The 124,233-nt window shown below is 40.4% G+C and overlaps 6 protein-coding genes across 11 annotated transcripts; 3 read left to right on the top strand and 3 right to left on the bottom strand.

Annotated features, from left to right (window-relative positions):
* Positions 1 to 11,910: 11,910 nt before the first annotated feature.
* Positions 11,911 to 23,127, top strand: LOC113015180 (germ cell-specific gene 1-like protein). Its single transcript, XM_026157126.1, has 7 exons — positions 11,911 to 12,676; positions 13,989 to 15,003; positions 17,161 to 17,355; positions 19,328 to 19,387; positions 19,480 to 19,638; positions 20,031 to 20,142; positions 21,642 to 23,127. Exons 2-7 carry the CDS (start codon positions 14,808 to 14,810, stop codon positions 22,228 to 22,230), a joined length of 1,311 nt encoding a protein of 436 aa, XP_026012911.1. The 5' UTR covers positions 11,911 to 12,676; positions 13,989 to 14,807; the 3' UTR covers positions 22,231 to 23,127.
* Positions 23,128 to 24,299: 1,172 nt separating this feature from the next.
* Positions 24,300 to 26,772, bottom strand: LOC113015209 (uncharacterized). Of its 2 annotated transcripts, none has more exons than XM_026157161.1 (4): positions 26,421 to 26,772; positions 25,958 to 26,116; positions 25,539 to 25,634; positions 24,300 to 25,128 (listed from the first exon to the last, which is right to left on the bottom strand). In XM_026157161.1, the coding sequence occupies exons 1-4, from the start codon at positions 26,643 to 26,645 to the stop codon at positions 24,850 to 24,852; spliced, it is 759 nt and encodes a 252-aa protein (XP_026012946.1). In that variant the 5' UTR covers positions 26,646 to 26,772; the 3' UTR covers positions 24,300 to 24,849. The 2 variants fall into 2 exon arrangements, with proteins under 2 accessions (XP_026012946.1, XP_026012947.1); XM_026157162.1 differs by having other exon boundaries at positions 26,453 to 26,767.
* Positions 26,773 to 30,861: 4,089 nt separating this feature from the next.
* Positions 30,862 to 35,204, bottom strand: LOC113015211 (recoverin-like). The gene is made up of 4 exons (XM_026157165.1): positions 35,123 to 35,204; positions 33,621 to 34,179; positions 32,001 to 32,112; positions 30,862 to 31,687 (listed from the first exon to the last, which is right to left on the bottom strand). Exons 2-4 carry the CDS (start codon positions 33,999 to 34,001, stop codon positions 31,602 to 31,604), a joined length of 579 nt encoding a protein of 192 aa, XP_026012950.1. The 5' UTR covers positions 34,002 to 34,179; positions 35,123 to 35,204; the 3' UTR covers positions 30,862 to 31,601.
* Positions 35,205 to 48,397: 13,193 nt separating this feature from the next.
* Positions 48,398 to 51,875, bottom strand: tmem238a (transmembrane protein 238a). Of its 3 annotated transcripts, none has more exons than XM_026157172.1 (4): positions 51,728 to 51,870; positions 50,659 to 50,683; positions 50,157 to 50,314; positions 48,398 to 48,825 (listed from the first exon to the last, which is right to left on the bottom strand). In XM_026157172.1, exons 3-4 carry the CDS (start codon positions 50,305 to 50,307, stop codon positions 48,656 to 48,658), a joined length of 321 nt encoding a protein of 106 aa, XP_026012957.1. In that variant the 5' UTR covers positions 50,308 to 50,314; positions 50,659 to 50,683; positions 51,728 to 51,870; the 3' UTR covers positions 48,398 to 48,655. The 3 variants fall into 3 exon arrangements, with proteins under 3 accessions (XP_026012957.1, XP_026012956.1, XP_026012955.1); XM_026157171.1 differs by having other exon boundaries at positions 50,659 to 50,680; XM_026157170.1 differs by lacking the exon at positions 50,659 to 50,683 and having other exon boundaries at positions 51,728 to 51,875.
* A 276-nt stretch (positions 51,876 to 52,151) lies between these two features.
* Positions 52,152 to 56,496, top strand: LOC113015188 (coiled-coil domain-containing protein 106-like). 2 transcript variants are annotated; one of them, XM_026157136.1, is made up of 7 exons: positions 52,152 to 52,402; positions 53,546 to 53,716; positions 54,007 to 54,198; positions 54,279 to 54,437; positions 54,524 to 54,739; positions 55,080 to 55,240; positions 55,599 to 56,496. In XM_026157136.1, the coding sequence occupies exons 1-7, from the start codon at positions 52,363 to 52,365 to the stop codon at positions 55,752 to 55,754; spliced, it is 1,095 nt and encodes a 364-aa protein (XP_026012921.1). In that variant the 5' UTR covers positions 52,152 to 52,362; the 3' UTR covers positions 55,755 to 56,496. The 2 variants fall into 2 exon arrangements, with proteins under 2 accessions (XP_026012921.1, XP_026012922.1); XM_026157137.1 differs by having other exon boundaries at positions 52,153 to 52,402; positions 54,279 to 54,416.
* Positions 56,497 to 58,696: 2,200 nt separating this feature from the next.
* On the top strand, positions 58,697 to 98,671 carry LOC113015167 (CCR4-NOT transcription complex subunit 3-like). Of its 2 annotated transcripts, XM_026157102.1 has the most exons (19): positions 58,697 to 58,852; positions 66,168 to 66,230; positions 72,991 to 73,058; positions 75,195 to 75,269; positions 77,816 to 77,905; positions 80,828 to 80,956; positions 82,540 to 82,635; positions 85,290 to 85,418; positions 85,766 to 85,856; positions 87,020 to 87,153; positions 89,392 to 89,448; positions 90,592 to 91,540; positions 91,654 to 91,768; positions 92,143 to 92,293; positions 94,700 to 94,796; positions 95,033 to 95,234; positions 97,576 to 97,708; positions 98,031 to 98,156; positions 98,292 to 98,671. In XM_026157102.1, exons 2-19 carry the CDS (start codon positions 66,206 to 66,208, stop codon positions 98,388 to 98,390), a joined length of 2,766 nt encoding a protein of 921 aa, XP_026012887.1. In that variant the 5' UTR covers positions 58,697 to 58,852; positions 66,168 to 66,205; the 3' UTR covers positions 98,391 to 98,671. The 2 variants fall into 2 exon arrangements, with proteins under 2 accessions (XP_026012887.1, XP_026012888.1); XM_026157103.1 differs by lacking the exons at positions 58,697 to 58,852; positions 66,168 to 66,230; positions 72,991 to 73,058; positions 75,195 to 75,269 and adding an exon at positions 77,389 to 77,568.
* Positions 98,672 to 124,233: the final 25,562 nt, after the last annotated feature.

Here is a 124,233-nt window from a genome sequence, read left to right as displayed (position 1 = left end):
GGAGGGCAGATGAAGCCATTACAGATATTGGGCACAAGAGCAGAAAATATAGGATTGACAGATGAGCTGAGTCCCTCCATTCATGAATAGAGGGCTTTAGTGTCTTAAAAACAGACCAGGGCAGATTGGGAATTTGACAGTCAGCTTCAGTCATTTTAGGACACGATGGTCAGTTGAGACCTTGTGTCGCCTTTTGTTTTTTTGTACAGTAAGTAGAGTTATATAATCCTAGCCATCGCCTTCATACAGCGGGATAGATTCAGAATAATGACCATGAACAATTTTTTCTGCTCATTACGAATCCTTGAACTAATTAAACCTCTGTAAGCTGATTCTGAATAAAAAGTGTCACCATATTAAGTGCAGGTTTTCCTTTAACACCTGCCCAATTAATTAAATAAATAAATCACAACCTGACAAAATTTTCATAATTATAATTATTAAAGTTTGTTGTACTTGAGTCCCTCTTTAAACCAGTTTGGATGGATAATAATCATAAAATCCTCGCTCGCAGGCTGAGGAGAAACATGTTTAAAATAGCCCAACAACAAATGATGTGTTGTTGGGCTATCTCAGTGTGTTTGGTAACATTTAGACGTGTGATTGCTGAACATATTGCTTTCAAAGTCAGTGATGCCCACTCACTACCCCAGGGGGTAGATGTGAAGAGCAGTTCAAGTTACTTGAAACCAATGCTTTCATTTTAAAGGACTGGTTAAAAAACAAGGTTAATTAAAGCTGCAAGCAGCGTTATGAGGGCCCTCGCACCCCCGGCACGTCGAGCCACGCCCAACACCTAAAACCAGCACCTCCGATCTGATGTCACATTGATGGAATTCATGCATTTAACCACCAGCTAACATTTCAACTCATTCATTCATGATTAGTTAGTCATTCCACTAGGTGGCGCTCTAACCATTATGTACAAATGGCATAACAAACATTTCCGAGCTCGAGTCTCATCACGCCTGCGACCTTTGGGAGAGATTGGATATTGTGTTTTTGAGTGACAGCAGATTACTGCTTTTTGGCGAGTGATTCAAACTCTAAGTGCCGCCATAACCACCCCGTTTCCCTGAATGTAAAAAGCTTCGCAATTTAACATCACAAAGGTCTTTAGATTCCACACACTGGAGAATGGTTCAATATGATGAAATCCCTTGGAGGAGTTCGTCAAAGTATGAAGCCTGAAAAGAGGAGAAAATGTCGCCAAAATTGCACATTAATTTTAAAATGGCTGACTTCCTGTTGGATTTGGGATATTGCTCCAAGAGACTTTTTTGTACATCTTGATATCTCCTATAAGCCTACCAGGTTTCAGATTCATACATAAAACACAGAGCTGGGGCTGTGGTTTTGAAATTTTGTAGGGGGCGCTGTGGAGCCATTTTGGGATATTCAATGAAAATGATCACATGACAACAAAGCCTTCGTCACATTGGAGGTGTGTGCCAAATTTCAAGCCTCTATAAACTTGCCAAGACCCTCAAAAGCCACTTCATCTTTCATCGTGAACAGCGTTGCCACCAGGGTGCGCCGTTCAGTTTAAAGTCACAATTTTTGCACTGAAGCATCACGAGGGACTGATGGTGATATTCACCGCTTTTGAGGTGGCCACGATGAACCTGTGAAAATCAGTACAACAAAATGAAAGCCATGACATTTCCTGTTGCCACTAGGTGGCGCTGTCCGTATTTCCGACAATGGGCACATCAATCTGTTCAGGGCGCGTCTGACATCATGCCTGTAAAGTCTGGTACTGATCAGACTGGATTTCATTGAGTTATACTAATTTGTTTCTTCATGGCGTGACATCAAAGTTCGCCATGCTGCTGGGGTCACACCCTTTCGCGAAAACTCACAGTTTTCACTGTAACCCAAGACCAACTCCTTAAGGCTTTCCTGGAGAAATTTGAGGCTGCAGATGTCACCCATCACTATACTGTACCCCAAAGTGTAAAACATGACATTTCCTGTTCCCACTAGGTGGCGCTGTCCTTCATGTCAAATATGGCAGTTGAAATATGTTCAGGGGTGGAGCCTTATCATATGTGTTCACTTTGGTCAAGGTCAGAAAATGTATGACAAAATGAGAGGCAATAAGATTTTCATGGCGAGTCATCGAAATTCGCCATGGCGCCACGGCCTCATAGTATTGTGAAAACTCAAAAGCTCCGCAATTTAACATGGCACAAGGGTGTAGTTGACACTGTCCAAATTTGAAGGTTATGAAATGAAACCCCAAGGAGGAGTTCGCAAAAGTTCGAGGCATGGAAATGGCAAAATTAGAGCCAAAATGTCACCTTCTCTTCCAAATGGCGGACTTCCTGTTGGGTTTGCGTCAATGGGCCCACTGACTTTTTTGTTCGTCTTGGCATGATACACATGTGTGCCAAATTTCATACATGTAGCTCAAACGATGTGGTCGTAGGGCTGCATTTAACAAGGCATAGGTGGCGCTCTAGAGCCATTTCCCAGTGCTCATATGTAAAACCATTAAAATACAAAATTTTTCACCAGACCTGGCATGTGTGCAAAATTTCATGAGTTTTTGAGCATGTTTAGGCCCTCAAAAAGGCCCTTGTTTGGGGTGAATAATAATAATAATAATAATTAAAGCTGCAAGCAGCGTTATGAGGGCCCTCGCACCCCCGGCGTGTCGAGCCATGCCCAACACCTGAAACCAGCACGTCCGATCTGATGTCACATTGATGGAATTCATGCATTTAACCACCAGCTAACATTTCAACTCATTCATTCATGATTAGTTAGTCGTTCCACTAGGTGGCGCTCTAACCATTATGTACAAATGGCATAACAAACATTTCCGAGCTCGAGTCTCATCACGCCTATGAGCTTTGGGAGAGATTGGACATTGTGTTTTTGAGTGACAGCAGATTACTGCTTTTTGGCGAGTGATTCAAACTCTAAGTGCCACCATAACCACCCCGTTTCACTGAACGTAAAAAGCTTCGCAATTTAACATCACAAAGGTCTTTAGATTCCACACACTGGAGATTGGTTCAATATGATGAAATCCCTTGGAGGAGTTCGTCAAAGAACGGTGCCTGGAAAGAGGGGAAAATGTTGCCAAAATTACACATTAATTTTAAAATGGCTGACTTCCTGTTGGATTTGGGATATTGCACCAAGAGACTTTTTTGTACATCTTGATATCTCCTATAAGCTTACCAGGTTTCAGAATCATACATAGAACACAGAGCAGGGGCTGTGGTTTTGAAATTTTGTAGGGGGCGCTGTGGAGCAATTTCGCGCTATTCAATGAAAATGATCACATGCCAACAAAGCCTTCATCCATTTGGAGGTGTGTGCCAAATTTCAAGCCTCTATAAACTTGCCAAGACCCTCAAAAGCCACTTCATCTTTCATGTTGAACAGCGTTGCCACCAGGGTGCGCCGTTCAGTTTAAAGTCACAATTTTTGCACTGAAGCATCACGAGGGACTGATGGTGATATTCACCGCTTTTGAGGTGGCCAAGATGAACCTGTGAAAATCAGTACAACAAAATTAAAGCCATGACATTTCCTGTTGCCACTAGGTGGCGCTGTCCGTATTTCCGACAATGGGCACATCAATCTGTTCAGGGCGGGTCTGACATCATGCCTGTAAAGTCTGGTACTGATCAGACTGGATTTCATTGAGTTATACTAATTTGTTTCTTCATGGCGTGACATCAAAGTTCGCCACGCCGCTGGGGTCACACCCTTTTGCGAAAAGTCACAGTTTTCACTGTAACCCAAGACCAACTCCTTAAGGCTTTCCTGGAGAAATTTGAGGCTGCAGATGTCACCCATCACTATACTGTACCCCAAAGTGTAAAACATGACATTTCCTGTTCCCACTAGGTGGCGCTGTCCTTGATGTCAAATATGGCAGTTGAAATATGTTCAGGGGTGGAGCCTTATCATATGTGTGCTCTTTGGTCCAGATCGGAACATGTATGACAGAATGAGAGGCAATAAGATTTTCATGGCGAGTCATCATAATTCGCCATGGCGCCACGGCCTCATACTATTGTGAAAACTCAAAAGCTCCGCAATTTAACATGGCACAAGGGTGTAGTTGACACTGTCCAAATTTGAAGCTTATAGGACCAAATCCCAAGGAGGAGTTCGTTAAAGTACAAGGCATGGAAACGGTAAAATCAGACCCAAAATGTCACCTTCAATCCAAAATGGCGGACTTCCTGTTGGGTTTAGGACATTGCCATAATAGACTTTTTTGTTCGACTCTGAACGTTATATAGGTGTACCGACTTTCAAACATGTAGGTCATACCCATACCGGGGGCTCGCGTTTTTCATTTTTCTAGGTGGCGCTACTGAGCTAATTTTCCCTGGCCATGTCTGAGAACATTAAAATACGTAAATTTTCACCAGACCTGACGCGTGTGCAAAATTTCATGAGTTTTCGAGCATGTTTAGGCCCTCAAAAGGCCGATTCATTTGCCGGAATAATAATAATAATAATAATAATAATAAACGGAGCAATTACAATAGGGCCTTCGCACTATCAGTGCTCGGGCCCTAACAGTCTCATCACGCCTATGAGCTTTGGGAGAGATTGGACATTGTGTTTTTGAGTGACAGCAGATTACTGCTTTTTGGCGAGTGATTCAAACTCTAAGTGCCACCATAACCACCCCGTTTCACTGAACGTAAAAAGCTTCGCAATTTAACATCACAAAGGTCTTTAGATTCCACACACTGGAGATTGGTTCAATATGATGAAATCCCTTGGAGGAGTTCGTCAAAGAACGGTGCCTGGAAAGAGGGGAAAATGTTGCCAAAATTGCACATTAATTTTAAAATGGCTGACTTCCTGTTGGATTTGGGATATTGCACCAAGAGACTTTTTTGTACATCTTGATATCTCCTATAAGCTTACCAGGTTTCAGAATCATACATAGAACACAGAGCAGGGGCTGTGGTTTTGAAATTTTGTAGGGGGCGCTGTGGAGCCATTTCGAGCTATTCAATGAAAATGATCACATGCCAACAAAGCCTTCATCCATTTGGAGGTGTGTGCCAAATTTCAAGCCTCTATAAACTTGCCAAGACCCTCAAAAGCCACTTCATCTTTCATGTTGAACAGCGTTGCCACCAGGGTGCGCCGTTCAGTTTAAAGTCACAATTTTTGCACTGAAGCATCACGAGGGACTGATGGTGATATTCACCGCTTTTGAGGTGGCCAAGATGAACCTGTGAAAATCAGTACAACAAAATTAAAGCCATGACATTTCCTGTTGCCACTAGGTGGCGCTGTCCGTATTTCCGACAATGGGCACATCAATCTGTTCAGGGCGGGTCTGACATCATGCCTGTAAAGTCTGGTACTGATCAGACTGGATTTCATTGAGTTATACTAATTTGTTTCTTCATGGCGTGACATCAAAGTTCGCCACGCCGCTGGGGTCACACCCTTTTGCGAAAAGTCACAGTTTTCACTGTAACCCAAGACCAACTCCTTAAGGCTTTCCTGGAGAAATTTGAGGCTGCAGATGTCACCCATCACTATACTGTACCCCAAAGTGTAAAACATGACATTTCCTGTTCCCACTAGGTGGCGCTGTCCTTGATGTCAAATATGGCAGTTGAAATATGTTCAGGGGTGGAGCCTTATCATATGTGTGCTCTTTGGTCCAGATCGGAACATGTATGACAGAATGAGAGGCAATAAGATTTTCATGGCGAGTCATCATAATTCGCCATGGCGCCACGGCCTCATACTATTGTGAAAACTCAAAAGCTCCGCAATTTAACATGGCACAAGGGTGTAGTTGACACTGTCCAAATTTGAAGCTTATAGGACCAAATCCCAAGGAGGAGTTCGTTAAAGTACAAGGCATGGAAACGGTAAAATCAGACCCAAAATGTCACCTTCAATCCAAAATGGCGGACTTCCTGTTGGGTTTAGGACATTGCCATAATAGACTTTTTTGTTCGACTCTGAACGTTATATAGGTGTACCGACTTTCAAACATGTAGGTCATACCCATACCGGGGGCTCGCGTTTTTCATTTTTCTAGGTGGCGCTACTGAGCTAATTTTCCCTGGCCATGTCTGAGAACATTAAAATACGTAAATTTTCACCAGACCTGACGCGTGTGCAAAATTTCATGAGTTTTCGAGCATGTTTAGGCCCTCAAAAGGCCGATTCATTTGCCGGAATAATAATAATAATAATAATAATAATAAACGGAGCAATTACAATAGGGCCTTCGCACTATCAGTGCTCGGGCCCTAATTAAAGCTGCAAGCAGCGTTATGAGGGCCCTCGCACCCCCGGCACGTCGAGCCACTGCCAACACCTCAAACCGGCACGTCCGATGTGATGTCACATTGATGGATTTCATGCTTTTAATCACCAGCTAACATTTCATCTTATTCAACCAGGATTATAGTCATGCCACTAGGTGGCGCTCTAACCATTATTGACAAATAGCATAACAAACATTTCCAAGCTCGAGTCTCATCACACCTGCGACCTTTGGGAGAGATTGGACATTGTGTTTTTTAGTGACAGCAGATTACTGCTTTTTGCGAGTGATTGAAACTCTACGTGCCGCCATGACCACCCCGTTTCCCTGAACGGAAAAAGCTTCGCAATTTAACATCACAAAGGTCTTTAGATTCTACACACTGAAGAATGCTTCAATATGATGAAATCCCTTGGAGGAGTTCGTCAAAGTATGAGGCCTGAAAAGGGGGGAAAATGTCATCAAAATTACACATTAATTTTAAAATGGCTGACTTCCTGTTGGATTTGGGATATTGCTTCAAGAGACTTTTTTGTACATCTTGATATCTCCTATAAGCTTACCAGGTTTAAGACTCATACATAAAACACAGAGCTGGGGCTGATGTTTTGAAATTTTGTAGGGGGCGCTGTGGAACCATTTTGCGCTATTCAATGAAAATGATCACATAACAACAAAGCCTTCATCCATTGGAGGTGTGTGCCAAATTTCAAGCCTCTATAAACTTTCCAAGCCCCTCAAAAGCCACTTCATCTTTCATGGTGGACCGCGTTGCCACCAGGGTGCGCCGTTCAGTTTAAAGTCACAATTTTTGCACTGAAGCATCACGAGGGACTGATGGTGATATTCACCGCTTTTGAGGTGGCCACGATGAACCTGTGAAAATCAGTACAACAAAATTAAAGCCATGACATTTCCTGTTGCCACTAGGTGGCGCTGTCCGTATTTCCGACAATGGGCACATCAATCTGTTCAGGGCGGGTCTGACATCATGCCTGTAAAGTCTGGTACTGATCAGACTGGATTTCATTGAGTTATACTAATTTGTTTCTTCATGGCGTGACATCAAAGTTCGCCATGCTGCTGGGGTCACACCCTTTCGCGAAAAGTCACAGTTTTCACTGTAACCCAAGACCAACTCCTTAAGGCTTTCCTGGAGAAATTTGAGGCTGCAGATGTCACCCATCACTATACTGTACCCCAAAGTGTAAAACATGACATTTCCTGTTCCCACTAGGTGGCGCTGTCCTTGATGTCAAATATGGCAGTTGAAATATGTTCAGGGGTGGAGCCTTATCATATGTGTGCTCTTTGGTCCAGATCGGAACATGTATGACAGAATGAGAGGCAATAAGATTTTCATGGCGAGTCATCAAAATTCGCCATGGCGCCACGGCCTCATACTATTGTGAAAACTCAAAAGCTCCGCAATTTAACATGGCACAAGGGTGTAGTTGACACTGTCCAAATTTGAAGTTTATAGGACCAAATCCCAAGGAGGAGTTCGTTAAAGTACAAGGCATGGAAACGGTAAAATCAGACCCAAAATGTCACCTTCAATCCAAAATGGCGGACTTCCTGTTGGGTTTAGGACATTGCCATAATAGACTTTTTTGTTCGACTCTGAACGTTATATAGGTGTACCGACTTTCAAACATGTAGGTCATACCCATACCGGGGGCTCGCGTTTTTCATTTTTCTAGGTGGCGCTACTGAGCTAATTTTCCCTGGCCATGTCTGAGAACATTAAAATACGTAAATTTTCACCAGACCTGACGCGTGTGCAAAATTTCATGAGTTTTCGAGCATGTTTAGGCCCTCAAACGGCCAATTCATTTGCCGGAATAATAATAATAATAATAATAATAATTAAAGCTGCAAGCAGCGTTATGAGGGCCCTCGCACCCCCGGCGCGTCGAGCCACGCCCAACACCTAAAACCAGCACCTCCGATCTGATGTCACATTGATGGAATTCATGCATTTAACCACCAGCTAACATTTCAACTCATTCATTCATGATTAGTTAGTCGTTCCACTAGGTGGCGCTCTAACCATTATGTACAAATGGCATAACAATCACTTCCGAGCTCGAGTCTCATCACACCTGAGACGTTTGGGAGAGATTGGACATTGTGTTTTTGAGTGACAGCAGATTACTGCTTTTTGGCGAGTGATTCAAACTCTAAGTGCCGCCATAACCACCCCGTTTCCCTGGACGTAAAAAGCTTCGCAATTTAACATCACAAAGGTCTTTAGATTCCACACACTGGAGATTGGTTCAATATGATGAAATCCCTTGGAGGAGTTCGTCAAAGAACAATGCCTGAAAAGCGGAGAAAATGTCGCCAAAATTGCACATTAATTTTAAAATGGCTGACTTCCTGTTGGATTTGGGATATTGCTCCAAGAGACTTTTTTGTACATCTTGATATCTCCTATAAGCCTACCAGGTTTCAGATTCATACATAAAACACAGAGCAGGGGCTGTGGTTTTGAAATTTTGTAGGGGGCGCTGTGGAGCCACTTCGCGCTATTCAATGAAAATGATCAGATGACAACAAAGCCTTCGTCACATTGGAGGTGTGTGCCAAATTTCAAGCCTCTATAAACTTGCCAAGACCCTCAAAAGCCACTTCATCTTTCATGTTGAACAGCGTTGCCACCAGGGTGCGCCGTTCAGTTTAAACTCACAATTTTTGCACTGAAGCATCACGAGGGACTGATGGTGATATTCACCGCTTTTGAGGTGGCCACGATGAACCTGTGAAAATCAGTACAACAAAATTAAAGCCATGACATTTCCTGTTGCCACTAGGTGGCGCTGTCCGTATTTCCGACAATGGGCACATCAATCTGTTCAGGGCGGGTCTGACATCATGCCTGTAAAGTCTGGTACTGATCAGACTGGATTTCATTGAGTTATACTAATTTGTTTCTTCATGGCGTGACATCAAAGTTCGCCATGCTGCTGGGGTCACACCCTTTCGCGAAAACTCACAGTTTTCACTGTAACCCAAGACCAACTCCTTAAGGCTTTCCTGGGAAATTTGAGGCTGCAGATGTCACCCATTACTATACTGTACCCCAAAGTGTAAAACATGACATTTCCTGTTCCCACTAGGTGGCGCTGTCCCTGGTGTCAAATATGGCAGTTGAAATATGTTCAGGGGTGGAGCCTTATCATATGTGTTCACTTTGGTCAAGGTCAGAAAATGTATGACAAAATGAGAGGCAATAAGATTTTCATGGCGAGTCATCGAAATTCACCATGGCGCCACGGCCTCATAGTATTGTGAAAACTCAAAAGCTCCGCAATTTAACATGGCACAAGGGTGTAGTTGACACTGTCCAAATTTGAAGGTTATGAAATGAAACCCCAAGGAGGAGTTCGCAAAAGTTCGAGGCATGGAAATGGCAAAATTAGAGCCAAAATGTCACCTTCTCTTCCAAATGGCGGACTTCCTGTTGGGTTTGCGTCAATGGGCCCACAGACTTTTTTGTTCGTCTTGGCATGATACACATGTGTGCCAAATTTTATACATGTAGCTCAAACGATGTGGTCGTAGGGCTGCATTTAACAAGGCATAGGTGGCGCTGTAGAGCCATTTCCCAGTGCTCATATGTAAAACCATTAAAATACAAAATTTTTCACCAGACCTGGCATGTGTGCAAAATTTCATGAGTTTTTGAGCATGTTTAGGCCCTCAAAAAGGCCCTTGTTTGGGGTGAATAATAATAATAATAATAATAATAATAATAATAATAAGAAACGGAGCAGATACAATAGGGCCTTCGCACTCTCAGTGCTCGGGCCCTAATAAGAAACGGAGCAGATACAATAGGGCCTTCGCACTGTCAGTGCTCGGGCCCTAATAATAATAATAAGAAACGGAGCAGATACAATAGGGCCTTCGCACTCTCAGTGCTCGGGCCCTAATAATAATAATAAGAAACGGAGCAGATACAATAGGGCCTTCGCACTCTCAGTGCTCGGGCCCTAAATATTAATGCTGTGTCAGGGCAGCTGGTGAAAATGTCACTTAAAGCAATAAATCTGGAATCAGGGAAAAAGAGTACGTTGGTTAAAAAAAAGCAGTTAGTTAAAGGGGTGTAAATGTACCTGTTTGGTTACTGTGTGCCTTGAAATGAGAACAAGCCCACAGAGTGGAGCTGCTATAGATGAGAATGAATCCAATAAAGTAACAGGAGAACAAACAGTTTTCTTTAAAAGGTCAAACTGCATCAGAGTAGTTAAGATAATGTCATAGAGAGTAAAGTCACTTGCTTCTTCTTTCTATCGTTCCCATTTCTGTTGTCAAAGCAACTTGCCTATCCCTTACATCCTCTTATGTGACACCAGTACTCTTCATGTCTTCTTTCCATGAGTCTTCTTTGTGGTCTTTATCTTTTCCTCCTGCCTGGTAGGGCCATTTTCAGCATCCTTTATCCAATTTATCCGCCATCCCTCTTCTGCACATGTCCAATCGATCTCGCCCTTTCCTCTGTACCTCTGCCTCCAAACGGCACAATCTGAGCTGACCCTCTGATATACTGTCACAAACCAGGCTCCACAGCCATGACAAAAAGGGAGATGCCAAATGAATCCCAATTAAAACACTGTTTATTTTGAATGTAAGAAACAAAGGAAAAAACTAAACTAACCTAGGCTTTCAATGCATGATGAGGAATGTGTTGTTTAGTGCAAGAAACAAAACCAAGAAGCAACCACAGAAGACATCTGGAGGCACGCCGCTCAGCCTTAATGTGCTTCTTATTTAGCCACTCCTTTGTTCCCTTGGTGTTCTGAGTCACTGTCATGCTGGAAGAGTCATCGATGACCCATCTTAAGATTAACAGAAGTGGGCCCCATCCATCTGCATCATGATGTCATCCTGCACCCTTAGCATGAAAACAGCTCCAAAGCAAATGTTTCATACTCAGCATTTCACTTCCTCCAACCACAGTGCGTTGAGTTGATACCAAAGAGGTCAACTTGTTTTTCATCTGATGGCAGCATTTTCTCCCAAGACTTCTCTGAACCATCTCTGATGTTCACTGGCAAACTTAAGATGGCCTGTATACATTCCTTCCTGAGGAGGGGGATACATCCATCAGTGTTAACAACAGTATTCTTGGTGACTGTGCTCCCAACTGGCTTCAGATACTTAATATAATATAATAAGCTCCTCCCATGTAGTTTTGTACTGATCCACCATCTTCTCATGATCACCCTCACCCCATGATTCAAGAGCTTACATGGAGCTGCAGACCAAGGATGACTGATGGCCGTTTAGAGTTCTCCCTCTTCCGGACAATTGCACCTACACCTGTCACCTTCTCACCAAGCTTCTTGCTGATGGTCTTGTAGTCCATCCCAGCCTTGTGCAGGTCTACAGTCGTGTTCCTGATGTCCTCTGGGAGCTCTTTGGACTTGACCACAATGGTGGATTGATTGATTGGGAGAATTCTGGCTGGGTTCCAGGGGATTCCAGCCAGAATTTCACTTAAATTTCTCAGTGAAATTTAAGTCAATAACTTTTATGTGATGCAATTTCTTCTGGACTTTTGTTGGATTTCTGTTTCTTTCAATTAAAATGAAACTACCATACAAATGAATTTCAATACAGCAGGGGATCAAATATTAATGTCCCTGTGTACAACACAAATTCATAACATTAGCAATTTAAAGCACTTTCACAATAGTATGCAATGTTGACGACTAACCAGATAAGAAAACCAAAGCTGGGCCTCACATGATTTCTGACTGGTGACTGATAATTAGAGAGTGTTGGTAAGGTTTTGGCATCATCTTAGGATACAGATGGAGAAGTTCTTAAAAACGTTTTTTAAGGTGTAGCAACAAAACAGATGTTTCATTTCAACAGACCACAAAGGCAACTGAAGCAAGAAAACATCCAGCAAACTCAAAATCATTTTCTAATCACGGCCCAGTGATTTGTGCAGTCATCACTCAGTATAAACAGTAGCTGCACCTCACTTGTGTTAAGACGGGTCAAAGTTAAAGGAGCAGAATTACAATCACAACACCAGCTCTCGTCTCAATCTAAGCCTTTCTATACCATGTATACAAATTAATCTATAGAAGGACAGGTCAGCAAGGCCATGACTGAGAGAGGAGGCGTGATGAGGAAGGCAGGCGAGGCGAGAGTGAGAGTGGAGGAAAAGACACTGCAGGGAGCAAAGGGGAGGGAAAGTAACAGATGGACTTGGGAGGATTAGAGGGAAATCTGGGTGGGTTTCTGATGGAAACTCACCCAAAGAAGCACGAGGGAGTAATAAGGGAGCATGAAAAAGAAAGGTGAAGGAAACTGGAACCCTGCTTGAAGACAGGTGAAGGAAACACAAAAAGAGCCTCTCCTGAGATCCAAGGAAAGGTAAGTAGATTTTTTTTTCATTATGTTCTGCAAGTGTAAGCCGATCAATCGGCAGCAGCTGGATTTCAGCGTTTACTGATGAGATGAAACAAAGAGCTCTCTCAAACAGGGAAACTATATTTTTTTACTTGTATTTATGGAAATCTGTGATGCTTCAACGAGCTGTGTTAATTCAGTTTTTCTATCGCTGACATCTTCAGTAAAACCAGCATTTCTAATCTAAGACTGAGATCAGAGTCAGTAAAAATGAATGTCTTGAGGAAGGTGTCACCATATCGGATCGTCACCATTGTTGTGTTAAACCTCACAATGATTTTATCGTGATGTCTGTGGAAAATCTAAAAAATAAATAAATAAATAGCGGTAGCACTCTCAGCTCAGCCCCTCTCCTTCTAGGGATCTTTGAATTTCAGGTTTTGTGCAGTTTGTCTTCATCATTTAGACTTTTATACTGATGACGTGGTCAGGTGCGTGGTACCAAATAATCCAGCAGAACAGTACATGCATTTGTGAAGTGTGTGGATTATAGGTTTGCCTCACGCTGATTTGATAAGATGAAATTAAACCTCAGTGCCTCGTCAATCAATCTGTGTTTATAGCGTACACAGAGAAACTCCTGCTGTGATGCCCATCAAACTTGATCTAAAATAGGAAATTGGAAATACCTAATTTTTTATAGTTATCAACACTTTAATTCACATTTAGTGGATAATAAATTTTGAAAAGAAAACTGTCAAATACTGGGAAATATGATTTCAAATATGAAAACACACACACTTTTTTTTATTTAAAAAATGGTGCTTTTCATGTTCTAGACGTCTTTAATGATCTGTATGTTTCTGACACACTGATCGTAATTTGTAATTAATTGCTTTTACTACAAAATCTGCACACATTCAGACTTCAGTGGAATCTTTTTAAGTAATTGCTTGTGTACAAGCAGAGAGAACACAAGAACTGGTGATCAAGAGGTCAGGCCCAATACGTTTGTGCTTATAATGTATGATGTGTTGCAATAGGACATGATACAATACAATATGGTCTGATGGAATCATATTATATTATATTATATTATATTATATTATATTATATTATCACAGGGGGGTGGACCCTATCCCAGAATTATATTGCTACATCAGATTGTAGTTTAATGATTTGAGTCTAATACGTTGTATTAAATATAACCAATTTACAAATGTGGCACCTGGCAGGATTAAGTGCAGCTCAAATTACTTGGACATAGACGTGACTCTGTCTTCATGACTCCTAATCCCAGATCTTTGCCTCCATCATCTGTTTTTCCCTCTCTTAGGTGGTCGTTCAGACAATGACAGCATGAGTGTCAGTAAGCATTAAACTCATCCACCTAACCCCGCAAGATTACCACAGATTACCAGGCCACGAGGTAGGCCTGAGACGCTGGACTAATCACTTCTTCATGAGTTCAATCCCTCTCACTGAGGTGGAGGAACAGGTTGAAGAACGGGATGTGCCCTGAGAGTGGAACCGATTAGTCTCAAAATCCACAGGATAAGATTTAGATGTTTGTCTTTATCTGAGAGGGGAGAAGATATTAATATGAGACCCGAGCGGTGACTGCAGTAGAAACATGGGCTAAATTTGTGACCAAAGTCTCCAAAAGGAAACAAAGGTCCCAAATTTAAACCTGGCCTCCTTCTCTTCATCATGCTTATTTCCTTTAAGTGACACTGCAGCAGGAGGAGAGTTAGAGCTCCCCCTGCATCCTCTGGCCTGCACATCTGTCTCTTGTTGCTGGAAAAGATTAAATCCCATAGCTTCATCTTTCTTTATTCCACTGTTATTTGACCTTTGCTCAGCGCTAGCTCTCCTTCTCCAGCGCTGCCCTACTTCTATCTCTCCAACAGACTACTTTTTATCTTCCCCTCCGTCCTTCGTTCCACTTCTCAAATACCACTAATCCCCTCTCCTCACTTCTGTCTCTTTCCTACCACTTTATTTTCAATCTCTATTGTATTATTGCAGAAAGCTCCCCAATCTTCTGCTCCAGACAGGTCACCAGAACCTGTCTGGCTCTTGCAGCTATTTTTGACACACACTTGCCAAAACCATTTCATTTCTCATTTGGCTGCTTTTGAGTTGAGACACAGTCATGCTGGAGAAAATGTCCAGACGTAACCGCTCCCTGCTGTCACTGTTCCTCACCTCTCTGGCCCTCACGCTGTCCGTCTGGGCTTTCTGCACCTCTTATTGGTGCGAAGGGACACACAAGGTGGTGAAGCCGGTCTGCCTGTCGCCAGTCAAGATGAAAAACTGCGGGCAGAACAACAGCCAGCCATACACCACAGGTAAGACACACGGGCCACACAGTGCTTATTCTGGACATTTCAAAGATTTCAAGGATCCTGGTTAATTTGGCAACAGCTGAAGTCACTGATGGTAACAGCAGATGCAGTTTAATCATCTCAAAATGGAAGTAATGACACAACTATCTGCACAGTTTTCTTAAAAAAAATGAATTTTAGGGTAGCTGAGGGACTTTGTTCTTATTTCATGCATCATTTTGAGATTTTTTGCTTTTTTTGCACTGTTGGTAGTTTTACTTTTTTGTAGTTCTCCGTACTTTGGGATTAGCTGTGATCAAATAGCCCACAAATTAACCAAAATAAAATATTTCTGTAATTTTGATCTTGATGGAAATCCTCAGGCTCTGACTGCACATACACTAAAATTATTTATCATGTGATGGATGTTGCTGACATTAGTCTGAAGAGGTGAAACTATATGCTGCTGTATATACTTCGTGCTTTGTTCTTTTACTACCGGTCATATAAAACCAAACAATCAATAAAAAGCTGTCATCCACTGATATTTTATTTTTCAGTTGGACAGATGATTCAGTGTAACTCTGGCCTTTACTATTAGGGATTTCTATATTTGTGACCAAATTAAAATGATTTATGATAACCCTAAAAACAGAACAGCAACAAACTGAGAAGACAACTGATACAAACTCATAAATTCATACACGACGTTCGTTACAGAAGGCAACGACTTGCTAAGATGCAGATATTTATCATAGCAACCTAATGTTTATAGTTTTGCATAAACAAGGTTAAACTCACTTTTAACATTTACATAATCTGTGTCATCTGTTTTGCTCATTGTTTGATGTAGTGTCACTATGAATTATGGGACAGCATTGTCTCCTTTGGTTTCTTGGAGGATGAGCCAGAGCTAAGGGAGATAATAAAGGATTCGAGCTCCTTTCCATAGAGAATTTAAAGAGCTCTTATTATGTGCCTGCCACACTGCTGTTTCCAGGTCACTTCACTCAGAAGAAAACAACTATTTGAGTATTTGACGGTGTCTGCTGTGCTCCCATTAGAAATGGGTGCTCCCCTTTCCAGTATTCCCAGCTTCCTTACTGTGCCGTGTGCCAATCCTGACACTGGCTCCACCACCTTATGTGGGTAGAAATTTAGGTTGTCATGACCAGACCTTCTCCATAACCTATGCAAACCCTATCTCATGAGTTCTGGGCCACATGTGGGCCAAAGCGCAGAGTCCTCAAAACGTCTGTTTTCTTGCTCATCTTAACTGGCTTTGATGGATGTTTAAAGACAACTCAGAAGAGCATATAACAAATCTAAGCTGTATTCACTACTTACTCACAGCTAGCAGACAGTTGGAGCATTTGATACATGCCTAATTGAATGAAAACCAGCTTCTAAGAAAGTGCTTTCACCCTAAGGTCAGTTTAAACATGAATTATCTCTTTTTCTCTGAGTTCTCTTTTGCCTTCTGCCAGCTGGATTTCTAATTTCTCTTGGCTGCACGTGCAGTTTGTGCAGAAAGTCTGAGCGCAGGAATTCTCAGTGCACCACAGTGTTGTCGCACACCAAGTCATCAAAAATGATCTTTTCAAAGTGCATCTGTGATGTTGTTGTGGGGTGTGGGATCGTCCAGGCTTCCCTGTCACTTTTACTATTTTCCTGTTTGCTTATTACAGTATGGCATTAGTAGTTTTACTATTACAGGATCTCCACAGCTGCTTGGGTTGAAGTATTTTTAGACTTTATTGCCAGAGATTCACATAATCCCGGCTTTGTTGCTTATCTCAGCACTTTATGGCAGCGGCTGCATGTTGTCTGGATTTGCTAACCCACTTTACCATCATTCAGCTTTAAACCAATTTTATCTCTGTGTAGTATTTAATTTTTATTACATAAAACAAGGGCTGATAACACGGAGAACAAGGTTTCAGGGCTGGATTGTGTTACACACTGTGACCCAAAGGAGACCTACTTCAGGATTTACAGCACTGTTTGCTGGCATACTTTTCTCATATTTCCGCAGCTCTAGTCTTATTAGAGCAAAAGCTCCTTGGAAAAAAACAAGAATACAAATGATTCTGTTAATTACTTAAGTTTGCTCATTTCAAGCAAAAAGGTATGTTTTTATACCGTTTCTGTCCCCCTAAAACTCCTGTCCTCTTCATCCAGAGGTGCCCACCCCAGACCCCAGGAACCCAGCCTCCAATGTCACGCTGTCTCCTCAGCAGAAGGAGGAGCTGGAAAGGATAAGGAAAAAGCAGCTGGCCAACGCTGTCCACTACATCTGGGAGACAGGAGAGGACAAGTACATGCTGAGATACTTCCACACTGGCTTCTGGCTGTCCTGCGAGAAGCACAATGAAGGTTGGTGAGTGGAACAGACTTTGATCAGGGATCGAATAACTGGGGGATTTTTGTGCCTGAATAACCTCCATAAAAAACTCTCTGTGCAACATTCAACTGATTTCTTTCATAATCTCAAGATGACACTCTCATGTCAAAGGGGCTATGTAAAAGTAAATGAGGTGGAAATAAATTACCTTTTAAAACAAGTTTAATTACAACATTTTAATTACCATAATGACCCAAAAACTAAAGGCAGGTTGAGATAGAGGAATAAGTTAATGCATACATTAAAATGCATCAAACATCACTTAAAAATGGGCAACAGCAGATTTTCAAATATTATTTTAACCCTGTTCATGTGCATTAATTAAAATAGCCTCTTCAGACTGCAGTAAACATAACTGTGAATAAACAGAGCCTGCATGAAGCCCTGTGACTAAAGTTTACAGCATTTTTTACTTGCAAGTGAAATTGAAACTAGAAAGTGGCTGGAACGCATTTTCATATTAAAATTATCCAAAATAAATAAGAAACTAAGAGGAAAGATAAGTAAAATAAAACCAAAAAGCATAAAATCTGAGTGTCTCGGGTGAAAGTTTGGTGTGATCTGCAAATACTTCCTTGACAAGTCATTTGTCTGTCCTCTTTCAAGGACAAGCCACAGTCAAAGGAGCATTAAAAGCTAGTAAACAGTCAGTAGAGCTAATAATGCAGTTATTATGCCATTAGATTATTCCTGCCTTCACTGTAAGAACAATTAATGTTGCAGAGTATTTTTATGCACAAATACCTGGCAAATAATATTATTGAACCATTTATTATCACATGCACAGCTGTAACCTTATTGGTCATGAGGCCATCTTGCAGCACTGACGGTGTGAAATGGCAGTGCTCAGGTATGTAACTTAAAGCCTGGCAGATTCTTAAACTCTTAAATCTTGTGAAACTTGCATCAGTCCAGATGTCCCACAGAATGAACCTCACCTCTTCCTCTGTCTGTGTTTTAACTGCTTCACAGATTTGTGCAAATTAGAATTTTTTTGCAAGAACCTATATTATTTGTTTTAACAGTCACTGGCAATCTGGTTGATGAGGACAAGTTGGAGATGTGCTTTCTATAAGGACACATCTCAACATGAGGGGACAAGTCTAAAGATTTTATACGCACAAACACATTCATATGTTTTAATCTTCATGTGAGGTTTTATCCAAGCTTTACAAATCAAGTGGAGATGCCAGCCTCTTTAAGTATAAATTATTATTCCCTCTTTTTTAATGTCCTTTCACTGGAGCTCAACAGGGACATGCTGTCCAACGAATAAAACACAAACAGCAAACTTGGAAAATACCCATGTGATTTCGCTGACTCAGCCCAATGAAATCCCGTATTTGCTTCAGAGGAAGATTTGAATACATTTTGTTCACTGCATCAGGATTGTGGATTTTCAGAGTCCAAATCTATCATTTAATATAGTGCACCTCATTTAAGCCGCTTTCTAAGCCTGGATTATTGTTGCTACGCAAAAAACTGATGGAAAAACTGTTGGTAGTATTGAGTTAACACATGTGAGTCACACAATAAAGTGCAACCATCCTCTCTTAATGGCAAAAGAAGCTTGAGAGGGTTTCTTCTTTTCACGAACTAAATGATAATAGAGACCAAAGAAAACATTGTTATTGTTGTTAAGTGCCATATGGGCTACATAGTTATGAACACACACATATAAAAGCATATACAGAGTGATGTTGGGTATCCTGTAAACAGAAAAGCAATCACTGTCTTATACCCTTCGATGGAGTGATTGCAACTATGACTGATTGTGGTTCAAAGCTGATTGTAGCTTTAAATTTGACCTTTAAGTATGTGTGTGCCTCTCAGTGCTTACAAAGGATTATTCTCCCCAAACCTAGTTTGTATAAAACAGGTAGACCCCTGTAAACATTATAGATTTAAAGACAATATAACAAGCTTCTTAACCCTTGTTTTTAGGTGCAGATCAGGAAGAAAAGTGTCGAAGTTTCATTGAGCTGACACCAGGAGAGACACAAGGTTGGTCCAATACCAAATTTTCATCTCACAACAGAGAAAATCTTCAATATTTAACCTGAAGAAATTGTCTCTATATCCTTAAATGCTTCCAGGTGTGCTCTGGCTGTCTGTCATCAGTGAGTTCCTGTACATCGGTCTCCTGGCTATGGGCTTCTTACTGATGTGTGTGGAAGCACTGTGCCTCTGCGCCAAGAGGGAAATGAACGCCCTCAAGATCAATGCCTTTGCAGCCATGTGCACTGTCCTCTCAGGTGAGAACAAAGAACATTTTCTGAGTTCTAAAAGGCTGTGGGCACTTGCTTGCTTGCTTGATCTAAAAACCTCAAGAGGAAAAGGGTTGGATACAAATGGTGGAAATTACTTTCCTTCAGATGGTGTGTGGGTGAGGACCTCAGTAATTCAGGAGGGGCTCAGAGTAGAGCTAGGATGCATGGATTGATGGATGGATGGATGGATGGATGGATGGATGGATGGATGGATGGATGGATGGATGGATGGATGGCAGGACTGCCATGTTTCAGTCATTCCTACAATAATAACCTCCAAAATTTGAATTATTTTATCTTACTTTTTTATTTTTTAACCATATTTTTTCAGGTTGCAGCAAAGGTAACCGTATCTCCATGTTTCTGTCCTCTCCCAGGCATGATGGGGATGGTAGCTCACATGATGTACACAACAGTGTTTCAGATGACTGTGAGCATCGGACCTAAAGACTGGAGGCCACAGAGCTGGGACTACGGCTGGTCTTTTGCGTGAGTTTCAATTAAACCAAAGTAATTATTCTGTATTAAAGTAAAATATTCCCCAACAATCGTCAGATTAGATGAAATATCCCACAGAGTTTGATTATCACCCAATATTGTCAAAATATTTTATATCTGCAAGGTGTGTAAACATTATCTGGTTAGCAAGCTATACAGAAAGCTGTTTTGAGAGTGGCTGTGACAAACACTAACATGGTCTCAATTACCTACAGCTGTGGTCAGGAGTTCACATGAATGATTGACATGGTGGCTTTTAATTATTTTTCTATATTTCTTTTTCTAGGGTCAAATGATTGCACAGAACACATCTTTAATGACTTTAAAAACAATAATTGAGAGCACGAGTTTTTAATTTATCTGGAATTTTCTGTGATCCACACGGGGTCAGAAGCAAAAAAGATACATATACCGCCACAAATATCTGGTTAAATGTCCCTTACCAGACACTTTTGGTAGTCATCAACAAGCGTCTGGCATAATTCTAGCTATTCTAGATATTTGACCAATCTCACTGGCTGATTTGTTGGATTTTCAACATGGTTGAGGTCAGGGCTTTAGGTAGGCCATTCTAGGTGCATAATGCTAGTTGCTTTGTCCATTTCAAAACCAGTGTTGATGTGTGTTTTTGATCATTGTTCTGTTGAAATGCCCATTTGCATCTAAGGTGCAAACATCTAGCTGTTGGTTTGAGGTAAAGTTGAATAATTTGAACATATTCCTCCATTTTTATTATCCACTTTGTGAAATGTATCAGTACCACTGACAGGAAACGGCATGATGCTTCTACCACTATGCTTAACAGTTTGTATAGTTGTCTGAGGTTTGAAAGCCTCACCTTTACTCCTCCAAACAATTCCTACTATCATTGTAGCTCAGTCTTTGTCTCATCTGACCATGAATCTTTCTCCAGGAGGAATTTGGCTTTTCCATGTGGGCAGTTGAAAATTTCAGTTTAGCTTGAAGGTGTCGGTTTGGGACCTGGGACATCTTTCTTGGTCTGTACTCTCAGTCCATGGCAATGTAAAACTGGTTTCCAGTTCATGGGAGGCTTGAGCCTTTGTGGTTCCCAGGCTGTTCTTGAACTTAATAGGCCTTATTTGAAGTGAGTGTACATATATGTTTGAGCCTTCATTGATACTCCTGACCATGTGTGGATTAGAGAAAATTTCAAATACATTCAAACTTGTGTATCCAGTTCTTGTTTTTTTAAATCATTAAAATGTATGGTTTATTGTCATTCCACTTTGGGAAAAGAACCCTTCAAAGAAACAATTAAAAGCCCCAAATTTCCATGACATTCTTGCTCGTGGTGAGTGGATGTAAACTAACTGACCACAGTTATAGATGCTGTCTCTCCAAGCTTCAGTAGTCATATGGCACTTTAAAGAGCTTCACTGTACCACTTTCTGATCTGATCGAATCTTTACACAACCTTTTGTATTGGCTGGTCATCATACTAGAAAGATTCAATCTTTCCCCCTCTCCAGCATGGCATGGCTTTCATTCAGCTGCTGCATGGCAGCTGCTGTGGCCACATTGAACTCCTACACCAAGACCATCATTGAGATGAAGCACCGGGCTCGGGTAAGGCTGGAGGAGGCCCGAAATACCACCAGTGCCCCCTCCTATGAGGAGGTTGTTCGAGCTGGGCCGGGAGGGATTTACTCCGTCAGTCAGCTGATGCAGCTTGGACAACAGGGGGCTCTAATGGACCCAATGTGGCCCAGAGGAGTGGGACCAGCTGTTGGACCTCTGGCATGTGGCGCTGGGGGAGCACTGCTCGTTGGTGGAGGAGGAATTGGAGTTGGAGGCATGGGTAATCTTGGCGTTGGGATGGGACTGGGAGGAATGCCATCTATGGCAGGTGCTGGGGGAAATGGTGTTGGAATGGGAGGGATGGGAGGTGGAGCAGGGGGAGGAATGGGAGCAGGTGGAGTAGGAGGGGGGAAGCTGGCAGACCCTCATGGTGTGGTTGTGGTGGAAGGCTGCGGCACCGAAGGATGTGAAGATTGTGAACGTGAGATGGACGAGATAAATTATGCCCTCCAGGAGGAGCGAGAGGACTCACTCTGCTAAGACTTCTCGGGGCAGAAGACCTCGACAAACATCTCTCCACGGCAGATTTTACTTATCTCACTAAAACTACAATAAAATATATTTTTTAAAAATTCACAGGACTTGCACAGACACACACACCTTTAACCTTTAACTGCAGTTTTGTACATGTGGGGTTGTACAAATGAAGTTTCAAATCAATTCTGGACTATTTTCAGTACTACATCTATTACAGTATGAGAATTTAAATTTCTGGACCAGTAGCGAGCAAAAGAGCCCGAACTATTAGTGTTGTGGTTTATTACTGTAAGAGTTACCACAGTAACATTTTCATCCTATCTCAGTAATGTTTCTGTCCACATGGCAAACTCTGCAGACGTATGTGCAGTAGAAGAACCAAAATAACTGGCTTAAAGACAATGCAAGCTTCACAGAGCTGCAAAGTTGGGATTATTATATTGGCAAGCGAATATTTGAATAGGGTTTAATACTTGAATCAGAATATTATGATGTAACATTTATTAGATTTGCCCTTCTACATGTCTTACACATGGAGTTAGCTTACAGTTGTTCCTGGCTGGAAGTACATATAACTTTAGGCAACTGAAATTTAAACACACGCACACACACACACACACGCGCACACACACTCACAGTTTGATTTTATAAAACTGCACAAATCATTTTGTTTTTCAAGCCTTACATTTCTTCAGGGATTTGATGTAATTCAGTGACTCGTTGGATGTTAGAGATGATGTGAATGTATTCAAGGGGCAACAATACATAACAAGTAATATAACACAAGTTTGCAATCACATTTGCTGTATGTATATTTTTATTTTTAATCTGTTTTTGCATGATTGTATAAAATTCTCTCCACATTAAGGTGATGAATAAACATGAAGCACATTCATTGCATGACTGGACTCGTCACTTGTAATAGACTTTAATGGAGTCAATGATACTAAAGTTCTTCAAGACAAGAATTTATTTTCTTTTTCAAGTTCATTCAAGTTAAGGGTTTAGGCTTTCAAACCTAACTTAACTGTACCATTCGGTGCTATGTGCACCCACATAGATTTGCATTCAAACAAATAGACTTTCTAAACTTTCTGAACATGATGTACCAGTGCGTTATTTCTACTTTAGAAATTTATAGAGTCAACCTCTGTAAAAACCTTTTCAGGAAGAGGCCAGACTCTATAGATGCCCTTCTGCATCCAGCAGTATGCGCGGGTCCACTGGGACACCCGAACCGCAGGTTTTTGGTATTTCCACATTGGCTTCATTCATGCTAGAGCTACAGCTCCAAGGTAATGTATATTTGCATCGATGAAATCAAGAAGAACCAGAATTTCGAGTGTTTGTCATCTAAACCTGCAGATATTTCTCAAAACTGTCAGAAAAATGTAGTTTATTTACATTTCTGAAGAATAAACTGGAAATAATCAACCCACTATTTTGTCTGAAATATTTGGGTATGACGTGGCTCGTCTTTAGCCTGTGGCAATAACGGGGTATACTGTGATCAATGCTGTCTTGTAAACTTAGTGTTGACATCAGAGTTTTTTTATCAGTTTTTATCATTTATGAAGATGCTGCAAGCGTATTTATCTTTTTGCAATGTAACTACATCACTACAATAAATTAAAGAACCAACACACTGTAAAAAAGAAAAAGTTGAGAAAACTTAAAATTTCAAGGCAACATGATGCAAGAGATTTTTGAGTTTTCTCAACTTCTGCCAACTGTAGTTGACTTAACTAATATTTTCATGTTCTGCCAACTTGGATCTACTTGTTCACCTAATTAGGATAATCCTGTAAGTCTAACAAAGAAATTCTGGTTTCAATGCCATGTATTTCTGCCTTCACCAAACAAAGATATTCCTGTTGAATTAACATACAATCATTCCCTCCAAGGCCATGTATTCCTAAATTCACCAAACACAGATATTCTTGTTGAATAATCATACAATTCTTACTCCAGTGAGTTGAAAATTTACCAATATTAATAAAGAAAAATGTATGCTGTTATCGTACTTGAAAAAACACTCAAACAGATATAGAATAAAACAAAGCACAACTGAATGTTATGTAAAAACGTATTTATTTTTTTCAACAGTGCTTTCAGTATATTTCAGAAGGTCATGGGCAGTGGGGTGAATTTCTGTAAAAAAGCAAACAAACAGAAAAAAACGTGTTGCCAGTTTCTTTAGGGTGCTTTGAGCACCCCAGCAGAGACATTAAAATTCCAGAGTCCAGAAAAAAAGAAAAGTGTCCAGCAGCTTAGTCATTCACGTTCACACCCTGACTGTCCTGTAAAAGCTTAACTTAACTATTGCACACTAAATAGGGTAGTGCAACAAACAATTGCCTTTGTACCCAGACATTGACATTTTACATGGGCTCACTATGATGAACTACAGAAGTCAAAAGTTATTAGAAATGTTACCATCAATGAACAGTGAACTATCAGGTAAAATGAACGATTATATAGAGGGAAATGGGTTGAACTACTGGGTTTTGTTTTGTTTTTTTACATGACTCTACAATGCACTTGAACATGTTTAAGAACAAGTTAAACTCATGTCTGGCTTCCCCGTTAACAGTCACAGCAAAAGCTTTGTTTTTAGAGACCTTATGCGCTGTGAGCATCGAGAGCCACCGAGTTCAAAAAAGATGCCCTGAATTGCTTCAAAGGTAAACTCATCTGCTTTGGATAATCAATGTTGAGGGCATACAGAAGGCCAAAGAGGTATGCCAAGGCAGTAGAGAGGTCTGGAATGTTATGTAGCACGATGTCCCCTTCCAACACAACAGCATGTTCTCGCACAGACGTATCGGCATCGTCATCTTGCAGGATGGTGAGGATGGCAACTGATGCACCGTTCAACACTGGTTCCAAAATGTCAGTGTCCTGAAGAGAAGAAAAGTAAAATATGAATTATTGAAAGCTAAGAAAAATTAAAGACAAAATACATTTCTAAAGATCTTAACTTTAACCTCTATACCATGATGCTCATTTGACTCATGGAGGTTTTAAAAAGAAAAAGATTATTTTCCTTTAATTAACGGCACAATATCTTTCACCAACCAACCTTGTGATGAGTTTTGTACAAAAATATTTTCTGCTGTTGAACACCCGCTAACAATGCCCAGGTGCTCCTCAGCAGAAAAAAAAGCAGCGAGAGTTATGACAACTGCAATCCTCACCATAAAATTATCTGGACTGCACTGAGGAAGTGTACATTTCCATTTTGGATTAAATCATCTTTTAAAAACATCTCATAGCAACTAGTTTTTCTTGCATTACTTTTTTGTACTTACTAAGCACTTCAGGAAAACCTGTGTTGCATCCTCTCCGAGGAAAATGGGCAGGCCTCTCAGTGCTGCTGTCTTTTGGTGGGACACAATGTCAGATGTCTAAAGAGTATTCAGTGGAAAACAGACATTTAAATTAGTATAGTAACGTGGTGTACCTACACACAATGCAAAATCAGAACTCTTATAGTAATGAAAATAAAATACAGATCAGGCCCAGCAACATGTAAAACTTAAAAAAACAAAACACCATTTTAACAATTTTACTTTCTTTTTACAAATTAAATAAAATACCGCCAAATAAAAACAAAGTAATGACTGATGACATTCATTTCCATTCATGTGTTTTGGCTGAAGCCAACATTTTTTTCTGTTATGACAAAGGTATACTCTCTTCTAAAAATGTCAGGTAAAGGAGCACTTACCTGTTCATCAAGTTTATCCAAGATGTCTTCCATCTCCTCACCAAGAGCTCCCTTCTTAGACCGGTATAGTTTCAGCAGGCCAGGCACAAATTTGTCCAGGGATGCATTGAACGTCCCCAGGAGGTCTTTGCTTGTGATCCGATGAAATTCTTCAGATATCTAAACAAGACAATAACCAAAATATTGCCATTTATTCAGCACAGAAAATTTCTGGGTAGCTGCCTTGTACAGTCTGCACCATGTTATATGCCTGACTGTGTTATCAACCGCAAAACCTACTTCAAAAATCTCTCATGAATACACATTTTGCACAGGAATAGAAACACCCTCCACAAAAAACAGTATCAATATGCAAATATATATTATGTTCACACTGAAATGTGGAATTTTTGTGGATTTTTACTATTGAGTGTGACCTTGAGAGGTGTGATCGTAATGCTCCAGGTGTTTTAAATACACATACAAAGTCTGTGTGAATGCATGGCCAATGTGCACCTTGTCCGTGATGAAGGCGGAAATGTTTCACAAGAGTCTCTTGACTGGAGCTTGTGAATTTGCAAAATCGGCACTGCATGAACTCTGAAACACAAGAGACATAGTCAATTTTGCCAAAAGCACTTTTGCAATGGGATAAAACATCCATATCTAACACACAGAAGGAATCCATAGATGCAGGAGCTGAATACATCAACAAGCCAAAACCAGAGACATCATGAAAAAAATATGTAAGGAATCATATTAACTTACATATGACCACTTGTCTACTATATCAAGTATATGATTGATAACATACATGACATGTAACATAAATGCAAGCTCGAATTCAAACATTTTTTTGTTACTATGATAAAAAAAATGCAATAACTATAGAAAAATTAATATTAACTGTAACACAGTATACATCAACAACACACAATCATTCCTTTAATATTGTCTCCTTCCCCATTATGTAAAAAGCTCTGAAAATGTAGCAATCTTATAATACAGAGCATGAAGTACAACTTTAATTTGCGTGTGACATTAACTTACAGTACATTAGGCAATCTTACACCAGCTGACAAACTGTCAAGTCAGCTTTAAACATTACTTTAAAGTAACAGTGCTGCACCGGATAAACGGTGACTATTGAAAAAGTGAAAAAACAATATTAGACAATATGCAAATTACTTATATCACTGTCATATAATTGGCGCACATATCCTACACCGACCCATGAAAGAGTCTCCATGACAACGCGTGCTTGGCCCAGTTTGTTGTCAAGGTTAACATAACGTTTTCATGCAAAGATAACATTGAAACTGGTTACAAAACGGGTAATAAGCTAATAAGTTTTACCATGGCAGAAGTGCTGTAAAAAGCCAGTGTGAGATACCGTCATTTAGTGATGTCTGTCTGAATTTCAGAGTGTTTAACATTAAACATTACTTTTTGCGCTGGCCACTACTCTGAGCTAAAACCTTTTTTTTTTTTTTTAAATATTAAACTTTATTAAGAAACAGTATACAGAACATGTATACAATCAGAACAAAATTAACATATGCCAGGGGGTGTAATACAAAGAATTACATACATTCAAATAATTTGTAATTACTACAAATGGTAATAGTTTTCATAGCCTTTTTGTTAAGTGATCCACTAATCAATTTTATGTAACATAAAACATCATTATAGTAATGTTTAAAATTAGGTTTTTTGTTACTGTATTTGCATTTGTGAAAATAAAATTTAGCTAAGATAACTAATAAGTTTATTATAAAGTAAACATCTTCTTTTTTTTGCCTTCGAAAGAAACAAAATACAACATTTTCCCATTTCACAGTAAAGTCATTATAGAGATGTCCAGCAATGAATCTACTGAAGTCTTTCTCTGAGCTAAAACCTTCAGAGGCTGCTTGTAGCCCGATTACGACACAGCGGCGCGACGAAGGCTGCCCAAATTCATAGTGGACTCCTCTAAATGCGTCCGAGAAATACGTCCTCCTTATAATAAGCATCTCTTAAAATGTTTGCAATATTGAAACATTTCAATATAATGTAGAAAAAAAACGAGAGAAAAAAGTTACGGCTCGGACTCCCCGATCCTTATTGCGCATGTGCAAATTCTATCTGTGGAATTAGTTTTAATATTACTCTTTCTGGGTCACAAAATAAACTTTTAAGATATTTTCAGGCGTTAATGTAGCTGTGTAAATTGCTAATATCTGTTCAGTTTATTAAGACAACATATACTTGCAAAAGTGCTCCGACGCTTTCGGAGACGTCTGTTACCCACCAGCTCGATAGCTAGCCAAGGGGGGGGGGGGGGGGGGGGGGGTCAATTAAGTCACTTAGATAACTTAAAAATGCTATAGTTGGCCTTTTTCAGTGTTTTACTAGTTCCATCCTCCCGGGTCCTCAGGAGGATGCAGCCTAGGCGCTTGTAGAAAATCTTAATAACACATGTAGTTAGCTTACCTGCTAGGGTAAATGGTCGGCAGCTCCAGCACCTGTCCAAAACTGCAGAAGTGAAAATCCTCAATGGTCGAAAAATTGCATTTTACATCCAAATCTAGCCACGATGGTTCAAATTTTCTTAGGAGGTTTTTAGTCTAGAACACATGGTAAACCACTATCACACAGCTCAGGTCTGCTCAGGCTCAGTTGAAAGTCCGTTTGGTTTAGTTCAAACTTGTTCAGACCACATGTGCCAGTCATCTACGGGGTTTCCCACTGGTTCCCAACTTGACTCAGAAACTCTGCTCAAAAGTTGATAATCTTTGTTATGCTGTCTAGAAAATCTTAGTTAGGACAACAATGAAAGAAATTTGTTGGGTAGACAAGCTTTTTTAGGTTGTAAAGGAAAGTTTTATTTCTAAGTCAGTTTAATTTAAAAACTTTAGTGAAATCAACAATTGCTAGTTATCGTTTTTACAGTGCACTCGCTGACATCTTTAAGTCAAAATACACAGAAAATAAATAAAGGCAAAAAATACATCTGCTTTTACATTTAAACAAGAAGTTACGATTTTTAATTTTTTGGTCTTTAGCTTGGCTTTGACATGTTACATATATTGACCTTGACCTTGAAATAATTTCGGATGATTTCTACTCACTTTGGAATTATTGTGACTTTTTTTCTTCTTGTTGAATATGAGATCTACCTTCATATATTGTATTAAATATTTAAATAAACAACTGGCAACATTTATAAAACATTAATTACTTTGGTGATCACTTTACCTTCCACTCAGAACCATCTAAAAATCCAAGTTTTAACTCGCTGAATAGAATCAAATATCTGCAGAACCAATACCTGTTAATGGTTCATTTGGGTCCCTCAGACACAGATACAGTAGATCGAGGAAAGACAGAAAAAAGAAGGATCAACAATTACATTCACAGAGAGATTTGGATGTTCAGACAGATGCTTTCAAATGCTGGACAGAAGATTATGTCAGTAATCTCTGCAATCAGGGGAATGAGAACGAGAGAGAGAGAGAGAGAGAGAGAGAGAGAGAGAGAGAGAGAGAGAGCTTGACATCATGCGGGGACAGAAACAGATAAAAGTCAACTGTAAGGTCTCTGAGCAGTATGTGGAGAGTAATTAAAATGTATATAAACAGTTGAATTATGCAACAGTTCCACAACCAACAACATATACAAATTAGAGGCTTTTTAAAATTTGTATAAATTTGCATAAACAGACCTGTGTCACGTTTCATTTTGAACATTTTGGGAACACCTGAAGGTTCCCAGACACCAAACATGTTTTTGAAGGAAGCATCTGAAGTAAATTTATTCTTCTGTGACTTGAAGTGAATAAAAAAAGTAAGGCAGATGTCTCTAAGAAACTAGAACAAGAAAGTAGGTCTTTTTTCTTATGAAACAACATTAATCTTTTATGCAGACACTTCTGTGTCTTGTGTAATTTAAGAAAGTGTCCACTGTTAAACAGGGCATCTGGAGATGCATGCATGAAGGATTTGGCTCTTATTTGTAGATAAAATATGATCATGGTGATTTTCCGATCAGTTTGGTTTGGTGACAAATTTCTGCTACTGCAGCAACATAAAAGAGGAGATTTTGATGCCGAGGTATTTAAAAATCCACACAGTAATACTTGTTTCTTTGGATTATCTATAGACCATAGTGAGAACACCAAGGATTCGTTAAATCTGAATTATTCACAGCGGGATACAAGGATTGTACTATAAATAGTTTTGTTTTTTTTGGTTTGCTTTTTAGGGTTTTTTATTTTTCAAATGTAGTTCTTTTTTTGATAGCACAGTTACAGATAATGCATTATTAAGTTTTAAGTCATCAAATAATATATATGGGAGAAGATAAATGGGAAAGGATGTAATAATAAAGAGACACAGTCATTAACAAGAAATTTAGTTGTCACTTACTTCAGCACATTTGCTGTTTGTGACACAAAAACTGTGCAGCTGTGTAAATAGCAGTGGAATACTTCAGCAACTACAGATTGACATTTTTTCTTCACTTCTTCATTTCGAGCACGCTCTAATAAAGAAAAAATGGCAATATTGTCATGGTTGCTTTATTAACTTTGTCTTGACATTTTGTGCAAGTACTGCATACTTAGCTGTGGATCATCAACAGTGGAGTTACATCACTATGACTTGAACTATACCGGAAAGCCAAATCCTTTTCAGAGAGTAAATTTGTTATGATGTGGCAAAAAGGAACAAAATGCAGACTTGAACAAAAAAATATAAACTTCAATTAGGTGGCATGCATCAGTCAATCAAAATCTGCATGTTTGTGTACTAAATTTTTTTTTTTTTTTTTAAATGTTACAGAAGCCATTTTCCAGTTAACAATGTTTTTGTTATTTTGTTAATTTCTTAATTTTAAGAGGAAATAACAGTTTTTAAATTAGACTTACATCGACATAAAAAGACTTTTGATAATAACATTTTATTACAATTCCAACATGTTTTATTCAGTGTATTGTACAGGATCAAGACTTGATTTCACATGTTGTCTCACAATAACAAGTCTATTCTCCATATTCAACACTTAACTAGGACATTGAACATTTAAGACTGTGACATATGGATACAATAAAGAATGTAAAAGACATGAAATTAGACCAGGATAATGGAAACCTCCTGCATTTACTGTAGTTACACCGTGGGCTATATGTTGGTTTGGGTTAGAAAAGGAGGTAGAACATAACTTGTGGTAGTAATAATTTTGGCTACTCTGAATGACACTTTGTAGCTTTCATCTTCTTAAGAAATTCAAATTAAATACTTACTTTCTAAATGTGGAAGAAGCGATCAGAAGATGGACATTTTATTTACATGCTGTAAAACTTTGTTCACAGGTTTAAGAGGGGATGTTGTCTGTATGGTAGACACATACCGGTGATACTTTGAAATTTGAAATGCTTACAGTTTGTCCCATTTTTTTCCTCAACATTTATGTGCTGTAAATAACTTAGACAGCACATATGGGTATACAATAAATGTTATAAAACCATTGAAGAGGTTCTGTGTCATTGTTTAAATTAGACCAACTGGTCATTATCATCACACCTACAATGTGTTCATGTTTTGTGAAATTGCTGTCAGGTGAAGTGGACAAAAAAAAGACAGTGACAGAACTAGAGAAATATACAGTGAAAATGTCTGAACAGCTACTTTAAAGGTGAGTATTGAATCAAGCGAAGAGCATCGTCATTGTCCAAAATTCCCTGGATGAACTCTCCTTCTGCAATTCGGTCTGCAAAGAGAAAAAAAAAGTTTCTTATAGTTTATTAGTTTTGTTTATTTGGAGTAATATCAAAAACTGAAAGGAAGTCTTCAAAGATGGACATTAAACATAGATACACTTAAAAGGCATTGCAAATACAAACTGTGTAATTGAGGAATGTCATTTACTTTGATAGTATTACAATCCAGTAGCCTAACCTATGACTACCAGATTTGTCACATTCCTCAGGGATTTACTTCTAAACCAGTGTTTTCACTATTGCAAGTGTGATCTACTTATCTGTCCATATTCAATGTCCATATACGTCTTCACTATTTCTTACCGTTGTCACCCTTGTCAAAATAATTCCAGAGTTTATCTGCCCTCTTCTGAGCTGTGTTTTCATCTTCAGGCAACTTTTCCATCTCTTCTTTGGGAATCAGCTTAAAAATTGCCTGTCAAGGGAAAAATAACAAAATTTGGTGAAAAGTGAGAAAAGATTTCACTTGTGTGAGCTACAGCTGTATACAGTAAAATCTATTTTTGTGGCTGCAGAGGGAAATGGAGCCATTGCCCCCAAATCCTCCTTTAATCTGAACCGCTTTGTCACGTCTATGAGCTGATGAGCTGCCTCGCAAACAAAAACAGCAACAAACTGCTGTGATTCTACAGATTAACCAACCAGCTCTTTTGGTCTCTCTGGCTTTATTTAGTGAATATATGAATACTAATCTTTAAGAATGAAATGTGGCTGTTCTAATAAGGTTTCCAAGCAATATAAAGATACATTAACACTACACAGCACAGTAATACTCTTCAGCTGCCTGTCTTAAGAATATATGAAAAAAATTTATTTTTCCAAATGTAAACCGAATAATTTTGTTACATATCAGGGAGGATGCACTACGGTGGGCACAAAAAACTAAAGTGAGAAGGCACTGGCTTTATATAATTCTAAGTGCCTTTTTATATTTGTCTGCATACTGTCAACAAATAATGATGGTGCTTATTGATGAAGGTTTGCAGTTTTCTCTCTAAAAATTAATTCGAGTGGCCGGTAGATAAAACTGATTAATTTTCAATTCCATTCAAATTATTTCGGTTAAATTTTACTTTGTATTATTATATTATTTGTACATTTATAGCTCCAGATCATATCAAATATTGCCTCAATGTGCTTTATTTTTGCAAGGTTTTATGACATCAAACAAGCTCAAACACTGTCTTAAATAATCCTGTGTGCCCATCACACATTTGTTTCCGTTATACTTCATTTGCTATTCAAAGTTTAATAGCTAACATACTGTCATGCTTCTTTGAAATGTATTAAAATTAGAACATTTCACTTACTAAGAGTAAAAAAACGAATATGTGGAAAACCGAGGCTACGTTGTGACATATTAGAATAGAATAATCCTTTAATTGTCCCACAAAGTTAAATTTGGGTGTAACAGCAGCAAGAAAGACACATATACAAACAAACAGTACACAAGACACAGGACAGAAACATACACAATTTTTACATATTTACATCAAGGACATTACCTGTTACCAAGGACATGACCAAGGATTTTACCTATAGACATTTCAACATTTGTGTAAAACTTTGCAAAATTATGTCTATTTCTTTAGGATTAAGTTAAATGCAATCTATTTATGAGCATTAATAAATTATTTTTTATTTATGATCATATATAAGAAAATGAAAATGTAAACCCATATTTAGGCTCAGAATTCAAGCATATTTGGAGTCTTAATTTCAACTATAGTGGCCTGTTTTGCTATTTTACAGGTTGTACATGTAGTTCAAGACAGTCTAACATGATCTTCTATGCAGATAATACGTTTGTCTAACTTTGTTCTTGTGAATCCACCTGTTTCTGTAAACAGTGTGCAAACATCTAGAAGCCAAAGCTAAAGGAAAAGCAGTGATTTAGCACTTCATCACCACCCTTTCACTCACCGTACAGATTTCCGAGACCTCTGACTTGGTGATGTATCCATTCTTGTCCACATCAAACAGCGAGAAGGCCCATTCGAGTTTCCTGGTGGTCTTTCCTGTTGATGTCATGTGGAGGGCAATGATGTACTCCTTGAAGTCCAGAGTGCCATCGTCATTTGTGTCAAAGGAGCGGAAGACGTGTTGAGCATATGTGTTGGCATCACTTTCTGGAAAGAACTTGGTGTAGATTGTCTGAAACTCCTCTTTTGTGATGCGGCCATTTGGACACTGCTTCTTGAAGTTTTCATACCACTGGACAATTTCAGTCTCTGAGAACTTGGTGTTGAGCTTCAGATCCTCCAGGATCTCTTTGGACACAGCTCCGCTCTTGCTATTTCCCATTGCTGGTGTTTTAGTGATGTTTTAGAGCTTTATTTGAGAGTGAATATGTGGCCCCTGGCTCTTCTAGGGCAATTATAACCCAACTTTAACCTAAGAAGTTACCTCCTCTGCTTTGTTAAAGGGGTAACAGCCCTCTTGATCCTGTCTTCGCCTGCTATTCAGCCCACCAACGCAAAAGCTGTGAAAAGAACAGTCGTATGGTAAGCTCTTTAAGCCACTCAACCATCTGTACTTCCAGCAATAGGTGACAAGGTTCATTTCAGGTCAAAAGTAAAGTCCTTGCTTATCGACATCGAAGTGTGCAAGTCTCTATCCTGTTGATCTCTTAAAATAAGCACCAAGCCAGGTTGCAACTGAGGACTCAAATAGACATGATCTTGGCCCCTGAGGGCACCTTGTACTCAGAGTTATTTAGTCCCGGTAAGTTTCTATAATGAGCTTCATCCATACTTAGGAGTCTTATCTATCTATTACTTCATGGGGAAAAATGCTGTGCTTTCCAAAGTTTACATTTTCATTACCAATGTTGAACAAAAACTGAAATGGCCGAACCATAAATGTATCTTCACATGAGTGATTGCATCTATAAGTGACAGTCAATCAATAGCTTTAAATTTACACACTGGTAAGGGTCTTCAAAAGTCAGCCTGCAGCTAAGCTTGTAGTGAACATTTGTACAACTGGAAGACCCTTGTTTGATATAATATCTAGATCCAACATCATTACATGAAAACAAAAATGTTGTTTCCTTGCAAATTATAAAATACCCAAAAAATTGTGCAAGTGATTATTTTAATAAAATGAATGAATTCGTCTGTGAGAAACATAAGTGAATAGGACCAAATTTCTCTTAATTATATTTTCAAAAATTCAGTTTTGGATAAATGTTTCTTGTGAGCTGTAAAACAGAGAAACTAAAACAAAGAAAAGTTTCAGTTTCAAGTCAAAAAACTTGAATTTAACCATTAAGAAATAAAAATTCATTGCTCATTAAATGGAGTTGAACAACACCTGATTAAGATGCCATAAAGTAATAAGTCTAACAGTATCCTTAGTGTTTCCACACTCCTTATAATCAGAATTTATCTTGCAAGTGTTGCTCAGCTCTTTCTGTCTCCTACCTGTGTGATCAGCTGGGGAGTCCAGGGCAAACAGTGATGCTCTGTCTGTGAGTAGCTGAGGAAATCAACCTCCACCTGATGGGTAGAGTCAATTAATCTGGATCACCCTGAGGCGGAGCCACATCAGCACCCGTGTGAGCCCCTGAGCTGCTGCTTCCTTTTTATGTATATGTACATAGTCAAGAGGTGGCATCACTCATAAGAACTTTTTATGATGTTTCTCACAAATAACTTTCACTACTACTTATACTCAGGAAGAGTATTTTTGTTCATTATCAAGACTGAACAAAAGGCTCAAACCACTATTGATATATTCTCATTTCTTTGGTTTGACACACATATAGTTATACTATGATCAGGTTGTCATTTTGTGCCATTTTTCTGAATATTTTGCACTTTGTCGGAGATCTGGTCAGTCTGTCATTGTCATTGTGACATGAAAACAGAGCCTGTAAGGACATTTACAATGAGAAGCCACATTAAAATAGCTCCACCTGACGCTTGCAACAGGACAGTCTGGCAGTCTGACTATGACAGTAAATACTCTGTTTTTTTGTTTTTTGGGGGGGGGGTTTGTGTCCTGTCTGGCACTGTAGCAATCAGAATTATTGTCTGAGGGCCAAGACAATTTGCCCAACAGATTTACTTTCCCAAGTGGGCCTTTTGCTATACTGGTCCACTTGATTGTGATAGTTTATTTGATCTTTATTAGTTATTTTTATTCTAAGTTATTGTAATCAGGCCAGACTGGACTTGGGGACGGGAAAGAAAAACAAGAAGAAAAGTTCAGAAGAAAGTTAACAGAAGGAGAGGGAAAGAAAAAGGAGAAAAGAGAGAGAGAAGATAATGAAAATCTGCTTCATCACCTTTGTCTCCCCCCCCCCCCCTCTTTTTCTTTTCCTGGATCACCTGTTGAGAAAAAAAGAAAACAAGCAGAAGAAAACGAGAGCAATAGAATAAACAACATCACGATGATATATGGGAATATGACAGTAAATACTAAATGTTAAACATTATTGTGCAGCACGTAAGATCGACAGCGCACAGTGTGCTTTAAGGTAGGAGCCAAAAAGGGTGTAGTTTGTGGGTGTGATCACCCGTGTGTACACCTGTGAGCATGGACGCGCTGGTTTTTTGGTTTTTAAAAGGTTCCTACATGTAATGATCTGCTAGAGGGTGTGGGGGGGGCCACAGCCCCGTCCTCCAGGGCATGAAGCAGGTATGGAGGAGATCAAAACTCCAAACATCCAGAGGCCCCCAGAACACAAGAGACCAAGGAAGACTAACAGAGGGGCAGCTGCGCCACTGTCCCAGAAAGAGCTGAGGAGAGTCCCAGATGAGGGCTCACTCAGCAGCCGCGGAGCAGAAGCCAGGGGGGGTTGCAGTGACGCGCCCGGGAGCTCCGCCGGCAGCCAGCTGTGCCTGAGTGACCGAGCCCCAGGCCGAGAGGCCGAGGGCACCCCACCCCCAAAGTGGCCAGAGAGAGCCCCAGGCTCCAGGCCCCGATAAGCGGCCGCCAAGGAGTGAGCCGGTGTGTACCTGGACGCCCATCCCCGGACACAAAGAACCACCAACGCACCGATGTCTGAGGGCGTCTGCCACTGGCAGGGGAAGTGGTGGGGGGAGATAGGCCCCCATACCTTGGAGGGCCTGAGATGTCCCCAGAGAGGTGACGTCTGAAACCCGACCTGACATATGGACACAGACATACAGGCACACACAGATACAAACATCCATTCCCACCCTCATGCTCTCATATGCACTTACTCCACACTCAACCAACGTGGAGACAGACATAAAGAGACACTGTACACACGATCACACTCCCCAAGCGTACTCTAAGCCCCGGGTCTAGGTACCCTTGCCCCTGGAGGGGGGAACTGCACCCAGACCCAGGTGGTGTTACCCTTTTCCCTGCGGTGGGGGGAGGCAGACTGCCCCGACTCCGCAGCAGCAGGGAGGCCCCACACTCCAGACCACAGTCGGACGGCCAACTCCTCCTCCTAGCCCCCCTGCTCCAGCAGAGAATGGGGGTGAGAGAAGACTCCAAACCTCCCTCCACCCGCTCATATGTAGTAAATGGGTAAATGTTTTGGGTTTGCCATTTTGTTTGAGACACTCCTGAGCAGGTTTTTCCAACTGGCAGTGAGCACTCATGGTCTATTTAGTGGGAGCTATCAAAATAACATCCACAAGAATGCACAGGGTTTCCAGATGTTGCATTGTAACATCAATGCTATCCAACATTCCTGTGTACGATGACCAATCAGTTTATGTCATCTGTTATTTTCAGAAAGATTTTCTTTAAAATCCTGTTCTAGATTATATCATTAGAGTTTCTTTAGTTTGGGTATTCAGAGAGAGAGACAAATAAAACCAAGGTAATTATAATTTAGCTTCACTAATTTTGGCTGTGGTTACTTTGATCATGTAGCAGCTCATATATGAAGTCAGTTTCACTTGAGGCTGGCTGCACAAGTGAAAAATGAACAACCAGGTACAAAAATGGATTTGGTCAGTAGAGATAATTTCCTTATTATCACAACTGTACAGAGAGGACAGTTTTTATGCCTTACCTATGTGGGGATTTTTAACTGACAGGAGTAATAATAATAATGATAATAATGGATTGCATTTATATAGCGCTTTTCGGGGCCCTCAAAGCTGGCACAAGCAGTTTTTTAGGCTCACCAAATTATAGTTACAGAACTGAGTTTCTCGCCCTGGTGTATGATGTTTAGGCCTTCAGTGAAAGAAGTTCAGTGACTTGAATTAGCCAACGTAAAGTCCAGTAGATTCGTACTGCCTTCCGTCCGTTTAAATCTGACAAATACTTTTGTGGCTCCCAAAAGAATCCAAACTCTTAAACTGAGGCTACAAAATGCGCAGTTCAGGTAGTAGGAGGTATCGCAGTGGTTATACCCCTTCTTTATATACAGTCTTTGTATAGAAAGAGTCAAAACAATTTGTGAACTAATAGAATAATAACACAGCCTCTGAAACTTAGCATCATCTCACAAAGCAATGGCAAAAATGAACATATATGTTTTAAGTATGCAAAAAAAAACAAAGCCTCTGTTATTCTGGTGTGAGATTTTTATCCTTTATTATTAATCAAGCTGCTGAAGTAATTCAATTTATGTTTTAGTAATCCTATTTAATTTAATTTTGAATTATCATTGTCTATATAAAAGCTTAATTATTACCACTGCTGTAAAATATTATTCCTTAAAAGTAACAGGAAAGGCTTGTTTCTATCTTCAGCCTACAGAGCAAATCAAGTCAGCTGACTGATCTAGGCACTGAAGCATTGCAAGCGCACTGCAGGGTTTGTCTGCTGTAAAAATAAACCCGATCAAGTGAAGTGACAAAGTTAAAGGAAGCTGTTTCCAAATCTACCTTGGACCTTTAGGCGGGCCAAGGTTTAGCAGTTTAAATCCAGTTGGCAGGCAGCAGGTGGAGGATATATCTGCTGCATTCAGCGGGGGATTTAAATACACTTAAAGTGAGTGTTGACTGATCCACCATCTGCTCCACTGTCAACCAGTCTACACAGAAACCCATCAACAGAGTGCACTGAACCAACCAAAGTTTCTATCAATACAGAAAAGCATGATGGGAAAGCAACTGTCTGAACCCCACTGAAAGGTCACAACCTGTGTGACACTCCACACTTTTAATTTCGTGCATCTAGATTTTTCTTTTATCTTGTCTAATATTTGTACTGCCCACACAGTCGTGCATAAGTGATAAGAATTACAAAAGTCACATCATTTACAGTTACATCATTTTATAAACTCAATCTCTGAAACAAACTAGGAGGGCACAGGGAATGCATTCTGTCTTTCAGTGCATTCAAACACTCCATCTCACTTCCTACCTTGGCTCATAATGACGAATGGTGACAGTGCTAACGTCCAAGCTACCATGCTAATGCTAGACCCCAGTTACAGAGGCCTAAAGACTGTCAACAACCATCTGCAAGCAGTTACTAGTAAGGAAAAATGTGTATTCTTCAATTTGTTGGAACGGTTGCTGGAGATGCATGGCAGTTGGTGGGTGGAACTGGTTGCAAAGCAGTATATTGTGCTGTACTACACCAAAACCTTGTTTTGCGTTTGCTTTAATTGCTCATGAATCACCTAGGCTGCCCATACTTTGTATGGAAGATTCCAACTTCTCTGCAAAAAACCAGACGAACTGAGGTAGTGAAACCTGAAAGGTGGAAATGTTCACCTTCAAAGTAAAAGGTGCACTTTTGAAACATGTTGAATGTGAATATTCTCATATTCTCATTTTCAGTTTTTGTCACACTTTTTCAACTTTGACTACCACTCGGTGAGTATTTGGCAAGTGTTTGCAGACAAGCTGGTGTCTTTGAGGCAATATACAAGTATATTAAGGAATCACATAGAGCTATTCGGTAGAGCACGCTCTTTGCAACCAGTTTCACCTAGCGACAGCCAGCAATCACTACCCAACCACTGGAACCCCGATGGGTCTCTGAGTGTGTGAGACTAAGACTTCATAAAGAATTGTGTTCACTGTATCATAGGTCGCACTGGTATAGAAAGGGCCCTTTACGCTATTCAGTGTTTCTGCATTGCATTCTTATCTCAGAAATTCAATTACTGGTTAGAGTTAGCACCACATCTACTTCGTTAGGTTTACAAAGACATTAACCCTGCAACCCTGAAAATATGGATACCAAGTGTACAACGTACTAACTGTACAGCATCCTTGTTGGCTTTTAATGCCCATTGGTCTGCTTAAATGGTATTCATGAAGCAGCATGAGGTGAATTTCTGCCATGGTTATGGAGAAGTTTTAGAAATGAGCTGCTTTCATACTTTTTATATACAAATTATTAATTACTTTAATATTTTTACTCATTTATTTAGCCAAAAAGCTCTGACTGTTTTAGGTCCTACAATGACTTATTTTAAGTGAGTACAAGCTGATTCATAGTCTAAACTCAAAAAGTGAACTCTGTTATATAATCATCATCAACAACAACAGCAACTGTGATGTTGACTTGTTGATGGCGATGGGTCTGTTCTACCTGATTAAGATGACATAAGTAGCTACCTGCAGAAATCCTCTCCACCCACTGCTTTTCTGTCAGGCGGAGCTGTGCTGATTCTCTAATGCAGGACAAATTTAGAGCCACATACCGTAAGCTCTCCCTTGGCAAACAGCTGATGTCTCTTCTATAGAAGTAAAACATCTTAAATCCTGTGCTGACGTGCTGAGGCCTAACTTCATCATCCCGCCCTCCTCTTGGCATCATTAACCACAGCTCCACGGATCATTTGGATTTTACCACTGGACACATGGCAGAGCCAGAGAGGATGAAGAAGACATGCAATGTCAGCTTTCAAGAATAAATAACTTCCTGCAGCAACAACAACAAAAAAAACCAACCTCTGAACTTGTTCAGATTTAGTCTGACTCGAATAGTGCTGGAATAAAAAAACAGCTAATGCAGGCTAATGTTAGCTAGCTATAGTTAGCAAGCTAAAATCACTACGAGTTCTATAAAATGTATTACTGTTTCAGTATATTTTAGCATGCCACAGATAAGTATTTCACAGTTTTTTAGAAAGTGAAAACAAGAAATGACACCTTGGTGATATTATCCCTTATATTCGACCGATTTGAAAGTTTGACTGACCTAAGATTCCATGACTTTGTTTACAAATAGGATTTCAGCACACAAATTAAATTGTATTAGTCTGCATACAGTGTATTTTATTCAACATTTGTACCCTCTTTGTGTTTCCAGTCCAAAATGACCAGTCATTAGAAACGAATGGGGGAGACAACTTATACATACATACGGACACACAGAAGCATGCATGCATGTGCACACACACACACACACCAACCACTATCGGAACCTTTGCCCAGTCAATCCTCTCCTCCATAGGAACAGCTCGTGCGTTGGCAGTTCTCACAAACAGCTGCAACATTGTTTCAATTGCACTGAGTGTTTCTTGTAGCTTTGGTGTATAATGCTTTTTTGATGCCTTGCTCACAAGTCACTGTGTGGCATGACCAAGGCAGGTCAATATACTCTAAGTGTTACTCTTTATGACATATTTGATCACTACACTTGTGAGGAGGACAGAGAATCTGACTTTTTCAGGCCTCAATGTCACTTCAGATTTGATATGTTGTTACTGGTGATTCGCTTTGACAACATGATACAAAACCAGGCCGTCATCAACAAGACAAGCTGACATGATGAGCGAGGTTTAGGACAAGCGTGTGGAGCGCCGGCCACTCATCACTGTCTTAAGTCCAAACATCAGAGTGGCTTTTGGGAGATGCTGGCCTTTTATTTGTTTCTTGCTAATGGGCACAACCAATTTTCAGACTAGCATAGCTTTCATTGATTTTGTCTCTCTTTTAAAAATGGAATATTATCAGTAAGCACATTAGCATTTAAACCCCAAAGATACTTGTAAATGAGGAGAATATAATTTTCTTTACCCTAAAAACATTCATGGCCAAGATAACTAATGCACAGCTGTCTTTTTGAAGCCCACCATGACTTTGGTCAAGACGTTCAAGTATTCAGCACATTCTCCCTTTAAACATACTGATGCTTTATCAGCTTTCTTTTTTTCCACTTTAACCACTCATTTATCGTCATCTTCCAATATGCCTGCTGCTATATGATTTTACAAGAATACCAACTAACAAAGCTCCACAAAGGTGGCAGGCAGGGTAATGAGTTCCATAAAGAGACAAACACTTTCCAACCACAGAACAAGAATTTAAGTCTGGGACAGCTAAATTTTACACTTTTATACTAGTTTTTGATTTTGGGGGGAATTTGCTCTGTTGGTATCCTGATAATGCACGAACCACTGATTTAAAGGAGGAAAACATTTTTGATTTGGATCTTGTTTTGTTTTGGATTAATTTCTATTTTATTAGAGAAATTACAGCAGCTGTTTAGTTCCCTTTTGCAATTCTTCTCTCACAGAAGGTAACGATTACCTGTGAGTACTATATTTTTCATTCTTCTGGGTTTCTGGCCTTCCAACACATATTTTAGACCCCCCTTTTTAATTCTTGCTTTATTGACCTCATTCTCAATCATCTTGCATTTTTTAAGAACAAGGATATTCCCGTCGGGATTTATTGGATTAGCTGTTTTTGTCCCTTGGTTCTTGGGACAAGCCTTTCCCTGTCACTGTCTCACCTTTAACCTACAAGATTGGGTTCTAAGAAAGGGAATCCTTTGATTGTAAGGAGGAGGGGATTAAGATGGACCAACAGAAGGAGAGCCTGAGAGGAGCGGTGCATGTGGTGATGTTAGGCAGCGTAAGGAGGATTTGGCAGCAATGCAAAGCAGACAGAGAGTTAATAAAGGGAATGGAAAATCTAGGGTTACCTGAACATAGCTGAGAGGTTTTATCAAAGCTCTTTGGCTTGACCTTGGGGAATCTGTTCTTAGAAAAAGAATATTTAATCTAGACATCCTAATTGATATCATGGCGTCAGTGTGGATACTAGTCGAAGGAGGTAAGGGAGGTCAGATGAACAGTCGGCCAAATGACTGAGGATATGGACCGAGTGAGGAGGCGGGACTAATGCAGGACTTTGTGCAGTTACTTTAGACTGGGTGAAGCAAATGTAATGTTGACTGTTAGCATACAGCTATCACATAAATTGAGCAGCATTATAAAAAAAAAAATACGAGTTTTTTGGTTTATTTATAATTGTAAAAGCATCTATTCCCTTTAGTTCAGCCAAACCTCTTGTTTTATTGTCTTTCTAAAATTGATCCATGTCATTGGATTGTTTGGTCTGTTGGTCAGCTACTTGTTGATCCAAAATAGAGCTGTATAAAAAGATACATTCAAAAAAGCTCTGTTATTCCCACTAGCATGTAAAAAGTGCTGTGTGCCACTCTAACCATGTTCATTAAAAGGATAAAGTATTGATTTGGTCTTAGCACATAGGACCAAATAGAGTTCCAAGTCACTTGGAAATGAAACTGCAATTTAATCTGTTGTTAATATAGAAAAATATTATGGCAAAAAAAAATCCAAAAAACTAAACTAAACCTACAATGCAATCACACTACTTAAATGTGTTCAGTGCCATAATAAACTACCTACACCCTTACTGTTTCCATAGTAAGTAAGGGGGTAAGTGGCAGCCAGATAATTAGGTCCATTTGATTCACTGATCATAAGCAATTGTAACAATTTCTATTTTTTATTTTTATTTTTTAAAGGTTTGGTGGTTTGCAGGTCTGAAGCATTTGTGTGTATTCACGTAAAGCCAAGGAGAAAATACAAAAGTACCGATCTCAAGTATGCAATTGTTGCTGCCCATCAATATAGGAAGGGATATTTCACCATTTCCAAACAAGCTGAAGTCCAAAACATTCAAAGCAGTTCCCAAGGAGTGGCTGTCCCAGCAAGGCAGGCAGGGCATGCTCAGAGAAACAGCAAAATAAATATGAGTTCTACGTGTCAGACTGTGCAGGCCTCAGTTAACATGGTTTATGTTAGATGTTTGGCCATAATGCACAGAACTATATTTATTTTCCAGCAGTTGCTGGATCAGTCCACCAGGAACCGATCCACAGCTACCGAGACTAGTGACTGGGACGTGGAACGTCATCTCTCTGGTGGGAAGCAGCTAGTGCGTGAGGTTGAGAGATACATCAACACATGGCTTGGGCTCAGAAACCTCCTGGAGTTCTCCTGAGCTAGACTCTGTCTCAGTCTGGAGTAGCTCCTGGTGTTAGGCAGCAGGCTTTGGTGGGTATGTTAGTATCCCTCGGCTTGCTGCCTCTGTGTTGGAGTTTTTTCTGGAGCAGATGGAGGCCAGGGAGAGGGAGGTCTGGGCTTCTCTACTTAGGCTGCTGCCCCTGCAACCCAGCTCCAGATAAGAGACAGAAAATGGATGGATGGATGGATGGATGGATGGATGGATGGATGGATGGATGTTCAGCAGCTACAGCTTACCAGGTTATGACTCAGGGCAATCATCATAAGTGCAGCAGCCAATCTGCAACACAATGGCTGATGCAAACTCAAAGTGCTCCGTGCACACACACACACACACTAATACACGTATTACTGTAGATTGTTGCCGTTTTAATGACTGTCAGACAACAAAATATCCCACAACATCCTCCATAAAGTCTTGTCTGACTCTAAAAAATCATGCTTCATGGTTACTTGCTACTGCTACAGCACTGACAGAGAAAAGGTAGTGAGAACAAGACCAGTGAAAACATCCTCGCTGCGTCATGATCCAATTATTAGCTATATAATTACTGTCTGCAGGGAATGCTGTCCTCACACAGAGAAACCAGTAAGGTTATTCAGGATAGGAGACTGAGAGTGGAGTGAGTTTACTGACCATGCTGAGCTGTAGAGGAACACTGAGGTCGAGCTGCGAACTTTCGATGTTCATAATTGCTATTGTAGCAGATGACCTGAAGGCCAGCTCTGATTTCAAACCATAAGTGTGTCAGGTTAAAGTGGAGTCAAACAGTTTTCAAGCTGTAGTCCAAATTTAATTCACTTGATTTACCACCTAGGAGGGGCTTAGCATGCAGCCTAAGGTCAACCCAGGCCAAGCTGGCAAATTTCCTAAGAAAACATGTCAGACTCAATCTAAAACAGATCATTTATTAGATAGTCTTAACAGAACCCGGCTGGAGCTGGATCCTAATAACCTTAATAAAGAGAAGAATCAGATTTCTTTATTTTAGAATGGATTTCTTGGATACAACTGAGGTAGATTTTGTGAAAACTAGGTTTTATAATTAAATATAATTCTAAATAATAAAGTCTCACCTTCCTTTTAAAATGTATTTATTTTAATTTTGGGAATGAGTTATTTTTTGTACAAACAAAATGTGAATTTAACTGGCATCAGTAACCAACTCTTTAGCGCTGTCTGGGTTTCCAACATCCATCCATCCATTTTCTTCCGCTTATCCGGGACCGGGTCACGGGCGCAGCAACCCAAGCAGAGAAACCCAGACCTCCCTCTCCCCAGCCACCTCCTCCAGCTTATCCGGGGGAACACCAAAGCGTTCCCAGGCCAGCCGACAGATATCCAGCGTGTCCTGGGTCTGCCCCGGGGCCTCCTTCCGGTGGGACAAGTCCGGAAAACCTCACCCAGGAGGCATCCTTGTCAGATACCCGAACCACCTCAACTGGCTCCTTTCGATGTGGAGGAGCAGCGGCTCTACTCTGAGCCCCTCCCGAACGGGCGAACTTCCAGCCACCCTTCGGAGGAAGCCCATTTCCGCCGCTTGTATTCGCGATCTCGTTCTTTCGGTCACTACCCACAGCTCGTGACCATAGGTGAGGGGAGGGGCGTAGATCGACCAGTAAAATGAGAGCTTCGCTTCTACACTCAGCTCTCTCTTCACCACAACAGACCGGTACAGCGTCCACATCACTGCAGCTGCTGCACCAATTCGTCTGTCAATCTCCGGCTCCTTTCTCCTATCACTCGTGAACAAGACCCCAAGATACTTAAACACCTCCTTTCCAACACTGAAGTGCAAATATCTGCACATTCCTCCAATGTCCACTTGAGGCTGGCACACAAAACGAGTCGACCCCTGTAGACTGCTGTGTTAAAATGCCCAACTTTACAGAATCAAAACGCATGGATACCTTCTATGGATAGTTTGTCCATTTATAAAAACTGTATGGATGGAGACATCCACCTGCATCTGGAGTTCGAGCTGTGTTGTAGGTGGGCCAGCACAAACAGCTGTAGCCAGTAGGTGTCACTTCTACTATCTGGAGTCACTGAACTGGACTTTTCCATCATGTTTCTGTTGTTTGGATCATGGATAGGATTATCTGACAAATAGCAACCCTGCAAGCAAGTTAGTTGGGGCAGCAGCATCATCTACTAGTCTCTTACATCTATTTAATGTTTTAAACTTAAAGATTAAAGTAATGTTACCTGTAGAGTCAATTTGATCAAGCTTGCTTCAGCTTGGCATGTAGGAAACAAGCTTTCACGTTTGTAAATTGTTGAGTTTCTTTTTATTATTATCTACAATTTGAACTATTTCTGTGATTGCTCTGGTTTTAAATATCTAAATGTGACATCCACCTTCTAAGAAAGTACTGACTAGCAATTGGTCAGTCACTGGCCTGTCTGTCTGCTACTCCACAGGCTCCGTAATTGATCTAATCACTAACTACTGGGACTGCAGCCAGTGAGTAATCTATTATTTGCGCAGACACGTCTGCCATTTTCTGCAGCAAGGTTAGAGGTGAGCCAGATAAGGAATCAAGCTTCAGAATCAGTTCCTGTCTTTAGTTTCTCCTTTGCTTTTTATGGGGGCTGCTGTAATTGTGAGCTTAGGTGGAGTTCATTCCTCAGCTTGGGCCAAGCTGCACGGCAGGTAAAGAAGATTTTGGTCTCCGGATTGAAAGCTGATTTTAGGGTTGTACTCAAGGTCCTGGTTATAATGTATATTTTGTGACAGGTTTGGGGGCTGGGTGATGGTACATACCACAGTAATATTACTCACATATTGAATTGTGAAACATTGCCAAACGCTGCACTAGAATTGGATTCATTATTTGGCATATTCACTCAGTAGCTTTAGTGCGGCTGTGTTCTTTACTGAATGTTTGCTGATGTTGGAATTCCCACTTTTCACCAGCAGAGGCCAGTAAAGGTAAAGTAATTCTCTCCCATGCACTCTTATACATACTCATAGTAACTGATTCCTGAAGATGGAAATCTAGATGTAATGAAAAAAGAACAGTAGCTGTACTGTATTTTTTAATAAAGCAGTGGAAATTATATAGTTTATGTTGATGAGATATCATGCAATATTGATCATTGAACATTTAGATCAAACCCATTCTAGCTACTATCTTAATGATCTGTTAATGTTTCGATGGAGGATGTTAAGGTTAACTAAAACACTGAAACTGAAAAGGCCAGAAATCACTCCTGTAAAGGTCACAGTTCACTGTGCAGTCCTGAGGAGCAGGTTAAAGCTCTAACATGGATAAAAAGCTCCTGTTTTTTTGTTTTTTTTGACCAAAGCTAAACTGATGAAAAGTAGAAAACTTTTTGGTAGTAAGATGCTCAGTTCAAGAGCCTGCAAGTCTGATGGCATGAAGGTTCATTAATGCCTATACAATCGGCAGCTTGCAGCACCATGAATGCTGAAAGGTATGTTCAAGTTTTAGAGCAGCATGTGGCTGAAAGTTAAACTGGCCTGCCTGGAGTTCAGACCTTTCATCAACTAAAAAATAAACATCTGGATCATCATGAAAAGTACAACAAAGAAAACCTATGATTGCTGAGCAGCTCCATCAGATAACAGTGGGATAACATTCCTCTTCCAAACACCGAGAAAGAAGACAGGAAGCTCCACGGCAGTAAACATGACCATGTCCCATTAAATTCAAGATTACTTTATTTTGTTCTTATAATTCTCAGTTTAACCATTTCATTTGTTTATATGTGTTTTACTGTGTATAAATATATATTGGTTACATGATCTGGAAATGACTGCAAAAATAAAACTTTAGAAACTCTTGGTTTGATTTTTTTCTAATTCTAAATTAAAAATTCTGAATGATTTAACTTACAAGTTACTCCCATAAGCTTCTTATACTATAAAGGCTGTAGATGGAAATTGTTGTTTCTAAGTCCCACAGCTCACCAGTAGAGGGCAGTAGAGAGCCTTTATTGTATGTATGATTATGACACAGGGGAGGTCAAAACCTCACTGAAACACCACTGAGTAAAATGCTTAATAGATATTATAATATTTTATATATATTACAATGTGGTATGATTTTCGATATTTCTGTGCATTGTCAGAATGCTCTGTTGTTCTTTGTTTTACTACTTTCCTGTCTGTAACCTCATTACAACTTTATTTCCTCTTCATTATGTTGTCCAACTGAAAAATTATTTTAATTACAAACAGTTCTAACATATGCAGAGGTTTATATGCATATTAGTCTTGTATTGTTCGCTATATATGTAAATCCATGAATAAATACAATAGTGAATTCTAACAGCTGTTATATTGTAACATAAATAAAATGGCATTAATAGGCCATTTAATGACATAATGCACGCAGTACCTGTCCTGCTATTGCCTACTGTTGTGTCTCTATTGACAGATTGCTGTATTAATATTAATATGACATTTATTTTTGTTGCATTTTTAGTTTCAAACTAAATATTTAAGTCACTTTTAAATAAACCTGATAATCAAATAAAACAAAAAACATATTTTCATAATTATATAAAGAGCTTTTTTTTTATTGAAATCCAATGAGACAACACTGCTCTGTTAAACAACAGTCAGATGATATATATAAAAAAGAAGAATACTGGTCATAATAAGGCAAACGCTTCAGCTTTGTAACACTCTGAAATCTTTTGGAGAGGTCTGTAACACTTTCACACACAAACAGTTTGATTCAGCATCTGTTTCTCATTAACACTGAACACCATCAAAAGGCTTTTAAAATGAAAGGGACTTCCTGCTCAGCTGCGGTATTTGTGCGAGCGTATCTTGCGGCTGAGGGTTCGGGCGATGCGGTCGACGGCGTAGCTGATGTGTCCCTGCTTCTTGTCATCTGCAAGTGACAGGCCCTCGATGTTTCCGCTGTACCACAACACCCATCCGGCCAGAGACACGAGTAAAAACAGGGCTCCTGAGCAGAGGACACAGATTCATCATTTTTTTATTACTAGGTCATAGAAATTCATCTAAACAGAACAATTACAACCCCAGCCCATTTAATGATCTAGTCTTGAGAAAGAAGCAAAGATTATCTCCTTAATAAAAATAATAAAAAAAGATGTAGAGCACGTGTTGTTTTAAGCCTTTTTCTGTAATAGTTAATTTCCACCCACAAGTTTTCTCATGTTTTTGTGTAACATTTTATCTCCTCATCTATTTTGTTGCAGTTCTATCATAAAGGTCACTCTACTCCTTTCTTGTGCTCTGTACTTCTACTGCACAGTAAAAGTTCAAATGCTGTTTCATATTTGTAGAGTCTGGCATTTGTTTGACTTTGTTGCAGTTTAGCCTTTGATATTGTCTGATATTCCACATAACTGATATTTACATAGTTTGCATGGTTAAGACCACCTGGACAAAATCACAAATCACCAGGAAATGGTAATTACATCATTGGTGTCATATATGCAGTTGGCTGGCACATTTTGGCGGATGCATGAATGGATGAGTGGATATTGCAGCCCAGCTTCCAGCCAGGAAAGAATCTGCAAATAAACTTTGCAGTTATTCTGAAAACAGCTGACTCGACTATTTTCACTGCTGTGAGAAATCTGCTTTTGAAGCTCCATCACTTTGAGATTTGGCTCAGAGAATCACATTTTGTCTGTTCCCTGAAGGTAAATGGAGACATGGCAGTCTCTCTCCCACCTATCTTGAAATTGTCTGCCTCCAGCATCAGCTCCCTGTTTGGCACCATTGTCAGAGTACTAGCTTTTTAGCTAGCGGGTGCAGAGGAGGTGTGTGTGTGTGTGTGTGTGTGTGTGTGTGTGTGTGTGTGTGTGTGTGTGTGTGTGTGTGTGTGTGTGTGTGTGTGTGTGTTGGTGTACAGCTACAAATATGCAGACAGCTATTCACTGAGTACCTGAAGTTATAATAACTTTTGCAGAGAGCTAATTTTGATGCTTTAAAGTTCACAGAGATGTGCAAAATTCCTTCCTCTGCTTGTGAATTAATGTATATGCTGCTATGACTGTGAGTTTATATTAATTCTAATAATTAAGACCCATTTCTGTAATATACTCACATATCTATATTATTGCTAATATATATTGTAATATATCTATATCACTAAAGCACTTCTGGATGGATGCAAACTGCATTTCGTTGCCCTGTACCTGTGCATGTGCAATGACAATAAAGTTGAATTCTATTCTATTCTATTCTAATTCACGCTCCAGTTGACTCGTCACTTCTGTTTAATGTCAACCCACTTCTGTTTTTGATTAAGCCACACAAGCATACCAGAGTAGACCAACACGTCTCCAAGGTCCCTGTCTTGGATCTTCAGATTGGCGAAGACCCCCACCAGCAGAGCGGCTCCACCCACTACATCCATAAACACGGCAAACGCCAGAGCCAGTTTACAGTGGGACAACCCAGTATATTCGCCCATTATTGAGCTGGGAGGGAGGAGGAGAGGAAAGACTGTTACAATCTGACAGAACCACAGGTGAACTAAACCCGCTACAGGATCACTGATGCTTCCACATGTACTAGTGGAAGAATGATTCACGTTAACACTGACAAAATTAAACATATTAAATGTTTAAATTAAATGTTGTAAATACACAGAATTCAGACATTTACATTCTGATCAGAGTTTAGATTAAAGCTAAATACATGGGACAGAGGCCTAGAATCTGAAATGTCAAAAGAAGGAGGGACTGCTTTCCTGATTTGGTCTCTGAAAGAAATTTATGATCCTGGTCTATGAGAAGCTGTAAATACAATATCAGTCTCCTACCTGCAAAACTGGCCTCCAAAACCTGCTGACAAAGATGACACATTCAAATATTTTAGGGATTTTGAGCATCAGTGATTCTGTGTTAAACTGAACACCACTCCTGAGCGTTCTTAATCATAGAGTACCAGATAATGGTACCAGATAATATGAAGGCTCTAGCTCAAGTGGTTAACTAGATAATTATATTTTAAGACAGCCTTCCAAAGATGATTTCCTAAAAGACAAAACAAAACTGTTTTCCTTCATTAGAAAGCTAGGGACAGTAGGGACCTGAAACTTTCTACTAGAACAGTGTCTTTCAGGCAGAAAGATGACACTAGCTGCAATATAATAATGTACCACAGAACCAGAAGCAGTAGGTTATACATGATTCGTGACTGAGTCTGCTTTAAAAACTGTCTCAGTTTAGTTTCAAGATGATCCCTGTTAGGGGCAGTTTAAGTTCTGGAGGTAAGAAGATCCACGTCTCTGATGACAACCTGCAGCTTCCATAGATGCTCCATGTTACTGAACCAAAAGCCTTAAGAGGAACCACGAGGTTACTGTGTTAGTCACTGATTGTGTGAGCATCTGCAAAGTAATCTAAGATCGGCAAATGTAATAAAATACAAAACTTTACATGTTTAATTTCTTAAGACTATGGAAACAGTGTAATGTTATCAGCTTCTTATCCCAAATTTGAATTGCCTGCTCATCATAAGAGGGTTGATTTATGTGAAAGCTGCCTGTGTGAGACCCTTATAAGACTATACCAAACATATCAAATCAAACCAAAATTTATTGATATAGCAAATATTAAAAACAATAAAGTTAACCATAGTGCTTCACAGTCAGTAACGCAGACACACAGCTGCATTTTGAACTAACTGAAGCCGGTAAAGAGTACACTGTACACAAAGGAGTACGGCGTCACTGTGTTTGACAGGAGGATTCAATCTTTTTGCAAGCGGTCAACTAGACCCAGAGCTGTTTCTGCCTGGTTTGTAACAGGAGAACATAACAATGTTCTCTTGGATTATGAACTAAAGTTAATTTAAAGACTTTCTTTCACACATAAACTTTGACTCACGTGCTGCTGTTGTCCGTTAAGTGATAAAAAACAACGCCTCCGTAGACGGGTTTGTTCTCTCCACCGTGTTCTTCACTTCCGGCTTGATCTGCGCTCTTACTCACCTGCAGCCACCACGCCCTTCTGGTGACACGTTTCCGGTCCGGATTTCACCATCTTCTTCTTTTTCTTTTCCTTTGCTTCTTGGCATTTTACAGCTTCATAAACGCAAAGAAATTTATTTTTAAAACGCACTTTTTATTGTTATAGTTTCACTGTATTTATTTAATGTGAGTGTTTTATTGATTAATAAAGAATAATAAGGGTCCCTTTTAACACTTTTTAGATATTTCTTTTAATTTGAATGGAAATCTTTTAGGGGGTAAAAAAAAAAACAACAAAAAAAAACACCGCCCCTCTGCGCATGTGTGAAACAACTAAATCTGCGCGCGGTACACCTGTTCCCGCCAGTATAATCAGGTAATTGCCACCGGGAGTGTGCGAGGCGGGCTGTAGGGCCGCAGGTGTGGCTGGTTTCAGGTCATATTACTGAAGTATAACTGCGCACAGAACTACTGGAGACAAATAATAACAGGTTTATCCAAACACGCGGTTTATTACCGCTCTGTAGCTGCTGCCCGGCAGACCTCTCAGCCATGAATCCTTCCACCAGCAGAGAGGATGCAAGCCCACCAGGTAACAACATGCGGCCCATCCACTTGCCCACAGCAGGCGTACGAGCGCCAGGAGTCAGACATTTAAACTTTTACACCTTCTCCAAACGCACTCTTTCTTTTTCTTCCCTGCACATGTTAAAAGAATGAAAAGTGGACTCGCCTTTAGCTTTAACGCAGCTAAAACCTGATCACAAACATTCCTGAGAAGCAGTGCTGGCTGCCCTTTTGTGTCCTGACATCACTTTTACTTTTAAATACACGGTTCTTGTTTGTTTGCTAGTTTTCTGTAATGACTGTTTTATTGATGCTCTGCTTCCTTCTTTTCGCTTCACTCTTTGGGCTTTCACGCCGTTTTTCTAAAGCGTAAGCGGGCTACCAGGCTATGCGAGTAACCTCGGTGAGTTGTTGGTTTATTAACCTTAACAAGCGACTGATAAGCAGTAATTAATCTGCATTCGTCAACCATAAGAGTCTCTTTTTAAAACGTAAACTTTCGCTTCGTTATTTTGTTTCATATTATTATATATATATATATTTTATAAATATTATGTCTTTGAATTTGGGTAGGACGTTAAGCTAGTAAAGCTAAAGGGAAAAGGTATGAGTTTATCAATTATAGCAAAATTCTGTCACTGCTACTTATTTTTGTATTATGCTTTGACTCGGGATTTTGAAAAACTGAATTTATTAATCTCTATAAAAATGACTTTTTAATTGAGAGCATTTCCTAAATAAGGCACAACCTTTGGGGATGAGCAAGAGAAAATAAAGTTGTGGCTGAACGTTGAAACCACAGAATTATTACTAATGTGGCCCAATAATAACAATAATTGTGTGTGTGTGTGTGTGTGTGTGTATATATGTATATATATATATATATATATATATATATATATATATATATATATATATATATATATATATATATATATATATGCCTGTACGTTCAGCACTAAGGCCTCAGTGTGAACTTAGTGTTTGTGTATGAAACAATAGATGGTAGACAGAGAGACACACTCTTGTTGTGTGGAATATCACCTAACATATTAAAATGTTCATACTGATAATATTTATTAAAGGCAAGATGGAAACATTTTTCACAGAGTTCAGGTTTATTAGTTACTATTTTTGAGTTTTTTCCTCTTTTCTTTTTTTATGTCAGAGCACTACATGCCCCAGTCATCATTAGCAGCTGCAGCATCATCTTCATCAGCAGCAGGAGGAGGAGGAGGAGGTTTATATCTAAATGCCTACGAGGTCTCCTTTCCCCTGGAGGAGAATATAGAACGACCTCCTCCCTATCACCTGAACCAAGGCCAGCAGATGATGGATGGTATGTCACTGAAAATGTTTGTAATTCCCAAACAGTTGATGCTTTTGTTAAATTCTTTGACCAAAAACTAGAAAGAACAGCTTCAATCACATCCCGATTGTTTGATTTTAAACACATGGTGCTGGTTTATAGAAGCAAAACTACAAACATGTCACTGTCCAAAAACATTTCGACAAAACATGTATTTTTTGGCTTCCTGGTATAATACGTATTCATAAACTGTTAACTTGAGATATGTATGTATGTATTCATTCTTTCCCGTCTTTTCCCTCGTCTTCCTCCTCCTGCAGAGCCAGTGGTGCAGGAGCCTCCTCACTCTCAGTACAGCACCTTCATCCTGATCTCTAACCTGCGCGCTCACCTCTACGTCACTCTGGAGAAGAACGCCTGGCTGCAGAAGCGCATCGAGGAGCTCGAGGAGGAACGCAACTTCCTGCGCTGCCAGCTGGACCGCTTCATCGTCAGCATGAGGAGTCCTGAGGGTCAGGCTCGTTGACTCTCACCCCATTTAAAGTTTTCAGAAATAAAAAAAGCATTTGATTTTGTGTTTTCCCAATTATAGAGTGGAGCGGGGATGCCCAGCGTGGTGTGAAGATCCAGCCTGCCAGCTCTCCTTCCCCTCCGTCCCCCATGACCACCAGGTCCGGGATGACCCTCAAACGCATCCAGGGATCAGGATCTCGGAGCCGCCGCAACGCTGGTGAGGAAGATGCTGACACACGTATGTAAATGAATATGTTCTAAATGCTTAACTTTAAAGTAGAGAAGTCTTTTTGTCATGTTTTTGTTTTGTTGGGGTTTTTGTAGCTGTAACCAAGCAGGAGTTTCACGTGGAAGAAGACAAATACTACACCGAGGACGAGTATGTGGAGGAAGAAGAAGAAGAGGAGGAAGAGGAGGAAGATGTGGACTCTTCAGTAGAGAAGGGGATTAGGAAGAAGGGCAGAGGGCGGGTCAGTGGAGAGCCAAGGATGAAGATGAGGAGGGTCTTCAGGATCACACACGGGAGGGAACGACAGAGAGGTGAGAGTCATGTGACAGAAGACATGATGTAATATAACTATAATTCACATAAATCTTGTTTTGGTTCTGATGTGAAAAGTTTAAAAAACAAAAGTCGTGTTAAAATCCAGAACTCTGTTTTTAATCCCAAAAACATTTTTATCCAAACTCCCCCATGTTGTCAAATATACATAATATGGGCTCGACTTGCATTTCTAACCCCAGCTAAGAAGTCGTTATTAGAAACTCATCATTCTGAATCAGCAGGAAACAAAAACGCTACAACAACACTGTGCTGGAGCCTCAGCCTCCTGTCTATGACACACTTACTTCACTCAGCATTTTATGTTCCTTCCATCAGTTAAAGACCCAGACGGGGTTTTGATCCGTTACAAGAAGATCCTGTCCACCTACCAGCGGGTGAGGAGCATGTCCAGAGCCTTCCAGATCCACGGAGTCGACCGAAACACCATGGCCTCCACCTCCCCCATCGCCGAGCTGCTGCTGGTGGCTCCAGAGAAGGTGAGGACTCCTCTGATTTCCTGTTTTATTGAGCTGTTTTTTCAACTAAGTAATTTGAAGAAAAATAATAATAATTTGCGATCTGTATTGTATCTGTGAATTTCCACTATTTCTTTTTTAAAGTCTACATTTTAAGGAACTCCAATGATTCACTCTAAGTTTATCACACTTTCCAAGTAAAGCGCTTAGACTCAAGGAGACGTTTCTATTAAAGTTTCTAGTGTTGAAATAATTCTTTGCATGTAGGATTCTCTAAAAATAAGAAAACTTGATAGGAATAACTGCATAGAGCTTCTGTTTGCATATTATAAAACTGAAATTATTTTAGAATCCGTGAACAGTCCAACATTTCCTGCAGGTGTCAGAAGTCGGAGAGTTTGAGGCGTCGAAGGAGAAGCTGTTGGATTACGCCCGGAGGTGCTACAAGACGATGGATGACGAGACACACGCCAAAGTCCAGACCATGAAGAAGACTCACAAGCTGCTGCCCATCTCCTACAGGTTCAGAAACTGAGAGCGGAGCGAGGCGGGCAGCAGGACCAGCTGGTGGGAGCTTTCTGCACTTTGTTCTCATTTTTCTTAAAGTCAGAATATATAATAGGATGTGAGAAGATTAAATGCCAAATTACAGGGCATATTCTGATTTATTTATTTATTTATTTTCATTGAACTGCTTTATTTATGTTTTTGTTTGTTTTTCCTTGTGCAGCTATTACAGTTGAGAGTAGTTTTTTACTCCTCTGAGCTATGACAGTGTTTCACACTGAAGACTGAAGTACTTGTTTTTTGGGGGGTTTTTTTGTTTTTGTTTTTTTTTGCTTTACCCTAAAAATTAACTGAAGAATTAAAAAGAGAGAGCGCATATGTTGTTAATTATAATAACTCATCTCTGAGGTATTATAATTTTCTTGAGGGAACCGTCTGATTCATCAGTACCTGCAGATATTTTATAGAGCAGGTATAAGAGACAGAAGTTCGAGTAAATGTGCCTCAAAGTTTTGTTATATAAGAGAGAAATATTTATTATCTTTATTTTTGGCTTAGTGTTTGATTTTTCCTTTTGCACTGAAATGATGTACATGGATTTTTGATGTTTCATTAAAAAAAACTTTATTCATTGATGTGTTTCATACAAAAGTTGTTTAAGTTAAATGTGAAAGTATTAACGGTGATGTGAATTTTTTTCTTTTTTCAATTCTGATAACATAACATGTAAAATGCAATACTGTACAATAGATTAAATAACCTTAAATGTATTAATGTATTGTTTTCCTGACTCTGACTCATTTGATGTAATGAGGCTGACAAAGTGACAACGTGCTGAGCTCAGTGTTTACAAACAAAGTCATTAAGAGCTAAAGAAATCAAATTAGACTTAAATGTTTTGCTAAAAAGATGTTATCTAAAAAAAGAAAAATTAGACTTGCAGACTCTAGCGCCCTCCAGTGGAAGAATTTGGGGAATTAGTTCATTAATAAAGAGAAATTGTTATTAGGGATCAATGGGATCCAAAACATTTAATATTGATCCGGGCTCAAAACATAAAAATCTTTTCCCAGTTTTTTTTCATGTACATCTAAATGTATATATTACATATGGGTTTATTATAGGTCTATTTTATGCTCCACATCATTTGGGATTTGCTTGTAATTTTATTTATTTTATTTTTTCACTAATCTAATGATGAAACTGACCTCACAGCCCGTTGTTCACCAGTGGGCTAGTTTCAGTCATTATGCAAACTGAAGAAGGCTTGCTTTTTTTTTTTTTTTTTCCAAAATGACGCCTCTGACTGTAACTGCGTGTGTATAAGCGTGTAAAACCTGAAGATAGTCAGATTAACAGTATTTTTGTTTCTATCTGCCATTCTGCAATTCATCTCATCTAAACAATAACGTGGAGCACAGCGTGACGTGAAAAAAGGCACATACCTTTGACGTTACGTGACGAACTCTGTATTCCTCGTCCACACGTAAACGCAAAAAAGGAGTTTTTAAAAAAATCTGTTTTCGTTGATTCCAAACGCCGTTTACGTGTGGACGAAACAGCTGCGTTTTCAAAAATACCCGTGTAGGTGCGGACGTAGCGTAAAAGATTTAGTAGTTTATTTCATTACTACCTGTAATTTATTGCAGATTAGGCTACTTGTATTTGCTTAATTGTTTGCAAAATGTTTGAGGTGTGAAATAAACCGCAATGGAGCAAAATATGGGTGCGTGTGGTTGGAGGATGTGTTCGTGCGTGCGTGCGTGTGTTTAACATTTTTCTTGTAAAACAAAGGGGGCCTGGCAAAAAAAGTTTGGGAACCACTGCACTGATCTATGAGCCATTCAAGCATAAAAAGGCACCAAACTCAAGAAATAGTTCAGTTTTGTCTACACGCAAAGATCCCATTTTAAATTGTGTCTTAGACACTTTGTAACTTGCACCCTGTTGCAAAAACACACAATTTGTTCCCATTTCTTTACTTGAATCCTTCCAAAATGACAGCAAACATCCAGCAAAGACCTGAGAGATGCATCTGACTTTTCAGTTATGTCTACTGTTCACTAAAGAAATGGTCTCAGTGGAAAATGGCTGTCAGGAAGCCATTCTTAGCAAAGGAGGGGGAAAAAGGCTGAGGTATGCCAAATTACACAATAACTCGAATGCACATTAAAGGCAACTGGTCTAAAGTAGTGCTGAATCCAATTTTGAAGGTTTGGCTACAATTTGTTATCAATATTTGCAGGAGTACATGGGAGGTCACAGGAGAGTTGTGGCTATGGGCATCTGTACAACCTGGTGGAAGCTCTGTGATGGTTTGGAGCTTCATTTCAGCTGGTTTGTTGGAGATCCTATGAAAACAGGTGATATTGTAAAAACTGTGAAAGCAGCTGGGAACAGCTTCATTTTCAGCATGACAGCATGGCTCAAGACTTTTGCACAGTACTGTATGTAATAATGGCATTCATTAAATTGTTATTTGCAATATGCAAAGAGGTCTCAGTTTTTTGACTAAGCATTGACTAAGCGTTGAATTATGCAAAATATTCAAACTTGTACCCACTAAAATAAACAGCTTGTATACGTTTATATTTATGTATTTATCTATTATAAACTACTCTTTTAGTTTTTAGCAGAAAAACAACATTATAATAAACGTTTACTGTCATGGCGTTCAAAATAGAAAAATATAAAATAAATGACAACTGCACAAACTTCATTTCCCACAATACATTGCGGCACACAGGGGGTGCGTTTAGTGTCTGAGGGGGCGGGGGGAGGTCGTAAACTCAGTTTACCCTTTAACCTTTCTGAGCGGGCCAATCAGAGCGGGAGCTACGCTGGAAGTAGTAAAACCAGCCTGTTTGGACTGACAACCGGTTTCACCGAATAGAAGCGCGGGAGCCGCCTTCGGTGCCCAATCACAGTCGAGCTAGGCGGAACTCTTGTCCAACAGGGCATCGGAGGAGGAGGTGTTCCTGGTAGCCATCTTGGATGTGCGGAGTGATTGTTTAGCGAGAAGAATTGACATTTTTTTTTAAAGGAAATAACCCTTCGTGGTGAATCGCTGAAGATTTAGCGGAGTGTGGCGACTGAGGAAAGCACTCGCACCTCGGAAAAATCCAGGTAAAGTGACGGTCGAGCCAGAAGTGATGAATTTGTGTGCCTTCCCCCTATTTTCTCTCTCCCCCCTCTCCAAATTGTGTCTCCCACATCAAATAGCGCAGCCAGTGGGAAGCTGCAGCTCTCGGTACTGCCAACAACTTCAAGTGTGCGCGTTTGCATTAGAGTCGGAACTTCCTCTGCCGAGCCGCGGTGTGTAACGCGAAGTTGAGTTTGTTTTGAAGTGTATGTGCTGGGCTGGAGCTGCTCTCAGAGTAATGATGCCCGCATTGTTTGTAAACATCCCGGGCTAACAAATACTACTCCCCGGTGCACAAACGCCACCTGGGTGTCTGCTCAAAGCCTCTCAAAGAGCAGCCCGGCTGTCAGACACGGTCATAAAAGGCTAGGCGTCCTCTGTTGGTCCAAACTTAGTTCAGTGTGGACAGGAAGGGGCTGTCTCCAGATGTGTGCAGATGTGTGTAAAACTAATGCTGGAGCTTATTTGACAGTGTTTCTTTATTGTAGTTCTGTTATTCAGACTAGGACTCAGTTACTAAACAGTGAGGCTCTTTTAAGTCGGAGTCCAGGTTTCCCGCAAAAGTTTTGATCCCAGAAACCGAGTAGAGGACAAAGAGTTAGCAAATAAGTACACACAGCTGGGAGTTTAGTTAGCTAAGGTGGTTTAATGTGAGATTACCTTTAGCAAGCATACAAAGTTCAACAGCACCACAAAGGCTTCAATCACCTATTAATCCCAAACCCTGAAAGTTGAACTTCCTACATAACTTGTCATCACAGAAATAGAATACAATTTTATTTATGCTGCACCTTTAAAAAAAACACAGTTTACAGAATGCTTTGGCAGACATACAGAAGTGGAATGATCAAAGTGTAGATTAAACTAAAAATAGGCAGCATACATAATAAACAAAACAAGGGAAAGCTGATAACCAGAAGACAAAGTCATAAATCACACAAGTGTTTTTTAACTTGTTTTTTTGGCCATTTCATAGGCAATAATGTACTTTACGCAGGGGGGGGGGGGGGGGGGGGGGGTCTCTTTTTGAGGGGGTAGCAAAATTTGTCTTATGCAGGAAAACCCTGGCTTTACATGCCGGAGTCACCTGGAGTCCTTTTTTAAAATTTTTGTTTATACAGTGACAAGCGTTTGGCAGTTTCTCAAAGAGGTTTCATCCACCTCCAATGGAAATTCCCTTCTTCCAGTGCTGCAACAAAATGATTTTATTTTTTAACCGCTTGGTTCATTTGTTTTGCAGCTCGTAAAGCATATCACACATTTTTTTGTTTTTAAATCAGTGGTTCAAATAAGGTACTGTGTGTACCAGTCATGATTAAAGCTAAAGGCCTTCTTCACATAAAATGGCCTTTGGGTCCACACATGGATAATAAACCCTCTGGAGAAATACTTTTTTTCCACTCTGGAAGTTTATCGGGATGTAAAAGGTGATGACAGTGCCGTTTGTTTTTTTTCTTGGCATTTACCTCTATGTGCCTTGTATCACTCGGCATCTAAACTCAAAAACTAAAGGTGTGCAAATCTCTGACAGTCTCACTTTAGCCACAGGACAGGAACATAAAATAAAATTGTATAGGACATGTGCTCCATGCCTTGAATGAGTGAACAATGATGAAACAAAGTGTGGCCTTTGTGAATCCATAGATTTCTCCCTTGTAACTGGGGATCAGTACATCTGTAGTAAACCTATGCTGCAGAGACCTCTATAACCTATATGTGCACCTACTTAGAAACATAATTACATATCATGTTGACACAGCCCACAGCTACTGTAATTGGCCTGTTCAGTACCTTGGACTCCTCCTTTGCATTTCAGCTACTTTTGTGTTGCAGTTTTTAAATAAATCGGCGAGATTATAATAATCATAGCCTCAATGTAAGGACTCTCAGATGTCAGCAGTTTCAGGAGGGAGGGATGTGAGGGAATGTACAAAGAAGTTGAAAAAGTTGAGGGTCAAATATGTTTGCCTGTAGAAAAAAAACCCATCACAAAAGTCCCAGCATTTTTTTCTATCAAGGCTGGCACTGCATCTAAAATACCAGGACACAACCACAAGGTAATTAACGTGTAATGCACCACATACAAGCATGAATGCCTGCAGGCGCGTCAGCATAGGTTATGTTATAGGCTGTCATTGCAGAAGGTTAAAACAGCTGTAAGAAGTCTTCTGTCATCATGTGGTAACCATAGACAGCCATCTTTAAAAACATTTTACAAGCGCTATACAAATACAGGCCATTTACCATTACCATGTTTTTTTACATTTTCCAGATATCCAAATATTGACTGCAAAGTTTTTATGTTTTGTACTGCAAATGTAATAATGTACCAAATACTGGTGGTCAGTCTTGGTTGTTAATTATCTGTATCGTCCATGAAAAAGTCATGTCAGTTGATTACTAATGTGTCCTTTGAGACAATAAATAGTGATATTGGCTGCCTCTTCAATGAGTTCCTCATCCCGTGGATGGACTTGGACTGCAGCTGGTAGCGTTTGATCGTGTTCTGCTCTATAGCCTCTGTGAGCTCAGAGTAGGAGCACCAGTTGTTCACTTGCTTCGGGTTCTGATTAGCGATGCTTCAGCTTGCGGTGGATCTCCAGATTAGTAGAACGATCACCAGTTGGTGGGGTTGGAGTTAGGGATGGGCCGACTGGGTATTGATTTGATCCTGACTATAACAGCTGGATCTGATGTCAGTGATGGCTGATGCATTCACTTCAGTTCTGTGTGGTTCTGTATTTACTTCAGTGCATGACAGTAGCTGCTAGTGACAGAGCTTACGTAGCATGGAGGAGGCTAACAAAGCAGCAGCAGCAGTTCGGTGGTGTTTCATGGCTGGTACACCGCAGCTTTTCTTTGTATGTTTGCAAAACCTTTTTTATTTAACTGCAGACTGTGGTTAAAGTAAGCTGATGTGACTGAAAAGTTCAGCTGAGTTGATGCATTGGCTTCAATCTTTCACTCTTATGTTTGGTCATTATATCATGTTGAAACTAGAGTGATGTTGGTTTGGTTTCACAATGGTTAGAAAGCTTTTATTACACGTAGGGTAACATAAAGCGGCTCAACTCAATTAGAATTTTTTCACTTCAGCTGTTGTCTTGAACAAAAAGAATGACTTGCAGTCTCTTCCTCTGAGATGGAGCTTATTAATATAACTCTGCTACTGGATCAGTACCCTGTATCAGCAGATAGCCACAGGCAAGGTGTTTGAAGCCTACTGAAAATGGAAAAAGGTAGGCTGCATGCATTTTTACCATGCAATGCTACTGCGAGGGAACATTTGCTAATCATCATTAACCAAAGAGTTAGAAGAATGCATGCTACCTACCTGACAGAACAGTAAAAGGTGTCAGATGGTACTCCACAAACAGAAACATGCAAAGAGAAAAAAATCTTGTGTGGTGCACCTTTAAAAAGTAAATTGAAACAAGATCCAATGCAAAGGAGCCATTTTTGTTTTTGATTGTGATTAAATGTTCATCTCCTCCTAATTTGCATTTTAAGAACAGGGGTCAAACCTGCTTGCATCACTTCTTGTCTCGGACACACTTCCTGCAACACAAATAAAAATGTAAATGTTTTTTCTGTAGCTCTTAGTTTCACTCAGCTTATGTGTCAAAAGAGCATCACAAGCAGTAGCGGTGCCGGCGTCGTCACATATGCCTTTCTTTAATGGCCCGTGTCTGAACCTGACAAGTGGCGTGCTGCTAGTTTGCGCCTTAAAGCTGACACAGCATCTTCTCAGCCTCACCTCAGGCTGCTCATTAATAACATGTCTGCACCGCCTGTCCTTACTTGACTTTGTTAAGTGTACTTTGGTCGCTTTCTGAGGCATGAGGATCATCTTCTCAATTTGATGGGTGTCCAATCAACGAAGCAGCTCTTATGTCTTTGAAGTTAGAATTGAAATATTTCAGGATCTATATTCATCTGTGTGTGGCTTTTTTCGATTATGCTGCTTATCATAAGGTTTTGGCTTCTTAACCTGCTAGAAAATAGAAAAGAAATTTATTTGTTTTCTGTTTCACTCCAAGTCTAAACATTTATTATCATAATTATAACATTTTTGGCTCTTGGAGTTTGACTCACTGTGTTACCTTAGTGCTTAAATGGTTCCAATATCTCAGACTTACAGTTGTCTATCGATTGGCTTATAATAATTAATTAATAAATCCAGAAAATTTACTATCAGCATTGAAGACATTATTGTTCTCGCTGGCTGCTTTTAAAATCGAGGGAAAACTTGAGCAGCCCGGTTTTACATAAAGTAAGTTAAACTTCAGTGATGTCAGTCCGTCCAATTAGGAAGCATAAACCACCAGGAATCCATTTCAGCTGCTTTAGTACAAATCTAAGTGACAACAGGTGCACTGGGGCATCAACATCAAGACGACCCCCAAAAAGGGAATGGTTTAAGCAGGTGTTGATGGCAGACCATTGCTCTCTGCTTAGCCCTCCCAACTTTTAAGGGTTTTTGTTCCTGCTGGTAGCATGAGGCAGTAACTGCAACCATTCAGGTGTGTGCAGGTTGTCCAGCTCCTCCAGCGAGACACGGCATCACAGGAAGCTTTGCTGTGTCTGATGTTCCCGTGTTGGTGCTATATAACATGGACTATATTTGTCCAGGTTTAACATTGCAAATGATCAATCATATTGCTATAATGTCATAGTTTTGAGATGTGGAAAAATAATCTGCTAGTGTCCACAAAAGTCAGAGAAAGCAGGCATTTAGGTTTAAATTGTGTTTGTAGTTACAGTTATGGAGTTGCGGTTTGGTATGTGGTGTGATGGTGCAAAACTATGACATCACAACAATGAGCTCGGTCACTGGCAGTGTTGAACCTGGGACATTAGTTTTGGCGATCTGGGAACAGTACCAGCACGGGGATATCCGACCGTGTGGAGATGCCAGGAGAAGTTACATGAGGAGAGCTCATGGACAGGACCGTTGGTTGTTTTGCAGGGACAAAAATAAATCTGCATAATGATAAATCATTGAACACAGAGCCATCTAATGAAACTGTTATGTAAACACTGGCCACTGGTGCTGGTGAATCCCTAACAAAAAACAGCATTGTTTCGGTAGTGACCATGAGGCTGACCTGTTGTGCGATCAGTAATGATGAATAATAGCACATAATGCTCGTCCTTCATCGACAGATTGGGTATCAAATCTGAACTTCTGCAGCTGATTAAGTGCTCCTCTGGCTTGTGCCAATTTGCAGTCAAATTAGTTCTCGCTGATTGCATTTTCCCCCTGCCGATATTAACAAACAATGATGGTGATGATTGCTTTAATGAGCTTAAAGAAACTCGCTCACTGTTCACTCACTTGTGAATGTATATAAATGCCTTTAATTACTGACAGTTGACTTAATGACTTTGTCATATATAAACCCTTAAAGCAAACTTAATTGTTAGTGTATGTAACCAGAGAGAGGCACTGAGATGATGTTCTTAATCAGACCTCTGTTCCTGCATTATGCTTTGAGTTGCTTTTAGTGTTTTAGTGCAGCTGTAGTCAAAACAGGTTCTCACACAATATTATGTTATCAAGGGGCAGAAGTAGAGTTAAATTACGATTCCACAGCATGAATAAAACATCAGTACTGGGCTGATTAAGATTGTATTTATCTGACAGAAAGAAAAATAAATTCATAAAAACAAATGTGCAGTAATTACATTGTATTGGCATTTCAAGTAAGTGCGATCCACCTGGAGGCATTGAGATCATTTATCTGCAGTCAGTTGTATCTCGAATCACCTGGAACCCTAAATGACCTTCCATAGTACTATGACAGTATGAAATTACAAAATACCTTAATGCCAGGTTTATATTTACAGTAAACTGTCTCTGAAGGCCTGCAGCTGGTATTATATTTATTCTTGTGCTGACTGATGAGCTCTACTTTCCAAACATTTTTATCTACACAGGCCACCTGCAACTGTAACTGCAAGTACTTTAGGGCTGCTCGGTTATGGCAAAAGTCCACATCTTATGGTTTAGTTTTTCCAGTAATTGTAATCTGTATTATTTATTTAGTTAGTTAATTTAATTTATTTCAGAGGTGGAGGCGGTGGGGACTGGATGATCCGCTGTTTACAGCATTGCTGTGAAGGCAATGGGTGCCTTTGGTTCATAATATAAGATAAAACGAGAGCTTTGTAGCAACCGTTCATTATAAAACTAATTGTTTTATCAAACTGTGATTGAAATTAGGCTCTTATTATTGGAAATATTAGATTTTTGTTTTAATCGCTGTATGTTTTAATGAAGTCGTCATCAGTTGAGTTTAAGAAGAAGAAATGTGAGGAATGACTTTGGTGTCTCTCTGCTATGAAAACCTTGGAGGCCACGTGCTCAAAGCAAGCTTTTGATGAAGCCACTTATATTCATAAACGGCTTTTCCGCCATACCTGTCGTACCTGCTCACCTCTATCTGATCTGCTCAGCGCAGCAGTGTTAGGTATCACTGCTGAGTCAGATTGTATCAAAAGGTCTGCCCTGGAATGGCGGCTGTCAACTTTGTTGTTGCTTTTTTTGATTTTCAGCTGCAGAAAAGTGGCGGGAATTCAGTGTGCTGCCAACAAAAACACAGTTTTTCAGCAGGGCAACAAAAGAAGAAAGAGAACCACAATTTACAGTAAAGTCACAAACTATTACAAACATACAAAGAGAAGCTGTTGGCATCACAGGTGTGAAATACCTCGAGACTGCCGACACTTTGCTTGCAGCTTCCTCCGTGCTCCTTTTGCTCTCGTGCTAACAACTGGTGCACTGCTGCTGACACATGGTGAGGCAAACGCAGAGCAACATAGAACTGAATTGAATAGATTAGCACATTTTTACTGATACTCAATCCAGCTTTTTGAGTCAGGATTGGAGTGATGCTTCCCAGCTGGAGACCTGTACAGTAGTCATAATTACAACAGCATAGAGCCAGAGCCATATGTAAGTAAACACCTCAGTCACTGGGTGAGACACCCTCAGAAATCACAAACAAAGGCACTGGGAACTTTTAATGATCCTTCCACCCACAGAAACATTTCGACTTTTGCTTCCTTTAAAGAAGCTTCCTCACCAAAGGTTCTCACTGGAGAACCAAACTGAGTTTTAGAAGCTAATGAGGACAGTTGTGTCCACATTTCTCCCTCTGTCCTCAATCCATCCATCTTTCCACAAGTCATCATCGCTCTGCATCCTGTTTCCTTTCATTTTTATATTCTTAGTCTTTCTCTGTGACACCTATCCTGGGATTTATTAATGCAGACTCCTGTTTTTTTTCCCTGCAGTGAAAGAAGGCATGAAGACATCATCCTAGTCATCAGTCATGGCCGATAAAAGGAAACTCCAAGGTGAGATTTCTGCCTGAGTGTGTGTGTGCATGCATGTGCATGTGTAAAAGGGCATTAGTGAGATGATCAGGTGCCAGGTGGATTAGGTTAACCACAAATTACAATAAAGATCTCATTTGATCTCAATGAAGAGTTTGTGTTATGTGTGTTGCTGTTGGAAAGTCCCCTGATGTTTTGTCTGTGATAAACTCCGCCCATGTGTCACTCTGACCGGAAAAAGATAAATAGTGCACGAGCACACCTATACCTGCTTCGTTGGCAAGCAGTTTGTTTTGCGACCAAAAGTGGAAAATTTTCTTTGGTTTATTTCCTTAATTACGTCACAGTGCTTGTTTAAAAGAGAGCCAGGGCTTGTAAACAAAAGTCACATGTGTTCACAAGCAGCTTGTTTGTGGAGTTACGTAAGTGTTCATCCTGCCAGGTTAGAAATGTTTGGCTTCACATGCAAGCTAAAACAAATCTGGTTTTGGTTTTCTAACTTTAACTAAAGCATGGGAGATTTGCCTGCTTTGTTCTGTGTCAAATAAAAGCACAGAAGAAAGTACGGGAGCATCAGATGATTGGTTTAATGTGCACAGGGCTCGCAAAATTTCAAAATCCCTGGTAGCCCTTTGGGCAGACACTCTTCAGTTTTTGATAGCCCAAAATAAATTTAAGTAGCCTGAAAAAAAACAGAGGACAATTTTTTGATGGATGTTTTGTTTTGTAATAAAACATCGTTTAAAAAAATAGTTAAAACACAAATTACAACAACTGTATAAAAATTATAATCATCAACTCAAATATTTGGTTCTAATTGAACAGAAATTTCTGTGAACTTGTAAGAACTGTGTAGAACATGAATTAGTCTGTGCCTGAATCTGAAATTTCCACTGAAGTCACGGGTAAGAGGTAAGTGGAACCAAGATCTAGGCCATTTGCTTTGTGTGCAAAGACTACTACATTTTGCCAAAGTTTGTCATTTTAGCTTCTTTCTGTTTCTTTAGTCTGGAGTCAGACTGGATTCTTTCCTGCCCTCCAGTAAAATTACCTACATAGCTCATTCTCCTCTCAGGTGCTTTTTATGTGTTTGCCTGCTTAAATCAGACGGCCTGACAGTTTCAGATTGCCCTCCACTGTACATCAGAACTAACCACTTTACAAAGTCGGGTCTCTTTGAAGTGTGAATGCACATTTTCTGTTGAGTTTGTGCAATCCGAACATGGATTCCAAACATAACTTGATGATAAGGACAGAAAACCTTCAAGCACATTGATATCGATCTTCTTAAATAGGGTTTCACTCTGCTTTACTTTATTTTCTCTTATATATGTACCACTACGTTGATAGGTACCGTATTTCCCGGACTACAGAGCGCACCTGTATATTAGCCGCACAAGCTAAAATCAGGGGAAAATCCTGTTTTGTACATACATTAGCCGCACCTGACTAAAAGCCGCAGGTGTTTCAATGTTGACTTATCATATGTAAGAGAATATGCACAAAGGGAATTGTCAGGAAAGAGATGGCTGTTTGGAGACACACGCCTTTTATTAATTATTTTGAAAAACAAGTTATGGGTACATATTTGCATAACTTTTTAGGTATATGTACAAGTAGCGGTAATTACAAGTACGAAACATGTACTGTGCTTCATAAATGAGTAACAAATGTAGTACATAACAATAACCTACAGCACACCAGAAAAATAGATTCGGACTACCTTTTCGGCTCAGGTGCAGCGACACGGCTTTAACAAGAAGAAAAGTCAGTCATTCACCACCATCTTCCCCAGTGTCGGATATGAACAGGCTCAGGATGGCTTCGTCATCCACTCTCAGCTCCTTTCCTTCGTTGTCACTTTCAAAACCAAAGAAATCCTCGTTGTCAGTGTCAGAGTCGAACACCCTCTGAAGGGCCGTGGCGGTGTCCTCCTCTCCATCATGCAGCAGTCCAGCCCTTTGAAATCCGTTGGTGATCATGGATGTTTTCACACTTTTCCACGCTGTCAGAATCCACCGGTGGAGTTGGGCATAACTTGCTTTTCGCAAGTTTATGGCCGCTTGTCATCCACGCCTCCCGCTGAACGTGTAGCGCTACTTTGAAGTTTGTTTTTCGCGCTACTTGTACGGCACTATGTTGCCTGGCGGATGGACATGTGACCAACATACTACTCTTGAACCCCGATGTGTGGGTTAGGGTTAGGGTTAGGGTTAGGCAAAAATCTGCACATAAGATAAAAAGGTAATATTTTGATCTGTGAGTTATCCAGATCTACTCAAGAGGAGTTCGTGGGTAAGAAACAGAGTCACTGGGTAAAAATTCAAATGATTTTTGATGTGAGTTACCAACACTTCTTTTTAAATAAAATCAAACTAGATGGTGCTTAGCTTTTTGGTGTTAGTTCAGTGTGCCAAAAAATTAATATGAGAAACTCACGACCCAGTTACTCAGAAAACAAAACCTGTTGTGAGCAGTTTCATGTAGGAACTGTTCTCTACCTGCTGTCTCTGTCTATTAGATGTAACAGAATGGGCAGGATAGGATAAAAAGATCCTTAGTGGATCATTTTATAAAGCTGCTGAGGTTTCTCACAGTTAATTCGGCCTGTACAAGTTTGTCTTGGGCAGAGCTAAAATTTAAAAAGACAGTTCAAAATTACATTTATGCACATTATTACTTTGCAGGAGGAAGTATGTATCCATCAGCGATGAGATTTTGCCAAGGTCTAAACACTGATAGCGTGAACTGCTATGTAAGCTTGTTGTCAGGCAGCTTTTTATTTTGGCGACTGCAGGTAGAAGAAGGTTCCTACATGAAACTTGTGGAGTTTTCTGAATAACCAGGTCATGATGATTTATTTTCACCTCAAAGGTTTTGTTTTGTTTTTTTTAAAGCTAAGTGCCATCCATTTTGATTCTATTCAAAGGAAGGCAGGCATTTCTACAGCTGATATATTCAAAGCTTGGTAACTCGCATCCAAGTAATTTGAATGGATAAATTACAATACAAGCCAGAGGGAAGATATGTAAATTTGATTTTGGGGTGAACGGTGTTGTTTTAAAAGTTCCACATCCTTCCTGACTGCATATGTTATCTATTTTTACCTCCACCAGGAAGGTTGTGTGGAAGGTTTGTTATTTGAATAAATAAAAATAACAAATTTTGTGAATTTTTATGTATTTAAGATTTGGATCTGGAGTCAGAAATCCATTTTGCATCAAATCTTCGTAAATAACCATAGAAACTGAAATAAGGCATCATTGGCTGACTGACTGACATCACTGACTTTGGTGTGCAAGGAAATTTTCAGGCTTGATGTTGACATGCAGGGTCAAAGTGCTGTCGTTAAATTTTTGAGTGAACTGTGTATACACACAGTATAATCATTTTTATTTCCCTCATAAATTTTTCTGTCTCTTTGCATTTCCTGTTTTGGTTTAGTGAAAATGTTTCTACCTGTTTTTGTGCACAGGGTGACATTGCATCCGTGCACGCCGGCAGACATCTGTGCAAAAGTCTGCTCACTGCTGACACACTTTCACAGAAACTAGAGCATGTGTCAAGCTCTTTGTTCTATACTTTTATTTTGAAAATTTAAACAAGTACTACCACACTCACAGCTCTTGGATGATAATGCTGGGATAAAATTCTGACACTCACCACAACAAGTCTTGTAACCTGAACCCAGACCTTTGTGTGAATACCAAAAAACCTCGAGGCTTTTTTCTCCCTCCCGTCGATGTCTTTAACTTTGATGGGTTTCTCCAGCCGACGCTTGTCGCCGCAGGCTAAAAAACACTTTTTTGACAGGATTCAGCATCACTCATCCTATCACATGATATTCCCGTGAGTTCTCCGGTTGAACAGCTGTCACATTAAAAACAAAAACCCATATACGTATCCCCCTAAAATGTTGTCATGAGTAAAAAAAGATCAAGCTCCAGCACGGCCCCGGCTCTGTCAAATTGTAATGTATTATTACAGAGGAGGTAGACTTTCATCTAAAAATAACACAGCCACGGCAGTATCTTAACATCAAGGCTGTTTAAGGCCAGGCTCAAGCTGGAGTTTGTTCACACAACTTGGCTACAGCAGCGGGTTTCTCTCGACCTCACTGGTTGCTGCTTATTTCCTCATCACTCCTGTTATCTTCATTAGCAAACACACAGTGGATCAAATAAAAGTCTGATGTATTTAAGAGATTAGAAATACAAGGGTATGAAATCAAAATGTTACTTTCGTACTATGAAAATATGTCAAAATTATGGAATTTTGACTCATTTCTCAGGCAGTTACGGCTACAATGTCAGTCTGGTATAAAAATGTAGGAGAAAGGAGACCTGTCATAGTTTTCTCTTGTGACTTATCAGAAAACAGATCAAACACCCAGGGTACCAGTGCTTATTTCTGTTACTCTGCATCATAGACATTAAATTAGTGCAGTTGTTGTTTATTTAGTTCAGGGTGGTGGGTGTGCCTGAGCCTTTTCCAGCTGTCGTAGGGCGAGAGGTGGGGTGGACCCAGCACAGAGCTCCATTCATATCCTGGGTATACATGCAGCCATGCTAATGGAAATCTGCTATTTTCCATAATATTGATATGTCCCAAGCTGGTTATAGTAAAAGATCCTGCTAAACAAAAATGTGATTGTAGCATTTGGAGTTAGTGTAAACATATTTTTAGCTTGCAAAATTTCACACTGATATGCCCTGTATTTATGGGCTTATGAAGGATCAAAAACACGAGGGAGAATAGGAGGAAGGTACTTTCGGTGGCTCCCTGGATGTTTGATTTGGCGGTGCTGGGTGCTTTCTCTCAAGCGACCACTCATGTGAATCTGGGCTTGGGACTGGACAAATTTCACCTCCATTCTTATGTATTTTGGGTCTATAACTCTGAAAATACCATGAAGGTAAAAAGTTAAAGTTGCAAGCTGGCTCCTAGAGACTCCAAGTCATCACCCTTGCTCGTGAAATCTCATTTTCTTTCTTAAAGCTGAGCATTTTCCATCTCTGCCCTGGGTTTTAGAAATCAGATGTCACAGTTGACGGGCAGAAAAAATGAGGATGCTACACACTCATGCAGTAGTAACCTATCAAGGTTACATGCCCAGTGCATAACCTGCTTTATCATCTGCCTTATGTGGGATTTACAGTCGCCCTGTTTTGCAGATCTATGCAAAGAATTTAACCGACACAGAGAGTACCGAGATCAAACACTGTCCATAAAACATGGTTGTCACTGTCATGTCATCCGCTGGTTTCTGTACTCTGCATTTTGAGGCTGTGTACAAACTACCGCTTTACCAAATGAGCATCATGGTGTGTTCATGGTGCTGCTGGAAATACATGTGAAACATGACAAGTTGGGAATGTCTGTTTAGGAGGTGTGGTGGTTTTTGGCAGACCTTTTTCCCTCACTTCACATGTGCATGCATTTTAGTACAGTCTGTGAACTAGTCACACCCTTTATCTGCTGATTTTTGTTTCTGGAAACAAATTTTCCCATCCTTATTTTTGTTTTCCTGAACACAGCTGTTTGTCTGGCTGGTGTCATGTGTACACTAAATGAATATTTTCCACTTTTAAATGGGAAAAAGTGAATATTGGGGCTGGAGGCTGAAGGGGTTGGTGGTGGTGTGAAGAATCTCACCACTCATACCAGCGACCACAGTTTGAGTCTCTCACGGGACCAGATTCTACACTTGGCCTGTGATATTTTATGTTGTTGTTGAAACTTTAAAAACATAAATGGTTAGGTTCAGAAAATATGTAATAGTATTTAAAATTCTACTATGAGACTGGGGTGTACACATTTATGATGATCTTGATTTTCCCTGACCAAGTAAACCATGACATAAAGCTGTAATTGGATGAGATACGGGTGAGCATATCATGATTTTCCACTCCAGGACTTACATTGACATTCCTCTGCGGTATGTAAAAAGCAGAATGACTAGGCTGATGTGGTCCAGGTCAGAAATGTTAAAATTAGACTGCAAGCATTTTCCTGTTTACATTTGATAGCCACGAGCTAATCCATGCGACCACAGAAGGGAGACGTAAATCTGTTGAGCCTAAATCTAGACGTGTTTGTCTCTTTCTGTCACTCCCTAATCGCTTCTGACTCTTTAAACATCCACCACACGCTATTCATGGAGCTGCATTTCTAAGATATTGGGAATTAGCTGCTGTATATGTGCCACCACTTGCTCAGGAGCATAATGTGCCTTTTACAATATGCATATTTCATGAGATGCCAGCCACAGTTTTAAGTGCCTTGTTGTTATATGGTGCATTTATCGCTTCTCTTTGTGCCCGACACAAAAACAGCCCTCCAGTGGCCTGTTTTTAAGCTGGAGCCACTTTGCTGAGCAGAACGCCTCAAACCTGGAAGCAGGAATATATTGATGGTAGAAAAAACTCTGGTTTTAATCAAATAACCAGTACAGCTAGAGCTATGATCGGCAGCGTCAGTGCTCATATACTAAATAATTTCCCAAACATGACATTTCTTTTTATTATTCTGTGCTAATGACTACATCTCATACATGTTTAAACACAAGTCAGTTTAACTAAAAAAAGAGGTCAGTGATGCTCTGACGTGATGAATCCGTTATTATTTATACTCTGTTCTTCCCACCTCTTATGAAATGACTTTGATGAGGAAGTCATGTGTTCTGGCTTTGACCTGCTTATACAGCTTCTTTGAATTAGAATGGAGACACATGTCTAATATGCTTTATATGAACTTTTTGCTCATTTTTGGTTTCCTCCAGGTGAAATAGATCGATGTCTGAAAAAAGTAGCGGAGGGAGTGGAGCAGTTTGAGGATATTTGGCAAAAGGTAAGAAACAATCATATTATTGGGACTGCAACTTTCTGTTTTTTCATTTTGACTCAAAGATATCCTGCAATGGAGTCATGGTAGGGATGAGAGGGATAATTGCATTTTAATGCTGCAGTCAGTTGGTGTTGTGGCACAGTGATTGTCTGGGTTTATGCTTTACTTTCATATGAAGAGGAGCTAAAGTGAAAATCTAACAGTAAGACGCATTAAACAACTTAGCTGCTATAACTTTGTCTGTAAATCGAGTTGCCACTTAAAAGAGAAGGCTGATATTATTGCATGTCATAGACTGTATCTAATAAATATAGAGGTGACAGCTGTGACATCACCTACTAGTTTTGTACTCTGCATTTGGAAGCTTTCGTTATAGCATGTTGGATGCTGCCATGCTGGTTCTTGAAGCATGTGTGACCATATTTGAGTGAGAGGGTGGTGTGCTAAGTTATCAGCAGGTTAGCAACATGCATTTCTATGTTACACAGCTTCAGATGTGTCCACTAGAATCTGAGAACCTGGAGTTTTGTCTCAAACACAGTTTCACAGGCAGTTAAGAGAGACGCAGACAGATCTGCCAATATTTTAATCGTGGCTCAAGAGTTGGGAGTTTGCCTTGTAATCGGAAGGTTGCCGGTTCGAGCCCCGGCTTGGACAGTCTCGCTCGTTGTGTCCTTGGGTAAGACACTTCACCCGTTGCCTACTGGTGGTGGTCAGAGGGCCCGGTGGCGCCAGTGTCCAGCAGCCTCGCCTCTGTCAGTGCGCCCCAGGGCGGCTGTGGCTACAATGTAGCTTGCCTGTGTGTGAATGGGTGGATGACTTGTTGTGTAAAGCGCTTTGGGGTCCTTAGGGACTAGAAAAGCGCTATATAAATACAGGTCATTTACCATTTTACCATTTACCAAAACGCATTAAACAGAAAATAATATGTTCATACTTTTTTAAAATAAATAGATTTTATAAACCCTTTTGCTTAACCCACGTGACCAACATATGCCACAGTTAAAGCTGATATGGCTGGACACACTGTGTGATGACACTTTCTAAATTACCCCAAAAAGTTCGAAATTATATTCTGTTACCTATCAGTGCCTATCTGAAAGCATGCATGCATCATATTAATATATATCTGGGGTAAGGCAATGTCAAGTTCTATCCCATATTTACTGAATGTCTTTATTTTGTATAGTCTACAAAGGTATAAAAAAACAAGAAATGTCTAATATTAGAAAATGTTCAGAAAAAGTGCAAATGCTCCACATGAGGTCCGTGATGTTCTCTGTGATCAGTGTTCAGTCCTGACAATATTCTGTTTGCAGTTTTAAAGAAGAATTCAAGAAGCATGTTTGTAAAAAGGTCTTAAAAATATATTAATCGTTAAGTTATTGTTCACAGATTCTCTGCCAACCAAGTGATCAATTATTATTGACTGCTCGTTCCATCTGTTATCATTCAGGCTCTGCGGGGACACTTTCTCCCTCTCAGGCTATTTGTTGCTAATGTTTCTGTGCAGCATTAGTTTCATCAGACTCCTGCATTTATTAACCTTAGTAGTTAATAAAGGTTGCCATTACCACAACAGGATGTCCAATACTCATGAGACTTATAATAAACAAAGTGAATACAGCTGTTATTAAAACAATGCTTTGCCCAGAGCGCACAGCAGCGCCCACAGTGAACATCGGCTTTGCTAATAAAGAGGCACAAAGTCATTAGCGCATTAACAAAGATCCCAGTTGCCTTTTTTCCCTTCATTACATCCACTTTTTATTGTGCTGTTGGCAGTTGCTGCGTTTCCTTATGACCTTCCAGAAGCTTGTGTTCTTCATAAATACTCATGTTTGTTTGGATGACCTTTGTTAGTTTTATGTCTCACTTTATTACCCATTTAGTTCTTAGGTTTATGTTTTTGTCCTACTTAATCATGTTGTTTTTGCTACGTAATCAGTTAGTAGCACTAATCTAATTAAACAGGATAATTGTGATTTTAAGAGTATGATCACATGCTTTACTTGCAGGCTGTAAAGCTTTCAACAGATTGGATGATTTTTAGTATGGTACATTTTGAAAATGAAGGCGTGCACTGCTGCACTTCAGCTTTGACCCTTTGTCTCCGTCTGTCTCTCTCTTTTTTTGCAGCTTCACAATGCAGCCAACACAAACCAGAAGGAGAAATATGAAGCAGACCTCAAGAAAGAGATTAAAAAGCTACAGGTAAGGAACAAAGGAAACCAGAAAATAAAAGTTTTTCCACTGACAGGTTGTTTGAGGTGTTCTGGGCTCCCACAAAGCTGATTAAATCAGTATAACTTCAGGGTAGATGTGTCTGATTTTAAATAATTCCAAAGTTTAAAAAGTCAGAGAAGTCAAAAAGCAATCTCCATTAAAAGACAGACATATCATTGTCATGTTGAACTTAAAAAACGAACAATAAAACCCCTCCAGCGTGCAAGCCGTCATCAGCAAGGGTAAACAGATTTCCTGGAAGCAACCATTGTTTTTTCTAGAGGTTTTTCATCTACAGTTTGACCAAAAGCTGTAAGATCTGTGCAGTCTTCTGGTTTAAAATGTTAATTTGATTATCTGAAAGCCAGTTATAACTTTTGCTTAGTGTCATGGTGCTACATCAAGCTGGAAGATCCAGTGATTGTCACCAAACCACTGCTGGATTATGGGAAGTTGGTGTTTAAGGAGGGTTTTAATCTGGTCATTCCTTCGAGACCTCCTGAGATTTGTTAAATGATGCTTCTCCGTAGTCTATATTATGACACAAATCAATATATATTTTGAATCAACAGGACAGTGTCTCTAAAGTCTGCAGATTTTAACCAGGAAAACAGCCATTCGGTTATTAAAAATGCACTGAAACGCTGGTTTTCCTCTTAAATAAACAAAAGTGACATAGGTGTTTGCCTTCCTGAGTCAGCAAACCTTTAACTTGAGTTGAATTCACAGGTTCAGTGACATTACTGAATGAAGAAGCTGGGAATACACCCCAAACTGTAACAATTCAAAACACATCAGGCGCCAGCAGAAAACACTTGAGCCTGATTAGAGTTGTTTTTTTCATAGCTTTTATTATCATGCATCCTGTAATCAGCACCACGTTTGCAGGAGCAAGAGACTCCTCCACTGAAACTCCTCCACCTCTGCAACCGACTCTGCTTTCTGAACCGCCCACAGGTCGCACAAGTTTTGACATCACTGAATCAAAATGAATGGAAATGCGAAAGGGTTGGACCACTGATAAGATTATCCACGCAGACCCTCCCTTTATTGATAACTGATTAACGAGGTGTATTTTAAGCAGACTGGGGTAATGTTAAAGTCCTGTAACAAAAAATGGAATCACAGAAACTTCAAATAACTTCTGGAGGCGTGGAGAAAGCTGCGTAAGCATTTTATGCCCACTGTGAAAATCAAATCTGAAAGTAACAATTCTCTGTTCACACTTAGCGACACATCATAACCTGTTTTGTTTCAATGGAATTTCTGAGTTTATTGTGCCTTAACATGAAAAATATGTTGTTCACTTTCTATTCTCGGCAGTGTAAGTAGGAAAATGCCACTCTGTGAAATGTGCTTCATTTCCAGCCTGAAGACAAGAACACAGGACCAAGAGCATCACAGTCACATATAGCAGTGACTGTTTTACCTTAATAAGTGACCAGAAACGGACAACAAGTAATTGGCTGGAACCTCTTTGCTCTTTTGGCCTCTTCAGTCGGGTTTTGTTTAGTTCTCTTGTTTCTTCTCCTCGCTTCATCATGCTTTCAAGTTTTTCACTTACAAGCACACAAACAAAAATTAAGGAAAAAATTCAAAGAGCACGTAGGAATATCCTCCTGTTTTCACTTGTTCTGGGTTATAATTAACTGTTCAGTGTATTTTGTCCTCTTGTTGTCACTCTGTGGGCCATACTTCCTTTGCTCTCTCCACTTTGTTTGTGTAGATTTCTTGAAAGGAGGAGATCATTATTAGATGGCACCAGTGTTCAGGTGGCTATTTCAAATGCAGGGAGCATAAGGACAGCTAATTTCTCCTTTTATTTTCAGTCAGACTCACATTTTCTAAGGATTTTTGTAAAAACTGATTCAGCTTGGACTTGTTACCCTGATATCCTCGTTTCTAAGTTTGCATGACTGATAGGGCTGCAGCTGCCACAATAAAAAAACAAGCAGATAGAAGTAAAGTAGAATTATCTTTTAAAATTAGATAACAGCATGGTGACCTTTCCACAGGTTTTCTGGAGAGACAGGCCTCTGGGAATGATTGAGTTGATTTTCTTTTCTTTTTTTGTGATTTCTGTGAAGTCACTCAGTTTAAGGCGGGGCTATCGTTACTCAGCTCCTGACTCCTTTTAGCACCAGGTGTGAATGGGTTCTAATTTGTGGCCAATCAGCAGTGAGCAGGTGAGACAGAAGCTGCTGATCTTAACCTGACGTCTCTGAAAATGGACTGTGAAGGCTGAGATGTTTGCTGACTTGAATCATTTAACCTGCCACACATAAAGGTGTGTGTTTGTAGCATTAAATATCATCTTGCTCAGCCTGAAATGTTCAGTGTTGTCATGAGGACCAAACTTCACGCCAAGCCTGTTTGCTGCATGCAGACATCATGTTCACCACCCATGACTGCTGGAGAGGAGGCTGCGCTCCTATCACAGACTTCACTGATGTATCTGTGTCTCTCTCTGTCTCTTTCTCCCTCCTCTCCCGCTATGTCCCCCCCTCTTTTGCCTTCTTCTTCTGGTCCCTCAGCGTCTTCGAGACCAGATCAAGACGTGGGTGGCATCAAACGAGATCAAAGACAAAAGGCAGCTAGTAGAAAACCGCAAACTCATAGAAACGGTAAGTAGAAACTGAGGATGAAGGTCATTATGACACGTCCTCCAGGGCCTGTTTACACTCTGGAGGACTATTTGTTTTGAAATCTGGAAAAAAAAGTCAGATAAACAAGTTTTATGAGATTTTTTTTTCTTTCTTTTTTTTTCTCAAATAATTGAAAGTTGTGCTAGGTTAGTGGTCTTTATGGAGCCATTTACCTGCAGTTATCCACTAATATTTGGCCCCAGTAATATTACCACTAAGAGCTAATGAAAAACAGTGCATGTTTTTAATTAATGTTGAGCTTTTATTTTATATATGTTTATATTTTTTGGGGTGGATTAAAGAAAACGGTTCATTGTTTTCAGTTATTTTTGCTTTTTTATATTTTTCCAGCTCTGTCAGTAAATTTTTATCCTTCTAAAAGATGGATGGAGCAGAACTGACCAATTACTATAACCTAATCACAGATATCAGTCTTTACTGGGTCTTTGCTGAATAATGCTGCTTAAAGTTCTCATTGAGGACAATGCAGCACAAGCTGCACCAGTTCTTTAGAAATGGATCCTTTGGGTCCAGTAAGTCACAAGATGGTCTCTCTATAGATCAGGCTTGTGGTGTATCCCAAGGATATTCAGTCAGATTGGGATCAGTGAGTTTGTAATTGACTTTGATCTGTTTATGCGTCGTCCTGCTGGAGGAGGCGGCTGTTGTTACGGAGTGCTTAAAACTTATGTCTTAAAAAAAGAGAGACAATGTCCAGAAACAGGATTCCCCAAGGCTCAGTCCTAACAGAGTGTCCCTTTATTGTTTGCAGTACAGTGGCTGTAACTGAGGAAGATGAGGAAAGTTTTCCCGGATAGCAGATTGCCTGTTAGTTTGTGGAAATGGAAAGTTGCAAATTTTTTGAGTTTAGTGATTGTTTTGTTTTTTGTTTTTTGTTTTTTTCATTAGTCATTGCCTTCAAGTGCTTACAATGCCAGCTGAGCTAGAAGTTTATTTTTTTTATCTTACATTTCTGTTTAAAATCATTTTGAAATGTTTTAAATGTTCCTTTTTATTGCTGTAAAAATTCTCACCGCACCTTCAAATGCACACAGACGGTGCCGCCTTTAGAAGCTCAACAACAAACAGAAACGGTGTGAACGTGTTGCCAAAATTATTCCCTAGATTACTGGCTCAGATTAAAGAGCTGCGCCCATTTTCATCTGCTCCGCTATCTAACACCTGTCCTCCAGGCCTCGGAGCCACGTGAGCCTTTGATGAGGGCTTTTGAGATGGACTGAATGTGAGCCACCTGCCTGCACAATGAGGGACCTCTGCAACTCAGCAGAGGTCCCTTTTAGACGTTCTTCGAGTTTTCCTGCAGTTTTGTTGGTTGACCTGAAATTACAGTCCTGCAGGAAGCGGAGGGAGCTTGTTAGAAACATGTTGCCTCAACAGCAAAAGATCATTCACAACCTACTGGGTGTTTACACAGAAATGTGACCAAGATGAACTTGCAGTTTAGAGCCGTGAATGCAGGGTTGGTGTTGAAACCGCTGCAGGCAGAGAAGAGACTTTAACAACATTCAGTCACAGACAATATGTCCCATTTATCAGCCGCTAAGAGGCGTTCAGGAGCTCTTCGAGTTCAAGAACTACATTTATTAAAGCAACGCTTTTGTTGGTGTTCAGATTATTTAAGAAATCAGTGGAATAAATGACATTTTCTGCAGTTCTACACACTCAGTGGTCACTTTATTAGGTACAACTGTAATGCCATTTTTAGATGGTTTTCACTGTTGTGGTGCTTTATAATGACAGGTGTTTGGAAAATTATGAACCCTGCATTTTTATAGAGGATTACTCTAAACCCTGAAAAAGGGTTCAACAAATTATAAGAACAAACCTTTGGTTTGTATTAGGGGTGTCAATAATAATTCATATTTAAAAATGAAATATTCATGTCTAGTTCCAATGATCATGTATTTAAACTGGTTTAAAGTTCCAGAGCTCCATTTATTTCCATTTGTTCAGGCACTGTGTCCATATGAAGTTGTGAAATGAAACAAGAGAACCACATTACTCCACGTGCATAAATCTATCCACTGGTTGTCTCATCTCTGTAGCGTCTCAAGTGTTTTCCTCTAATAGTCAGCACCTGTCACCACTGCTGCACACCTTTTATCTGCACTCATTTAAGCAGCATATATAAAGAAGCGCCATCCGGTGGCTGGAGGTGTAAACACAAACAAAGATATTTAAAAACGGCCGAGTAGCAGCAGCGTAATGTTAAAGACTCGCTGTGCAGTTTATCTGAGCTCGACAGCTTAGCTACACATTTTATGGATGATTGCAATAAGGTGACAGTGCTGAACTAACAATCCTGTCACAGCAGCAGCTTCTTGCTTCTAGGATAAAGCCTCTAAGTTAGACTCAGTTACTCGCCCAGGTGCTGCATTTAAGCTCCTCAGCGAGCTGTACTGTTTTGCCCTGCATCTGGACTTGCAGGCGTTTCTTTAGCTCATACCTGGTCTGATTGAGTCGCTGCAGTTTTGTGCTCTATATTAGCTGCATGACATTTTGTGTACAGACTGAGTGATGAATGCATCAGTGGCATTTCTTCATATCTGTTTAGTCACCTAATTTTTGTAAATGATTTGCCTGAGTTAACCTTAAAACGCAAAAGATAAACAAAATTCGGGCCGACGGTTGACTCGTCTCCACATTTATGTGAAAATATGATGGCATGGCAGATTTTTGTATTGTTTTAAATGTCTTAAATCTGAATTCTTAGGATTTTGTTTTCTGCAATTAAACCTTTTTTATGATAATCAAGTAAAATCGAACTGAAGTTGGAGTAATGTTTAAATAAGGGGGCACAATTAGATGTTTGTGAAGATCAATATATCCCTGAAAACTGAAGTTGATCAGCTTCTTATTTATTTCTTTGTTTACTTGCAGCAAATGGAGCGATTCAAGGTAGTGGAAAGAGAAACCAAGACAAAAGCATACTCTAAAGAAGGGCTCGGTCTGGCACAGAAGGTGGACCCAGCCCAGAGGGAGAAGGAGGAGGTCGGCACGTGGCTAACGGTGAGCTTCATAATCAAATGTTGTCATACGAAAGATGGGAAATGGTTTGTTTGTGACAGGAAGAGTAGTATTTCTTCTAGATTAGTGTCATCTAAATGCTGTCAAGCATCACATTAATTTGTGTAGAGTAGTACTTTCTAATCCTGTAAGTCTAATCACCCATTTAATGTAACCACTGCTGTAAAGCAGAACAGGCGAGTCGAATGACACCGTGGTGAAATCTGTTCTTATTCTCAAACGCAGAAACTACTTTGAGTCAGCGGCTCAGTTCATGTGTCACAGCTCGGGTCTCTCATGAGGAAGTTTTCTGCTTGAATTGTTTTTAATTTTCTTTTGCAACGAAACCTGGAACTGAAAGTGAAATCAGGTGGAACTAAAACCAAAATTAAAACAAAACGCCGTCTCAGCTTTCAACGAAAACAGACTCCCATTAATCGACAGCCATTTCTAAACATGACCGTACTTGTGTTTGGCGCTCTATAAAATGTGTCGTCATTCTGATCATCAGAGTAAAAAGGCTGATTTTGAGCAGAGATGTTAAAACGGCGAATCACATAGTTAATTAATAATTTATCTTATTTGTCAGGTTAAAAATGTCAAAATTTGATGGTTTTGTGTTTATACACTTGTTTATTTCATCTTAGACTTAATGGGGATTTCCCCCAAGTCTCAGAATGGTGGGACTAAACTTGTATGTATATTAGCCCATCTATAATAAAGGCAGTAAATCAATGTTGCCTGTATGTATTTATTTATTTATTTATTTATTTATTTATTTACCCCTCAGTTGTCAAACACTGTTTGGGGTATTGTTGTCACCCTGCCGGGTGGGCAGGCAGTGTGGACACAAGTTTGTAAATGCAGTAACTCAAGAATGAGATGCAGGAGTTTAAAATTGAGTCTATAGGTATATTTCCTAGGAGGCTGAGGAATAAGGCTGGTGTCCAACAGTGTGTGTTGGTGTTTTGTGTTCCCAGAAATCTCTTTTTACATTTTTTCTGTGCATTTTATGAACAAAAATATCTATTTTGATTGAATAAATGAAATCTAATGTAATAAACCTGCTTAATTAAATTTTAGTCCATGCTTTGGGAATCCTTCAGCGATGGCTGTGGCTCATTTTCAGGTGTGGCTGCCAAAACATTCCTCTGTTATGGAAAAACTTATGCTGCACGACACATTTTAAACACTCAATGACTTCCTCCTTTTGTTTTGCCTTTTGTAATCTTAACAGCAAAATTAGGCTTTTTAGTTTAATACTTGCTGTTTTTTACATGTTAAGCCTGGGTAAAAAATTTTTTTTAAACTTATCCGAACCTACTTAATAAGCGAGCGAAGGAAAGTCCCGTTTTTCCACTATTAAAAAGCCACTTCTGGATCTAAACATGGTTTGTTTCGTCAGCCGATGATTCCAAACGCCAAAGAGTTGATTTTTAATGTCATCCAAGGTTTACAATGGCAGCAAATATTTAAAGATTTTAATGATAAATTTCTTCAAGAGCCGATCTAGTTAAAGGTCTAATAACCAGCTGAGTTTTGTCACACCGCTGCCATGTTAACTTTTAATGTCTTTTCTTGCTCAGAATACGATAGACACTCTGAACATGCAGGTGGACCAGTTTGAGAGCGAAGTGGAGTCTCTCTCAGTCCAGACGAGAAAAAAGAAAGGAGACAAGGAGGTCAGTGTGTGCTCTCATCTCTGATTCATTCATTATTTTCTTCTCTACTCGCCTCTGAGGTTCTTTTTCTCTCAGCCTTCTCCCTCGTCTGTTTACAGCTGACACAGATCACTCGGTCAGCCGGCCTTAGCCTTGCAGCCTTTCTCTCTCCTCTTTTATCTCCCTCTCTGCTACAGAGGTCAGATAGTGTGTCCTCCATTCATCTTCTGTCTCTATCCAGACAAGGGCAACTCTCCTGACTTCCTTCTTTTGGCTTTCGTTTCAAGTCCTCTTCAGGGATCTCATTTATAGAGAAACCTGTGGATGACAGTGCAGATATTGCAAAAAGCATGAAAACTTTCAGATTCCATGTTTGAGTTTATAGCTCATGCTGAAGAAAATACTTTTGTTATGTCACAAAGTGTTTGCAGCCGACTTTGTTAGCCTCGCATTTAGTTGTGAGCGCGAATTTTTCGCCGTGGACGTTTCATAAATGAGACCCAGAGGAGTTTATTTTTATCTGTATCTTGTGCGGTTAGTTTAGCTGGCCAAAAGCGTAGGACCGTCTCTCTCAGCAGAGATCTTCAGAGTTACTGTTGCACTGTACTGCTGCTGTAAGATTGTGGTTTTCAGACCAAAAGTTTAAGGCTTAAAATTTCTTTTGGTATAAAAATCTTCACACAGGGTCTCTCTCTCTCTCTGTTGTGCTTTGTACTTTGATTTTTAAATGTTCAAGATGCAAGAAGGATGAATTAAAAAAACAAAAAAACAAAAAAACAATCTACAAAGTGTGTGCAGAGATAAAGAGGGGTTCTGGTTAAATCTTACGTTTATAGGCCACTAAGTTGGCTCCTATTAGGACATGTTGCCACTCGCCACTTTAATAGGTCCTTACTAATACTGAGCTGGACCTTCTCTTGCCTTCAGAACTGCCCTAATTCTTCATGGCATAGATTCATATATTGATTGCGTCACACAGTTGCTGCAGATTTGTTGGCTGCAGATCCCCGATATAAATCTGCCGTTCTACCGCATCCCAGAAGGGAGCTCCATTAGATTGAGATCTAGTGATTGGAGGCCATCTGAGGACAGGGACATGTTCAGAAAATCAGTTTCAGGCTACTCTGCACAAAGAGGAAGTACTGGCAGTATAAATATTTCTTATTGTTCTCTTTGGATGAAAGAAGCTCATGACTAAAATTTTTAACATGTTTTTTTATTTTATTTTAATTTTATAATTTACAGGATACCTCTGGTGATGTTTTTTCCTCTCACTGTGAGCGTGTTGTGTTTTTCCAGCTCTGTTGTTGTCCAGAAACTATTAAAAACTCGAGTCCTCCGATACACACTGCTGCATTAACATCAGACACACACACTCTTTATTTTGTTCTGCTGCCCCAAATACTTACCAGAGCACCAGATGTGTTTTAATCTACAATTGAAAACGATTTGCTGCAGACTGCTGTAGCCGGACCGAAGAATTCATACAAAACTCACAACTTTTTTTTTATTTTTTTTTATTTTTTTTGTTTTTTAGATTAACATTACAATATACATTATATTTTCAGTCTTTTAAGGCTTTATTGGGATCAAAATAGGGAAACAAAAAATAAAAGAAAACAATTTGTTTTATTAATGTTAGAGCCAAATAAACTTGTATACAGGCTTGGACCGTTTCTTAATTACACTTGTGGTCTGCATACTCCTCATGGACATGAACGTCATGGGGTAGTTTTGGATTTTCCCATTCAGAGTATTGCTCAATGCAGTAAGTGCTGTCAAACAAATCCTTCATATCTTTGAGGCTGTGTGGATTAGAGAAAACAAACTTGTGCAGCCGATTGTTTTTAAACTCATTAAAGATGTGTGCTGCACCATGATGCCACCCTGGAAAAAACAGTACAAGGATGATCTCATTAATTTCATGCTTCTAAGTACATATAAACGTCTGACTACAACTGTAGCTGTGGCACAAGAGGCCAAAGAGTTCAGGTGTATGTTGGAGGCTTGTTCATGCTCCTGACTGTTCTGGTGCAGTGTTAAAATGCACTAAGGTGAAACATTAACACGCCACACTTGGCTGCCTGCACCAGCAGCCACACCAGACATTTCCATAAGAGTCCTGACCGCCTGTTTTAACAGCTGCTGTGTTGTTATAATCACATCAGCCCAGCTTGCTCGTGCACTCTTTTCTTTTATTCCTCAGAGGTATCTGGGTGTGTTAGTTTTATCTAAACTTATCTCTGGACAAAGAAACGCAATACATGGCTGAGAGCTCCAGAATATGTATGAAGCTTTAGAAATATTAAATATTGAAGTAAGAGGTGCAGTTATGCGTGAGCTAGCTTATATGATGCATTAAGCCATAAAGTGCACATGTAGCGGCATGTTACGCTCGCACAGCCTTATAGCTGTCAAATGCTCTGGCTGCTGTATGCTTTTTTTTTTTTTTTTTTTTTTTTTTTTTTTTTTTTTTTTTTTTTTTAGTCCAACAGTAAATAATTAATGTAGAGAATTGGCATGCTCAAACATGTTAAGAGATTTTCATAACACAGATATAATCAATGTTTGGACTTAAGCAAATTAAAAAGTAGATTGTGGGCCTGTGTTGCCTCCTTACATTACTTAAATTGCTGTTTTGTTTTTCTTCTTCTCGCCTATTTTTGGTTGTACAGAAGCAGGACCGGATCGAGGAGCTGAAGAAATTCATTGAGAGGCATCGGTACCACATCCGGATGCTGGAGACGATACTGAGGATGCTGGACAACGACTCTGTGCAGGTGGAAGCCATCAGGAAGATCAAGGTCAGAGGCTAGAGTGATTGGTGTTTTCTGTCCTTTTCTCAGTTTTAAACATAGAATCAGCAACTAAATGTTTGTACAAAGGCACAGTTTGTGTCCACAAGATCTTCTTCGGGTGTTACTTGCAGAAATAACTTATTCTAATTTAATTAGTGTGCCAAACTTTTCCTAAAAATTAGTTTTACGGCCTTTTTCTTTGTTTTTCCATCAACTAAATGAAATATTTATACAAAAAGTGTAAACCTTCATCAGATGAATTTATTTATATACTGCCACACACAAAATTAGTTTAAGAAATGTTGTATACGAAACTTTCTTGTAACTTTCCCTTCTATCTGCACTTTCCACAGGATGACGTAGAGTATTATATCGACTCGTCGCAGGATCCCGACTTTGAGGAGAACGAATTCCTTTACGACGATCTGGATTTGGAGGACATTCGTAAGTAGAGAAGGAACCGGGGTTTGGTTTCTGAATTCACACTTTTTATTTGTTTACGTGTAATTGTGTGAATGCCGTGAGGCTGAAAACGCCCTCAGTTTTCAGCCGATTTTCACCATTCAGATTTTAAACTGTTCTGCTCTTTCTGCTAATGCCAGCTATATCTTTTGGCGCTCGTAACATTTATACTTTTTGAAATATTAAGCATTTTATGCCCTTTTTTTTGGCCCCTTGAGATGAATGGGACCACATCACAAGTGTCTATGCTGATTTAGCTCCCCGCGGGTGGGCTGTGTTTTAGCTCAGTGAGATGAGCACCCGTTCTCAGAGCGGGAGGCCCGGGTTCAAATCCCACCTATGGCAACAATTTCTTCAGCTAACAGTACAACTTTTTTTTTTTTTTTCTTTAAAGTCTTTTCAACACAAATTTCAGTTTCTTCACCTCTTTTCAGAAAAGAGTTCAACAAGTTCACCTCCTTTAAGCAGAAAGTTCAGCTTTTTCACCTGTTTTCAGCACAAATTTCAGTTTCTTCTGCTCCAGTTTGGTTTAGTGAGATCAGTAGCCGCCTTGAGACCAGATGGTGCAGGTTCGAATCCTACCTATGGCTGCTGCCCCACATCTTTTCCTCTTGCACTCGCTCCACCCTTTCAAATAAAGCAGTTTTCACCAAAGAGATAAGCTTCTACGCCTCTTTTCAGCAGATAGTTCTGCTTTTTTTCAGATCCCACTACACGGCATTCACACTGCATTTTCACAGGAAATGCAACTTTTTCTAGTTGCACGTAATATCCTCCCCGTATCCCCAGCATCCTCCTCTGTCACACCAACCATGTTTTCCGTCACTACATCCATGAATCTTCTCTGTGGTCTTTCTTTTTTCCTTCTGCCTGTCTGCTCCATATTCAGCATTTTCTTCTTCCAGTCAATCCAACGTCTCTATTCTGCACATGTCCAAACTCATCCTTTTATATTCTCCTTTCTAATCCCGGTCACTTCCAATGGAAAATCTTAACATTTTTGACTATATCATATATACATCATATATTATTAAAATGGCCCAAACCACAGTTTTTTGTAAACAGCTTTAAACATTTAAACCTACCAAAGTCTTAAAGGCCTTTTGACTTTCACTGACCTCCCTCTCTGCCTCTGCTTTCTCCAGCTCAGTCGCTGGTCGCCACTTCACCGCCGGGGCACTCGCACTTGGAGGACGAGATCTTCCAGCAGTCCAGCAGCACACCCACCTCCACCACCTCATCTTCACCCATCCCCCCGTCGCCTGCTACTTGCACTACAGTAAGAGAACTTTCCCCAGAGTTAGCTAAAGCTTCTGTTATGTGTGTGCTTTTGTCTGTGCTAGCTGTGCACTAATAAATAAAACACTGAGGGCTTTTTAAAGTCATTTAAAAAGGATTAAGAGTAATTTGGACCCCACTTGTTGCTCACAATCATTCAAGCTTTTCTGCATATTATTTGCATCCTTGATGTTCCCGTCCCCAGTGATATGACAATTAAAATTACTTTAAAAATCCAAATGAATAAATTAACCTGCTGCTTTTCCACCAAAAATAATCATCCAGTTTTATCTCATCACTGACTGCTGAACCTGTCACTAATGGTTCTATTGAAGTAATACTGGTAATCGAGGGAAATTAAGTCGATTGTTACACTCAAGTTGAGTCAATATCTAAAATATAAATGAAAGATAATTGCCTTTGTAGCTTTTGTAGTGCCCTGCCATCTGCTCTCATTGTTCTGTTGCGTTGCCTTTATATCATCTGTTCTTCCTATCCGCCCACACACAGTATGTAGTGAGAGCAGTTATTATAGGGCTCGTTTGTCTGAATAGAAGGCGTGGTATTGTTCCGCGCTGCTGATGAGAAGTTACACCGTGGCATTAAAGGGAATGTAAAGGATGAGGAAGGTCTTCAGTAGGCTGCTCTGACTCGGCTGTGAAGGTTTCTAGAAGTTGTTGAGTTTGTTCGACACAGACATACATGATGATAATGAGACGCAGTATAAGTTTGGATGTTTGCTTTACCTTAGAGTTTGCACTAAAAGTCAAATGTAACAAAACATCTGGGAGTCCCAAACTACAGACGGCTGTTCTACGAAGCAGAATCTGGAAGTTTTAGTGTTCCAGAGGTAGTTAATTTTATTAGCATTCACTTAAGCTACAGAGCTAATCAGTTCCAGAGCAGATCACGTGCAAGATAAAAGATCAACGCATGTATAACCACCCCCTACTGACCAATCAGTGCTCCAGAAAATTGCATCAGCATTCATTGTAGAACTTGTTGAACTTGATGCATGGAGGGTATAAAGTTTTTAAAAACCATCAAACATCAGGTTTTTTAATTTCTGAGTTGATACTGATCTCCAGTAAAAAATGTAGATTCAAATATGAAACTTTATTCCTATGTTGTTGTTGTTGTTGTTGTTGTTTTGTTTTGTTTTTTCCCCCTCAGTGGTTTTATTGATCTGTAAGGCTAAACATATATAAAAAAAATTCCTAAAATAGGGCACCTCTTGTACTTGCTGACCTTTTGCACATAGTCTGAGCCTCAGTGTGATTTTTTTTTTTTTTTTTTTTTTTTTTTTTTTTTTCTCCTCCTCCTCAAACATTAAATCTGTACTTGCCCTGTTAAACACTGTCACGGCTGCAGCTTATAAAATACAGCTTACATTGTCTTTACCATAAACACGTCTAAGCAATGATAGAGCTGTGATACTGATAAGTCTGTTCACTTAGTCTGCCTCTTATGTTCTGCCAAAGCACTTACAATATATATATTCATACAGTGTTTTTTCTTCTTCCCATACATACACTCGCTCTACTTTGGCTGTAGCTGCTGTGTTGCTTTCAACCTGTAGTATGTGTTCACTTTGTTTTATTTTTGCGTTGTGCTTTGATTGTCTTTATAGGGTTACTCGCTCTGCAGCCAATTTTTAGAAAAATTCCACAGCTTTTTCCGTGACACACCTTTGTGTTAACATGCACACAGGAATGGGAATGTGGCAGGATGCACATTGCAGATAGTGGGTTGATTCTGATGTACCAACATGTACACAGACTAATGTTAATGTAAGTGCACGCTTCTTAAATTGAGGTTTACTTTGCATGTTTCTGCACACAGTGCAAAAATCTGAAATGAAAGATGATCTCCATTTTCCCATACACATAAGCAGCATAAGAATTAAGCAAGACTGAGAAGAAAAAATGTGCTCGTATAAAGTTGTTGATGGTAAATGCAAATTAAATATAAAGTGCATTAATTACTTAACTGCAATGGACAGCTATGGATACTTTAACCAGAAGAATTAAAACATGAGACCCAAAAAGCTCTGCAAAGCTTAAATCTGCTACTGCCTGCTTCCCCCCCCCCCCCCCCCCCCCCCCCTTCTTTTCTTCTTCTTTTCTTTTTTTTCACTTCACACACACATTTGCATTGGCGCATATGAGGATGACAACCATGGTGTTTGTCTCTGTGGCCCTAATGCCATGTGTGTTTTTTTTTTTTGTTTTTTTTTCAGGAGAACTCAGAAGATGATAAGAAGAGGGGACGTTCGACGGACAGTGAAGTTAGTCAGGTTAGTGTGAAGATGCCGAAACCTCTCCCAGTAAAGCAGGAGTGCCGAAAGCTCCAGGAACATCATTACCTTCTGAGATTATCATAAAGTGCTGCAGTTATCAGTTAATTTTCGTTAAGTAAATAGTCAGACGAGTGTGAACGTCATAGACTGCATGTAAAGCCTATGTAAGTGCATGCCTTAAACCAAAGTCCATCTGGACTCTGGTCTAACAACTCTGGAGTCATCTTGGAACCAGTCTGATCCTAAACAAACTAGGAAAGAGCCAGAACCTCAAACCACAGTATCCAGAGCACCAACACTGCTCAACACACCACAAACAAAAAGTGTAAAATTTCTACATCTTTACTAAAACACAAGAGTAGAGAGGTTTGCTACAACATAGCTGAAACTGTCATAAACATCTATGGTCATGCACCGGGGCAACAACATTAATTAGTATGTACTAATATGTTGCCTGTTTTTACTACTTAAATTTTAAGCCAACCACCTTCTTTGCTACTGCAAAGATTTCTATTCAGGATTCTTTGAGTCTCCTCACATGACGTGTCTGCTTAAACCTGCAATCTCTCCAATGTCCTGTAGGGGGCGATCCCTCTGGTTGCAAAAAGACGTCTAGTTCTACATGTTAAAAAAAGCCTTCATGGCAATGGCAAAAACACTTAGGTTGAGACTTGACAACAGGATTCTTCATAATGGCTACACCTTTTAAATACAGCCAATGGTGACAGCTATATATAAATGTTGCACAGTCTCTTTGTTATCTCCTTCATCGATGACTAGCAGGGGAACCAAAGCACTATCCTTTTCCTGTTTTAAGTCCACAAATGAGCCTGAAATTTTCATGGAGATTTTTCCCTGAAATCCCCAAACAGCATACTTATCTCATCTGCCTTAAAATATATTGTTGTGTGGGTCAGTCCCTCATGTTCAATCGAATCTTTGACTTTGGTTTATGATTTGTCCTCAGCGATAAATGAGCAGTGTTCATTGTACTGTAATTAAACAATGATGTGTTATTGGGCAAAAAACAATTGTTGTCCATCAGATAATGGAGCAACAAGAGCAGTGCTTTGAAAAGTCATTGATTAAGACATCAGGTTAATTTTTAATTAATTCATGTATTTTTTTTATATTTTTCAGTCGCCTGTGAAGAATGGAAATCCCTCCTCTTCGTTATCCTCTTCTTCCTCCTCCTCTGCTTCTTCTTCCGTCTCGGGACTGACCTCATCTTCAATGATCTCTATGGCGACCATCGCTGGGGGAGGAAGCAGTAGCTCTGGGGGCAACAGTCATCACAGCAACTCAGCAGGTCATCTCACCAACACTTCCGCTGGCAGCTACAGCAACGCCACCCAGCAGCCGCCGCACCCGTCAGCGCAGCAGCAACAGGCCAAAAACTCCGTTAGCTCCTCTTCCTCCTCCTCAGCTCCTATCTCCAACTCCAGCACCTCCACCAACAGCCACCCTGCCTCACTGGCCGCCTCTCCACCCAATGCCAGCACACAGGAGCTCCGTGCTTCAAATTCGCAGCCGCAGGCTCCATCAGGGTCCACGCCAACCTCCAACAGCCTGGGCCTTAGCCTGGGCCTCTCTTTGGGGAAAGGCATTTCGGGCGCCGTCACCACCAGCCCCATGTCCGGAGGCCTCGGCCTGTCGGGGATGCCGGCATCCCTGACGGGCACCATGGCAGGCCTTCTGTCCAGTAACACCCCTGCACCCTACGCTCAGGCGGTCGGCTCCAGCTTACCAGGCTCTTTGGGTGGAGTCAGCACAGCAACGACCAACAGTGCTGTAGGCTCCATCGGCAGCGGGAACATGACAGTCGGCGGGCCGACATCCTCGACAGGTCTGCTGGGTGCAGCGCCGGGCGTGGTTGGCTCTGGGATTCTGGGTTTGGGCTCTAGTCAGTCAGGGGTGCAGGGCTCATCCTTGGTGTCACCGAGCTCGGTGGGAGGTTTAGCCCCAGGTAGCGGAGTAGGAGTCATCGGGAGCAACGGAGGCAGCTCGGGATCAGCAGGGAGTGGAGTAGTAGGAGGAAATTCGCTCCCTGTCCGACCACCTAGCCGACAGAAGCAGAACGGTAGCACTAGTTAGTATCTAATGTCTGCGTTTTTCCAGCACCTGTAGAAATAAAGTTTCAGAGAGAAATTACACCTGAGGATGATTTCTAAGTGCATTTATGTATTTATGTTTTTATTACAGGTTACAGTGCTGTGGTAGCAGACAACACAGCAGACTCCGCCCTCAACAGTGCCAGCCAATCCGCCCTCAACAGTGCCAGCCAACCCTCATCTTTGACCTCTACAGCCAATCAGCCGTAAGTAGCCAAAGCAGCTGGTTAGAGGACATGATTGTTTTTATAGAAGCATTTTAATGAAATTGACTGTCACCACTACCCTCTCCTTTTTGTTAGACTTTATTTCTTATTTGTCTGATTAAAAATACGCGTACAAAGCATCCTTAGAGCCGCTCAGATTCCATAGCTAAAATGACTGCATTAAAGTCTTCCTATATGCACTTCTAATTAAAAGCCTTTTAACCTTCGGCCTGCACAGGAGTATTTGTCAAAGGGGATTTTATTGCGAAACTTCTGCTGCTTGTGGAAAACAAGACTTTCTGGAACTTCTTTAGATTTGTGCTCCTTTTTGACTGTGACCCCAGCCTAAACAAATCCATGTTTCCTATTTCCAGTAAGGACACTGGTCCCAGTCTACTGGGCTCTATGAGTTTGTCATCCAACTCTCCATCCCCGGCCTCTTACAGCGAGGCCAAAACGGTGAGCGGCAGCAACCTGTTGAATGGGCCAATGTCCTACTCACAGCAGTCCTCCGACAGCATCAAGGTGAGACACATTTGAACATACGAAGGTGAACAGCTATGTTTTTAATCGTTTTGGGGGGATATGGGAGTTTGGGATTTGAGTGTTGTTTGCTAAGAGAGCAACTTAATCTCCCAAATCTCCACAGACTATTAATTTGCATGCAGACACAATAAGAATGGCCTTTGCTTTAATTAATTCGTTCTGCCAACAGTTAAATCCAAAGGGGAGATGATTACAGTCTCATTACTGCTGTTTGTTGATTAACAGAGCTGTTTAAAGCAAATTTCAGCAAACACTGAGAGAACGGTGCCAAAAATCAATAAATGTCGACACGGAGGAACCAAATACCTGCCAAGTTAGGTTGGTACAGTAATGTTTTAAAGAGGTATGAATATACACCGATCACACACATAATGACCCCTGACAGGTGAAGTGAATGACTCTGATTATCCCTTCATCATGGCACCTGTTAGTGAGTGGGGATATCAGGGACCAAGGGAACACTATGTGCTCAGAGTTGATGTATTAAAAGCAGGAAAATTGGGTAAAAATACAGATTTGAGCATCAGAACTGGACCACAGAGCAACAGGAGGCCTGGTATGATGAAATGGCTTTCTTTTAAATCTTGTGATTGCTGCGTGTTTGTGCCGTGCTTACCTGGGGACCATCTGGCATCAGGATGTACTATTTGAAAGAAGGCAAGCCAGCAGAGGCAGTATGATGCTCTGAGAAATGTTCTGCTGAGAAACTTTGGTTCCTGCCATCCATGTGGATGTTACTTTGACATTTACCACCTAACTAAGCATTTCTGTAGGCCATGCACACCCTTTCATGGAAACTGTATTCCCTGATGGCTATGGCATCTTCAGCAGGGTAATGCATCCACCCACAAAGCAAAAAATGGTTCAGGAATGATTTGAAGAGCAGAACAATAAGTTTGAGGTCTTGATTTGGTCTCCAAATTCCCCAGATCTCAATCCAGTTGCACAAGTGTGAGATGTGCTGGATAAACAAGTCTGATGCATGGATCCCTGACCTCGCAAATCACAGGACTTGGAGGAACTGGTGCTAACATTTTGGTGCAGATACCACAGCACACTCAGGGGTGGGGTTGAGTCTGTGCTTTGACGGATCAGTGCAGCAGAAGGGGGGCAAACAGAATATTAGAGGTGGTCATAATGTTGTGCCAGATCATTGTAAGTTCAAAAGTGATCTCCAATTATACAGTGTTTCCATGGGGATATAAAAAAAAAAAAGAGTAAGATCATTTGATTCTTGATGAATGAAATGTTAAAGCTGCAAAATCTGAATTACTGAAAACTTGCAAAAACAACAGTTTTTGCTGGAGAATTTGCAGCCCTGTGAATTTCATACAAACTTCCTGTTGTATAAAATTTCAAGGCGGTGTAAATCTGTAACAGAGCTTATAGAGTCTTTACATAAAAGTGAAGTTGAACCATGGCGACAATATTTAATATTTATTAGTATCAGGAGAAAAGTCTGTGGGATCATTTTAGCTGGTAGGTATTCGAGACTCAGTGTGAAGTGAATATTTTACCAAAATTGAAATGTTTAATTTGCCCAGTGTGAATTTCTTCCATTTCGTATCTTTGCATACGCACAATTGAGCTCGAGTTAGCCTGTGACTAAACGTACTAATTTCTTTGGCTTTAAGTTCAACTTTATTTTTATGGAATATGTTAGACTAACTCAGTGTTTCTCCAACTGATTTTGGATGATCTGAGAAAATATGGAGAGTAAAGTAGGACTTTTGTAGGGGATGTACAGAAACAAGAGGTTTTTTGATACTAGAGTGCTGACCTCCTTCACTAAAACTCATCTTCGATCTTTTTATATTCTTCATGATTTGGCACTCCATAAACAGTCTGAATGGCTGCACTACAGACCAATCTAAAGTATCTTTGAACCCCCTGGATGTGCCTGCAGACACGAGTACACACAACTTTAGGTCCACCACATAAAACCTGACCACAGTCAACACACCAAACGAGAACAATAATTTCTCTATGGATGTGGTTTTAGTCGATTTTGTTTCTTGTAGTAACAAAAATCTCTGATCTAAGAGTTAAAGTAAATCACATTATTGCAGTATGATATTGAAGGACACTCTCCAAGCTATCCACGTACTTGCGAACATATAGTGCATTATTTTTGTTGTTGTTTCGTCATGTCATCTTGAAATCACTCCTCAAGCTGCCTGACGCTACGTCACATGCATCTTAGGAAGGGAGGGCACAGGAGCAGAGAAACCAAACAGCCCGAAAACTGAAGTCAAAGTGATTTCCATGACAACATTATCAGTGGTGCGGGAACTCGAGTTCCTGTGTTCAAGCAGGTATGATAACTCTGTGCACACGTCCTGGAGAATCTTTTTTCCCAAGTGTCTCCTTGTCTGTCCTCATCAGCCCCAAGAGCCTCTGAGCAGCCTCAAGTCCATGGCCGAGCGAGCAGCAATGAGCTCAGGGATCGAGGGAGATGTGACCTCCCTGCACCTCACCTCAGGTAAGACACACACACACACACCTTGATAAAAAGAGATGGAGGGTTACCATAGAGCAGAAATAGAAAAGCTGTGTTTTAATGGAACAAAATGTCATCTCACCTCCCACTCTCAGCCGCCTCTGAACAAAAACTGCTGATGATATTATCATCCCTGACTCAACTCCACTTTTCTTTCTCTCCATTTCCAAAACCCGAATCCCTCTCATCGTCACTTCCCCTCACTCTTTCCTATTCAGAAATATTCCCCAGCAGCACTACGGCCCCTTCAGGCCCCCCATCAGGACCTCAGCCCTCGCTGTCAGAAGTCAGCATCCCCCCATCGTTGGGGGTGTGTCCGCTGGGCCCGGTTCCCCTGTCCAAAGACCAGGGCTACCAACAGGTCATGCAGGAGCAGGCGTGGACGCATATGCCACACCCATCCGACTCCGAGAGAATCAGGTGCAGTGAAATTTTTACCACCCACCTTTTCTGCAGTCAGAAAAAGCATCGTTATACACAACACACTACAGGCAGCTTCACAAACAAACAACTGTTTAAATTCAGAGGAGGCCAGGGTCAAGTCAGCTGTAAAATAAATAAATAAAAATAAAATAAAGCCCATTTCTTTACCTGAATCTAAGAAGACTCAGTAGTTCACTGCGGTACAACAGTGAGTGTCTACAGTCATCTGTAAAACATGGTGGAGACTCTGTCATGCAGAACTAAGTCGTACATACAGAAAGTCAGATTTGCATCCTCTATGCAATATAACCTGGAAGGTTACTCACTGATAATGTCTTAGTTCTGCAGCATGTCAGTGATCCCAAACACATCCCAGTGCAGTATATTCAGTTCACTGTGTTGAATAAAGGTGGTCATACCAAACATTGACTTTCAGGCTCATTAGTGCTGCACTTTTCTTCCCTCATATACTGTTTTCCACTCATAGCATAGAATGAAATGACCCTTTGTTATTGTACATGCACAACAAAACTGTGGAAATTCATGTTTGTGCACTTTCCAAACATAAATAAATCACTGTATCTATTCCATATTTACCCATTTACAAGTGACTTAACTTTTGACCAGCACTATACACTACAGTTGTTAAAAGATCTCCTCACAGTGACTCTATCAAAACATCTACGGATCAGATTGGACAAAAGCGCCTCAGCTCTTTGTGTAAACAATAGTAAAAAATATTTAAAAGAGCAAAATTCAGTCAACTGAAGTCAGTGGGAGAAACTGCAGCACAGGGAATAAAAACCCCACTGCTTTATTCGATTTGTGTGTAGTACAGTCTGATACTGGAGTGCTCAGTAATGTAGCCCACCTGTACACACACAGTCATAATTGCAGAAGTGATTATATTGGTACAGTATCTACAATGCAGTCAGCCCACACAGATACAATTGACATTTAAATCAAACACTCAAACCCTCTTGTCCCTCAGTACCTGTTGTGCTTTACAGATGAGAGCGCACACACACACACACACACACACACACACACACACACACACACACACGCAGAGCGTGGATTTTGTCTTGTTGTGATTAAAACATGACTCTGTAATAAAAGCGTGACAGACGTGTTTGTTCCACCTGTTTCTTAAAGTATAATTTACCTTCAGCTTACACGCACACACTTGTTTCTCCTACACGCACAGAGCTCATTTCCTCCACGTTTGATTTGAAGTGCTCACATTAGTCAGACACTCGCACACTTTCTGTTCTGCTCCGTTTGTGGGACTCTGTTATTTTAGGCGCGCCCTCGGTGCACACAGCTTCATGGAAACAGACAAACTGGGTTTGTCATCATTCTAAAAATACTCGGAAAAGTGCATTTAGGTAGAGAGAGTGACCCACTGCTGAATTTTCCTACTTTCTGTGAATCCATCAGGGAAGGAAAATCTTTATATAGATCATTGTGTACGTACGACCCACATGTTCCTCAACATGTGACAACTCGGTCTTCAGATCACATGTTGGTAAAATGAGTCTGCCGTGAGAATAACTCTGATTCTCACAATTAAACACATTATAAATGTTAGGCTTTGATTTTTCTTACATTTCGACCAGTTTGTAGTTTCTGATGTCACGGTGTCAGTGGTTCTGATTGCCCATCTTGACTTGGTGTTTACAAATGGGAATCTCAACCTGTTGCTTTACTTTATTTTTGCACTTGTAGTGTTTGCATTTCTTTATTTATTTTTTAAAAAGCCTTAAAACAGAGCTTCTTCACTTTTAACTGTGCAGAGACGATGGGTGAAGTCTGTCGATGAGGGTTGTTTAGGTTATGGAAGAAATCCTAATTGGTTATTTTGTTCTGCTTATTTTCAGCCCCATATTTTTATTCTCAAGCTCTACTAGAGTAGCTTAACGTGATTCACGGCTCAACAAAAATCCATCTGAGCTTTCGTAGAGCCCATCAGTTCATCTGCTTTTAAGGCCACCCTCTCTTTAAGCCACCTGTCTTCTGATTGGCTGCCCCTGACAAATGGAAGGTTTTAAAGGGAGGTGCTTCAGTACTTTCACCTTTTTCTGACAGCACATAAGTTTTAATTGTGGATTTTCTTAAACATCTAATATAGTTGAGATGAAAAACTGATTTTTAGGTAAAGATGTTTAAAAAAAATGAGATCAAGACAAATTTTTTTTCATCTTTTCTGTTTCTCCCCCCTTCTATACTGAAGATAAGACTTTAGGAATGCAGCGTGTTATCTAAAAAGTTATGCTAAATTCTTGCCATTTTCTTCATTTATAAACCATTAACTCCCCTCTCTGTCTGTGTATTACAGGCAGTACCTGATGAGAAACCCCTGCCCCACCCTGCCTTTCCACCACCAGGTGCCACCGCCCCACTCAGACACTGTAGAGTTTTACCAGAGGCTTTCCACAGAGACCCTCTTCTTCATCTTTTACTACCTGGAGGTAAGCGGTGTTGGTCCGTTTCTGCTTAAATGTTGTTTACAGCAAACTCTTTCTGTGAGACTGTTTTAGGTTATAATTGGATCTGCTGAATCGGAATTTGGAGGATGAAGATGATTAGTTTAAATGAAAGAAGGGCCTGTTAGGGAGTCCAGGGTCAAGACTAAATTGATTACACTAAAGTCAGATTTAATTTAGGCTCATGAGGTATTTATGAATCATATTACAAGTAAAATTGAGGATTTCTTTCTCCTCAGAGCCAAAACGTGCTCCTAATTTAGTCTCATTTCTCAGCACTCGTCTTCTCCTCTCTCCCTCTCTGCAGGGCACTAAGGCCCAGTATCTGGCAGCCAAAGCCCTGAAGAAGCAGTCGTGGAGGTTCCACACAAAGTACATGATGTGGTTTCAGAGGCACGAAGAACCCAAGACCATCACTGATGAGTTTGAGCAGGTGAGAATCACATCTGTGTGTTCAGCCGCAGAGTTTAAAAATGTTAACGATATGGATGTTTCTGCAAACATTTAGTCGTGCGTTGACCGCCTTCCTCTTTGTCCTCAAACTTAGTGTTTTCTTTGCTTGTTTTAGGGAACATACATTTACTTTGACTATGAGAAATGGGGCCAGCGGAAGAAGGAGGGCTTCACGTTTGAGTACCGGTACCTCGAAGACCGAGACCTCCAGTGACGTGCAGAGAGAAGCGACAGGACTGACAGCTGAGAAAGTGAGAGATGGACGCATGGAGAAGGTTTGATCCACCTGCTGACATTCCTGGATTTGACCTCAGCTCGCTGGGAAAAGGAGACGTGCGGGCCGGAGGGGGGCGGGCGAGTTTCGTCCCTCCTCCTGACCCTCCAAATCCCGCCTTACCATCCTCACACCGGCAGTGATAACCCCTCCCACTCCTATCATCTCCTCCTTTCTTCTTTCTATCTCTTCATCAGCAGGCCTGTTTTTTTTTTGGTTTTTTTTTTGGGTTTTTTTTTTTTTTTTAAATAAAAAATATTTCCTGGCTTAGACAAATCACACAAACACACACACAAAATAATCACGCGTATAATGTTCTACTATCCCCTGCCCTCGACTCTGAGTTATCCTGTTAATTTGGCTTTAAAACTGTTGCTTCTGTTAGCCCCGCCCTTTAAAGGCCAAAGATTATTGGTCAGTTATATTCTCAGCGCAGGCTCTGTCTACTTTAAACAGACCAATGAAAACCTGGAGATGTGAACTCCATCAGTGAGGTAACACTTCTCAGACTTGCATCAGCTGAGAGAAATGAATTTTAAAATCAAGTGAGAAGCAAACGAGGACGCGTCAAAGAGGATGAGCAGCCAGCTCTTTTATGCTTCATGAACTTGACAGCTGCTAATGTGACGCTTCGCATAACCTGAGACATAATGATGCTGAGCTTCTGCCTTGTTTTCCACTGGTTTATAATCCAGATTAATTTGGATTTGGAGTAGTGGAATAAAATGATAGCAGGGCTTCATATCCGTGGACACACATCATTTTCGTGCCCGTTAATACGTCAGTCTTTCTGCTTCAGTACAAATTAGGTGGAGAACTTGAACAGCCACATTGAATCTACAGTGAAATGCAGTTGGTGGCCAGATTATTAGGTACAGCTGTGCACTTAAATCGCTCTTCTGTAAAGTCGACCTTCATGATCAGTGTGGTTGTCTCCGTTATTGAGGTGTTAACAGTGAAGTATTGGTTAGAGGTGGTGCTAACCAGGCTCACCTGCACCCTTATATATGTAAAAGTAAAGCTCATCTCCACAACAACAAGAGCTGATTGGGGTCTTGTTGGAGTAACAGGAAGTCATTCACAATGAATGAATCTGTTTAAAAGAGGGAAAAAAAAATAAAAAAAAATACAAAATTTAGTTTAAAGTAAAAGTAAGCAGAACTAATGAAAACCTAATCATGAAATTTAAAATTATTTGCTGTTCTGCATTTTCGGATCTATTTTTCTAACTCGTTATATCATCAGACGCCGAAGGAGCTGAAATAGAGCAGCGGATATCAGATGCTGTAGGTGAGGCTATGAATGAATTCATCCGCCTCAACAAGCGAGTAGAAGCTGATATTTAGGCCTAGCATCTCTTCCCCCAGTGTGGCGGTTATCATTGGAATCACAGGTGTCAAGTTCCTGAGGTGCAAAAGTGTTGGATTTCTGTGTAAAACAGCTGATTAATGAGGTCACCTGCCCTGCTGCTGTGACGATGAGGCGTCCTTTTACAGCTCTGTGAAGCCGGAGCTCAGCAGTTAGCTTCTCTCTTCTGGTCTGTTTGGGAAAACAAGCAACCAGCAGCCGAACGGGTAAACACTGGTCGTAGGTGGCACCGCAGGCCTCGCTCGCACTCCAGAGGTCCCGTTTCTTGTTATTGTTGTTGTCCGGTGTTTGTTTACTTGTGAGGTGGTTCATGCTTTTTGTCCGCTGGTCTAAAAATATCCCGCCCTGCCTACTCCCGTCTATCCGCAGAGGAGGAGTGTGACAACGCAGCCGGCGAGGTGTTGGTAGTAACTGTCTTTTACCTGGTGGGCAGCGTTATGTCATAGTTTCACAAAAATGGCTTCAAACTGGGAGAAGCTTGGACAACTCAAGTTGTAATTAAATCTTCTCCTTTCCCAGTTTTCTCGTCATGCACAGTTTAAATTTTTCTGCGTTCACTCAAACGCAGCGGAGGTGCACGGGGATCCTCTCACGACTACAATAATGGCACTTATGAATACCTGCTGAAAGCTCAGTCCACAATGTTCCTCTATAGAGTTTTTGTTTGTTTTGTTTGTGCACAGATCAGATTGTGTCCACCTTCGCTGCGCTGGCTTGTCGGCAGAAATTTTCCCATCCGGCTGCCAGACAAATATACGATCAGCTGCTCATGTCAGTGTCTGCACGCAGCAGAAAGATGCTAACCAGGTGCTTCTGATAGCTTTCAACAAGCTAAGCTACAACTTTATTTAGGTTTGAAGCTTTATGCCTGAAAATACGCCAAAATGTTTTCATCCCAAGACGTCAGATACTGGCGTTTTGTCTTCAGCAGTACAGACAGAGGGTCGTTTTTGCATCTCTGACCAGAGCAACAGTGGACACAAAGATCAGAGAGGCCATGAAGCTCCGTTTGGGAGCTTTGTGTCCTGCTCTGTCTTGTTTATGACAGATTACTGTTGCTGCACCCAAGGGGGGCTCAAGCACACTTTTAGTAACATGTGAGAACGCTAGAGTCTCCCGCGTTCTGATCAGACCTTGGCCGGTCTTTAATCTGCCAGCCCCTTAGTGCAAAATCTGTGTGCTGCATTGGTGATCTATCAGCGCAGCTCCCTCACATAAATCAAGCCAAATATTTTCAGGACTGCGTGTGGGCCACTTCCTGTTTTGTGCCACATGTGAGAACTGACAAGTGTTAGAAAACAAAAAGCTCCTGACCTGCTCTGTTTGTGAAATCAGCCTCTGTGACATCAGCAGCTTTGACAAAATTTCTCTTTGACGGCGTCGGTATGAGACCGGGCTCATGCTACACCCGACACTCGGAGCGCCTCACACCCTGGACGTCTAAAACTGAGCAGCAGGTTAAAGCCAGGGGACGTGATCCTCTTAACACAGAGCAGCTCCAGCAGTTATCATGGTCTGTGTTGGATGCTGCCGGCAGCTGGATGGACAGTTTGTTCGTCTCCCACCAGCCTCTTCTTTCCTTCCCTTTTTCCTTCCTCCCTCCCTCGTCCTCCTCCTCCTCTCTGTGCTCGAGCACAAACAGAGCAACACCAGCACTGCTGCCCACATCTCCTCTGTCCTCCAGCTCTCTGCTCCATGTTTACACACTGAAGGGTTCGACTGAGCCGACTGGGCCCACACCAAACACAAACACACTCGTTCTCACACTGCCCGAGCTTCTTCCACAGCTGCCAGCAAAACTCAACAGCAGCTCATTTTTTTTTCTTGTTTTTCTTGTTTTTGACACAAAACACTTGAGTTTCTGTCTCTTCCTCTCTCTCTTAGCCGCCGCCTCCTCTCCTCTTCATGCCAGGTAGATATTTCCTTTATTTCTCAGGAAGTATTTGATAGACCATTTTATGAGGAAATGTATCCGCCAGCAGCTCCCATTGCCACAGCACAACTACAGTATATCTTCCCCTCCAGGACAGACTCTCACCGCAGGTTTAATTTCCATCCTTTCTTCTCTTTACACCACAGCGGCCCTTTTCATTTCACTCTTCTTTCTTTTCTTTTTTTTTGTTTTGTTGTTTTTTGTTGTTTTTAATAAAAATATCCTCCAATGTTTGGAGCAGCACCTGGAAGAGAGACTATCTTTATATTTTGTATCAAGTTTGTGATAGGTTGTGCTTTTTCTTTGTTTGTTTTTTTGTTTTGTTTTTTTTGTTCCAGAAATGGGGGAGATCATTTTAAAAGCCAGAGGAGAACGGGGACTGTTCTTTTTAAAGATCAGCGACTTCTCAAAGGAGTGTTTTTATAACCTGACACACAACTCTACACTTATTCACTTGACTGACAGTCGTGCTTTTAACTTTTTTGGGGGGGTTTACTTTTTTTCTGACAAGCGGGAGGGATGAGAGGTCAATCCGAGAGCTGAAATGTGAATCTCTCTCTGCCCCTTGGCAAAGAAGTGTTGTATAGACTTCTCATCCTTCAAACTTCCTTATTTTTTTTTCCTTCAGTTGTTGTCATCAGACAGCATGGAATAATGACACTTGCAAAGTGGCGCTGAAAAAGTAAATAATAACATAACCATGAATAAAGGATTGTAAAATATTAATAAAATAATTACTTTTCAGAAATCTGCACTTGTGTTTTGGTTTTTCTGGGAGTTTGGGAACATCTGAAGCTTCAAACATGATTGATGACGGGGGTGATTAGAGCTCATGTGAATATACAGGGTGGGCCATTTATATGGATACACTGTAATAACATGGGAATGGTTGGTGATATTAAAGTCCTGTGTGACCATGGTGGCCATTTAGAAGTCGGCCATCTTGGATACAACTTTTGTTTTTTCAATAGGAAGAGGGCCATGTGACACATCAAACTTATTGGTAATGTCACAAGAAAAATAATGGTGTGCTTGGTTTCAACGTAGCTTTCATTGGGTTGAGACCAGGAGACTGACCTGATAACTGTCTCGGCTTACTTTGGTAGTATGATTTGGGTCTTTGGACTGCAGTGAAAATGGACAATGAGTCTGCTCATATCTGAGTCAGAAGCAGCAGGATGGATTATACTATCAGTGGTCACATCATCAGTAAACACTAGTGGCTCTGTTCCACTGACAGCCACTCATCCCTATGTCATATTACCTGTCAAACATGGAGGTAATGTGCGTGCTTTGAATCATGAGCCGTTTCTTTTCTCCTCCACACTGTTCTCTTCATTCATTTTGGTTTCATCTGTCCAAAGATTTTAGTTGTTGTTTTTTTTTTCCAGGCAGTCTCTTTAAGCAAATCTAATCTGGTCGTCTTCCTGGCTGTAACCAGTGGTTTGCATTTGGATGAAAACCCAGTTTCAAATCATGAAAACATCTCTTGATTGTAGACCCAGATGTCCCTAAACCTGTTCTTGTCTTGGTTTGATGCTGTGAACTTGTTTCTCTGAACCATGCAGGTAATCACAATTCACACCTCGGCTTCACACTTCGGCTCATGTGGTTAGGTAGAGGATTACCAAGGGGTCCTTTGTCCATCTTTGGGGGGAAACTCCTACTGGGTTTAAATCTGGGACTCCCCACCATTTGACCTTAGAACTGAAGAAGCTTCTCAGATGAGAAGTGAAACGTCTTCAAACAACTTAAAGAAGTCCAGACGCTTTTCTTTCCAAGCTCCTTAGACTACGATGACCTGGATGACTGAGAACCTTCACAGACACATGCAAGTAATTCTGTCCTCATGCACGCTAGTCGTCTTTTATGTTTCCATTTTGGTTTTGTTTTTGGCCTCCTCTGCTTCCATCAGCATCTGTTTGAACCTCATATTGACATCCTGTGAGCAGCTACCAAATCTGAACAACAGCAATCAACTCCATGGTTGTCACTCCAGCTGTGATCTTGTTACTTCTGGGACCTGACAGGTGATAAACGGCAGTGCATTACATCATCTGCCAGGACCTTTCATGGCAGGCTTATGTGATAAGAGCATCACGCTTTACCATTTCTGATTGTGACTGTATAATGTGGTGCCGTATGGAATCAAAAAGCTGCATGTGCTGCTTGTTCTCTGCATTTGTTTCAAGGATAATGTTAGAATCCTTTATTCATATGTTCTTTGTTGCTCATGGTTCTGTTTCTGCACCCAGAGGTCTTCTGTCTGCACGGGGAAAAAGCTCTTTACTTTTTCATTTACATTCATGTACAGTTAGGAGAAGCTTTTTCCATTTTGTGCAACACTTTTACTCATAAATGGCATTTCTCTACATTTATGGATGGTTGCATGTGGATTATTGTTCTGTTCTTTTACTTTGTTCCCTTTGTTAAATGGATGTAGGTACTGCTTATTTCATAGATAAAAAATGTATCTACTATATACTGTATCAAGTATTTATAATCACTTCCACTCAGACCTGCTGCGGCATTAAAATCTCTGGATGCTGTATGTTAAAGACTGTTTTACACTCGGATTTCTTTTTAGCATTAAGTCAGTTCATTTTTCTTGAAGTACTGAGTGTAGAATATCAAACCGGCCCACACGAACATCACATGACTCCACCGCTTTCAGCTTCACCTGGACGTCAGGTGAAAACGTTAACTCTTTATTGTCATACTTTGTTTTAGGACTAACGTGGGAGAGAACTTCTGTACAAAGGCAGTAATCACAGATAACATAAAGAATAAAAAATGTGAATCATATTTACAGAGATTTAAATAAGAGCACTCAGGTATTTGCACTGTTTAGGCATTTTGCCTGTTGTAAGAGCCGTCCTTGATTTGCCCCTGACTTCAGCGCCCCGAGTCCCCTGACAGACGGCGGCAGCTTAAACAGCCGGTGTCCCGGGTGTGTGCAGCCCCTCGAGATGCTGCGTGCCCTTTTGAGACAGCAGGTGGTGTAGGGGTCCTTCAGAGAGGGAAGGGGGGCGGCCAATCATTTTCAGGGCGATGTTAATGACCCTTTGTAGTGCCTTCTTGTGTGCCATGACGAGCTTGAGGCCCACACAAAGATGCACTCCATGCACACACAGTCAGCAGATGCTTCTATATTTCTATTTAAAATCTGTTTATCTCCGCTCTTCTCTTTTTTTTTTTTGCTGTTTTTCTATGTATGTTATTGAGCTACGTTGTTTTGTTTTTCATCTTTTAGCAGCAATTTGTCAACTCTCCAACAGGTGACAGATTAAAGGAAAAAAACAGTGTAATATATGCTGGTAACGCACAAACCTTTTAGTGAACTGATTTTTTTTTTTTAAATATTGCTCAGAATATTGATCAGAAATAAATACATTGTGCTTATCATCTCATGTGAACTCTGTGAGTTCATGGAGTTTAAAAAGTGGCAGGCAATAAAACGATAAAGGTTTTTGCCGATACTGTGTGTTGCTGAGTTTTGACCTCTTGAAGTTGTGTTAGGAAGGCTGACTGTGTTTCTACAACTCTGTTTACTGACATTTTCCCCACAGATCCAAATGCAGATGTCACTGAAGTCTCTGTTCCTCTCCAGACTTGAGCCAGCTGAGCAGTCTGACTGAGCACAGACCATCTGTGTTCAGACATTAAGCCCTCCTCCTCAAAATCATTAAGATCTCAGCGTTTTTTCCTACAAGCATGATCAGATTATTACCGTTGAATCGTATCCTGCTGCTCAGCTGTCCACAAGCAACTGTGTTTATTGTTTTCGTGCTCTTCTGTTCTGGTTGTTTTTCCTTTAATTTCTCTGGCTATTCAACAGAATAACAGGTATAAAAATCCAAAAGCCAACCACACACGCTCACATGGAACAGGGTTCATGCAGAGAGTGCAGACCATAAAACCTGGAGTACATCCAGCCATCATCCTTCCACAGAATCATCTGCACTTAAAGCAGCCTCATCATTATCATCACCCACCACTTTGATAAGAAACTGACTCATCCCGAGCGTTTGTGATGGAGACTTTTTACATCGTGCACCAGCTGCAGCCATGACCGCTCATGCTAGCAACAGCTCATTTCTACAAAATATAAAACCGAACTTCATGAACTAGACACTCGGAGTTTAACAGGAGCTCAGCTATGTCCTCACATCTTTGGGTTAATTTTATTTTACTGATGCTTAAACACGTTCTTATTATAAAGTGTGAAACGCTGTGGATTTGTCAGATGGCATCTACACCTCACCAGTGTGCACAAAGGACCCTTTGGTGACACTCTGTGACACAGTGACGCCAGCAAATAATGGTCCTGCAGATCAAAGAGAGTCATAGAGGTTGGAGGGATGGAGGCAACATGAGTCACAGGATTATCAACCAGGAGACTGTCCCTGATGTCCCATTTGGACCTTTGGGTTCTTCACTTGCTGAGTTGATTGATTCACTTTCTTCTTTAACTTGGTTAGCTTTAGGTAAAAAATTGTGTTTTGGATTTAATGGCACCATTTTCCAACAATAACGCTGTGCATTGTAATGGGTAATGTAACCCTGGGACAACTGTAATGGGTTTATACGTGATGAATAGCTCACTATTCCCATAACCCCGTGCTCCAAAAGACGCCTTAGGCTTGACTGCCAGTATACCAGCGGCAGTGACACATCTTTGATATCCTGGGAATAGGAAGGGTCTGGATTCAGATAACAGTCGAACTGTGGCTGTGGCTTAACTATTTTCTGTACTGAGCTGAACTGTTGATCATATTCATATTTTTCCATGAGCATCGGACTCAAACGTGCCTCTTATCCCCCAAAACCTCACAGTATGCAGTTCGATATTGAAAGTATGCAGAAAAACATTTCAGAGATCAAAAATCTGTGACAGTCACTGCTGTGGACACACTTCATAGTTTTTAACAGCCAGTTTCATTTTGTTCTTCTTCACAGCTGGTTAATGGACACACAGCAGTAGCCCATACACTGGTTGCTTGCGACACTGCCCCCTTGTGACAATATGTAAACAATGCTCTCCAAAGCTGTCCATAAGCCAGGACCGCTTCAGTCATGTTTCTGCCTCCAGTCAAATAGAGATCATCTAGATTGGCCACACCCTGGCAAAGTCTGGACATGCAGGAAAAATGTACATTTCCTGACTGGAGTGTCCTTGTGATCTCTTTGATCATTAGCAGATTGAAACAGTCACCAACATTTGCACATTTTGTACCCCATATCATATCCCTGCTATTTCCCCTGGCAACTGGCAGCAACCTCCCAACCACTTGCCACCTGATCAAGGAATACACAATTTTCCCTAGAAATTGGCTGTAACTGGGAGCTCGCTTAGCAGTCTCTAGGGTTGCATGAGTGGAAGTTAGCAATCAATTTCCAAGCAACTGTCCGCAGGCTTCAACAACTGCTTCTAACCAATCAGGGAATTCACATTTTTCTCTAGAATCCACTGGTTATCTGTTCGTCACCAACCAGTCTCTACCTGGGTGACTGGGTGACCACTAGTCATTGGGTGGTGGAAACCAGTGGGTCCCCAAACTCTACTTTGAGAACCAACTCTGAAGCATTTAAATTGTTATTATAAATACGCCTAATTCTCTACTTAATGAGCACAAGCCGCCCTGTGTCCTCTGACTGGTGGACTGATGCTGACATCCATGATGTTTACAAAAAACAAAAGCAAGTACACATTTAAACAGTTTGAGTGCCGAACATTATGAAGTGTGACTAGTTTAAATTCATTTCCATGTGAGGACAGTAACAATAGATGTCTGTTGGCCTGATCTATTATCAGTGGAAATACATGGAACTGGTTTAGACTGGGCAAAGTAATGAAGCATTTGATCCCACGCTGAGCACAATGTTCAAAGGGAAAACCCAAATGCAGACAAAAACCAGGTCGGACTTCAAAGGGCACTTTAGTCACTAAAGTGCATTAGGCGCTGCACATTGATGACAGGAAAAATCTAAAAAGGGCAAACAGGACAAATACAAGCAGGAAGCCAACAAAAGAGGAGCAGGAACTGGAGGGAGAAATGATGACCAGCACAGACACTCATTAAATACACATCAGGGAGGGAACGATAATAAGGAACAAGCAAACTCAGTCAGGAGGAGAGCAAAGGGGAAAGAGGAGAATAAGTACAAACATAAACATAAAACAGGAAGTGATTGACAATGATATTATAAAATGCTGAAAACGTTAACTCATAAAGACAGTGAGATAAAGTCATTTAAGAGCCAGATAGAAAACAAGAAAAAAACAGCAAAGATTAAATTTAATATCATTCAATTTTACCCCACAAAATTATCCTGTTACTTTGCTAAACTGCTGGGTGATTAAAATATCTAATTCTTTTCTTCAACATTTAACTGTTAAACGTTTAAACACATCCTAACACACCCCGATGCCTCAAGAACCTTTACTGCACATTCAAATCTGTCATTTCTGAGGCTCAAACAAGTTAGACATATAACTGAAAAGGCCCAACGACGTGACATCCTGGTGTTTGAGAAGTCAAGACAATAACACCAAACATTCTCATTTCCAAATGTGACTCAGGATCTTTGCTGCATTTTCTTCCCCATCTAAAGCTTCTCTCCCCTTTTTTAAATATGTGTCCAAAAATGTATAAAGCTGTCGTTTTCATCAAATTCATTAATTAATTCAATTCAGTTCTATTTGTACAGGCAGACCCTACACAACACAGGTACGCAGAGTGTTCCTAAAGTGCACCTCAGCAGTAAGTTGGTTCCACCCACACATACACCCACCCACACCCATTGCCTCCATCCTGTCCGTCACCTCTGGGCAACCGCTGCCCCACTTATTTACACTCTCTGTGCTTTCATGTGCCTGAGCGATGTTTGTTTACTCCTCACACGGTGCAAACCGCAGCACGACATATGGAGATGTGACTCCATATGTCCCTGTTTTGCTGTTTGCCAGCGTGACGGCTGCAGAGACTCGCTATCTCCTTCTTCTTCCTTGGCCATGTGCGCTACATTTTAACACGACTTAACCGAGGTCAAAGCCTGCAGATGTGTTCCCTGTTTTTTTGAACATTTCTCTTTACAAGTTGTGATGTCTCAAGTCCTTTTTTTCTGAAGCTTATGTGTGAAAAGATTTGAGTTTGTGCAAGCAGTCGTGTGTGTGTGAGGAACATAATATGAGTGTTGAGCTGTGTGCATGCAACCATATGTCACTATCTGGTACTTCTAATGCGGCACATTTTTTAATTTGTATTTTTATTATGTAATTGAACATTGTAGTCTCATAAAATGTGAACTTACATAAAAAAACAGTAAAGGAAAATCCTCTGAGATGTACTCCCTGAAACCCTGTTTAATTAAATTTATCCAGTAGGTCTTCTTAGGCCTCAGTCATGCAGGCCTAGAGAGTGGTTGGTGACTCAGCGGCAACCACTTCCATTATTCCCCAACCAGTTGGCATGTGGTTGCTGGCTGTTGCTAGGTCACATGGTCCTGCATCAAAACCCTCTGTGTGATTGCTTTGGTCATCACCACATTGCCACAGACGCACATAGTTTTCATGAAAGACGCCAACTTATCTGCAAATATTTGTTAACAACTTGCCGAGCAGAAACTTACGCGATACACAATCTAATGTTTGGTAGCAAGTCAACATCTTCCAGGTCAGCAACCTGCTGGTTTTTCTGTGAATTATAAAATCATAATGATGATGATGATGAGGTCTGCAGTTCTTTAGATGTTGGTCTGGGTTCTATTTTTGATGAGCTCTGGAGATATTTTAATATGCCAGCCATCCGGGGCAGTTTTCTAAATTAGTGGATAACAATTATTTTTTTCCACTGAGGGCCAGGTGGGTTGGGATAGCTTTTTCCCCCCTCTTTATAAATTAAATCATCATTTAAAAAAACTGCATTTTGTATTTTCTCAGGTTATAATATGCACAAAAAGAAGAATAAGAAGAAAGAAATCAGGAAGGAGGAAGATATTAAACAGAGACAGAAAAAGCTGCAAATAACACAAAAAATATAAAAAGTGAAGAAAATGAGACCAAAGTCAGAGAGATGCTGATTCACACTGCACTAAAATCAGGGGCAAGGGTACCTAGACCCGGTTTGTAGAGTACGCTTGGGGAGTGTGATCGTGTGTACAGCGTCTCTTTATGTCTGTCTCCACGTTGGTTGAGTGTGGAGTAATTGCATTTGAGAGCATGAGGGGGGGGGGGGGGGGAATGGATGTTTGTATCTGTGTGTGCCTGTATGTCTGTGTCTATATGTCAGGTTGGGTATCAGACGCCACCTCTCTGGGGACACCTCAGGCCCTCCAAGGTTTGGAGGCCTATCTCCACCCACCACCACTTCCCCTGCCGGTGGCGGACTCCCTCAGGTGTCGGTGCGTTGGTGGTTCTTTGTGTCTGGGGGTGGGCGTCCAGGTACACACCGGCTCACTCCTTGGCGGCCGCTTATCGGGGCCTGGGGCTCGCTCGGGCCCCTTCGGGGGTGGGGTGCCCCCGGCCTCTCGGCCTGGGGCTCGGTCACTCAGGCACAGCTGGCGGCCAGCGGAGCTCATGGGCGCGTCACTGCAACTCCCCCTGGCTTCTGCTCCGCGGCTGCTGAGTGAACCCTCATCTGGGACTCTCCTCAGCTCTTACTGGAACAGTGGCGCGGCTGCCCCTCTGTTGGTCTTCCATGGTCTCTTGTGTTCTGGGGGCCTCTGGATGTCTGGAGTTTTGATCTCCTCCATACCTGCTTCACACCCTGGAGGACGGGGCTGTGGCCCCCCCACACTCCCTAGCAGATTGTTACATGGAGAAACCTTTGGAATACAAGCGCGCTGATCCACACAGGTATGCACACGGGTGTTCACTGCTCGTAGACCCAAATTACACCTTTCTTGGCTGCTACTTCGAAGCACATCTGTCCTGCGTGCTGCACAACAACATTGAATATTTAGTATTTACTGCTGTTTACACTTAGCTAGATTAATGCGATGGTGTTGTGTTTAGTATGTTGCTTTGGGTTTTTTTTTGTCTTTTTTTGCTTGTTTTCTATTCTTCTCTCAACAGGTGATCCAGGAGATTTTTATTTTTTTTCTCCCCCCCTTTCTCACTGTCCCTCTCCCCTTCTGTTTTTCTTTTCCTTCCTCTTTCTTTCTCCCTTTCCTATCTCTCACTCATGTCTGTCCCGTCTGTAACATCTGAAAATAAAATATAATAAATAATAAAAACAAAGATCGACCAAATGGACCAATACGGCAATGCCACGATGATCCATTTGGCAAAGTAAATCCATTGGGTATCCTTGTTGGTCTTCAGACAACAATTCTGATGGCTAAAGAACCAAATGGGACAGGCAAAAAAAAACAAAACAAAAAAACAAAAAACTAAAATCATCAGTAAACTCTCTGTTTGGTAGATTATGGTTGGTTATTCAAAGTGGAATTTTTATTCCATAAATTACTGAAATTGCAGATTCACCCAAGATTAATATTACAGGCAATTTTGGAAATTATTGCAAATTAGTAGAAGTCTCCAGGTAACACCAGTAATATGAAAATTAGGCTTTAGTGAGAATTCCCACCGATGTGAGTTTATTAAACACCTCCAGCTTCACAGCATTAGCTGGATGACCTATATTTGGGCCTCCTGGGCACACATTTAGGCACTTGGCTCAAATTTGTGCAACTAATCATTATGCCCAACCTAACAACACTTTAAAGTCTGTACTTTTCCCCCACCTCATGATCCTGGTGAAGCCAAAAGGAAAAACAATCAAGTTTTTTAGTTGTTTGCTACACAACGGCTGTCCTCAAACTGAGCTCCGTCACTACTCTCTCTTTTTCTTTTTATCTGCCTGTTTGTAAAAGTCTGATCTGGTTATGAACTAAAGAAAATACGTAGCCTTGTCAGCTTGATGTTTTTTTGTTTTCTTTTCCTTCTTAAACTCAGAGTCATTATTTGCAGAAGTGATTTTTCTAACATTACTGTGCACAGGGACGTTTTCAGTACCATTACCATTCAGTTCCGTTCAGTTCAATTTTATCTATTTAGCCACAAATCACAGCAACAGTCACCTTAATGCACTCAACATTTGAAGGTAAAAACCCTACAATAAATACAACTATGGCCACAGGTTGCCTGGTAACAAAGAAAGCATCGTTCACTGTGCCATAAGCTCCTGTAGCAGAATCGTCATGTTTATAAGAATCATAAACTAGCATCAGACATTTTCCAACGATACAAAGAGTCGCCTCTGGATGATAATTAATAATTATTTGAGTTATTATTGTGCTCCACCACTTCAGGCTTCACAGGAGAGACAATTTTCCCCTTCAAATTCACCGTGGCATTTCTCCCTCGGGTAAATTACTAAAGCCGACTGTTTTCTCAAACACGTCTGGTATCAAACAGCTACACAATAGCAAACCACCGATTTCACTTTAACTGATACAGCTTTACCCAACAAAAGAACACAAGAGTGGTATCAGTGAGCTCACTGCAGGAAAACGGAGTAGCACTCTGGGCACGTAGGCTACACCTCCACCTCCTTCAGCTGCTCCAATCTATTTATCATTAGAAAAAAATAATGTATTACCAATCCAGAAAAATCCAGAACATTTTTCTGTCTGAACGTGTTACAAAAGCTATAAACTCAAGAACAAGTGTTGGCAAAATTTATTTTTTTATGAAAACATTTCAGATCTCTGGGATTCAAACTCCAAATGGACTCCAGTTACACTAAAATGTATTTCTCTTATCTACAGCTGAAGCTTAGATAATTTAGTCAACAGAAATATTTCAGACTTTTAGGTGAAGCTGAACAGAAAAGCTCATTTTTGGTCTCTAAAGCTGATATTTTAGACACAACCAGCACCTTAGCATACAAGTTATACAAGTTTGTGTGTTTCTGTGTGTTTCTGTGTGTGTGTTTGGTCATGTGTGCGGGTGACGCACTCACTGCTGGCCAGAGGACACTTTGACTCATTCCTGTCTGTTGACTGTACTGAGGTCTGGCAGGTCCACCACTGAGAGCAGCCCTGCGACGACTGTAGCGTCAAACATCACCCCCGCCCCAATCCGCCGCCTCCCACCCCCCTGCTGCCCTGGAGGAAGTGATGTAAGGGCTGAACACAATCAAAACACAAGTAGAAAACCAGGGGAATGGAAACAAAGAGAAAGAGATGAGCTCTCTGTGCACATTTAGAGGAAACCTGGTGACCCTTCACACTCCTGAAGGATTTTATTTTACATTTAAATAGTGAAAAGTGAACCAAAAACCTGAAATCTACATTTAAAAACCTAAAAAAGATTCCTCTCAGGTTCCCGAATACCTCGCAGCATGCACGCATTCAAGCAAACGCCATCTTTGCGGTGACCTACATTTTACCGTCTTGACGCTCATCTGTTCAAACATGTTACTGCAGAGATGACTGTTGGAGGTGGTGGTGCTGAAGCAGATATTGGAAAATGCCCCAAGAAAGTTTCCCTGCCACGCTATCAGATCCTGAAGTGCCCGAGGCTCGGAAACAGCTGCTAACTGCAAAAACCACAGCTTCAAAAATCGCTCAGCCTCCTCCCTAACAGACACCCTGCTCTCAGAGCAGATCTTTCCCAACGTGGAGATGGGAGAGAAGAATAGGATGCGACACAGGTCGGGAGTCATTGTGCACCTCGCATTAGGTTATTCCAGTCCACAGTCACTGATTGGAGAGTGACGTGAAAACAGCCTGCGGGGGAAACTAAACTATGACTCAATGACAGAACATCGCATCAGAGCAGGACAGCAGAAGAAAGCAACAAGCTGTCCCACAATCAACAGTCTTCACACCAAACAAGGCTGTAACAAGTCCAAGAGCAAAAATGTCCACAGAGGACTAAAGACTGGATACACTTATTTTATTATAAGATAAATAAGATATGGGGGCAACTTTAAGCTTATTCTTTAAAAAAAAACACCTGCCTAAATTCTCAAAAAATTAATCAAAGATGTTATAACTTAGCCTGAACATAGATATTTATACTCATGTATCCGTCTAATTGAAAAATTGTTACTACTTGGCTACGATGTTAACCACCGAAGGTGAGAACACGTGGAAACCCTTGGGACTAAAGAAATGAAGCCAGTGCCAAAGACACAAAAGTTCAGTTCCTCTGATGGTCACTTGGACTGGTTAACACGTGGGTTCATCTTCATAGACTCCCAGATTAAAATGCACAAATGTACCATTACAGAGGAAATAAACATGATTAAAGCAAAAACAGTTCTCTAATGATAGTTTCCCCATTAACTACATGTTAGGTGACGGATTTTTGGAAAGCTCTTTGTTTGGATGCTTGTAAGGCTTAAAGTCAGGGCTGCAGCTGCTTTGATAGACTCACCTCTGCTAACTCACTCAGTCATCTGACAAAGCTCCACTTTGTCTTTGCTGTTTGTGCTTTTTAGAGCCTTTTAATGGAACAATCTGACCATCAACAAAGTTTGTGCTTCAGTTTGTGTTCAGCACTTCTCACTCTCTTCCAAATATGGTCACTTCCTCCTCTTCTTCTTCATCTTCTTTCAGTTGCTCCCTTTAGGGGTCACCATAGCAAACCATCTACCTCCATCTCACCCTATCCTGAGCATCCACCTCTGTCACACCAACCCTCTGCCTATCCTCCTTCACTACATCCATGAATCTCTTTGGTCTTCCTCTTTTCCTCCTGCCTGGTAGCTCCATATTCAATATCATTTGTCCAATATATCTACTCTTCCTCAGGCATACACGTTCAAACCATCTGAAAATTATCTCCAAATGATCCTTTATGGCTCCAAAATACGAACATAGTGGGAGTCAAAGTGGGTGCAGAGTCTAAAACCAATGCACTTGCTTTCTCCAGTATTTTTTACAATGTGAACATACTTATCCATTAAAAAAAATCAAATCTAGGTAAAATTGCGATTGTACTGGGGTTTTTTTTTTTTTTGCTTTTGACCAATTGCAAGTAGGTGAAGCAACCTTTAGGCCACATGTGTCGAACTCCAGGCCTCGAGGGCCAGTGTCCTGCAGGTTTTAGATGTGTCCTTGATCCAACACAGCTGATTTAAAAGGCTAAATGACCTCCTCAACATGTCTTGAAGTTCTCCAGAGGCCTGGTAACGAGCTAATCATTTTATTCAGGTGTGTTGACCCAGGGTGCGATCTAAAACCTGCAGGACACCGGCCCTCGAGGCCTGGAGTCCGACACCCCTGCTTTAGGCAAACCACTTTTAATCACAGGGCAGCTGCACAGCTCCCCTGGATGGAAGCAACCTGTCACCAAACAATCACAGGCCAACTCTGACTGACTGATAAAGATTCTGATTTAATTTATAACCACAGCAAGAATCCTAACATGTTTCAATCGGTGTGAGTAAGTCTGCATCAAAGAGCGTGACAGGGGGCTCGACTGAACCGGTTGTATTCTGATTATATTTCTATATAAAAGAAAAATAGGACATTTGTTGAATTGGATAAATGGAAAAAGGCGAATAGTTGGATGGATATCAACAGATTTGTGTTTTTGGCTTATTTATCACAGTGAATCATATTATAAGATCAACCACTGCCAGCTTGACCCTCTTCAGCTGCTAACTTTGACTCTGTAAAATTACTGCAACCATTTCAAAGGCAACACGACAGCGATTTCATTGAACACCGTCAGAGTAATTTTGGTTGTGCTGCAGTCTCCAACCATATAGCAGCTCTTCATAGGCGTTGCTATATTGGTCAAAACAGTCGCTACATTGACATTTTAACATTTTTGTTGTCTTGAATAAATTCAAAAAGAGCATCAATTTGTGAGATTTAGAGGTGTTGGTAGATTATTTTAACCCTACAAACACAGAGGACAGAGGCAGGCCAGCTGTTCTCTTTTACTTCTTATCTTTTTGCTATTTGGATTTTTAATGAACATACACTCATAACAGTGAGATTAATCGTATCACATCCCTCTCTGTGCGATAGTTTTTATGCATATTTCCCCCAAATTTCAAATAAATAGCAGATTATCAGTGTGGGTCTGACTTTTGGCTATCTTGACCATCCTTTCAGCTTAGTGAATGTAATTGTGTCTGCATAATGCCTCTTACATCACCTGATACTTCACACTCATCTGTGACCTCATAAGTTATGTCGCAGGTCTTATGCTTGCTTTGTGACTTCAGTGATGTCACTCTGACATCTCCCTCTGCTGATGTTAATGTGTGTGACACAGTGAGCACAGCACTCGTTATTTTAAAACGTGTGAACATATTTTGGTTGCTGCCATCCCTACCCGACATAACCCTGCCTTTAACTTGTATAAGGAAATACAAGAACAGCTCTAGAAAAACTGGGACACTGTGTAAAATGTAAATATTATATGTTTAAACATTTTACAATTTCATGAAAAATGTTAGATCATTTTGAATTCTGATGGCAGTAAGACGCCACAAAAGATTTGGGACGGAAGGGTCGAAAAGTATGTTAAGTAAGTGTTACTAAAACAACAGATGGAGGAACATCTTTCAACTAATTAGGTTAACTGGCAACAAGACACACGAAAATAAAAGACATCTCAGAGAGGCAGAGTTTCTCAGACATAAAGGTGGACAGAGGTTCACCAGCCTGCAAAAAGGTGCATCTACAAGTCGTGGAACAATTATAAATGTTCCTAAATGTTAAGGTTTTGAACACTTTAAAATCTCATCATCTACAGTTAGTAATATCCAAATATTCAAGTATCTGGATAAATCTCTGCGTGTGAGCGACAGGGCTTAAAATCAATTTTGCATGTGAAGCGATTGCATGTGCGAGTCAGGAGAGAAAAAGGACAAATGCAGCCTAAGTGAAAACTTATGGATCTGTGACATTTCAGGAGTATCAGAACAGCTGAGATGCATTTTATTTAAACACTGCTGGGTCAAAAATTGGTCACCTTCAAAGATCTGCTTCCTTTGACGAGACCTAACTCGTCATGTCAGGACTTTGCAGTCTATTTACACCTACAGGCCATGCACACTCTTTCAATGATGAGGATGTACAATTTGAGCAGGGAGTCAAGGAGGCCATTTACACGAGGAGGGGGCTGTCACCATCTTACAATGCTGTGATTGCAGCCATTCTCCAACTCTCTGTGAATGGTACTCATGGCCATCGATCAGTTTTCGCTGATCAATGGTCTTTGATCAGTGGTTATTGATCAATAGTCATGACAGTTTGCATAGTAATGATCAAGAAAGTGACCTGTTTAAAAGGTTGGGGGAACCAGCATTCAGCTGAGACAGCTGAAGAAATCGATTGGATGAGTGGATGAGAGATTTCCTTACCTGGACGAGCATGCATCAAACCATGCGCGTTACATTGTACTATTATTTTTTTTTAAATTTACAAATAAAATGCCACAAAAATCAAAATATCTCATCGTACCAGTTTATCATTGTTTCCATCAACGGCAGTCGTTTTGCCTGTTTTATTATTTTCCTTATATGTGACTTTCATGTTATGTAGTTCTCATGTTGGACCACCCATTCAGTGTTATCACCATGTATTCCTTACCCATGCTAGATGGTAATGTGGGAATAATATGCAAATGTATATATTTTTAATGAGAGTTGATATTCTTGTGTTTTCATCCCCTACATGAGTCTTTCTCCTGTTCTGTGGTGCAGCCATACACTAATTGTAGAAGCCCTCAGGGTGGAGTTACTGATTTCCTGTCCGGGGGGGTGGAAGGAGTGGGGGAAGTTGTAGAAAATGATGCTGTGCCGTCAGCTGCATGAGAGCTGAGATTTTGACCTTCTTCGTATAATCTGAACAGCGGCGTCCCTCCTCGTCTTCTGCTGTCAGTCTGACTGAATCCCCAAGACGATCATTAAAGGTTCATTTCTTCAAGAAATACCTCACATCACGCTGCCCCCTTCTGAATCATATCTGCTCGGCCAAATCCTCCTCCTCCACATGCTCTAATTTTGCTCTTGAAAAAACATCTCTCTCTCTCTTTTTCCAGCTTTCTGTTGTTACATTTTCATCCAGAGCTCACAAAAAGAAAATCTTCTGTCTTTGAACCTCAGCTCTTTGCTGATGATCTACAAGGTCCACTCAGAATAGTTTTTTTTTATATTTTCTAAGGTGTTAACCTAAAAAAGGGGCTCTCCTGCTTTGTGGGCCATATGTTACTGATTACCTGACTGTTATTTGAGGATTTTCTGGAGTGATGTCCAGAAAAATACATAAATCCAACAAAGAATTGTGAGTGATTTTACCTCATTCTCACCTTATAACGAATCAGCGGCTCTTTTTGATTAATATTCTATTTCTAACAAGATGTTTACATTCAGCTCTAAAAAGTGAACAACTGTCCCTTTTGTTTATATCAGAGTTTTCTAAAGTTCTCCTCTGGGTGCCTAAGGCTGGCTCCAACTGCATTCACACACTGATTTAGCCGTTCTACATTTAATTCAAGTTAATTAGATACATTTTGGTTCTTTCAGGCTCACTTACCTGTGTGGTCTCACCTGTTGGCACTTGGCTAATTATTTAAAAAGGGCTTGGTGCAGACATTCTTGTGCTCTTCTCTCCAGCAGGTAGGGGTGCTGTTTGTTTGGCTTTGGTTAAAGAACATGTGTTTCAGGGTTGGCTGTAGCTCAGATGGAAGAGCAGGTCATCCACTAATTAGGAGGTTGATGGTTTGATCCCTGTCTGCTTCAGTCTGTGTGCCAAACTATCCTTGGACAAGATACTGAACCCTTAGTTGCTCTCTGATGCATTCATTGGGGTATGAATGTGTGTGAATATTGAATTGAAAGCACTTAGGCATAGGAAAAAAGTGCTTGTGTGACTGGTTGAATAAGGCATGCTGTATAACGTGCTTGGAGTTCTCCAGTGGGATAGAAAAGTCCTTTTATAAGAAACAGTCCATTCACCAGTTCTGCTGAGTGAAATTCTAGTATTTTATTAGTTTGCTACCTAGTGTTGATTAACCATTATCTGTATTCGTATGCTGCACACCTACAGTTATGAATGCAACTTGCCAAACAAACTAATGCTTGCTGGTAATTGAACACCCCTCCCTCTAATCCATATGAGGTGATTTCAGGCTCCAAAAAATAATCGTTTCAAAATGACGAGTCCAAAACCAATAGGTGCTGTAACTGCAGCCATGTCCATCTTTGGCACCATCGCTTGACTTCCAGTTCTGTAGAAGTCTCTTAGAAACACCTCAGTAAAAACTTTCCCGATTAGTTGATGAGCTCAAGTAATATTTTACACAGCATGAATACAGTTTTGTGAATTATGGTCCTCAGAGTCATGCAAGTGGATAATCCAGGGTGTGCTTGTTACTGACAGTAGTACAGTAGAATTATTTTCTTCAGTAATGCACTAACATGTGTTACTATAATAAATTCAATAATTACATTACAGTTATGATTATTAGCAAAAAAACATGTCTTTTTCCTTTCTGTGCACTTGCACTACAGTCAGCTTATTTCAGTAAAATATTGGAGCAGTCTACAGTAGAGATATGGACATTACTTTTATTTTTAAAAGGACAAGAGCTCAACGGTAAAATCCAAACTGCAGCCATGACAGAAAAAAACACATACTGCTAACAGAACATCAGCTCTTTGCTAGCACATGCACAGACAGCATGCTAACACAAAGCTAGACAAGAACCCAGAGTTATGATACAGCTGAGTGCCTGCTGAGCCGAGTCTAGCAGCCAGAGTGTGAGGGTAGAGTCCATGTGCTTTGTCTATTGATTCTGCATATTCCAGTGATGCTTGTCTAGTGAAATCTAAAACTAGAAATCAATTAAAATGCACCAAAGTAATGTAATCACTTTCCTTTAATCTCAGCATTCTATCATAAAGCTTTCATAACTGTTTGCATCCATCTTTCACATTAATGCCATCTTGTGGCTGCAGCTGGCTTTTGTCTCTAGAAGCAGGAATGACTCCGCTTGATTACATGCTACTGTAATCTTTATGGGTGTTCTCATGGGCGTGTCCATGACATCACCCACTACTAACATTATTTACTGTATCTTTTGAAAAAATACAGCAATTTTAACAGCACAATACTTAAGAATATTTAACAGGAGCAGGTTTCATTCTTCCCTGGTTTTATTATCACACTGTTCATCAAAACGGCAGCAAACCTTCACCATCTTATCCAGGAGGGTCACCTCTTCACCCTCACATGGAAGAAGTAATCTAATTGGCATTGTGGTATGTTTGCAGCAGGTCCCTTGTGTAGCACTGGAACCCAGTCACGATGTTTCATCCATTTCATAGGCTGGTTTGCTGCAATAATGCCAAATAATTAGCATCTCTATAGATAGAAGGTAGTTCTGCAAAATCACTCAGTAGGATGTTTGTTCTAATTTGCTATGAGCTCAGAGCGCATCGAAAATAAAACTAATAGGCTATAAAGAGAGATATGAACATATTTAGAACTTACCGGAATGAAAATGTCTGGAGCACCAACAGATATCTGGAGATGGAAGAGAACTGCACGTCAGCTCGTCTCACAGCTGCTATCCAGGCTAGACTCCTTCGTTTGGTAACATCAATACACGAGCTGCCTCATGTTGCTTCCAGGTTGGGAAAGAATGAAAAGATAAACCATTTTCAACCTTATTCTCTTGCCGGTGTTGTGTGTGACTTCGCTCCCTTTTCACTTGCGCTAGACCCCCAAAATGGCGGATCGGGCCAAAATCCTTTCCACGCCCACCCCCCGTGACATCACGCTCCAAAGCCCTATAATGCAAAGAGCTTGACAAGCAGCCAGGCCAGCAGCTTTCTTTTTTTTTATGGCTATTTGCACATGCGCATTGTGGATAAACTGGTGTTTGACAGGAAGCGGATACGAGACTGGACAAGATGCCAAAGGCTCTGCTTTCACTTTTCTGAAATCAGTTACCATTTGTAGTTTGTGTGGAAATCTTTCTCTAAACTCAGATGCAGACAGTGTTGGGAAGGTTACTTTTAAAATGTATTCCATTACAGAATACAGAATACATGCCCCAAAATGTATTCTGTAACGTATTCCGTTACGTTACTCAATGACAGTAACGTATTCTGAATACTTTAGATTACTTAATATATTATCATGCTTTTTACAACAACGTGAATGTACTATTGCTGTGTGATTTATTACTGTTACTGAAGGTCCGCGACTCCGAACTGTAGTAAAGGGACCTCTGACTAATACGGCTCGTCGGCTGTCGGCTCGTAGCCGAAAAATAGCTTTACTTTGTTGTGTGGGTCAATTTTTCTTGCGAGAGACAGAGAGAGGCGTTGAAAGGCTGCTCCAACGGAACTTATTGTTTTCGGAGGAAAACACGAACACTGTGTACAGTCGAGTCTTAATAGCTTACTTACAATTGGGCTCGTCAGGCACTCTTCTTGGCTGCAGTGGTTATTATTATATTTACATGCTTCCAGCTCCCGTTTTTCCTCGATGACAACTCGTACCTTTCCACTCGCCTTTTTCTCCCTCCTCGCGCTCACAGACCCATAACGTGTATGGCAGTCCATTCTCCCTGCAACACGGACTACACTGCCCATGATGCTACATTCTTTTGAGCTATGCTTGTAGCATTCTGTCTGTTAGCTTAGCACAACAACAACGAAAAGGCGCTCTCTCACCCAGGAAACACACAGTCGCAGAGAGAGAGAGAGAGAGAGCGTCGCCCTGTAACCATGGCAACCGTAACGCTGCCGCCTGGAACAACAGAACGTAGCTGTCAAACAAAACCCAAATAGTCCTGACCCGCGAAAAAATGAAACAGGAAAGTACCACAGTGTAATCCATTTATTTCAACAAAGTAACTGTATTCTGAATACCACCTTTTTAAACGGTAACCGTAACGGAATACAGTTACTCATATTTTGTATTTTAAATACGTAACGGCGGTACATGTATTCCGTTACTCCCCAACACTGGATGCAGATAACTGCTTCTAGAGATTGCTTTTCACCTAACAAGTTATTCAGATGATTAAATTCAAAGCAAATCTAGTGTAGAATTTGTAGTTTTTTTTTTTAACTGTCCAATGGTTTTTTTTTTCTTTGTTTTTTTTTTTTCTCCCCATATCAGCATTTAATGGATACTCCTCTGTTCTGACTCTAATGACTGTAATTTGCAAGGTGGACTTCATGATTTGCTCAATAGGACATAAAACTAGTGATTGAGCCCATAAACTCACTAATAAAGTGCTTCCCATTGGTTTTTGCAACAGAAGAGTCGACCCCTGCTGGGTCTTAGGAAAAAAAATGCCGGTTTAAGATAATTTATACACAGAGAAAACCATTGGGCTTCAGGTTTGTTGAGCTCCTGTGACTTGGTGGATTGTGTGTTTATTGACATGTTATGTGTTTAGAGTCGTTCGGTCCTCTTGGAGATCTGAGTTGTTTTAACACGTTTCTTTTATGATTTTTGTTTGTGTTGATGCTTCACTCTGCCATTTTCAGGTCACGCTCATAAAACTGTTTTTAATCTCCATGAGGCCCCATGATGAAATAAAGATTTAGCTGATGCATTTATGTTGTTCTCCAGTACCTGATTCATATTATTCCCCTCGGGTGGTAAACTGCCACATAATCAACATTTTTAGGGTTATCTCAGAGTTTTAAAATCGGATTTTCTTTTAGTCACATTGAGGTTTGGGGACAAGTTTGTTTAAACACAATCAAATTGAGCAATTAAATTCTGTGTAAATAACGTTGATCTAATTTCTCTGTGTAGATATGGTGTAGCACAGTCTTAGCTGATGCAGAACACACACATACAAACACATGCACAAAGAAATCCATCACATTAGCATGCTGCACAGAATTGATCTCCAGCTGCGCATCGATGGCAACTTTAGTGAAGGTATTGATCTATTGATAGTTTAAGCTCTTGTTATGAAAACTCTCTGCAGGCAAGCCAATCCTAAATCACTGCCATCCTGAAATAACTACAGGGAGCCATGACGGTAATAGTAATATTTTGCCTACTACTCTCATAATCTGTGTAATGTCTTTTTTCTCCCTGTGAGCTGTGATATGTGCCTAATGCTTTGAATATACATATGAGAGGGTTACAAGAGTCATCTTTGGTGAGGGAACAGCTGGCAAACGCTCGGGCTGATCTGTGCCAACTCCTCTGGCTATTTCTGCAGAGACCAACATGTAGCTTTTCCATCTGCGGTTCCTCCACAGGATTTCTGTTGAACTCAGGTCAGCGACGCTCGTTCCACTGAAGCCTACAGACTTGGAAATAAAATATTCATCTGCATGAAAATGGATGATAACTTCAAGGCAGCTGGCAGGAATCTGAGTGAGGAGATTCATTACAAAACAGCAGATTGGAAGAGCAGGATTTCAGAGAAGATGCAGTGATTTAAACTGTGTGAGGTCACCTACTTTTCAGGGTGATAGCAGTGATATTTTCCAAAAGGAAATGGCATAATGTAAACATAAGAACAACTATAGTGATAATAATATTTCTACACTGAAGTCTGATTATTTGTTCCAAAAAATGTTTAGGGTGGAAAAAAAGACGTCTAAAGGTAACGAGGACGTTTCTGTGCATACTCAGACCTGCGAGTGGAACAGACTGCCAGCATCTTTGATGAATATTTATGTAAACTTCTATTTTTTTATACATTTAAAATTATATATAATTTTATTAAATATGTCTAAAAACTATGCAATAAAATACTAAATGTGTAAGACTGCTGTCTGGTCATTCTTATACGAAACCTGAAATGTGTTCCACTTCAAGTATTTTTCCTTTTTTCCTTTTTAACATTACATTAGTGTTTTTGTATTTGTAAAATCCCAGCTATCCTCCAGTTGCACTTATTCATCTGTGAGAGAGACTCTGGGACATGTTCTGTCTTTAAATAAAGTATTCGTTTGCATGAACATGAATAAATTAAAGGCTCAATGGGAATTTGATTCCATGTAACCTTGTTTATGTCAAATGAGAACAGAATCATAGATATTTCAGTTAAAATGGGGCAGATTTTATTGTTTATTTTCTGTATAAATGAACAAACACCAGCCACATCACAGCAACTTCATGCATTTAGGTGTGTAGATATGGTCAAGATGGCCTACTGAAGTTTAAGTTATCTTGAGCATCACAATGGGGATAAAAAGGATATTTATGTGACTTTTGTGGCATGGTTGTTAGTGCCAGACAGCGTGGTGTGAATATTTCAGAAACTGCTGATCTACTGGGATTTTTCCCACACAACCATCTCTAGGGTTTTCAGCGAATGGTCCAAAAATGATAAAATATCTGGAAAGTGGCGGTTCTCTGAGAGAATGCCAGAGGTCAAGGGAGACCGTTTCAAGCAACTCAAATAATCACTCGATACAAGCAAAACATCTGAGAGAGCCCAACACCTTGAAGTGAAAGACCGGAAGCAGGAGAAGACTACACTAGGTCCACTTCTGTCAGCTAAGAACTGGAAACAGA

This window comes from Astatotilapia calliptera, chromosome 22 (assembly GCF_900246225.1).
Source record: "Astatotilapia calliptera chromosome 22, fAstCal1.2, whole genome shotgun sequence".
Lineage (NCBI taxonomy): Eukaryota > Metazoa > Chordata > Actinopteri > Cichliformes > Cichlidae > Astatotilapia > Astatotilapia calliptera.
Note: the sequence above shows the minus strand (reverse complement) of the source record. Positions and strands in the feature narration are given on the sequence as shown.

What these genes read in the sequence shown, in the direction of transcription:
- LOC113015180 (XM_026157126.1), top strand. Translation starts at nt 14,808, where the DNA reads ATGCTGGAGAAAATGTCCAGACGTAACCGCTCCCTGCTGTCACTGTTC. An exon ending in CAGCCAGCCATACACCACAG is followed by an intron (nt 15,004 to 17,160) that starts GTAAGACACACG and finishes CTCTTCATCCAG; the next exon opens with AGGTGCCCACCCCAGACCCC. An exon ending in CATGTGCACTGTCCTCTCAG is followed by an intron (nt 19,639 to 20,030) that starts GTGAGAACAAAG and finishes GTCCTCTCCCAG; the next exon opens with GCATGATGGGGATGGTAGCT.
- LOC113015209 (XM_026157161.1), bottom strand. Translation starts at nt 26,645, where the DNA reads ATGTATTCAGCTCCTGCATCTATGGATTCCTTCTGTGTGTTAGATATG. An exon ending in CATGCATTCACACAGACTTT is followed by an intron (nt 26,117 to 26,420) that starts GTATGTGTATTT and finishes TGTCTTGTTTAG; the next exon opens with ATATCTGAAGAATTTCATCG. An exon ending in AGGTTTTCCTGAAGTGCTTA is followed by an intron (nt 25,129 to 25,538) that starts GTAAGTACAAAA and finishes TCTTCTCTTCAG; the next exon opens with GACACTGACATTTTGGAACC.
- LOC113015211 (XM_026157165.1), bottom strand. Translation starts at nt 34,001, where the DNA reads ATGGGAAATAGCAAGAGCGGAGCTGTGTCCAAAGAGATCCTGGAGGAT. An exon ending in AGGTCTCGGAAATCTGTACG is followed by an intron (nt 32,113 to 33,620) that starts GTGAGTGAAAGG and finishes TTCCCTTGACAG; the next exon opens with GCAATTTTTAAGCTGATTCC. An exon ending in TTTTGACAAGGGTGACAACG is followed by an intron (nt 31,688 to 32,000) that starts GTAAGAAATAGT and finishes TTCTCTTTGCAG; the next exon opens with ACCGAATTGCAGAAGGAGAG.
- tmem238a (XM_026157170.1), bottom strand. Translation starts at nt 50,307, where the DNA reads ATGGGCGAATATACTGGGTTGTCCCACTGTAAACTGGCTCTGGCGTTT. An exon ending in AGACGTGTTGGTCTACTCTG is followed by an intron (nt 48,826 to 50,156) that starts GTATGCTTGTGT and finishes TCCTCTGCTCAG; the next exon opens with GAGCCCTGTTTTTACTCGTG.
- LOC113015188 (XM_026157136.1), top strand. Translation starts at nt 52,363, where the DNA reads ATGAATCCTTCCACCAGCAGAGAGGATGCAAGCCCACCAG. An exon ending in AGAGGATGCAAGCCCACCAG is followed by an intron (nt 52,403 to 53,545) that starts GTAACAACATGC and finishes TTTTTATGTCAG; the next exon opens with AGCACTACATGCCCCAGTCA. An exon ending in AGGCCAGCAGATGATGGATG is followed by an intron (nt 53,717 to 54,006) that starts GTATGTCACTGA and finishes CTCCTCCTGCAG; the next exon opens with AGCCAGTGGTGCAGGAGCCT.
- LOC113015167 (XM_026157102.1), top strand. Translation starts at nt 66,206, where the DNA reads ATGGCCGATAAAAGGAAACTCCAAG. An exon ending in ACCTCTACAGCCAATCAGCC is followed by an intron (nt 91,769 to 92,142) that starts GTAAGTAGCCAA and finishes TCCTATTTCCAG; the next exon opens with TAAGGACACTGGTCCCAGTC. An exon ending in TCCGACTCCGAGAGAATCAG is followed by an intron (nt 95,235 to 97,575) that starts GTGCAGTGAAAT and finishes TGTGTATTACAG; the next exon opens with GCAGTACCTGATGAGAAACC.